The 129,339-nt window shown below is 52.4% G+C and overlaps 40 protein-coding genes across 40 annotated transcripts in view; 17 read left to right on the top strand and 23 right to left on the bottom strand.

Moving 5' to 3' along the window:
- The window catches only part of BDZ83DRAFT_621541 (uncharacterized protein), a 1,238-nt gene extending 249 nt beyond the window's left edge, over positions 1-989 (bottom strand). Inside the window, exons 1-2 of the mRNA XM_060508274.1 lie at positions 108-989; positions 1-49 (exon numbers count right to left, since the gene is read on the bottom strand). The exon at positions 1-49 is cut by the window's left edge and continues 249 nt beyond it. Of these exons, the coding sequence (XP_060364915.1) occupies positions 23-49; positions 108-773 (693 nt within the window). The 5' untranslated portion in view covers positions 774-989 and the 3' untranslated portion in view covers positions 1-22. The remainder of the gene's footprint in view (positions 50-107) is intronic.
- Positions 788-2,688, bottom strand: BDZ83DRAFT_651829 (heterokaryon incompatibility protein-domain-containing protein; the record flags this gene model as incomplete). Its single annotated transcript, XM_060510482.1, has 2 exons — positions 788-2,386; positions 2,581-2,688. The coding sequence occupies 2 exons, from the start codon at positions 2,686-2,688 to the stop codon at positions 788-790; spliced, it is 1,707 nt and encodes a 568-aa protein (XP_060364914.1).
- A 715-nt stretch (positions 2,689-3,403) lies between these two features.
- BDZ83DRAFT_621540 (glycosyl hydrolase family 61-domain-containing protein) lies at positions 3,404-4,935 on the bottom strand. Its single transcript, XM_060508273.1, has one exon. It carries the CDS (start codon positions 4,625-4,627, stop codon positions 3,632-3,634), a length of 996 nt encoding a protein of 331 aa, XP_060364913.1. The 5' UTR covers positions 4,628-4,935; the 3' UTR covers positions 3,404-3,631.
- Positions 4,936-7,212: 2,277 nt separating this feature from the next.
- BDZ83DRAFT_621535 (CobW/HypB/UreG) lies at positions 7,213-9,890 on the bottom strand. The gene is made up of 6 exons (XM_060508272.1): positions 9,569-9,890; positions 9,424-9,509; positions 9,074-9,370; positions 8,795-9,005; positions 8,553-8,741; positions 7,213-8,481 (listed from the first exon to the last, which is right to left on the bottom strand). Exons 1-6 carry the CDS (start codon positions 9,749-9,751, stop codon positions 7,687-7,689), a joined length of 1,761 nt encoding a protein of 586 aa, XP_060364912.1. The 5' UTR covers positions 9,752-9,890; the 3' UTR covers positions 7,213-7,686.
- Positions 9,891-13,027: 3,137 nt separating this feature from the next.
- On the top strand, positions 13,028-14,834 carry BDZ83DRAFT_752240 (uncharacterized protein; the record flags this gene model as incomplete). The annotated part of the gene is made up of 3 exons (XM_060514171.1): positions 13,028-13,059; positions 13,124-14,043; positions 14,098-14,834. 3 exons carry the CDS (start codon positions 13,028-13,030, stop codon positions 14,832-14,834), a joined length of 1,689 nt encoding a protein of 562 aa, XP_060364911.1.
- Positions 14,835-15,653: 819 nt separating this feature from the next.
- BDZ83DRAFT_752239 (uncharacterized protein) lies at positions 15,654-18,640 on the bottom strand (the record flags this gene model as incomplete). Its single annotated transcript, XM_060514170.1, has 4 exons — positions 15,654-15,844; positions 16,073-16,421; positions 16,479-17,322; positions 17,385-18,640. The coding sequence occupies 4 exons, from the start codon at positions 18,638-18,640 to the stop codon at positions 15,654-15,656; spliced, it is 2,640 nt and encodes an 879-aa protein (XP_060364910.1).
- Positions 18,641-19,084: 444 nt separating this feature from the next.
- Positions 19,085-20,105, bottom strand: BDZ83DRAFT_577682 (dehydrogenase with different specificitie; the record flags this gene model as incomplete). Its single annotated transcript, XM_060505045.1, has 4 exons — positions 19,085-19,405; positions 19,457-19,759; positions 19,822-19,961; positions 20,012-20,105. 4 exons carry the CDS (start codon positions 20,103-20,105, stop codon positions 19,085-19,087), a joined length of 858 nt encoding a protein of 285 aa, XP_060364909.1.
- Positions 20,106-20,532: 427 nt separating this feature from the next.
- Positions 20,533-21,164, bottom strand: BDZ83DRAFT_577610 (Rieske domain-containing protein; the record flags this gene model as incomplete). Its single annotated transcript, XM_060505035.1, has 2 exons — positions 20,533-20,811; positions 20,874-21,164. 2 exons carry the CDS (start codon positions 21,162-21,164, stop codon positions 20,533-20,535), a joined length of 570 nt encoding a protein of 189 aa, XP_060364908.1.
- A 2,063-nt stretch (positions 21,165-23,227) lies between these two features.
- BDZ83DRAFT_752237 (parasitic phase-specific protein PSP-1) lies at positions 23,228-24,371 on the top strand (the record flags this gene model as incomplete). The annotated part of the gene is made up of 4 exons (XM_060514169.1): positions 23,228-23,531; positions 23,588-23,648; positions 23,718-24,131; positions 24,188-24,371. 4 exons carry the CDS (start codon positions 23,228-23,230, stop codon positions 24,369-24,371), a joined length of 963 nt encoding a protein of 320 aa, XP_060364907.1.
- A 1,194-nt stretch (positions 24,372-25,565) lies between these two features.
- On the bottom strand, positions 25,566-27,226 carry BDZ83DRAFT_719606 (cytochrome P450; the record flags this gene model as incomplete). The annotated part of the gene is made up of 2 exons (XM_060512195.1): positions 25,566-25,729; positions 25,798-27,226. The coding sequence occupies 2 exons, from the start codon at positions 27,224-27,226 to the stop codon at positions 25,566-25,568; spliced, it is 1,593 nt and encodes a 530-aa protein (XP_060364906.1).
- A 5,016-nt stretch (positions 27,227-32,242) lies between these two features.
- BDZ83DRAFT_577769 (Golgi transport complex subunit 5-domain-containing protein) lies at positions 32,243-33,571 on the bottom strand (the record flags this gene model as incomplete). Its single annotated transcript, XM_060505051.1, has 1 exon — positions 32,243-33,571. One exon carries the CDS (start codon positions 33,569-33,571, stop codon positions 32,243-32,245), a length of 1,329 nt encoding a protein of 442 aa, XP_060364905.1.
- Positions 33,572-34,527: 956 nt separating this feature from the next.
- Positions 34,528-36,929, top strand: BDZ83DRAFT_321037 (uncharacterized protein). The gene has a single exon (XM_060502372.1). It carries the CDS (start codon positions 34,865-34,867, stop codon positions 36,677-36,679), a length of 1,815 nt encoding a protein of 604 aa, XP_060364904.1. The 5' UTR covers positions 34,528-34,864; the 3' UTR covers positions 36,680-36,929.
- Positions 36,930-43,658: 6,729 nt separating this feature from the next.
- On the bottom strand, positions 43,659-44,598 carry BDZ83DRAFT_621501 (uncharacterized protein). Its single transcript, XM_060508271.1, has 2 exons — positions 44,155-44,598; positions 43,659-44,108 (listed from the first exon to the last, which is right to left on the bottom strand). Exons 1-2 carry the CDS (start codon positions 44,446-44,448, stop codon positions 43,755-43,757), a joined length of 648 nt encoding a protein of 215 aa, XP_060364903.1. The 5' UTR covers positions 44,449-44,598; the 3' UTR covers positions 43,659-43,754.
- Positions 44,599-49,571: 4,973 nt separating this feature from the next.
- Positions 49,572-51,707, top strand: BDZ83DRAFT_577829 (uncharacterized protein; the record flags this gene model as incomplete). Its single annotated transcript, XM_060505059.1, has 2 exons — positions 49,572-50,074; positions 50,126-51,707. The coding sequence occupies 2 exons, from the start codon at positions 49,572-49,574 to the stop codon at positions 51,705-51,707; spliced, it is 2,085 nt and encodes a 694-aa protein (XP_060364902.1).
- Positions 51,708-53,447: 1,740 nt separating this feature from the next.
- On the top strand, positions 53,448-55,423 carry BDZ83DRAFT_621499 (Tannase/feruloyl esterase). Its single transcript, XM_060508270.1, has one exon. The coding sequence runs from the start codon at positions 53,682-53,684 to the stop codon at positions 55,383-55,385; it is 1,704 nt and encodes a 567-aa protein (XP_060364901.1). The 5' UTR covers positions 53,448-53,681; the 3' UTR covers positions 55,386-55,423.
- An 81-nt stretch (positions 55,424-55,504) lies between these two features.
- On the bottom strand, positions 55,505-57,166 carry BDZ83DRAFT_577815 (family 47 glycosyl hydrolase; the record flags this gene model as incomplete). Its single annotated transcript, XM_060505056.1, has 1 exon — positions 55,505-57,166. The coding sequence occupies one exon, from the start codon at positions 57,164-57,166 to the stop codon at positions 55,505-55,507; it is 1,662 nt and encodes a 553-aa protein (XP_060364900.1).
- Positions 57,167-58,940: 1,774 nt separating this feature from the next.
- BDZ83DRAFT_699446 (uncharacterized protein) lies at positions 58,941-59,996 on the top strand (the record flags this gene model as incomplete). Its single annotated transcript, XM_060511411.1, has 3 exons — positions 58,941-59,367; positions 59,461-59,750; positions 59,829-59,996. 3 exons carry the CDS (start codon positions 58,941-58,943, stop codon positions 59,994-59,996), a joined length of 885 nt encoding a protein of 294 aa, XP_060364899.1.
- A 150-nt stretch (positions 59,997-60,146) lies between these two features.
- Positions 60,147-62,357, bottom strand: BDZ83DRAFT_741113 (esterase). Its single transcript, XM_060513083.1, has 3 exons — positions 61,371-62,357; positions 60,711-61,317; positions 60,147-60,653 (listed from the first exon to the last, which is right to left on the bottom strand). Exons 1-3 carry the CDS (start codon positions 62,028-62,030, stop codon positions 60,259-60,261), a joined length of 1,662 nt encoding a protein of 553 aa, XP_060364898.1. The 5' UTR covers positions 62,031-62,357; the 3' UTR covers positions 60,147-60,258.
- A 1,602-nt stretch (positions 62,358-63,959) lies between these two features.
- BDZ83DRAFT_778172 (uncharacterized protein) lies at positions 63,960-64,751 on the bottom strand (the record flags this gene model as incomplete). The annotated part of the gene is made up of 1 exon (XM_060515499.1): positions 63,960-64,751. One exon carries the CDS (start codon positions 64,749-64,751, stop codon positions 63,960-63,962), a length of 792 nt encoding a protein of 263 aa, XP_060364897.1.
- A 1,965-nt stretch (positions 64,752-66,716) lies between these two features.
- Positions 66,717-68,022, bottom strand: BDZ83DRAFT_621491 (uncharacterized protein). Its single transcript, XM_060508269.1, has one exon. The coding sequence runs from the start codon at positions 67,828-67,830 to the stop codon at positions 67,033-67,035; it is 798 nt and encodes a 265-aa protein (XP_060364896.1). The 5' UTR covers positions 67,831-68,022; the 3' UTR covers positions 66,717-67,032.
- A 6,588-nt stretch (positions 68,023-74,610) lies between these two features.
- BDZ83DRAFT_577667 (chitosanase) lies at positions 74,611-75,538 on the top strand (the record flags this gene model as incomplete). The annotated part of the gene is made up of 3 exons (XM_060505042.1): positions 74,611-74,782; positions 74,859-75,214; positions 75,269-75,538. The coding sequence occupies 3 exons, from the start codon at positions 74,611-74,613 to the stop codon at positions 75,536-75,538; spliced, it is 798 nt and encodes a 265-aa protein (XP_060364895.1).
- A 1,561-nt stretch (positions 75,539-77,099) lies between these two features.
- BDZ83DRAFT_621471 (uncharacterized protein) lies at positions 77,100-77,709 on the bottom strand. The gene has a single exon (XM_060508268.1). The coding sequence runs from the start codon at positions 77,351-77,353 to the stop codon at positions 77,132-77,134; it is 222 nt and encodes a 73-aa protein (XP_060364894.1). The 5' UTR covers positions 77,354-77,709; the 3' UTR covers positions 77,100-77,131.
- Positions 77,710-79,475: 1,766 nt separating this feature from the next.
- Positions 79,476-81,090, top strand: BDZ83DRAFT_752225 (general substrate transporter; the record flags this gene model as incomplete). Its single annotated transcript, XM_060514168.1, has 2 exons — positions 79,476-80,353; positions 80,418-81,090. The coding sequence occupies 2 exons, from the start codon at positions 79,476-79,478 to the stop codon at positions 81,088-81,090; spliced, it is 1,551 nt and encodes a 516-aa protein (XP_060364893.1).
- A 2,553-nt stretch (positions 81,091-83,643) lies between these two features.
- BDZ83DRAFT_671334 (deuterolysin metalloprotease) lies at positions 83,644-85,220 on the top strand. Its single transcript, XM_060511125.1, has 3 exons — positions 83,644-84,034; positions 84,084-84,369; positions 84,431-85,220. The coding sequence occupies exons 1-3, from the start codon at positions 83,833-83,835 to the stop codon at positions 85,008-85,010; spliced, it is 1,068 nt and encodes a 355-aa protein (XP_060364892.1). The 5' UTR covers positions 83,644-83,832; the 3' UTR covers positions 85,011-85,220.
- A 1,735-nt stretch (positions 85,221-86,955) lies between these two features.
- On the top strand, positions 86,956-87,423 carry BDZ83DRAFT_621467 (uncharacterized protein). The gene is made up of 2 exons (XM_060508267.1): positions 86,956-86,974; positions 87,033-87,423. Exon 2 carries the CDS (start codon positions 87,037-87,039, stop codon positions 87,289-87,291), a length of 255 nt encoding a protein of 84 aa, XP_060364891.1. The 5' UTR covers positions 86,956-86,974; positions 87,033-87,036; the 3' UTR covers positions 87,292-87,423.
- Positions 87,424-88,680: 1,257 nt separating this feature from the next.
- On the top strand, positions 88,681-90,015 carry BDZ83DRAFT_577795 (family 18 glycosyl hydrolase; the record flags this gene model as incomplete). Its single annotated transcript, XM_060505053.1, has 3 exons — positions 88,681-88,926; positions 88,985-89,776; positions 89,839-90,015. The coding sequence occupies 3 exons, from the start codon at positions 88,681-88,683 to the stop codon at positions 90,013-90,015; spliced, it is 1,215 nt and encodes a 404-aa protein (XP_060364890.1).
- Positions 90,016-91,085: 1,070 nt separating this feature from the next.
- On the top strand, positions 91,086-91,640 carry BDZ83DRAFT_752222 (uncharacterized protein; the record flags this gene model as incomplete). The annotated part of the gene is made up of 1 exon (XM_060514167.1): positions 91,086-91,640. The coding sequence occupies one exon, from the start codon at positions 91,086-91,088 to the stop codon at positions 91,638-91,640; it is 555 nt and encodes a 184-aa protein (XP_060364889.1).
- Positions 91,641-92,221: 581 nt separating this feature from the next.
- On the top strand, positions 92,222-93,466 carry BDZ83DRAFT_320697 (uncharacterized protein). The gene is made up of 2 exons (XM_060502371.1): positions 92,222-93,037; positions 93,074-93,466. The coding sequence occupies exons 1-2, from the start codon at positions 92,321-92,323 to the stop codon at positions 93,374-93,376; spliced, it is 1,020 nt and encodes a 339-aa protein (XP_060364888.1). The 5' UTR covers positions 92,222-92,320; the 3' UTR covers positions 93,377-93,466.
- On the bottom strand, positions 93,386-95,532 carry BDZ83DRAFT_621458 (uncharacterized protein). Its single transcript, XM_060508266.1, has one exon. The coding sequence runs from the start codon at positions 95,344-95,346 to the stop codon at positions 93,556-93,558; it is 1,791 nt and encodes a 596-aa protein (XP_060364887.1). The 5' UTR covers positions 95,347-95,532; the 3' UTR covers positions 93,386-93,555.
- A 432-nt stretch (positions 95,533-95,964) lies between these two features.
- On the bottom strand, positions 95,965-97,110 carry BDZ83DRAFT_719593 (uncharacterized protein; the record flags this gene model as incomplete). Its single annotated transcript, XM_060512194.1, has 2 exons — positions 95,965-96,149; positions 96,204-97,110. 2 exons carry the CDS (start codon positions 97,108-97,110, stop codon positions 95,965-95,967), a joined length of 1,092 nt encoding a protein of 363 aa, XP_060364886.1.
- A 1,355-nt stretch (positions 97,111-98,465) lies between these two features.
- Positions 98,466-99,568, top strand: BDZ83DRAFT_752218 (zinc-binding dehydrogenase; the record flags this gene model as incomplete). Its single annotated transcript, XM_060514166.1, has 2 exons — positions 98,466-98,525; positions 98,591-99,568. The coding sequence occupies 2 exons, from the start codon at positions 98,466-98,468 to the stop codon at positions 99,566-99,568; spliced, it is 1,038 nt and encodes a 345-aa protein (XP_060364885.1).
- A 593-nt stretch (positions 99,569-100,161) lies between these two features.
- On the top strand, positions 100,162-101,265 carry BDZ83DRAFT_651804 (uncharacterized protein; the record flags this gene model as incomplete). Its single annotated transcript, XM_060510480.1, has 1 exon — positions 100,162-101,265. The coding sequence occupies one exon, from the start codon at positions 100,162-100,164 to the stop codon at positions 101,263-101,265; it is 1,104 nt and encodes a 367-aa protein (XP_060364884.1).
- A 1,147-nt stretch (positions 101,266-102,412) lies between these two features.
- Positions 102,413-103,150, bottom strand: BDZ83DRAFT_752215 (uncharacterized protein; the record flags this gene model as incomplete). The annotated part of the gene is made up of 1 exon (XM_060514165.1): positions 102,413-103,150. One exon carries the CDS (start codon positions 103,148-103,150, stop codon positions 102,413-102,415), a length of 738 nt encoding a protein of 245 aa, XP_060364883.1.
- Positions 103,151-103,597: 447 nt separating this feature from the next.
- BDZ83DRAFT_752214 (uncharacterized protein) lies at positions 103,598-104,515 on the bottom strand (the record flags this gene model as incomplete). The annotated part of the gene is made up of 1 exon (XM_060514164.1): positions 103,598-104,515. One exon carries the CDS (start codon positions 104,513-104,515, stop codon positions 103,598-103,600), a length of 918 nt encoding a protein of 305 aa, XP_060364882.1.
- Positions 104,516-107,102: 2,587 nt separating this feature from the next.
- On the top strand, positions 107,103-108,663 carry BDZ83DRAFT_792462 (uncharacterized protein). The gene is made up of 4 exons (XM_060515761.1): positions 107,103-107,358; positions 107,426-107,503; positions 107,563-107,950; positions 108,008-108,663. Exons 1-4 carry the CDS (start codon positions 107,165-107,167, stop codon positions 108,167-108,169), a joined length of 822 nt encoding a protein of 273 aa, XP_060364881.1. The 5' UTR covers positions 107,103-107,164; the 3' UTR covers positions 108,170-108,663.
- Positions 108,664-109,450: 787 nt separating this feature from the next.
- Positions 109,451-113,551, bottom strand: BDZ83DRAFT_792461 (subtilase). Its single transcript, XM_060515760.1, has 12 exons — positions 113,067-113,551; positions 112,682-113,011; positions 112,541-112,604; positions 112,384-112,483; positions 112,272-112,329; positions 112,142-112,198; positions 110,745-112,084; positions 110,580-110,695; positions 110,421-110,523; positions 110,283-110,370; positions 109,969-110,222; positions 109,451-109,910 (listed from the first exon to the last, which is right to left on the bottom strand). Exons 1-12 carry the CDS (start codon positions 113,202-113,204, stop codon positions 109,820-109,822), a joined length of 2,739 nt encoding a protein of 912 aa, XP_060364880.1. The 5' UTR covers positions 113,205-113,551; the 3' UTR covers positions 109,451-109,819.
- A 633-nt stretch (positions 113,552-114,184) lies between these two features.
- Positions 114,185-115,809, bottom strand: BDZ83DRAFT_577805 (general substrate transporter; the record flags this gene model as incomplete). The annotated part of the gene is made up of 3 exons (XM_060505054.1): positions 114,185-114,508; positions 114,558-114,932; positions 114,985-115,809. The coding sequence occupies 3 exons, from the start codon at positions 115,807-115,809 to the stop codon at positions 114,185-114,187; spliced, it is 1,524 nt and encodes a 507-aa protein (XP_060364879.1).
- A 2,716-nt stretch (positions 115,810-118,525) lies between these two features.
- BDZ83DRAFT_577620 (uncharacterized protein) lies at positions 118,526-119,227 on the bottom strand (the record flags this gene model as incomplete). Its single annotated transcript, XM_060505037.1, has 1 exon — positions 118,526-119,227. One exon carries the CDS (start codon positions 119,225-119,227, stop codon positions 118,526-118,528), a length of 702 nt encoding a protein of 233 aa, XP_060364878.1.
- A 1,450-nt stretch (positions 119,228-120,677) lies between these two features.
- Positions 120,678-121,790, top strand: BDZ83DRAFT_621443 (uncharacterized protein). Its single transcript, XM_060508265.1, has 3 exons — positions 120,678-120,982; positions 121,039-121,177; positions 121,233-121,790. The coding sequence occupies exons 1-3, from the start codon at positions 120,930-120,932 to the stop codon at positions 121,377-121,379; spliced, it is 339 nt and encodes a 112-aa protein (XP_060364877.1). The 5' UTR covers positions 120,678-120,929; the 3' UTR covers positions 121,380-121,790.
- A 3,751-nt stretch (positions 121,791-125,541) lies between these two features.
- On the bottom strand, positions 125,542-126,006 carry BDZ83DRAFT_651798 (uncharacterized protein; the record flags this gene model as incomplete). Its single annotated transcript, XM_060510479.1, has 1 exon — positions 125,542-126,006. The coding sequence occupies one exon, from the start codon at positions 126,004-126,006 to the stop codon at positions 125,542-125,544; it is 465 nt and encodes a 154-aa protein (XP_060364876.1).
- Positions 126,007-129,339: the final 3,333 nt, after the last annotated feature.

The following is a 129,339-nucleotide window of genomic DNA, read 5'->3' as shown; positions in this document are numbered from 1 at the left end:
AACAGCTTTTTCATCACATCCATCAGGGAATATTCATATCAAACCTAGAGTAAGTATCCGATTCTCTCAAGCTAGAGTACAGGTGTCGCGAGAGCTTACGTATCTAGTTGACTCTTTAAAACATGTAGTAGTATTGTAACGCATGTAAGACAACGTAGTAGCGAGAATGACCAAAGAATCCCGCTCTGGAAAAACACTAAGTGCAACTCAATGAGGCAGGGCTGATCTACATCCAGATTTTTATGCATTTGCTCTTCGAGACGGATGTCATGCTCAGCGTATCGCTTCGTACCATCGGACGTAACACATACCGCCATGCCAATTACCCGACCTCTTCTGACCGGCTTTCCGACCACCCCATGCTGACCAGGTTCAGCCGCGCTCTCTGGAGCGGGCTCTTTGGGGCTTGCAACTGGGTAAGGCTTACTCCGTTTTGGATACCTCATCCGCCTCACATGCGGTGCTTCTCCGGGGATTCCAGTTGCTGGATCGATCAAAGCAGAAAAAGGCATAGGGGAATATTGGATGTCTTCAGGTCCACGCTGAATCCTCACTACCAACATAGTGGCCATGTGTCGTCCCGTCTCGTCACGTCGCATGATGCACGAACGCCTGGCAGGATCCTCCTGGAGGCGCCAAACAGGAATCATGATATCCCCAGGGACAAGAATGCGAGGGCCAAAGCCGTATTCACCCCGAGATCTGAATGAAAGGCTCAGGTCTTCCGGGAGGTCCCGTGGCTCTAGACTGAAGAAGACATTTTCTTCCATCATTGAGTAAATTTGGTCTATGAGCTTTGCCTGGTCGGAGGTGAGTTGATGTCGCTGTAGCTTGCCCAGATATTTGAGGGTATTTTGGATGATTTCTGCTCAGGCGGTGTCTTGGCGGGGTTGCGAAAGCGCAATATCGTCCCGAATAGCATCGCAATGGTCTCAATCTTCTCCGAGTCGCCTTCCGCGTATGAGAAGTTAGGCGGGAAGAACTTGCGCCAGAGAATGGCGAGTTCATGCAACGGAGAGAAGGACTCGGGGTACTCATTAGGTGCATCCGCGAACATGAAGTTGTCGACAGTACGGCCTCCGCGGCCACCCGAGGAATCGTACCAGCGGATGAATATTCGATCCTGCTTGAACAAAAACCGCGTGGTACGATCATCCGTCCAGTTTGGTGTTCCCACGGTGATCTCTTGCACAACCCACTCGTCTCCAATAGGGTTGACATGTGGCATGGCGAATGTGGAGGCGTGATCCAAGTCCATAACAACAGCAACTTCTGGAAACCCAGGCTTCTCGGGATAGTCAAAGGCATCGACATTGCTGCTCATATTGTAGAATGGTAGATTTCTACGCCGTTCTTTGGTCCAGTTCGGAACCCATGACGGGTAATAATCGTCAAATTCATCAAGCGGTCCGAACTCGGCCAAGTGAAGGAGCATCTGTAAAGCAGTCTTCTGACCACGCTGGAACATCGCCAGTGCGAGCCTTCGGTACAGAACTGACCAGTGTTGTCGAAGATCAAGGTAACTTTGCTGGTCCATGATTTGCTCATGATCCGGTATTAAACCGAATAAAGCAGCAATCCGATCCTCTGGCTCCCTACACTTGGCAGCGTGAAAATTCCAGAGTAGCTGGAGGATCGGCTTCCGCTCTTCGCTCAAACTCTTCATCATTAGAATCTGGTAGTGGTACTGGAACCCGTATAGCTGTTCGATACACTCCAGACGCCGAGCAACAGCGACAAACCAAGGCAAACCGAGAGAGGATGTTCCGCAGTGGACTTTGGCCTCTTTCGCTAAGCACGCCTCCTGGATGATCCAACGGCGTGAGAAGCAAGGCCGGGAGAGGAAGCGCTTGAGGTGAAGGATGTGATCAGCCCCAAGTTGGCTCTTAGTGATTTTCAATGTTGCTTCAGCCATTCTTTTCACTTGTTTTATGTCTGGGATCGTCTGCATCATGCGAATGGCAGAGAAGATTGCTGCTGTCTTGTCGTCTGGGTCACCGAGCCATATGTGGACTTCTTTCGCTCTTTTGTAGATCCGGCCCATGCGAGTAAGTTGTTGCGCTTTCTCGCCGGTATCTTGCTGATTGAGGCAAATGGCATCAATCCAAAGAGATCTGGTTGTATGGGGCTGTCGCAGAGCTCTCAAGAGTGAATCGACTGTTGGGCTGATGTCGAACGAAAATGACCCATCAATCAGCAACTGGCAGGACGGTGGCGCCTCTCCCCAAGTGTATGAGATGGCCTCAAAGTCCTTTTTCGTGCCGAAGTTCTTCATCTGCTCCGCTTTATCGTATTGAACTAAGGAACATTGGAGGGGAGACTGGGCATCCGCAGCTGCGTTAAGGACGACGATACGAATCGAGTCCAGGCTCCGCAAAGGCGAATACTGGTATGGAACGATTATATTCGAACCCATTTCGCATATGATAGAGCAGTAACGAGCATAAACTTTTGACGAGAGCTAAGGAGTTGGAATGATGTGTATGCGATGCTATCAGTACCGGCGGAGACCGATGCTTAGACTCAGACTTTATGGCAACTCTTAAAACATGCTGCGACTATAGCTAAACGTATAATTACATACATGTACATAGCAATTTGTGTGACAAGAACGAAGGTTTCACGAGATATGAAGGCGTTCGACGCTTCTCGCATGAACACTTGACCATCTTGCGTTACAGGAGGCATGTTGCAGTCTTGTGCAGAATTGCATGTTCATGTTAGTTCCCGCAGCCGCGTCAAAAAGAACTGAACGCATTCCAGGTATTTACAAACGATTGGAAGAGGTGATAGGAATTTCTTATGGTGTCACGAGCTAGAACAGAGCTCGGGGGTTACGAAGTGAGTTGTGAGTAACACGAAGTGCCTCCAAAACCAAGCCACGAAAAGGATTGGTTATCGGTCAGATGCTTGTACGCTTGTCGGAAGAAAATGTACGGAAAGTTACCTCACAGATTGAGACACTCTGCTCAGAGCATTACACAACGAGGATCATGTGCTCAATTGTGAGAGTGTTGATTGAGTCTTCAAGTATAGCCCCACGGTGGCTTGTAGACACCAGCATCGAGGGGTTTCACAAGCGTCAAGACGTAGGCTCAAGCTGGTACTAGTCAGTCCTTCGATACTTTTTATAAGTTTTACCCCAAGGTACAACGGGTCAAAATCATGACCTCTTGACTGACGTCCATAAAGATGAAGACTGTGAGAATGATGAGCTGCAGCGTGTGAACTCGAAAAGTCATTTGAAAAAATAGGGTAATCATTGGCGGCAGGTGGTTGCCTGCTGGGTTGTGTGACAAGACTTTTGACCATATCCTGTTGTACCATGGCCAATCCGTCTCACTCATTCTATTCCAAAGTTAAGTGTGGGCAGGTCACGGAAATTGAGAATGGCAAGTGCAGGTTTCATATGGAATGATTCTCATATTTCAAACATGAGGACGCCTCTGTACAAAGGATCGCCCGATATCTAATCGCATTTACATCCAGTGTCTTAAGTCATACGTATGTACAAGAATAATGTGTTGAGCGCTGCTAATACCAAGTGGTGATAGCATAGCTCAGTGGTTTATGTCCAAAAGACTTTTCCAACTTCTCTCTTTCTCTCTCTCTCTCAACTCTCTTTACTGATTTAGAAAGAGGCAGCACGGGCAAGCTTGCGGCGCATGGAGCGGACGCGGCGGCGAGCAGCAGACTTCTCGCAGTCGCCACCCTCACCAGCGGCAGCGGTGGGAGCAGCAGAGGGCTCAGCGGGGCTGGTGCTGTTGCCGCCGTTGTAGTCGGGGATGCCGGCAGAGGGAGCAGCGGAGGTGGAAGGGGTGGTAGGAGTAGTAGGGGTGGTGGGAGTGGTGGCACCATCGGAGCCAGTGCAGTCACCGTCGGAGGTCTGGCCGAGAAGGTTGGCAGTGTGGTCCTCGCATCCGGAGAAGGCAACGGGGCCACCGGGGACGGTGTAGTTCTGGGGGGCGGGGTAGTAGATGTTGATCAACAGACCGGGCTCCTCGCCGGTGTAGACGCCGGGGAACTTGACGACGGGCGAGGGGGTCTCGGTGGAGGTACCGGTGACGGAGATCTGAGCGCAAGCGATGTAGAACTGGGCACCACCCTTGGTGCCGGCGCCGTGGAGGCCAATGTGCTCAGCGCGCATCAGGTACTCGCCGGTGGGGACCTCCTTGGGGAGAGTGAAGGTGAAGTTGTGAATACCGGCGTTGTTGACGTAGGTGGCCCACTGGAGACCAGCCTCGGTGATGTTGGAGGTGGACAGCTCGTAGACCTTGAACCAGTCGCCGTCACCCTTGTAGGAGGCGACGCCGGAGGGAGCCTTGGAGAGGTAGACAGCGAGGGGACCGGGGTGGCCCATGTCGTTCTCGACGATGAAGCCGACCTCGTCACCGGCGTTGACGGCCTTGGTCTGGGTCTTTGCGAGGACGTCGTCGTCGTTGCCGCCGATGTTGCAGACGATGCCGTCGGAGGTGACGTCGGTGACAGGAGAGTTGGAGTTCTTGGCCTCGCGGACGTACTGGTAGCGCTCGGTCTGCTCACCGTTGACGATGAGGGTAGGGAAGACGTAGTGGGCCATAGCCTGGGGCACGACGGCCGCGGCAGCGAGGAGAGCGAAGGAGCGCATCTTGATTTCGTGTTGTGGGTTGGTTTTGGTTGGTTTTGGTTGGTGAAGACCGGTAGGTTGGAAAGATTGGACAGGAAGAAAATGAAGAGATTGATTTTCCACCAGGGAATGAATGAAAGTGAAGTTTCAAAAAGAAAGAAAGTGGTTTGTACAATGACAAAAGACACAGCGATGGTTGAGAACGAAGAGAGAATAGAGAAAAGATGAAAATGATGAGAAGAAATGGTTGTCTTATATCGAAGATATCTCACCACCCCTTGCGCACTAAGAGGATGGGAACGAAAGACTGTCAGCCGCCATGATCCATCATCCCACCCATATTACTGATGAGATTTTTCCCCACATCATGGCAGACTACCCTCATCTGGACAACAGTCCAGGCATCATGGGCGCGAAAAGGGGTGGTGAAAGAGCAAGGATGGCCAAAGGAGCTCGACCTCGTTGCCTCGCCCAACCAGGATCACACGATAGGAGTAGGCTTCAGTGACGATTTGGTCGAAGTGGCCTTCGTTTGAAACATTGGAGCAACATGTACGCGGGATCCATTTCCCACCAAACACCGTCGTCGTCGCCTGCGAGCACCCCTGGATTGGGGTCGCAACTAGAGTACGATTGACGACATTGACCCCTGGGCTGCTCACGAGCCGCCCACGTTGTCGAAATCTGTGGAAATACAGTCGCCAAGCTTGGCTCATGCGCCGATTCCCCTTCTGCTCCTGTTCATCTAAACTCACAGCTCGCTTGCAGCACATACCCTTGTAGGTGAACCTGGCCCGAGCTGGTCGAAGCCCCGAATCGGTCGCTTATAGATTGTTCTACATCCACAGTGGTCGCCCTTATTCGTCCTAGCCGCTGGCGGCTTTCTGTGCCTGCATGCCCGCAACGGCGTGAAAGGCTTGTCGGGGTTTGGCCGTTGGCGAACTTGGTGCTGTCAATTTCGGGCGACAAGCCCGGTTTGCCTGTCAATACCCGTTTATTGGTACTCTGTGCCCTCAGCTTGACAGTTCTGGATTCGGTTCACCCAGCGAATACTCGAAACTCTTTCATTTGGTCAGTCCCGCCCGTCCCGGAATTTAACGTCTTTACAAAGCCATTACAAAAACATTTGAATCCGCGTAAACAGCGTCATAGACAAGCGTTTCCCCAGAGTCAATATGCGTAACTTTCGTCTCAAGAGCGATCCCGCGAAAAAGGTTATGCCACTCTGAACTCTGTTCTGGCAGTTCTGGTTCCTGATCGACGCGGCCGTGGTGGGATTCACCTGAAACCTGGGTCCAGGGGCGCGCAGCGAGGAAGAAAAACTCCAGCTGGCGGCTATTCCCTGTCGCAGATCACTTTACACGGGACGAAAAGCCCCCCACCGAAAAGAAGAAAAGGAGGACGGCGCTTGGGTGCATTTTCAATTTTTTGGCGGCAGCTCCCAGTCGCAAAGCAGTCGTTAACAGAAACTCGGCATGTAAAGCCGAGTGAATGACTTGGATCAACCTGGGTTCTTGACTGAAGCTCTGCGGTTTCCCCCTCTCTTGCTGCGGTGTGATGGCCAAGGAGAGAGGCCAGGCCAGACTAGCATCAACCCCGACAAATGTTGTTATCACGGCTTACTAGTCGGACCCAGCGCTTCACAACTAAAGTGAAAATAAAGTGCGATCATTAAGTGCCGCTCTGCCGAGATATCATAACAGCACTCGCTAAGAACCAATTCAGCGAGTCGAGCGGCGCTGGTCCGGACGTTCCAGAGGCCAAATGCCAGTCGAATCAGGCATGCAACTCCGCCGAGATTTCTTAGTCAGACCAAAAAGAACCGCTTCCTCCGGTTATGCTTCTCCTGTTCCTCCTCTTGCCCAAGCCATTCTCCATCAAAAAGGGGGCCATGCCCGTCAGAGAACAATAAAGCCGGCTCCATAGTCGATTTATGTCTACCTAATATCGGGCTCCATGGCTGAGCCGTCCGGTGGGATTCCCTATTCGACCGAACCTGTCGACGCCCCCGAAATACTCGGATTCTGCTCCGTCTGCACACAAGATCGTCATTGTGAACGATTGCGCCCCGATATTTCGCAACAAATTCTTCGGCATCCACCGACACTGGTTTATTGGACCATTTCCACACTTCCTAGTCAATAACAGCGTTGACGGGACGAACCAAGTAATGATGATCGCAGCAACTCGACTCAGTCACCCAACCTAGCAATAGCATTCGGGTTCGCTCCCAGCGTGCCGTGCGTGCTTCCCGCGATGCGACCGTACGGAGAGGTGCCCGAGACTAAGCAGTGAGTTGGAATGACGATCCTACTATCAGCTCCGAGGGCGCGGTTTTGACTTGCGACGGTTGTCTCAACTTCATTGACGCCAACGATCGGCTCCCGGGCAGTGTAACCCGGCGGGTCTACTAGCCTGGTTGTCCCGCCGCCATGAGCCGAAGTTGGCGACTCGAGCGTCGACGTGAGTTCCCCATGAGACCGTACCAAGACCTGCGTTGTGTGAGAAAGCCCAGAAGGATCTCGTTGTCTGGCGTATATTCTTCTGCCAAGCGGACGAGTACCATCAGGTCGTGATGTCTAGCAGCGAGTTATCGCGAAAATCTTCAATCCGTCGGCTTCCCTAACTCGCCCAATCTATTTGATTAATCACGTAAGCCATGTGCTGCGACGCCCAGATCTTAGCTTGTCTCATTACTCTCGCTGACAACTCGTCCTCATTTACTACACATTAGGCGTTGTTAGCTTCTAGCCAAGAATCTGCTGTCTCACAGCGATGCTATTGAAATTGTTTTCAATCAATAGAGCAATTGCTCATAGATGAACTGGCAGGATGCCTGGCCTCGGCTATCTTGACAGCCCTTCGTGCAAGGGTGATCTTTCAGACAGCATACTTTCCTACTCTACTTCTACCTACGAGGCCGTCTTCGCCTTAGTTGAACTCTCCAAGTACCGTAAGGTATGTAAGCATGCACGTGGATAATTGCAACTACCGTCTCACTTGATAACCCAAAATGAAGTGAATCTATGACTTTTACTTTGTGCTGTCTATTTCTCCCCCAAACCAACCTGAGTGCACTATCATGCATGATCATGCCCTTCATGATCATCCCCATCCTCTGTCCAGTCTGGGAACCCATCATCAAACAAGTCCTGTAACTTGTCCCTCTTCTTCTCATCATCCCACTTCTTATTCCTCATCACCTTCTGCCACTTCCTCCACTCCTCGTCATTAAGCAAACACGCATCCAGCGCAGCCTCCAAACCCTTGATGTCAAGCTTCTCGCCGATGAAAACCATTTCCTGGCGACGATCACCCCACTCGCCGCCCTTCTTGATGTCGTGCGTGACTAGAGCGTCGACCTCACTATCACCGGTGAGGTAGTCACCAGGGTCAAGTGTGCAGAACCACGGGCGACCGCCGGTCATTGTAAGCATCGCACCCGCTTGAGACCAGTCTCCTGCCCTGTGCGGTCGCGTCGCGAGGAAGAACTCTCCTTTTGAGCGGAAGAGACGGTTGAAGAGGGGGTTGGCGGTCTTGTTGGCGAGGATGACTTCGTTGGACGGGGGCTCGAGGGGATCTTCCATGTCAGCATCCTCGTCTTCATCAGCTTCGTCTGCTTCTGACTTGTCATCTTCCCATTCCTCGTCTTCCTTGTCGTCAGCATCCTCGTCGCTCATGTTAGCGTCATCATCTTCATCCATAGCATCTTCGTCCTCGTCGCCTTCAGGCTCCTCCATTTGCAAAATGAACTTGTCGTAGAGGAGAGACCAGAGGCGTCTAGGATGAAATGGCCGTGTCCTTGTGTAGATGAAGTTGCGGACGTTGTACTCCTCCGTCTCTGGCTTTGGTGTGACTGCCTTGCGCCCGTTGACCTGTAGCATCGAGTATCAGCAAAGTTCATCATAAGATGTGTAGATACATGTAGCTTCGAATGAAGTCTCACCTCGCGGACCGTCAGGGCGTGCAGGTCTTGCAGCCAGCCAACACCGGACTGAGCGACCTTGAGGTCGAATGTGTTGGTGTTGACAATCTCGTTAACGTCAATTTTGCTGTAGCTGGATTCCAGGATCTTGGCTCGTGGATTGAGTTTCTTAATCAAATCCAACACACGGGCGCGATCGGTTTTGGAAACCTATGTATTCATAGTCAGACTCGTGTCATGGTATCTCTCGTGGGGCTGCTTACCATGTCGATCTTGTTGAGGACGATCACATCGGCAAACTCAATTTGGTCAACCATCAGGTCAGACACCGTCCGTTCGTCTTCCGGCACAACGTCATCTCGTCTCGAAGACAGCAGATCGCTAGTGTGGAAGTCGTTAAAGATTGTAAAGGCATCGATGACAGTGACAGTCGTATCCAGGCGAGCAAATTTGTCGACCCCGCCAGCATCAGCCCTAATAAGCAGCACTTGTCAGTACATGGAAGATCTCAGCCACCATATCAGAAAGGGTGTGGAGCTCACAGCCTCTTGAGCAACTTCATGGTATCCTCATCCAACCCTTCGGGTCCCTCGCCCATTGTAGCCATCTGCTCTGCCAGTCGGGCATCAAAGGTCTCCGCGACTTGCTCGGGCTCGCTGATACCACTACTCTCGATGATCACGTAGTCAAACTCGTGGAGCTCGGACAAGTTGACGAGCTCTTCCAGCAGATCCCCTCTGAGAGTACAGCAGATGCAGCCATTCTGTAGTGCGATGACTTTTTCTTCAGTCTTTGTAAGTCGATGGCTCTTCTTGATGAGGGATGCGTCCACGTTCACACTGTTCGGCTAGTCAGCACTGATATATGTGGCATAGGGCAGACAGAAACATGCGCTCCGATATCGTTGACAATAACCGCAATGCGAAGACCATGATCGCTCTTAAGGATGTGTTGTAAAAGTGTCGTTTTCCCGCTGCCCTGCAATCCAGTTGTTAGACACATGTCTCGATCGCTCGCATGTGTTGATCAGGACTTACCAGGAAGCCTGAGAGAAGGGTGACTGGTAGCGGTTTACCCTGAACTGGCTTTGTGACGTCGACGCCGGAGTCTTGGCGGACAAGCTTCGGAACCTCGTCAATGGACTTTGGTTGCGTAGTGGCTGGCACAACGACGGCACCCGTTCGGGGCTTCGTTGATGATGCTGAGAGTTTCTTGCCCATTGTAGATATCCGCGGCTTCCCTACGACTCTATAGAACTGGTAAAGATTGAAGATTGAAAAACTTGGAATTATCCTATCGGTCTTGAGCTACGAATTTTGGACATTTATATGAACTTTCCCAACATCTGGACAATTCCAAAGCCGCGTTATCTGATCGACTGCCATCAAGGTGTCCGACTAGCGCTAGATATCATTCCATCATTCCATCATCCAGTCTCTCTGAATCATCTCCTTGTGCTCTTCATTCTGTACGACATGCGTACGACGGGCCATCCGGGTTCTGACGATGCCCCCGGCGATACAACACGGGATTGGCTGGCTTGTCACCGGGGCCGTCATCATCATCGGCCGCCCTCTGATTGGCCGAAAAGACATCGACCGGGACCAGATCCCGGGGAACGCCTCGCCATATTAGGAAAAAAGAGTTAATGAAAGCATGGAAGATGGATCCAACGGCTGGCTCGGACCCTTGAGAACCTTGAGGGATACCTTTGTTGAGTTGATTGCGAAATGACGCTTCATCATTCGCTTGGTCCAGTTCAGACGAGCTATCCCCGGGTCGATGGTCGACGATGAGATCTTCCATGACCTGGGTAGGGCAAGGAGGAATAACTTAAGGGCTGAAACCCTTCGTTTCGGGTTCCTCGGCACAATCAGAGGACGAATTATGGAAGTTCTCTTCATGTTCTCAACCGTAAGGCAGATCTGCGATACTACCGTTGAGCGGCCGAGTACGTGTGGCTACTATGATGCTGATTGTAAATAGGCACTTAGGCAGGTGATATCCAGGTGAATGTGTCGCATACAGTCATTCGAATCCACCGCTTGTCATTATCTCAGGTTGATGCGCCCAAAATCTCACAAGTGCTGCCTCTTCGTGGCAGGCCGCTAGCTGTACTCGAAGCTATTAAGTCACCTTATCGAAGAAGTGAAGCAATGTCATTTAGCTTTTTACCACAATAGTCATCATTTGCGGCCGAAAAGCACCATATGAAACTCCATGCCAAGATATGTCCAGTCCGCAGTGCTGCACTCGGCCGATGCGTACTTAACAGACTGAGGGAGGACTTCTTTCCACAAAACACGACTTCCGTAGCCTCTTATCTTGCTAGTCTGTGCATCATCTACGGACGGCTGGGGTTCGAAAGCGACCGGTCCTGGAAGAAATGCGACTGGCTGATCATCCGTTGGGACCATGTGTAACCAGGGCGAGACACTGTGATGATCTTGGCTTTCGGAACGGCGATGTTCCTCGATCTCTTCCAACTCAATACGCACCTGGGTCCTGAGGAACGGGAAGAAACCAGAAAGTCAGATTATCAAGATACTCAGGAACTTGGACGATACAGTCATGTTGAAGCCTGCGTTCCGTTTTGTCCGGCTGCCGTTCATTGATTGAGGTACATAACTCATCTGGACATGGATCATAGTCGCTACCGGAGAGAAGAAATATGCCTCGCCTGCCCACACAGCCAAGAGCTCATCTTTCGTAGTTCTAGAGAGCAAGTCATATAGGGCATGATTTTGATGGACCGGAGGGTTACATAGCCGAAAGGATATTGGAGCCGAACAGCTAGTCGAACCGAACCTCGAGTCGAGTTGAATGCAGATCAAGCGCTCGGCGTGCAAGCGCCATAAGGACGGAGGGACTCCTCATGGTATTAATAGATAGCACGTCGCCTGCCAATGCCATTGACGTTCAAAATTGTAGACGTCGACGTCATTGTCAGGTGAGGAGCCGACAAAAATTGTTTGCCAGGTGCCCATGCATTCTCAGTTTCATCGTCGACCCCGTTTTGGATGAGGTTGAACCAGAGCTTACCCCGGATACTACCACGCGACACCCCTTCGACAGAGAGTTGGCCCATGTTCCAGGTCGGACATACTCCGCAAAGTGCTTTCTGTCACGGGTCCACGAGACCACGACCCAACGAATGTGTCGGTAAAAGTTGACTTGTTCGTTTGCAGGCAGGTTGAGCCAGATTCTGTCCTTGCGCCGATCACGACTGTTCCGTGGCCCAGCCGCTATGCGTGGTAAGGCATTGAAGCAAATTGGCTCGGGGCTCGCCAAAAGTTGCGCTGTTAGGCCAGGACGGGTTCATGCAGACGTCAGTTCTCGAGTTATGCGATAAAGAGCAGAACGCTGCAGCCAGCGTCAACATAATTTTGTCGCAGTATCAATCCTACGGCAAACGAACACGAAGTTGCACCGAGGGAAAGACAGGAGATGCAACAGCAGTCGCGGCCGCAATCAAGAAGGGACGGAAAATGTTTCCAGGCTCAGACAAGGCCCCCCAACCATGTTTCTAATTCTCTCCGTCCTCGAAGCGCCGGGGTGGAGTTTTTCGCGTGCAAACGTCAGAAACTATCACTCTTCAGCACCTCGCTCTGCCAACAAGTCTTCGTGCCTATCCATGGCTTGCACGCAGTCGCATTTTCGGTGGTTTCAGACACCAAAAAGAGGGCGCCTCCGGGCCAAGCCGCCAAGAAACGCGTCAAACACGACCGAGGGTTTTGGTGCGGCACGGCGGGCTCATCAGAGTGACAGCGGCCGGGGTCCGTCTGAAACCCTCCGAACATGGGTACCGGTGTGGTTCGCGGCTCGCCCTCTCAGAGGCTTCAGAGTCCCATTGCCAGTTGAGAACCTCCCCGCCGTCCGGGCCTCCTTGACCCCTTGGGTGTAACTGTGCGGTGCACTGAGGCTGGTGAGGAGGAGCTAGAACTGGGTAAACATGGCTGATGGTTCTAGCGGCTGCGCCAGAGTCATGTTAAGTCGCCTTGGGAGTCTGGGTTCCATCCGTGTGAGCGTCCCCTGGAGCGTTCCCTCGCGTGCGCTTGTCGCACCAAAGACCAGTGCCCACTATCCTTGAGTCCCTGAGCCGTCCGCAGCTTGTAAGAAAGGCACATCTCGAACCCCCCTTGCCCGTTCTTCTTGGAAGTGGTTTGATGTGGGAGACATTTTTACATGGATGTCTCCGAACTTATCCGTGGGGTTGGGCAAGATGATCGACACGGCGAGAATTGATAACATGAAGCAAATGCCGCCCACCCCGTCGTGACGTCTGCTTTGGCTTTTCTTGTTTCTGCTTCTGCTTTTGTTCAACATCTTGGGGATCCGTGACTCTGTTTCTCATGAGGCGCTTGCGTCATTTTTCCTTTCTTGTTGTTCTCTTTTAGATTTGCAGCTGTGCTGCCTTTTCTTCGCTCACTCGCTGGTCGATTTTATTCCGTTACTGGTTCGTAGATTAGACGCAGAAGACGCGTGGGCTAGCAGCAATGGACGCAACTGCGACTTGGTCCACTTTGAGGTACGGCATCAACTAAGCATTCACATCAGCCTTTCAGGTGAGGGACGCTAACCTGTGTAAACAGACAGCGGAGGAGAAGAACTGTGCCCAAATTCCCTGGCAGGCCTCGTCACAATCTGGCCCGTAGGCAAAGTCCGGCACCACCGCCCGCTAAGGAAGAGGAAGCCGAAGAAGCAGACGGGGAGCAAGAAGCCGGCGGCAAGCAGGAAGAAGAGGAGGAAGACGAAGAGGAGGCCAAGCCTAATCAACCCGCCAACCAGAGAAAGGAACAAGAGGAGGAGGAGGAAGAAGAAGAGGAGAAACCTTTAGGCGGCGCTGCAAAGCAGGCTGAGAGCGATTCAGAAGCCGGCGGCCAAGCCGGCGCAGCATCATCAGCAAGCGATTCCGACGCACCACAACCAGGTGCACCGCCAGGCCAGCAATCCGACTCAAGTAGCGATTCAGAACAAGAGCAGCCCCCGCCAGCAGTATCGCCGCCACCGGGAGCAGCACCGGCCCCTCCTCCGGGCATACAGCCGCCACCGGCCGCACCGTCTCTCCCACCCCCGGCAGCTCAAGGGTCCCCGATCCCATCGGCAGTCTTGAACCCGGCGTTGCCGGCAAGCCTACCGCCTGCAAGGGGCTTCATTACTCTTGTTCCCGGAGCGCCGCCACCCTCTAACCCACCGCCTCAAGAAGCTCCCGCGCAACAACCCGCCCCGGTCGCGACACCGTCGAATCCTCCTGCTCGCCAACCGCAGAACCCTCCGCTTGTCAGTCAGCCGCCTGCAACACCATCACCGCCTCCTCCTCCCGCCGCCGAAACCACTCCTTCTACGAATCTGCCACCACCGCCGGTTGAAAATGCGGCGTCCGGAACACCACAGCCGGAACTTCTCCCACCAAGCTCCCAAGTTGAGGCCTCAAACGCGCCATCGGCGTCAGCTGCGCCTGCTGATGGCACAGACCGTGGATTCGCCATCGGAGTCTCCTTCGCCGTTGTCGGTAAGTCATTGTAACCCCCGCGTTCTACCCCAACATTCTAATCAAAGATCACAGCCATCATTGGGTTGCTCATCGGCGCAGTAATCTTCGGCGTGAAGCGCTACAAGAGGAAGAAGAAGGTCGCCGCCGTAGCAACAAACATGACGCAAAACACACCACCAGGAGGTAACGGCTCGCTTCCACGAGAGTCCGCCATCCTCAGACAACCCAAGCGCAGCACCCGCGAGATGGAGCGCGCAATGGTCACAACCTTCAGACAAACAAAGATCGCGAACCGTACCACCAAGGAGATGGAAGAGCAGATGATGGAGCAATTCAAGACAGACAGAGCTTCCAGAGTGGACGCATCCTCCGCCAGGCCTCTACCGAATCCTTCAACAACGAACGCAGCTGCTGCGGTCCCGCCCCTTCCCAGCATGCCCAACAACAACGACCCCGTTGGAAATACTAGAAACATGCAAGCGGAGAGCTTTTACTACGAAAAGTCCATCAATGAGCCGACGGTCGTACCCGCGCCACTGAGGATCAGCACAGCGCAACGTCGGCCGCCGGCGGCGGTTTCGACGGCGAGGGTGCCGTACCCTGCTTCAACATATGATATGTATCAGGAAGTTGGACAGGGCCCGTACCGGGAGTCCATCAATATCGGATACCAGCCCAACAACAACAATAACGGCTATCGACCATATAATCCAGACAACTTTTATCAACCGCAGCCGGGTCAGCTCCCCCGAGCTGAGAGGGGACCTGATGGGCGGTTTTCACCCGAAATGGGGTACCGCGGTTGCTAAGTGCCCGGACTGAAGTATCGTAGCACGCCAATACGGTCACTACTGAGAGCACACGGCTACATTCTTCTCGAGCTGGGATCAACCCATGATAGATCGTACCAAGGATCGGATGATGGACCCTCCGAACCAGACCTTGCGAATCACACACGCTGTACTCAGGCATAGATGGGATGACTGCTGTCACTGATCTCATTTGTCTCGTCCATCACTTTTCCTTTTCCTTTCTTGTTGAATACCCAGGCGGAAGATTGTCGTCCACAATGTACTATATAAATATGCAATAATATCACGAACCATGATGATTGAAACCCTTACACAATCCCATCATTGTGTTCTTTTCGACAGCCGATCCGAGAAGTCCGCCACAGCCGATAGTGTCATAACCTGAGTCCTGATAATCTCTTCATTTCATTGGCACCCATCTCTAAGTGCCGTACTGAATTTATTTACCTTTAGACGCCCGGAGGATCCGCAATGCAGGTCAGACGCACGCCTCCTGAAACGAACATCGTGACAGACCCCGGCTATACCCCGAAATAGTCTCGTCAAAAGTTCCCAATCTTGGGATCCACACGAGAAGTTGCGTAAGGACGGAGTAGGAATTGGCGATGCCGCTGCCATCGGAGTGTGCTCATAGGTAGGTCGACACGGATGTCAGCCGCTTGTTCGAGATCTTCTCTCCTTTCGGTCGTGACGGAATCATAGCAAAGCGTAAAGAGCGATTCGAATGTGGGTCTGTAAACGAGGTAATTGCCATGCGCTCTAGAAAGATGGTGATTCGTGATTCTACCAACTATCCATGGCATCTTCCATAGCCCGTTAGATCTTCGTCGTCTTTAAAAAAGTCATCCTATCCGAAATGATTTTGATAACTGGGTCCTCTGGCTTCCGGTTCTTCAAGGCAAGATCTAACGGCGTCTTCCCGGAACTCGTTCTCGTGAGAAGACTGGCGTCAACCTTTCCTTCGTCAAGTAGCCATTGGACAGTCCGCAGTGTCACCCGATCGCGCACTGCAACATAGTGCAGTAGCGTTTCCCCCCGGTAATTCGCTGCGTTTGGATTGATTAACCCCGTATCATGTAGATATCGGGCCACCTCCAACTTGTTTCCATCGATGGCCGAGAAGAATGGGGTGTCTTCGGCCAAAGTTTGCGATTCTATGTCGACCTTTTGTGTCTCGACAAGGTATTTAACTATCTCAACCCGCCCCATTACCACTGCACTTCGTAAAACCGAACTTGGCCGCTCCGAAGCATCCAATTCAATATCGACCTTGCCTGTTTCGATCAGGAGCTTAAAAATATCGACGTTGCCGCAAAATGCGGCATGACGGAGAGCCGTGTTCCCCAAAAAGTCCTTGGCTCCAAGATGAACTCTATTCGTTCCTATCAGATCGCGGACAGCGGCTTTGTTTTCGCAGTTCACAGCGATTTGGAGTGGGAACATATGGCTCTTGTTGGGACCTGCTTTTTTGTTGAGTCTCAGCCCACCTTGCGCGAGGAGATACTTGAGAAACTCTTCGTCGCCTCCTAGGATGGCATAGAAAAGTGGCGAGTAACCGTAGCTATCCTCGAGGTTCAAATTAGTCTGCCGATCAAATTAGCATGCCTAATACTTTGGTATACCGAGCAGGAGTTCGCTGACTTTTTCAGTTCCTTCCAAAAGCTCAAAGATCCTGATCAGACCAAAATATGCTGCAAGATGTACTCCACGGACATCTCGAGGGGGCGGCCTCCAATAGAATAATTTGAAAGCAAACTTGCTCTTGTCCAGGAGTACATGGAATGATGAAGAGCGATTATATCCTCTGTCGGTAAGGAAGCTGAGTGTATCCTGGTCCGGGGGATGTATGTATTTCGCGTGATAACCCCAATTGCAAGCGGCGTAGTCGTATAGCGGATTTTCGCTGGTGACAAGTTCCTTGACCATTTCCGAGAATCGATACCCTCGAAATTGGGAGATCATGTGCTTTTCTTTCGTGTCCAGATGTAACCGCTCTAGATGTTCCTCAAACGTGAACTGAAATCTATCATAAGAAAGATACGCAACGCAAGATGTCGATAAGAGCCTCTGTGCTTCGGGCATCCATCGTCCCTTCGTCCTCTCGAAATATTCCTGGGTCGTGTAGTGGACCAAACGAATAATCTGACTCTCCTCATCAATCGTGACTAGACCAGCACATGCTGAGACAACATCCTCCAGCTCAGGAATGTTGTCTTCGTCTAGTTCAGTCGTTCCTCTCTCCACGGCGAGAGCGTGTTGCAGCTCCATGGTTTTGAGTGGTCGCCGAGCGCACACTATCCAAGAAAGCGCGTCTATTGCGAGTGACTTTTGGTCTTCGAGCTGTCGATCGATACGCTCCATGGCCTTTTCATACGCAACGTCATACGCCTCGGAACCGCTGGAAAGTTTGCAAAGTGCTTCTCTGACAGCTTTGGCTGAGCGTTTGCCTTGTAGTGAATCCAAATGAAATTGCGCCAATAAAAACCTTGTAGATCGGAATCAGTCAAGCGCAATTCCATAAGTTGGTAGGTGACTCGTGTTGCATACATTCCTTGGACAGCTTGAACGATAGTAGTCTTGATTTGGTCCTGCAGGTCTTCGTTCTTTCTCACCGCTAAGGGAAGCTTCGAGATTTGTCCATCCAAAAACTTCATCACATCTCCATCAACAGCCCGTATTTCGATGTGGGGTGTGCCGTCGAAGTAGCGCTCGACTTCTGGTATGTGCCTAGAAGTTGCAAAAATGTTGACACATGATGTTTCTTGCAAATTCAATATAGCTTCGAGTAACATATTTCGATTATCGTCGAGTTCATCCAGGGCGTCGATGACAATGTACACTCTGCTGAATTGGAGTACCACAGCTTTGAGACAATGTATTATGTCTTGTCTCGACGCCGAAGATATCTCGTATTCGTAGGTCTTCTCTACTATTCCGCACTCTGCTGGCGTCGTGCAATAAAGTTGCTTCAATATACTGGCAAGCAAGTCACGGGGCGTTTGCTCATCGTGTCGTCGGAAATTGCAAAACATGAAGCTAACCTCAACCAACGAGTTTCCCTCAAACCGGCGTTTTAAATGCTCGATGACGATCGACGAAAGCATGGTCTTCCCAGCACCTGGCATTCCGGGACAGAAAAGTGTTCTTCGATCTCCATGGACCCAGGCTTCGAACTCTGGGGATTCAAGAAGCCATTTTCCAGTTCCCTCTTGTCTCCTATCGAGGTTGTCAATCTGCTGCGCTGTGAAGTCGATCGACGTTATTCGATCCAAGATCCGCCTTCTGCTTTCGTCTAAATCTCTTCCGGCAAGAATCTTCTTCAAAGACTGGACTTCGAGGTTGGTTTTCACCGCAAGTGTAGTATTGTCGATCGAGATCATGCTGTTGATCACTTGGCATCGACGCTGAAGGTTCTCAATTGCCGACTGCGTCATTTCGCCAGAGAACATCGCCTTGAATCGTTGCCAGCCGAAGCGGCTTCCCTCAATCTGTTTCTGTAGGCCCTTGAGAACACGTGCGAGTTCTTCCTGACAAGCAGAGAGAAGGCTTTCATCGTCGGGACTGGAAAGTGTCGTAAGGTTAGACAGCACCGCAGAATGCTGTCCCTCGAAGGCTGCAATAAAGTCGGGGTTCTGGATCAGAAGGCTTGAAGTTTCCGAGAGTGTTTTGTACAGCCCATCCATCTCATTCTTGAATTTCTTGGCGTCTTCTGGAGCATCACGCCAGCTCAGGCCAAGTTTCGAGCACGTGGTGACGATCTGAGCCACCACGCTGATGATGCCGATGATCCCTGACGGATCCATATCGACAGCTTCGACGCAATCAGTGATGGTAGAAAGGAGTGGGAAATGGCTATGAAAAGTGGTTGGAAAAGGGTGATGTGGAATGAGGGGGAAACCAACGTTGAAAGCCATCGACCACAGGCTCTGGAATCCAAATCTCATTATAAATGGCGCAGGCTCAAAATCTGCCTACGCATGTAGTTCGTACATTTCACAGCTCCAACTAGCCAATCATTCCTGCTAAGACTCATCAAGTCGTATGGGGTCAGCTAGGTGTGGCCTTTTTGTTGGCCATCTGACCATTTCTGTCTGCCTGATTCGCCCTGGAAGCGCTCGCAGTCCAGGTAGCTACCCGATTGGTTGATATGCTTTCTGCCCTTGTGTAATTTGACTGATGCAGTGCTTTGGTTCGATCGTAGTAACTAAACTGATCACCTAAAGCTCGTTTCGCAGCTCTTCACACAACTACCACGCTGTGTGGCCCCCATCTACACGGACATCAGACCCGGTCATAAAACTGCTGGAATCGCTGAGCAGAAAGGTGATGGGACCTCTGTACTCATGCGCCTCACTCAATCTCATCAACATATTGCCGTTGGTCCATTCTCTCTCTATATCAGGATTGCTGAGTGGTTCTTCCGTCATTCGTGTACGGATGGACCCAGGCGAGATTGAGTTCACACGAATGAGTGGTATATCTGCGCGGCTGCCCCATTCAGCAGCAAGAGAACGAGCCATTTGAACAACCGCCGATTTTGAGGAATTGTACGCCACAGTATCAACACCCTGAAAGTTCGGTTAGAGTCTTCGTATGCTTTTGCCATCCCATCAACTTACCTTATTGCTCCCATGAGCACTCATGCTCGTAATAAGAACAATACTTCCAGCTGATCCTTGTCTCTGAATCTCCTGGGCCGCAGCTTGTGCGCAGATGAGCGTTCCAATGACGTTGATGTCCATGATACTTCTCGCAGTGTTGATCGGGAAGTCGATGGATGGCGCGTCACCTGAAATGCCTGCACAGGCGACTAAGCCTCTAAAGGGGAATCGTGTCTTCTTCATGGACTCCGCGAAGACAAACTTGACGTTTTCTGCGTCCGTGATATCGCACCTGTAGTACCATGCTTGTGTTCCGTGACTCTTGGACACGTTCAACACACGACCTAGTCAGGATAAATATTCAGCGTAGTCCAGAAGCCAACATGGTCCAGAAGTCTTTGCGTAAGCTTGCTCCAAGGCTCTTCGAGAGGGCTCTCTTGTCGGTCAATGCATATGACATCGCCGCCACTTTCAAGTACTGAGCGAGCAACTTCTAATCCCATGGAACCTCCTCCGCCGGTGACTACGGGTATTAGAATGTTTAGGTATATGAGGAAACATGGCTGTGCACACTCAATATAGTCCGCTCATCAAGCCTGAAGAGCTCGTTCACTGACATTTTCGGGTCACCCACTGATGGCTTGGCTTCTCTAACGCTCGACGACATCGTGATCCACGGAGAAAGACGACTGATGATTACTTGTCAAACTTGTGTTCGGCCGTGCAACAGGGGTTGTATCAATGTATTCGGGGAAATAATAGGCCAAATAAAGGTCTGCTAGAAGGTTGGTGCCTCGCCCTTATTAGTGTTGAGATCAGAAATGCGAGGATGATGATTTCCGGTTAGACTTCAGCAGAAGTCTGCTCCCCCGCATTTGCGTCCCGGTTGCCCGCAGTCTGCAGATTTACTTCCGTCGTATCATTCGACGCTTTAGCACGTTATTTTCTGCAAAATGCAACGGCCTTGATCAGTCACATGCATTCCATAGATGTGGATGTTGGCCATGCAACCAAATTCGAGCCTTGTTAATGAAGACCTCGGACGTAAATCAGTAATGCGTCAGGATGAGTTATCTTCAGCGCGCTTCCGAATATTATCCTATTCTCTGCTTTCTCCTTACCCACACCTCTTTATCTCTACTTTCTATATCTGGAACATCCTCTCCTATTGGTGTTGAACCTATTGATGCTGTGTCGCGCAACTGAACCTCCCAGATACCCAGCTTATATCGCGCGCGGTCTGCCATTCCAGAATGTAGATCAAACGACCATCCATGCTTCGGACATGTCAAACCTGCGCTCAAGACGATCCCGAAATCTTCGATGTCAAACGGTGTCCCATGTGAAAGCGGATACGAAGAATGCGGGCATTTCTGATGAAATTAGAACTTACTCTGATCACAAAAGCCCATGGTCATGGAACGAAAAGACTCACATGGTCGACGGCGTGAAACTTGCCCTTGAACTTGAAAACCAGTACTTGATCTTTCAGATCACCCTCAAGCTCAGCGTAACTGAGAACATCAGGGGCCAAGAGTATCTCTGTGCTCCGCGAAGGATCCGATTTCCGCACTTGAAAGACCTTGCAACCAGCTTTCAGATCTGTACCGCAGAAACGGAGATCTGATAGGTTGCTTTCATCGGTCCCGAGATCAGGGAATGACGAGTCGAGGCCTGCAAAGAACCACCCTGCTGAGGACCGCGACCGCCCTCCAAAGGCATTCATCCCTCGTCAATTCAGACAAGAGAGCTGATGGGCGTGAGTTCCGACTACGCTGATTGGTGCTTGTCGGGATCGCGAAATTAGCGGTGGTCCCGTGAACTTTGTCGTGGTCATCGCGTCAAGATTGATTCCTTTGATGATTTTCGAAAGGTCACGTGTTGATGCACGTGAGTGGAACCGTCATGTTCTAGTCCGCTGGAGTCTCGCAGTTGGCGATGCATCAAATTCAGGTGCTCTTCCAGAGGCAATCTCACTGTTTTGATTTCTCATTAGGTTGATTCTTACAGCAATGATATTTCTGTGTATGTTTTGATGGATCTCTTTCTTTCTTCATGTGCCCAAATCGACTGTGGATCCGTGAAAGAGAAGCAAATTGATTTTGTCTTCCCTGACCAAAGATCTAGATCTCATCTAGAGTCTGTAGTAGTCTCAGCAGAAGCGACAGAGGTATTACCTTGCCCAGAATTATTGGCATGAGTCTTCTGGCTTGAGTGCTTGGTTGCTTGGATCTATTGGGGATATGCTTAGCCAAGTTCGAGAGCCTGGCAGCTCGCCGAACCTACCATTTCCGGCGGCCCGGCCCTTTGCTGAAGAGTAAGCATATCCTCTTTCCACGTGGGTACAATATGTTTATTGAACTAAGATAAAGTCTAACAAGGCCTAGACTCATGGCAGTTTGTCAAGGTAACGTAATGAGGAAAGGAGAAGAGGTGTCTTGCTGGAGACAGCTGTGGCTGTATATCTAGACTCCTTCCGCTCAAGGGTAAGCCACCACATTAGAGCCTTCCAGATACCAGGGCACAGAGATTGGGTGCTTCTGGGGCGTTGAACAGTACCAGGAACGATGATGTGGGAATCTAAAGATCTCCATTGCGTGAATGCACCGTCTGATTAAATGGTCAATCGACAAGGACATAGTTGTTGTTAAATTGACTGGTCCTCACGTTCTGTTGAGATACATCCCTGCTTACTGTTTCTATCATGATCTAGCAACATGGGGGTGATAGACAAAGAGCGTCGAGCATACCTGTCCGGGACGGTGGTGTCTTGGCAATCTCGGCTCTGGTAAGCGATTACAACCCGACCCGAAAGCCGCCTCAAACGATTCCTCCAGTACCATGTACTTGGTCATGTAAGTAGAATATCCAACGTGGCTAGAACTGCATGCCACGTCTAGATTCAATATCATTGCCGCACACTTTCCTTTTGAGTTAACTCCCGCAACGCATGGCTCGCAACATGACGCGTTCTGGTGCTCGTTACCCGACTTCTCGGAGTTCTTGGCACGGGTACAGGTGCCATGGGCGAAAGGGCCGCTTTGTGTCGAAGCCTCAAGGCTTATCGTGGTATCCTCCCTTATGGGATCTGCGGTCGATTGAGTCCTTGACAGCAAAAGGGACATTGCTGATTCGTCGCTTTGCGAAGTACGAGTACGGGCCTAGCTAGATGCAAGTGAGACTAATATAGGTCCCAGACTCCCGGGACGTCGATCGGCCTGGCCGTTTAGCCCGGAATGTCTGACTGGTATCAGCAGAGACACATGGCATGGCGCCTAGCTACCACCTCCCTTGCCCGCGTTGAGATTCTTCATGGCTGAACGCGGCATAGTTTATGGCCGCGCCAGGACAGGGCGATCCCGCGCACCCCACATTCGGGATGTCAACCGTATGCCACGATGAAGGATGATGTGTCTTAACCCATTTTGTATAATGCAAAGCGAGATGCTAAAGAATCAAAGGGCTGTAAGGGCTGTTAAGTCCTGTCTAGAGCACTTTCACCCTCTGGATTAATCCTAACGTCCAAGATTAGATCCGATATCAAGGGCATATGTTTTGGAGGGCTCCACGTGTCTCATTTTATTCTCTTACGGCCGTCGTGCGCTTGGCTGGATGATCACAGACGCAAGCGGTAATTCCTTATTCAACCGCTCACGGAATGCCTCGATGCATAAGTACAACCTCCCGCGCCTTAAAATCTCAACGTCTTCTCCAAGCATCCGAGCTGTCTCATCTGGCATCCGCCCTCGATCCCTAGTGCCTTCGTCCTCAAACTCTCACATCGGCATCATGTCTTCGACTCATCTTCCGAACGGCTACAAGTCGTTCGGCCCGAAGGCCAACTGTACTCTCGAGGTATGCCCGCTGGAGGCCAGTCTCCTACGTTATCGCCCATCGGTGCCAGTCAACGGAACGTTCATCGGACTCTTTGCTCTGGCCATGATCATACATACAATCCAGGGTCTTCGATCCAAGAACTGGGGGTTCATGGCCAGCATGATTGGTGGATGTCTGCTCGAGATTGTTGGCTATGTTGGAAGACTGATTCTCAACGACAACCCCTTTTCATTTGGCGGGTTTCTTCTGCAGATTAGTAAGTCTCATCCACTTCCTGATGGCATGGCTCGGTCTAACCTCCTCTTGCTACAGTCTGCATTACTGTCGGTCCAGTCTTCTTCTGTGCTGCGATCTATGTTATGCTTTCCAAAGTGTAAGTCCAGCCCGCGAATACCAACAATTATCCAGTGACGAAGGATTCCGACTTACTTTGGGAACGCAGAATTATCCACCTCGATCGATCGATCTCCAGGTTCAACCCGAGATTATGCTACTTCGTCTTCATTCCGTGCGACATCGTATCCCTCATTCTACAAGCAACCGGTGGTGCTTTATCCAGCATTGCAAGTGACAAGGCGGCTGTGCAAAGGGGCGTCAATGTCTCGTTGGCCGGGCTCATCTTCCAAGTTGTCTGCCTAGTCGCCTTTTGTGCCCTCTTCGCGGACTACCTCATCATCTGCATGAGGACAAATGCTCGACAACGCATGACGAAAAACATGAAGATATTCCTGGCATTTCTCTTCATCTCTACCACCCTGATACTGGTACGATGCTCTTACCGTATTGAGGAACTGAAGGAGGGATACTTCAGCCCAATGTTTCGCGATCAACCTTTGTTCATTGGACTTGAATCTTCGTGAGTCTTTCTAAATCTGGGATATTACTCGATAGTCTCGCTAATTCGCGTCGTAGTGTCATGGTAGTTGCAGTATTCTGCCTGGTTATCGGGAATCCTGCGATTGGCTTCAGCACAACCGGAGAGAGAAAGGAATCGACCGCGTCAGAGGCATTCGATCACCTCCCATCGCGTCAGGATAGCATGCCCATGCAGATGAGCGGCAGGAAAGACACACTGACAGGCTCGATCAATGTATGAAACGAATGATGCCTACGAAGAGCGTCCGCTGTACTGTTTATTCACAAAGATACCAGAACTTTTAACTTTGCCCAGTTCTTTCTTGATTAGATCCATTTCAACATAGTTTCCTAAAGTACTTTTGTACCCTTTTGCGGTATGTTTCGGCATCCACCAGGTCATAGTGACTCTATTCTGGCGGGCTTTTGTTCATGTGATTTCCAGAGGTATAAATAGGTAACCTCTGTCGCTAGTGTTACTCAACCGAAAATGCATCGAGGAGGCGTTCCGTCATGGATGGTATTAGACGTTCATCTTCCTGCTCGGTGCACTGGACGCCGGGGTCTGTGGAGTTCCATCCCCATCTTGGCTCGTTGTCGGCGCGACGTCCACCACAGGGAGCCCACATCTTGTGCATGAGGGTTCATTCGCGGATTCGCAACCGCATCTTCCCGAGCTGGAAAACGATTAGCGCTGGGCTTTCTGCAGAGGTTTTGGCATGGCCCCCTTACAATCGCGTGATAGCCAGCGCATACCACAGCGCCATAAGAGTCAAGCCCACTGCGGTGGAAATGCCGAACCACATCAGAAAGACCGAGGTTTCGGGATCCATCTTGAATGATATAGTCTCGGTTGCTCGCTTTGATGATTGATTTTCTCATTTGGGAGGTCTTAAGATGATTTTGAGTGCGGCGCTGGTGTGCTCGTGTCTACAAACTTTTTCGTTCTGCTTCGATGGGTCGGGTGGCGGACCTTTAGAAGTTGAGCGTCACTGATCGTGGGAAACTACTTTTTATTAGACACAGGCTGCAGACTACAAGGTGCCACGAAAGTTCAAAGTTCAAGCCTCATGGCTGGCGACCCTGAGGACCTGCAGCCAACACTGATAGAACCCTTTTGATCGGCCGAAGTCTCGTAGTGAAGTTAAAGAAGCACAGCTGTGACTACCGCGTTACTGAACCACAAAGAAAGAATTTGATTCAGATCATTTCATGCCGCCAAACTCACGGAGAATGTTCAGCAAGACTCCCAACTTTTCTGGGAAGCGACTTTGTGAAGTACATTCATTCTGCGGAGCACTTTGACGGGCATTAGAGCTAGGAGCTCCCAGTAACCCCCCATTCGTCACTCAAGAGATCCGTCAAATGCAGCAGGTTAAAGACGTCATCATGTGTATCAATACGCATTCTTTACTAAAGCAATACTTGACATGTTTTATGACTCAGCATACTGGAGCTTTACACTGACTCCATCTCTGGGAGCCATAGTAAAGTGGATGTCTTTTCTCGGCTCGCCTTGTGGCCCTATCCATTCCATACTCTTGAACCTTTGAATGAGCCTGACCAAGAGATACGCAGATTCCGTGAGGGCGAATTGTTCTGAAGCAAGTTAGCATTCTACTCCAACAACGTAATCTATAATTGTCAGCGAGTATGGAGCAACTTACGTCCCAAGCAGATCCTTGGGCCACCACTGAACGGGATGTAGTTCCAGTCCAGTCGGACACCCTCCCACCGCTCCGGCTTGAACTCCATCGCATCCGCCCAGACATCCGAGCGCCGATGTAGCAGATACGGTACAAAGGTGACCGTCTGTCCCTTCTTGACCACGATAGGCGACAACCCATCGGCTCCGCCACCTCTCGGCAAGACCGTATCCCGTGCCGCATACCGGCTGTTAAGAGGCACAACATTGTACACTCTCAACGTCTCCCGTAGCACGAATTGAAGATATTTTGACGACTTGAGCTTCGCAAAGTCGATGCCCTCAGGCTTCTCAGAGTACTCCCCAAACTCCGCCACCACCTCAGCCCGAAGCTTCTCAAACACGGCCGGGTTCCGCGCAAGTATCATCAACACCCACGAAAGCAGCGTCGCCGTGGTATCCCGACCCGCCATCAGCAAGCCGAGGATCTGGTCCCGCAGCTCCCCGCGGTCCCGCGTCTGCTCTACGAGGGTATCCAGCAAGCTGAACTTGTCCGCCGACGGTTTCGCGCGCTTGAGAGCCAGCTGGACGTAGTGGTCGACGTATCGGCGGATGAAGTCAATAGACTTGTTGCCCACGCTGCTGGGTGCTAACCAGTACAGCCCCTGCAGCCGAGCGCGCATGGCGATGTACATTTGCGCCTCGTGGAAGGCCGAGGCAAACGACATGTCGCTTCCTGCCTGGTCGGCTGCCATAGCCGTCATCGCACTTGTCGATGACGACGTCTTGCCCAGAGCAGCGGCCGTTTGTGAGTCGACGGTTTCGCCGAAGAGGAAGCCGGTTGCCGTGTCGAGTGTGAAGCGGAAGATCAAGGGCATGATATCGACAGAAATGGCACCGTCGCTTGTCTGTTTTCCAACGAGAGGGAGAGCCCGGAACAGAGCTTGCACGGCACGCTCCGTACCCTCGAGGTCGTTGATGTTCTCCCGCGAGAACTGAGGTCGGAATAACGATCTCGAGTGCTCCCAGAAGGGGCCGTCGTGGGTGAAGATGTTGTCACCCTCCAGCGGCTTGAACTGGGCAATTCTGCGCGGGCCGAGCTCAAAGTCGCGGAACTTTGTCGCGAGGATGGCCTGTATGTTGACTGGGTCGATGGTGTTCACTTCGGCTGGGCCGAAGAAGCCCGTGGTGCTGAAGGTGTCGCCGCACCTTTTGAACTTTTGGGCAATGACATCGTCGAGAATGTCGCCGCCGCTGCGCACCACCTTGAGGGTGCGCCAGACATAGTCGATGCCGAAGGGTAGTTTCGAGGAGTAGTGCTTAGGAAAGGTTGCACCGTTTGCCTTGGCAAAGAGAAGAAGGCGGCGACGGGCAAGAAAAGTTGAGACAATGTAGTAGATCACGAACGCCGGAAGCGCGAATAGCACTATTGGCGAGGAGAGCAGCGCCATGATGGAAAGTTGTCTGGCGCCCAATGTCGTCAGATGCAGATTTTGAACAAATCTGTCACACACCGTACCAACGAGCCGGACCCCCAACGAGATATATATCCCTCTCACGATGCCTGTCAAAATGGCGGCAAGGATTGGCACTAGACTAGTCGTGCAAGGAAGAGGTGGGTTTAACCCCCGTTATCGACCATGATCGCTGTCGCACTGGCCTCCACTAGAACCCCAGCTCTCTGAAGTTTCCGAACTGACGAATCGTAGCACTTGCTACTGCGATTACCCGGCGCGGAGATCGTGGGCAATAAGAAGTCCGTCTCTACCCCCATTGTTATACAACTCAGGTATGCTTTCGTTCTCGTTTTCGCGTTTCACAAGTCGTAGTACTGATGGAGACACATGAATGCCAAGGGAGGAATAATCGTTGACCTTGTGTTTGTGTTGTATCGGCCGACGACAACCTGGACAAACTTCATCTACAGGAAAAGCATATGCCCCACCAAATGCTGTTTGCCTGACTTATCATAGTTGAAGTTCATAGCTTAGGTCCCCGAAGTGATATCATGCCTCGGTCGGCAAAGCTCAATTTTGTGACAACCTTTCGGCGCCGGGATCTGAGCTGCTGGCGCGTGTCTTGGTTCGGACTCCAAAGGCCTAGAGCTCGGACTGCGTGGGGTAGCGGTCTAGATTTATGGAACCCCCACAAAGTAGGTTCGTGATGTTGATTCATCATGGTCCACACGAGATGCAAAACATGACTCGATGTTGATAGAGATGTCCGTCTGCTGAGGTTGCGTCTATCTGCACCTGAACCAATGTCTTGGATTAATGGTTCTTTCACGTCGAGACGAAATAAGGTTCTGACCATCAAGTCCGAGGAAGGGTAGCATTTAGCGGTGTAGCATCGCTTCAGAGTTCGCGCCCTAGGAACGACCGACGCTCTACGACTCCGAGCAAAACTACTCTTGTATTTTTTGTGAACTGCAATAATCAAATATTCATTCGCCGCATCATGCGTGAAGACTTCGAATTCATGTGCCAGCATAAGAGAGACTCCTACGCACAGCGTGTGGCTTGCTGTTTACCTCTTTTCAATTGCGTCTGTCGGTCATTCCCTTGATATGCCGAACTTGCGGCTAAGCAGTTGAATCTCTGTGTGTCATGGTTATCAAATCATCGCATAGAAATTCGGCCACCACATGGCTCTCGTGCCGGTGGTATTAATACCGTCATCTCATATAAGCGGCACGCTGACAGATGAGGAGCTGATGGCATAGACTGTCAAGACCGGCAATTATGATTGGAGCCTATACCCATCTAATTACACTGCCTAGCTGAGTTGTTCTACGCAGTACAGGACAACTGGTATGTATACCATGAGAGTTGATAATTTTGAACTTCGCCGTTTAATACTGGTCGTTAACATCGTGGCCACTGGCGAGGAAGGAAGCGAAGAGCAAGCACCAATTGCAAGGACTGAACACCGCCACGAATAACGTTCCATTTCAATGGGAACTCTGGCGCTCTAACCGTGTCTCAACTTTAGATACATGCGATAGAAGCAGCTCCGTTTTGTGCGCGCAGCACAAGTACAACACCCCACACACTATCGTCGAAGCCGACCAACTGGTATCTCACCACCTATTGTATTATTCTCCTCTTCATGTAGCCGTAACCCCCTCGCTTTTGCTTGGTGCTAACTTGGTGGCTGGGAACGGAATTGCTTGTCGAAATCTGCCAAAGTCTGAGCTATTCTATTTTGATGATAGGCCTTGCTTGCTTCCGCGCTGGTACCGTTATTGTGGATGTGATGCATGTTACTGTGTCTAGAAGATTTTGTGTAGTCGACAATTCGTTCCTTGGAGAGGGTGTGGTTCATGTCCGTGTTTGACCGCGCCTCGATGGGTTCGGCAAAGATACTCCTAAGGCCATCACTGTCAGCTGACCACGACCAACTGTTCCTCCACTGAAACCTTTCCCCCAACTAGAATGGGATGAGGTACCCGTTACGGATAGTTTCCTTGGAATTCATTTTGCATAGATTGCTGCCCGCCTTGGCGACTAGCTGTCTTCGACTGAGCAAAATCGCTGCAGGAATTGAAGTAAAGGCAGTTGGGACAAGGTGCTGGAGTCTTGGTGTGCTTGGTATCACAAGGGGAATTATTGCGCCGATGGCCTTCTGAGTGCTGTAAAAACATTATGGCATCAATACGTTGGATGATTCAATTCTATTTTATACTGTTGTGCCTGGCGAACCAGGCATACTCAACCAATGAGTATCATATAGCCTGCCATACTTGCTTCTGTCAAGGGATTCCGTGTCCAGACGAATAGCTTGCATCCTTTGGCAACCCTCTGGCCTGAAGCTGAGAGACTCCTGCTTGCTTCTCTGGCGAATTGTCTAGGCGTAACTCAACAAGGCGTCGACATGCAGTCTGTAGATACCATGGGTGGGTAGCAGTCGTGAAGAATCGAGTGGTGGGGTGGTCCCAACCAAGCCGATGACTTTCTCCCCCGCTAAAAAAGTGACCTCGATAGAAGCATTTCACAACGTCAGACTACATGAAGTGCAAATAAAGCCTACCTGGACGGTTTCCAGTGTGTACTCGGTTAGCGCAGCATGCATCGCCGTAGGTTCATTCCTATCTAATGTCGACATAAATATGAGGGGTATTGATCCACTATCAGTGAATGTCGTAATGAAGATATGTTGTTGTCAATGACTATCATGCTCTATGCACTAGCACGATCCAGTGCATGCTTCTCATTGAAGACACAACCTAATATGATCTCGCGAAATTAACGGTACAAAGAGACGCTGAGTATGTCAGTCCGAAATACGATAATGATGTGTGAAATAGAGAGAGAGGAGAGACAGAGAGGAAACTTTGGGTCCGGGTCCCCCGTTGATGAACGGGCTCCGGCATCGTGCTATTGATCTCCTCCGGCCGGAGCGGCGAACTTCCGGCTTCGGCAGCCGAGTGCTCGGGGCTGGCCAAACAACTCATTTGGCTTGTTTGAACTTCTCCGAATACCCAGGTAATCAACCGTACTGGATTTCGAAGTGACTGTGCAAAATTCGAAAGCAATGACACTCGTCATTAATTCCATTCCGTTGACGCCGCACAGCAAGAACGAATGAATATCGCATATCTAGCTTACGTGAAGATATCGAGGTGTGTAGAGCCACGCCTAGTTGACTCGGCACTGGAGTTGAAAGCCTTGCTTTGGGAAGGATTCATTCGAGGATACGGGGTTAAGCCGGCAATGCTCCCTCGGAAGGCTCTGAAGCAATGCTGATTCGCTGGCTCGCCTACCCGGCTGCTTTCTGCCCCGAGAGCATGCCGAATCTCGGTGTCGGTAAGCGGGCACAGGTGCAGATAGAGGTTGTCGACGTGGCCCAATCGAAACCCCGATGAGAATCAGCTGATATGCGTCACCGATTCTGCCTGAAAATAGCGTGAGGCATCCAATGCGCAGATGGGCGCCTCGTGAGGGGTTGGGGCGCCTCATTCTCGCCTGATTTCAGGCATCTTTGGGTCGCAAAATGGTCCCAATGTTCGCGGTTGCCTGGCTGTCGTGATGTGGTTCGCGGATATCGGTGTCGGTTGCCGAGCCTGTCTCCTTTGCGGCTGATGGGGCCAAGAGCGGCTATCTGTGATTCTTCGGCACCGTAGGTCGTGCTCTTAAGACGACTTTGTTGAGGATTGTGCCGTGTCTGTCGCGCGTATGATATGACGATCGGAGTCTAATCCCACAACCATGGACAAATTCGTGTGAAGGAGTCGAGCGGGAGATATTGAGCAGAGACTTTACTCGATAGTGACTTGAGTAAGGAGTCATTCTCGGCATCGAGTCGTAGAGGATCGGGTCGAGAGCGATTGAAAGCGTCCGGTGGAAGTAAAATCGTCGCTCTGATGCGTAGAGAGCTGGAAACTGGATGGAAGTAACATCGAATGGAAGTTGGGGGATGAAGAGGGAACCGATATAAAACCTTGGAGTATTCGACAGAGTTAATCGAATTCACCCAGCTCAAGGAATTAAAAAGAATTGAGACATTCCCGAGCAAGGGGTAACGCATCTTATATGGATCTTTCGGCCGTACAGTTTTGGGGGCCAAGAATAAACCTGCAGACTTGGGGGCCAAAAGGCTGCGTGTGCGCGGGAGGAGGGAGGAGGGGGGGGCCCAACGATTTTGCTCTGTCATGGACATAGCGGATCGGCTGACGGCGAACACACCCAGCACACCCTTTTCTCCAGATCCCTGCCTGCAACATTTCTCACCCAATCATCGAGGTGATGATATAGTCACAACATGGAGTCGGTCAAAGTGCCGTACTATTTCCACACCCATGGATATCAGGCATTCCTCAAAGGATATCCAAGTTAGGCGAACTAATCAGGATACGCTGTGGGCGATCATGAAAGGCATCCTATACAGCTGAACTTGAAGCCCAGAGAAGTGGGTATTTCGTAGAACCGATGCTGAGGTCTGCGCACGCGGGTTGTTTGACCGATTGGGTCCTGTTCGGGACAGCGAAGTTGCAGTTTGGGGCTGTACGGAAGAATCAAGCAGCGTTTGGGGGCGGTGTGGGAGGACAAGGCGAGAGAGAAAATGTGAGTGCACCGCGAACGTCGTCCAAGGGTTCACGGCGAGCTTGAGTCTCCACGGCGTAGACTCTCCTTGATGAGTTTGAGTCTTCAACTCGAAGAGAGATACAGACTCACAGAGTATCCGTACGAAAGACGTACTCTTGTCCATTGGGTGGAGGGGCCTGACACGGAGTGTCCAATGTAAGAGACGTCCGACGGTGAGCCTTTTCTTTTGAAGAACGAGAGGTGTCTGTTATAGCCTCAAGTTCCTGGCATCTTTGCTGCTGTTAGAACTAAAGACTAGCGCGCAACTGAGGCGTTCATTATGCGATGCTCAGATTCCATCCTCTTATTTCATCTACTGTAGCTTCTTTTGTCAAATCTTGTGACACTGACTCTAGACTGGCCCTTAATCAATCGCGACCAAAGTTACCGACCGAGGTTATTGACAACACTGCCAACCATGACAGCGACCTCCCGGTCCCAATTACCTTCCCCTCTCCCCTTGCCCTTCAATGCACTCGGCATCTGGCATCCTCTAACGACACACTCCCTCACAGCATCCCCAACGCTCGCCCTATTGGACCTCAGTGTACGCGCAGACACCCCACCCCGATTCACAATCTCCTGGACCCTCGTGCCCAGGTTTCCAGCCATCGTCCGCCAGAAGTAACTCGGTAGACTTCCCGTCTCAAGGTATGCCAGGAGAGGCTGCAACATATTGGTCTGTTTCTGCGGCGCCGACACAAGCGGATGCGCTGGCAGCTTAGTCGATTCGAGAACGAGCTCCAGAGCGACAATGTTTTGACACCGCGCTGAGATCTCAGCAAGAGTACGTTCGAGTGAGGGAAGCTGGCCTAGCGACCGCGAGAGCGAGGCGATGGATGACTGTAACGCCGAGCGGAAGTATGTCTCTAGACTTTGCAGGAGTAGCTGCGGCGTCCATCGTTCCGTCTTTTGCGTCGGTGCCGGGGAGAGCAGGAAGAGTGTGACCATAGCCGATACGGTCCTGGCCTTGACTTCCTCGCCCTGCGCAAAGGTAGCCGAGTTGGGAATTGCAAAGTCGCGAATGATCTTTTCTGCCGTCTCCTTGACAGACCGCTCAACCGGTGTAATTATAGACTCCCGAAGAGTGCGAATCGCATCGACCTTGCCTAGACCGTGACCCTCTTCCCCAGGCGCTGTGTTGTCAAGCACCTCTCGTAGCGACAAGATGGTATGCGAACATCGTACCAGTGCGCGGTGGTCCTCTTTCTTTCCAGCAGCAGCGGCCGCAGCACTGACGCTAGATCCCGCTATCTCAGCGTGCTGGACCTCAAGCTGTCTCCCAAGCTGCAGACAGCGTCCCACGGAGCGACCAAGCTTCAGCGTCTCCCAAAGCCGTGTAGCAACTTGTCGCACCTCCTCAGCCTCTGCATGCTTATCAATGACCTCCTTCTCGAGCTGCTTATAGCTGTCGTTTAGGTTCTTGATCTGGGCGTCGAGCTCCGAGATGATGCGCTTGCTGGATGTCGTCTGCTCTTTCGTGTACTGCAGGAGAGGAGCAGCCGACTTTGTCGTCAGGACATCGATGTGTGAGTCAATTTCTTGAGTATCGAAGAGGACGCGGGAGAGAGGGGTCGAGAGATCGAGGGGCGCATCGTTGGGGTTGTTGGTTGCGAGGACGAGGGTGTTTGCGAAGGAGGAGGGGCTAAATTCGGGGTCGAGGAAGGCTTCGTAGTCGATGTAGGAGGGATCCTCTTCTTCGCGGGCGGTCATGATGGGCGGGTATGGGCCATTGACTGTCGTGGAGTCAATGTGTGTTGGTGGATTGGTGCTGTCCTTGTCGGGGTTGGGCGTGGGAGCTTGGAGGGGATAGCTCTTGGAATTGTTGATTGCGATGCCCAAGCTCCAGCTGTCCTGTCTGGGTCGAGGGGCGGTACGTCCTGCAGCATTGAGGCCTGCCTTATGTAAGTCAACCTCATCAGCCACACCAAGCTCTAGCCACACCAACTTGGATATCAGCCGCCCCGCAATTTGTTTCTTCCAGCCACAAGTTTAAACTCGCCATTTTCTCTCACTGCGTAAACTCACCGATGACGCTGTGTAGCTATACGCGGATAGCTTCGGTCGATCAAAAAGCATATTCTTCCAGATCAGATCATACACCAACTGCCATCATTTTGCTTGTGGCAGAAGCATTCACTGGATACCTGTGTACCCTCGAGTAATCATTCCCTCAAAATCTCATGATTTAACCATTTGCACTGCTCACTCGCCTGTTGACTCAAGGTCCCGGAGCTTCGGTATCTCCACTGACGATCCCAAAAGAGGGAAAAACAAAAAAACACAAATCCGCCGCTCCCGGCCATTCCGTCTGGCTCCTCTCGGTTTCCCATCTCTTCCCGCCGCCGCCCGAACTCTTCCCCATTCCCACACCAAGCACCACTGCAGTCTGGCACCACTTTCGGCACCCAGTAATCCAGTGGAGAAGCAGTCTGTCATCAATGATCTGCGGGAAGCGGGTACCGTAGCGTCCCATTCCCGGCACCTCAATCACCAGCCTACTGCGCAGTAGCCTGTATGTAGGTGGTTCGTCACTGGTTGTTGGTCACCAAGGTAGCGTGCCAATGCGCTGACTACTCGAACGAAAAAACGCGCCTAACTGGAAAAAAATCCCCTCCTCCATCTCCGCCTTTCCGGGCGTTCCATGAACCATATTGTCATAATACATCATTTCTCGCCAATTCCTCTTCTTCTCTCTCACTCTTCCCACCTCTCTCCCGCCAACCTCCCTCGACGCAATGCCCTCCCTAACTTAATCACTGTCGCCAATCTCTCGCCGAGAGCACGCACACTCAATCGATCAATCCCTCCCGCGAACGACCGAAACCAAACATTGGACGACGGCCGATCGACGGAAACAATAACACCGGCCACAGGCCCCGCTCCCGAGCGACACCTCCGGACGACCCGGACCAAAACATCTCGACACCACCCCGTCCGATCATAACCTCGAGATAAGAACCCGATCAGACGACGACGGCGACGACATCCAAACTACCGCCCACCATGCTCCATTCCCGCGCCCTCCTCGCCTACCCCCATGGCGCAAACGACTCCGACACAATCCTCGGCGGCGTCCACTTCAACCTCACCGTCCTCCGCTTCTGGAACTACACCCTCTACACAAACGGCACAGTCTCCAACGGCTCGAACTGCTACGTCACAGAACAGCCCTACACGCCAGTCTACCTCCTCCCCAATGGCACTTTCCAAAACTCAACATGGTGCTACGACCCCGTAAACCCAATCGGCAAGCGCGCCGGCGTCGGCGTAGGCTTCGGCGTCGTCTACGCCTTTGCCCTCATGTTTGTCCTCGCGAACCTGAACCGCCACGGACGGCACTACCTCCCGACGACGAAGCGGTTCTATCCCATTGGACGTCGGTGGCAGTGGTACTATGCGATTCTGGTCTGCGTTGCGGCGTTCATCAGTCTGTTTACCAATATTGACGTCGATCGCTTCTACGTCATTGGTTTGCCGATTATCATCAACAGCTTCTTCTGGTACCTCATGCAAATGTTCACCATTGCGCTCGTATGGGAGGCCGTCCGCCACTGGGGAAGCTGGAGCGAGAGACAGGCCATCGACCCGGACCCCTTCTCCCTGCGCGAGGGTGATCGCCGAAGCAAGCTCGAGTTCTGGATGCCATTGTGGTTCTACCTATGGCTCTGGCTGGTATGTCCCCTCATCTCGCCGTCAAACTCACTGAAGAATATTACGATCTTAACGAGTCGTATACAGAACTTCTTCCTCATCATCCCCCGCAACTGGGGTGAAATCGAAAAACAACGCTCCCCAGACCAAACGGCCGCCCGCGCCGCGCCCTCCGCAACAGACGCCCGCTTCAAAGCAGCAACCTTCTGCCTCGTAGTCTGCTTCCTCACCATCCTCGCCTCCCTCCGCCACTCCATAAAACACTACTACCCCCGCAACCGCGGCCCCCTCAACAAATTCGCCGGCCTCCTCCGCTACACCCCCTGGCGCTTCCTCCTCATCCTGCCCCTAACAGCCTGCCTCATCGCCTACCAGGGCCTCGTCTCCTGGAACTTTGCCTACTCTGTATTGAACGCAAAAGCAAGCCTGGCGGCCGTCTACGCGGGAGGGTATGGTCCTGCTCTTTTGATCTTGTACACCCAAATCGCATACGGCTTCACCTCCCCCAACGAAGACAAGGAACTCATCCGCCAGCGCCGTGAGCGCGGGACGCAAATCGATCGCGAGATGGGATACGTGCCCAAACCGGCCTGGTGGCGCCGCGCAAAGAACAACGATCACTTGGTAAGCCAGATGAGCATGCGCGAGCGCATCGCCCGCAACGTCCGCGAACTAGGCGGCGGACGCGCCACAGGCCGCGGGATAGATGAGACCCTCGAAGCGCGCGCGGCAGAGCAGGAGCAGCAGCAAGCGACCGCGGAACGAGAGATTGAAATGGGCAGTTTCAACGGTCGTTCATCGAGACCGAATTCCATGCATGGGTCCTTACGACCTGGCTTTGACGCAACGGATCCGTCAACGTTTACTTCGTATACCGGGAAATCAGACCGCCGGAGAAATGAGAGGGCGATGAACGCCGCTGCGGAACTTCTATTCCCCGGCGCCGGACCTCGTGTCGACCGTTCCGCGGAACTGATGCAGGATGGCCCGCCGCCGCCGTCATACACCGACGCTCAGAGCGGTAGCGGAGGTCTCGGCGCGGGACGGGGACGGACGCCGGACAGCGGGTCAACTGCTCATGGGCCGGGGGAGAGGAGTCACAGCGCGAGTACCGCCGTGTCCATGACGCAGCAGCCGCAGCAAGTGAAGAGTATGTTGGATATTTGATTGGGAGACGCCCACATAGGATGGGATATTGGAAATTATAAACGTCACGAGGTATGATGATTAGTCAAGAGAATGTATTTAGTGTATATCTGTCACCGGCGTTTCGAAGGTCTAGTATCTGGTATGTAGAGTCCAGTTATATCTAGACCAGCGCCCAGGTATTGTTCAAAAATATAATGCTAAAATTATTGTCAACATCATGTTCATAGATTTGGTTCTCGTAGTATGGTTCTCGGCGTCTCTATGGCACAGTCATGGAAGGCACCTTGCATGTCCTTCTTGATTTCGGAGAGGAAGCTCGTCGAGAAACCCTCGCACACCTCGTACCTGGGACGCAGCATACAGACAGCTATTGCTTGACCAGCGTCGACTTCAATGATGAAAACATAATGGCCGGGCCTCTCTCCACATGTCTCATGGACGACGCTCAGTGTGTGGTGCTCATTCCCTTCTTATCGAAAACAGAATGAATCTTCATCGCGAGTTCCCTGGAATTACGCATGGCATACAAGGCTCATGGAGGAGGACTTACCCAGTGGGCAGTGACTTGCCAAAGGACAATGCTTCATAGGAAGTCTTGCCACTTGGCTGTCGAAGTACCATATATCGACGGTCATGTAGCAACGTGCCCTGTACCTCATCACACATATGGCCAGACCGCACTTCGCTCTCCCGTTCCCTTCTCGGGGACCTACAGCAGTCACCCTCTGCATGTCGGCTTGTCGCATCCTGTCCCACCTGACAGGTCGTCTCCCCGGATCTGTCCCATCACAATGTTATCGTGAACCTACGCCAACTCCGACATGCCTCACATCGTGAACTTGAGGTACCAGTCTCGTATCAACAGCAGCGCCAGCGAGGACCTCGTCAGCTCGGGGCGAGCATCTCGGTCTCCGACTTGGAATAGCCATCCCAGCCACAGCGCCCCTACCAGGACACCACATCTTCGGACGAGATGTGCGCGCTGCTCAACGTGGAATGGATGGCCTCATCAGTGGTCGGATCAAGCTGCTGAGTAAAGCAGCTCCCGGCGGTGAGGAAAGCCGTCACGTCGTCCGTCAAGAGCGTGCGTGTGCTCGGACGAGTCAAAAAAGCTTCGATTCGAACGACGAATATTCCACGTCCTCTTTTGCCACCCCGCGGGAAGTGTGCACCCTGATGTAAGTCTCTCTACTCAGCGACAGCATGTGAACTGAGCAGGCCTAGAATCAGGGTACCAAAGCCTTGTACCCGGCCGCATGTGAAGTTTGAGTCCATGACTCGTCAGCCGCCATCCCATCAAGAGTTCGAATTTGAACACCATCCATCTGTCACCCGATTGGAGGTCAAAGCAACGGCAGAGGTCGTTCATCCAATGACAGCAGCCAGATAACCCAGGAACAGATCTCAGTCGATGCGGAGAAGAATAAGAAAACCAACGACGTAGCTAGCCGCAGAGGGGGTGGGAGGGGGCCGTGAGACCAGGAACCAGGAGCCATGAGCGAGAAAAAGCAACGAGACTGGGTATTGGCGATGCAGGCGGCTTTGTGCCTCATGCCTGGAAAAGATCTGGCTGGCGTAAGGCGACTATTGCTTCTCTCATAGACTCATAGTCTAATACCTCACGGAAAGATAAGGTAAGATGCAGGTCGGCGGCCCCCCTCGGTCCCGACCAACTACCTCACCCGGGCGATGGACGCACTAGGGGCGTACCGGAGGTTTATGCCTGGTCATAGTCATGGAATGGATCGGTCGGTTGGTCGGTCGGCGGGTGAAGGATGACTGCATGGACTGTTAGCTGGAGCGGAGGGCAAAACCGCCCACTCACACATTAATGTCAGTCCTCATCGGCAGCATTGGCATGTGTGTTCGAAACGAAACATGTCAGCCAGCGCAACCACGGCCGCCCCTCAGCGCATGCGTTGGCTGCATGTCACAACAAGGGACTTTCCACGAAATGCGCAGGTGGCCGATTGATGGAGACGACAATCTCGCGGATTCTCGTGGGTAAGAGGCACCGGTCAACAAGATCTGTTGAGCAAGACTGCAGTGCTTCCAAGGAGGGGGGAATACTCTAGCTGCTCCGACCAGATAGGTAAACTGCTCTACGGATAGCAGTGTCTTCGGATGCGAGCCCATGCACGTCTGCATGTTGTGCGCCGCACTGGGGACAGCTCGCAGGCTACTGCGTGCGCATGCATGGCGCTATTCATGCGTCTCGTTGTACACTTTTAGCCCAGCTTGCCAGCGACGGTCTTCCAACATCGATACGGAGAGAAAACGGTGCGTGGCGTGAGCCGGTCGGCCGTAAGTCGTTGTATTCGAGAGCAACTCGAGACTCGAGGGATGTCTGCGCGGGACAGAGAGGCTTCATCCATCGTCGGAGGCCGCGTTGGTGCAGTTGCTTAGACACCGAGGTAAACCCTTGTAAAAGAGCGGTGAGAGTGACACTACGCCGGTGACAAAAGACAGGTTTTGTTGGAATGGGGCCCGAAGCGCCTTGACTCTTGACCAGACACGCCAGAATGAGGGAAAAAAAAAAGACCGCCCTCAGGGATGGGCCTAGCTTGATAAACGAACAAGCCTAGGCGGCGGGCAGCGTAACTCGCAACCTCTAGATCTGCGTGAGGCGAACGATGGTCGATGTCGGATGGATGGCATCTTCTGCGGCTCATGGAGAACATTGTCGTCTCTCGCTCGTCGCTGGTCTCGCCTATCGTCCTGACCGACAAGACGGTGTGAACTACCCATGTCCCGTCCTTACATCCAGTCAATCCAGTGCAAGGACCAGTATCGATTGCCTTTCCATCTCACATCGCGATTGCAAGTGGGCATTTAGCAACCCACGCGGTGCAGTTGACACGAAGCATCGACAGGTGTAGTGGGGATGAATCAGCTGTGGAGCAGACATTCGAGCATGTACTAATCGCCGGTAGCTGCGAGCGTAAACGCTGATTCAAGATATAACGCTGCATGGCGTTCGTTGGGCAAGTCTTAGTGAAGCATACACTCCCTACTGCGGCGAGGAACAATTATTTGCACAGACTCTTCACAGGTGGCCTGTTCTAGTTGCGCTTGCCAAGAAGATGCATGAGACAGGTGACCTTGGACCAGTTTGATCGCGAACCAGTACAATTGAAAACCCCACGGCTGTCGCGATGTCTGCAGGGGTTGAAGCTTCAGCCGTGCAAGCCCGCCGATGCGATTATGGAATTCTTGAGTGTCGTTCCCAAAGACTCTCGTCTGGTGCCTGGAGCACAATGTGGCGTAGAATGTCGCACAAAGTTGATTCAGCCCATGGCTACGGCAGCTCCCTTGCCTGGATCACAGGTTCGGCCATGTCTTAGACCTTGGGCGGTGAGATCCAAGCGAGCGGTCACTTTGATAGACTTTTCGGGACAGACGTAGCTGGTCGCGTCTAACTGGCAGAAAGTACCCCTGAACCACGAGATGCTTTCGGGAGAAATGGTACCCAAGTGGCTGTGACGAAAAGCCTCGCTTATTGAGCCTTTCCCCATGGCTTCCGGTGTTCGACACATTCGGCAGGCAAGTCATGGAGCAGCAGCTTTGTCTCGACTGCCCGCGGGTCGGACTGCCGATCTTCTTAGCGTTATAATGAGGCTCTGTAGAGCAACTCGAGATCCAGGCGTATTCTAAGGGACTGTAGCGATTCGAGATGATGGGTGCGCTGAAGCTGTACAGATATGCAAACAACCACTGACTAGAGAGGCACACCGAGAATCCGAGCTGCATGAGCAGGGTCGCAGTCGAGAACGGATATGCAGATTGTCCCAGTCGGGCCAAAGCACAACACCCGCAGCAGCGTGAGAGCATTGCGGGTGCCAATGCCAATTCCAGGTACGGTTCGAGACTTCGAGTATAGCGACCTGCATATGGCTGCAGGCTTCCACGCGCGTCTCCCAAAACGGCATCCCGTCTACTGCGTATCCGTAGGTAGTCACAGCGATCCTCCGGGCAGCCCATCCCACCCTCCCTCGACGATTCGCATGCATCAGCGCCTACTGCTGTCTTCTGCACTTTGTTTGAAACGAGCCAAGATATGTCCTCGTGAGGGGGGCTGCGAGGTGTGAGTGGAAGACAGGTCAGATTGCTGAGCGCTCTCGTCATCCCTCATTATCAACCCGTCAACCTATAGTCTAGAGTGGCTCATCCTGTGTTGGATGCGGAGGGATGGCTGCGATGGTTGACCAAATAACGCCGCGGGACAAAGAATATCTTACCATGTACTCTGCTTCTGTAGAACCTGATGACAACGGCACAAGGAGAAGCCTTGCTCGAGGGCCAGTTGCAAACTCTTGATGGCGCCAGTGACCCATCGCTCGATGCATTCCAACCACAGCGCTTCTAAGCTTGCGTCCTTGGAAGAACGGGCGGGATCTCGCCCTGAGTTTTGATCAGCGATCCGATGCTTGCGCGCTCATTGTTTCCGCTGACAAGCAGTAGTAGCTAGGCGCTAGGCCGCCTGTGTACCGGCATCTTCCCAGCACACCGTTGACACGCGAAGCCAAGGGGCGGGGATTCCGATGCATTGTTTCATCCGCGCAGAGTCTAAAATTCCTCATTCTCCGAGCAAGGAGGACGGGCTGCCAGGTGCCAGGATCATTTGGTGGGGGGTGCCACGCAGTAGCCGACCTAAGCTGGGCAGTTCAGATTGACGCAGATACTTCGTTCATGGCCGTTGCTCTGGGCCAACTGGGAGACGAGGTCGAAATCACCTGATCGCTGGGACCACGCAGTCACTGGGCCTTTCCTCAGTTATTTGACACCGACGAAAATCGAAAACCAACTTCGTGCTATACGACAGTTTATCGTGGCTGTGAGCTGATGCGGTGATTGACGGCGTAGCGCAGCGCAGATAAGCAGACGCAACGTTGTAAGAGTCATCTATGTAATTTTGCATTGTCGGCGCGCTTGGTGAAGAGGACGGCAGACGGAAAGTGAGCGGTATACCTGGGAACGATGGAGGGGCGCCGAGTTATCGAGCATTGATGGGCGCTGTGGGATTCTCCAAAGTGATCCAAACAAACCAACCAACAATGGGCAAAATGGTGTGGGATTTCCGGTCAGCTTCTCGACTTTGAAAGAAAACGGTCAAAGCTGATCTACCTGTCCGGCGAGGACGACGATCTAGCCCTTAAAACGATGGGGGCGACGACTTGAGGGCGGCTTGGTAAAGAATTCTTAAGCGTCGCGCATGATGACATAGGGTCTTGGTGATCTTCAGCAGCGACGGTGGAGCGGCCTGGCGAGGAATTCTGCGATCTGGTAGTGAAGATCGGCGGGCATCCTTGCCCTCCACGCCCTCTGGCCAGCGAGCGGCGCCAGCCTTACTCTAGAAGGTAGGGCATAAGAATCAGCGTTGCGGTGTCCCTGCGGCCATCACCCAGCAGTCCAGGACCGGGGCTGGGTGGCCAGCCCCCCCGCGTTCGGTCAAGTGCGGGGCAGTAACGTAGGGCATCGGCAGGTTTCCTTCTATCCCGGGCGTGTTGTGGTACGTTCTGTAAATGCAGGCATGCAGGCACGAAGGGTGCTGAAGCACATCGTGGAGAATGCGGCTGGAGGTTGTGCGTGCGTATCGCAGACGGGCGACTTCTCTGTTCTGGCTGGCTGATAAGAAAACAGCAGGCCGGCAGGTGAATGCAGCTTGGCGACGAACGAGAGGTCGGAGTTTGCGAGAGACCGGAACATGACTGCTAGGGAGACGTTCATGTATGGATGATGAGAGGTGGCGATGAGGGCGACTGAATCAGTCCCGGCCCGCAGGGCGAAGATAATGTCGGTGATTGACTGCCGCACACACGTTTAGCGCAGAACGGCGACTTGGTAAGCTGGTGGCATATTCGAGACCGAAACATTTGGATTCGAGTTTACCGTTGACTGCAACTGTCGGATCGATTGTTGTACCGTGGCAGTGGCAAGCTGAATGTGGTTTTGACGAGGTGGGGGAGAAGCTGGATAACGACCGGCTTTCATCTGCCGGACTGTGACTCCCGCTCGGAGATCGCGAATGCGATTGGGCTGGAGGGACAATATCTCGCAACGAGTGATTCATTTGGAAAGAGCCAAGAGGAGTTTTTCAGCAGTGTTTCCTTGGCGCGTATGCAGTTTGTGCCGACGTTGCTGGCATCGTTCCAAGGATGAATAAGGATTCGGCGTGGAATCCCGATTGACGATGGCTTCTTCGATAATCGAACTCGGGTAGACGTCTCGAGACTAGATTCAGGCCCAGGGGTAGGCAGCTCCCACCGTGGTTACGAGATGGTTGTCACGGGACGAGTACGGATCCTATCGAGCGGTGGTGGTGAGATGTGACGGCAGTGACTTTGTGTTTTTGATGGTGTTCGTCCAGGGTTGGACCTGGGTCACACCGAGCTTGACTGTGGCCGGGCAAGGGAGGGCCGCCCTTGATGGCTGATGTCGAGAACGATTGCCTGGTCTCGGTCTCTCAGACGAGGGGCTCGCTACAAAATCACAGAAAGTATTGTGTGGCGATGCACCATTTTCGCTGTGATGCCAACATGATTGGCGAGAGTAGAAAAGCCCGTCACTCCCGTCCTTCTCCTAGCCGGGCGGTCTGGTCTGGTGGTGGTGGTGTCCATCCAAGGGAAGGGCCCGATGAGAGGGTTGTGAGGGTGTGCCAACAGAGCAAAAGTACGCGAGTGTGGGTGGGCTGGTGGGTTGGCGTGCGTCTGGCGTGCGGTATCCCTTGAGCCAAGACGAAGCCGCGAAGGAAGTTGTCGGAGGTAAGATACCTAGTCAGAGATCAAAGACTATTGGTAAGAATTCGCGGAGAACGTAGTGCGGATAGAGCTGGAGGAATTCGATGCGTCTCAGGATGTTGGTCCGGCTGGAATGGAAGAATTGCTGCCGAGACGTAGCTGAGGTTGAGAGAAGATGGTGGTGGTGGTTGATGGAGGGTGGTGACAGACGGCAGATGCGGAATGGACGTTGGCAGTTGGCAAATGGCAGATGGGTACGGAGGTACGGCGGGCGGTACGGAGGTACGGAGACGAGGACACAACCTCATGGAAGGAGACAACGTGGGCAACGGCCGGGCATGCGGAATTCTCGGCTGTCAGTCTGAGACGAAAAGGGAGAGTCCAAACCGCTGGAGAACTTGGATGACCTGATAGCCTGACAGGTATCCATACCTTCCCTTGGAATAAGGTACATTATGGCACCGTACCTTACCTAAGGCAGGAGATGCAGCATGGAAACGGAATTGACCTAAATGAGGTAGAGAAAGATGCAGCACCTTGATGAGTAACAATTTACGTCGGGCAAGAAAGAAACACCAGCAGCGGAAACGACGATGACGGCTCTTTCCCGGTGCTGAGTGACCGTGCCTGGTCCTTCCTCTCCATTCTTCAGACTCGTGGGGTCCGGCCCCACTCGGTGTTAGCATCGCCTGCCCGTTCCTGTACCTGATCTGCCATGTCACCTTCCCGTCGTTTCTGCTTTCCAAGGTACCTTACTTTTTGGAAAGGTGAGGCAGGCATAAGCTCAGAATGCCCCGTCTCTTGCTCCTCCTTCCATGACCGGGACCTTCTTCGACAATCGATCGCCGACAGGACATGGACGAGGGTACATGTGAAGAAGGCGAGGCAGGACCGAAAGGAACGTATCAATGCCGTAAAAGGAGTTTCGTAGGATATTGAGAAAGGGCACTTTGGCTTAGGCAAGGCAAGGCAAGGCAGGTCCAAGAAATAAGGTAGTGAAGTAAGGTAGACACGTGTGATGCGGCACAACGGCACGAATAAGGTGCACATTCTCGCCCGGTAACATGGCTTGACCAGACACGTTTAATCAATATGCTTCCCATGGCTTGTGTCTATCATCATGCGACCCACGGTTCGGCAAGATACTACCTTATACAGTCGTCGACATGACATGACACGGAACACTTGTTATCTGCAACTGTATCCGTGTGCCTCACCTTAGCTGCTGCTGCTTGCGAAACGGAAGCGACGGAAGGGAGGAGACGCAACAAGGTCTGATGGGCCGGGGCTGAGAACTGGCACATGCCTGGTTGTCGTCTCCGGCACGCCGTGCTGTCCCGGTCTCCCGTGGAGAAAATCACCCGTCTTGGTCCGTGTCGTCGTTCGCGGCTCGTTTATCTGGGAAGAGGGGTTCCGCTCTACCACTACACCTGTTACCTTGACGTGGTTGACCAAGTGGTTTGCTTGTCGTACGGATACTTGTCGAGACACATAGCGACGCACATATATCCTCGATCAAGCATTGTAAGCATTGTGAGCCTTGTAGAAGGCATAGGTATATGGAAGGCGCATATCGGTACCAAGGCATGTCTGTCTCTGGTAAGAAACCTTAGCACATTGTAGCTTCCAGGTCCACCTCAGGTTGAAGACGGAACGGCGGCGCCTCGATTGCGGGGTGGATTCTCGCTTGGCGGGTGACGGGTGACGGACTGAGCGCACAGGCCCCGTCAGGTCTTTCCCCTCTTGGCCATGGCTTTTTATAGAAAGGAAGGCCCCTGCCCTGGGCTCTGGGAAGCCTGGAGGGACGTTGACAGGGCCACGGCCAGGGACAGGCACGGGAGACGGGGGTGGAAGGAAAAAAATTGAGAGTTGAAGGTCACAGGCGGCAGACGCCAACACCTGGTCCCCACTTTGAGGTGCCTGGGCTAAGGCGGCGCTAGGCTGTTAGTGGTGGGTTAAGAGTCGAGGAAGCGAAGCTGCGAAGAAGTTGAGATGCTTACCTGAGAGGGAAGAAAAAAAAGAGAAGGCGGCCACTCAGGGCGCACCCAACCCCTCGCATGATGCAGCAGGGAAAAAAAAAAAAGAGGGGCGGGGTGATGGAGGGGGAGGGGGAGGGGGAGGGGCACAGTCCTTGTACCTTTTTCACGAAAGACATAGCCAAGGGGTACATGCGACACATCATCCCGCCTTCCAAAGGGGACTTGTGAGTTTGCGACCGCCGATAGACAATGGACTCAGTCAAGTAAGCGCAACGGAATTGGTGGATGGATTTTCAAGTCCGGTCAGGCAGGGAAGGCACGTATTGTTCCCAAGCTCCTTCTCCTGCCTGCCTCCTGCGTTGACCATCTGCACCGACCACTCGTTTTTTTCTCTCTCTCTAATGTACCTTACTGTGAGGACGGGAAGGGACCTTGAAGCCAGGGCCAGGCACCGCACCTTCTCCGAGTCCCAACGTGCGGCGCGCGGCTTGCGGCTTGCCTTCTTCAGGAACATCGTGTTGGACCCGTCTTGGTGCATCAGCTAAGGCACGGAAGTAAGGCAGGTCAGGTCGGGTAAACCGTAAAGTGCCTCAGGTACAGCAAGTGGCTGCCTCAAGTAAACCACCTTTTCGTCTTGTCCCTGACTGCTTTCTTCGAGATGTAACGGAGAAAAGTACGGGAACCTTATACCTACTACATTATACGTATTGGTGAGATACTCTACGGAGTAACTACGTAAGGTATTGTGGAAGGCGCGGATGGATCGAGGCTGCATGTCATTGCCAGAGTCATCCCTCCCTGTTTGTTGCTGCCGTGCCGTCCGTACCTGACCTGGACCTGACCAAACTGACTTTTCACTGACCCAAGTGACCTCGCCCCTGCCCACTTGAACATCGTAAGTTTGGTCGTGCCTTCCTGAGTTCCCTTCCTGTCGTCAGCCCGCGCAAAGTTCGGGCTGTGCCTTCCATTTGTCGCATCACCGGGCCTTGGCTTGTACCTTATCGCCTTATCCGCTTATCCTTATCGCCGCCCCTCCGTCGCCGCCGGTCATTTACGTAGTAAGGTAGTTCCATTGCCCAAGCCTCATCCCTCCACCTCCACCGTGGAAAGCCACACAGGCACAGCACATCATCTCTTCCAGACTCGACCCTCTCTCTACTTGAGGGATCCTTGGATACTTACGTTGCCTTACCTTAATTGCTCTCTCCATCCATCGACATATCGAGTCATCCATTATTACCAGCTTACTGCTGGAAGAAATACTCAGTCAGCCAACACGTTGACGGCGTCGAGCCGAGCCCCCAATCCCCAACCGCCGGCACGCACACTTTCAATCAATATCACCAACCCCATCCATCCATCAACTTGACGCTCTTACACGGATACCCATGACATCTCGCCAAGTGACACTTTTCAGCTTCGGTCACCAACCTCCCACCGCTCGTTGTCGCATCCACATCTCTCAAGACCACTTTCTACGGTTGCCTTCCATACACGACACTATTACCGATACAGCACCACCCTAGTCGGATACCTACCTACACCAAGCAGCCGTGCCTCGGAGGCCAAGCATTCACGCATCCACGCACCCGCCCATCGTGGCACCGAATGCATCCTGCCGTTTATCCCTTTTGCGTCCGTATCCGTCCAACTTTGTCCCCGCCTACTCTACCGCCTACCCCTGCGTAGGGTAGCAGCACAGCGCATCGGCAAGGAAAACGCCGCCAAAGTTCAAAGGTCCAGCTGCCAGCAGCACAGGCAGGGCAAGGTTCTCGACGGCACCGTACCTTGCTGTACGCATACACTACAGTGCAATCCACAGGACGGGAACACACTGCCTGGCGTATCAACCACCGTTAGGACGTAGTAGCTGCACCAGCACCAGCACCAGGACTGGCATCACCAACAACGGCGGCATCTAAACTACAACCACGGTGTACAGCGGCGCATCGCAACCTCGGGCCAGGTCCTTCACCTCACACACAGACTGGCTTGGCCGCCGTCCTTTTTGACTTTGACCTCGTCAACCTCGCATTTCGCAACTCGCACCCGTCAACAAACCCCCTCCGAGTTCCCGACCTGACCACCAATCCCCTGCCGTGCCTCGACCTTTCATCCTTTGTTCCTGGCAAACCCTCGAACCCACGGACAATCTTTCCAAGACCAGCATTCGCATTGCACCCCCCGTCTCTGCCTGTGTGCCTGCACTCGATCAAGCCAGCCCGCCAGCCAGCTATAATCGGTACCTTACGTCTGGCCCGCCGCCCTGTCTGGCACTGGCCACGCCGTCACAGCAACTCCGCCAACCAACCTCCCCGTGTGCCCCTCGCCGTGGTGGTGGCCCGGCGCTGGAGTCACCACGTTCTCCTCCCTCTCGCAGACGCCTTGCCGCTTCTCGTCCACCGCTACCTTAGGCTTAGCAACTTGGGCTGACCGTCGCCTACACCTCGCTCGACACTGTCCTCCGTTTCTCACGCGCCCGTCAGAGACCTTAATCAACTGCCACTTTCCTCGAGGCTTTTTCCCGCCCGCAGACGGATGAGCAAGCCACCTTTCCCACCGTTCCGGCCACTCTCGCCTTCCGTCCGTCGCCAGTCCGTCAAAGTCCTGGACCTGGACCTCGACCTCGACCTTGACCCCCCTCCCAACCGCCCGGCTGACTGGGATCTCACACCAAGCCGTCTGACTTTCATGTACCCCTTGTACCTCCCGCCAATCGACTCCACCAATACCACTACCGCCGCCAGGTCCTGGTTCTGACCCTGACCCTGGCGTCCGGCCCTGGCCCTGGACCTGGCCTGCCTTGGGTCCACCAACTCTTTCTCGTACACGAGTACCGCCAGCGCTTCCGTGTGCTGTGACCATCATCAACTACTTACGAATCCTCCCTCGCCATCACTGCAAGCCATATCATTTATCCCTTTTTCTCCCTCTTTCTATGATTCTCAACGGGTTTGGTACACAGAGAATCGCCAGGCCTTTGACATATATACAGTACCGCCAAAGAAGACTCTTTTGTGCCCTTCAACCCGCTCCAAGAATCAGGACCAACACGGCCTGCTCTAAAACGCTCGGTACTTGAGCTGATATTCGGTCCATACATATACTGCAAGTCTGCAACCTACGAAATCGTCGACCAAAACGCGAGGCACCCAGCTTGCAAACCCGTCAACTCGGATCTTGATTGGCATTGGACCGGACTACATTGGCTCTGCGATAGCCCACAGACACTCCCACCCAAATTCGCCGACTTGGTGCGCCGGATCCCCCAAGACGCACACGACGCACACCCCCAAGAGGAGGCTGGTTGGTTGGCTCCTCCAACCCATCTTAGACAAACTCCGCCCAGCTCTCGACACTACCTGTCGCTAGACTCGAACGAACGCAAGCAGGCGTAAAGCCGGAGGCAGGGGGAAGAAAAGTCAGCGAGGAACCACTGAGAACCACTTTACTGCAGCCAGCAGGGTCAGATCAGGGCACGTCTGTCATCATCGACCATTCATCGCCACACTCCCCTGGCAGGTCCTTTTCTAGAGCCGCCTGCCCCTCGCCTTACTGTCTCCGTACCAACTTGTCTCTCTCCTCTTCGTCCTCCACTCTGCTCCGTTATACTACGAAATACGCAGTCGGTATCCGTCCTCAACCGCGCTACCGCTACCAAACCGGCCTTGCACCTTGTTCCAGCAGACCACCCCACTCTCATCCAGGCCCGGGGGGATAGATCATCGACGTCGGTCGCACTTCCATCGGCGCTCTACGATTCTCATCTCTCTACACACATCCGGCCCACGACACCTTTGTCGCCCTTTCAAAGCCCGTTGCTGCCGCCACCACCACTATCATCACCTCCTCCTCCACGCATACCTGGAACGGAGAGACATCCAAGAGTTCGAACCCAGACAGCAACTTCTCGGATGACTTGATTCAGATTCGGGACATTTTTTCTTCTTTCTTCTTCCCTTTTACCCCTCTCATTCCGCCCTTCCCCCGCCCTTCTTCAGCCCGCTCTCCTCCCGGCTCAAATCATACTCAAATACCACCTTCCGCAGCCCGCACTCCCCGCACCTGTGCTGCTTTTGTGCTCGACTCGGCCTCGCGAGCCTGCGTCCGCACTTCCTCCTCCACAGCGAAGAGGATTTTCCCAGGCTGTCCTCCCCGACGCCCGCTTATCCTGAATCACAGCACAGTTTGAAGATGGCCGCTGCATTTAGACCAGTAAATTCGCCTTTGCCTGGTGCCGATGTAAAAATGGACGACAAGATGATGACGACGTCACCAACCACCCCGAAGCCAAGCACTGCACCGCTCCCGCGGACACCACAGGCCATGGCCGAGGACGTGAAGACGCCCACGAAAGCAACTTTCAGCAGCAGTAGCAGCGGCACCGCCGGTCTGGCATCCCAGAAGCCTTTGCCAAGTTCGCCATTTCCTCAGGCTGTCCAGGTTCCCGAGAGTGCCGAGAAGGTCAAGACCCCGACAAGAGCAAACTCACAACACTCAAGGAGATCAAGGGACTCGGAGGATGTGGACATGGACGAGTCCGATGGCGAAGGTGAAGAGGGATCTGATGACGACAGCGTTAATGCCGATGGCACCAGATCCAACAAGAAGAAGAAGTCGCAGCGATTTTATTGCACGGATTACCCGCCCTGCAACTTGAGTTTTACTCGAAGCGAACATTTGGCCAGGCACATTCGGTAGGCCCTCTGACGTCCCCAAAGACGGTGATCGTTTGCTAATCGTCCCAGGAAACACACCGGCGAGAGACCATTCCAGTGTCACTGTTCGCGCCGTTTCTCCCGTCTCGATAACCTGCGACAACACGCACAGACGGTGCACGTCAACGAGGACATCCCCATAGATTCCTTGGCAGCGACTGGTGCTAGATTCCAGAGGCAGATGCGCACTGAGCGTGTGCGTCAGCAGGGCGGCAGGGCTCGCGCTTCAACAGCTGGCAGCGCGCCTGGTCCCGTCAGGGGTCACTCCAAGTCACTGTCGACATCTAGCATCGCCAGCGTGGGCTCCATCGGCTCAGCCTTTGGACCTCGAGACGACATTCGACGACGCCCGCCGCCTCTCGTCATGGCAAGCGACCCCCGCTCCCGCCTGTCACTCGAATCGTACCGAAGTGCCGGAGACGGTCCGTACGGCTATCGCCCTGTCTCGCCAACTGACTACAGCACGCCGACGTCAGCGACCTTCTCTACTGGTCAAAGCAGCCCACGATGGGGTTCGGCAATCGCTTCTCCCACCACCACGCACTCCCGGTCTCACAGCATGTACTCTTCTGGCTCACGAACTCCGGGCCGGCGACTCAGCGTGCCGTCCGGCGTCAACCCTTTCCAGTCACCGCACGGCGCACCGGTCAACAGAATTGTCTATGGCAATGGCCCCGTCAACACTTCCAACATGGGAGCCTTCTCCCCCGCCCCCAGCAGCCATCTGGCATCCCCGACAACGCCGACATCCGCATGGTCTGGAAGGAGGGACTCGACCTCGTCTAACGCAGACGAGGCTTGGCGTAGGCGAACTTGGCATCCTGATACAAGGACCTTCAACACCAACACCAGCCACCTCAGCAACGTACTCACTCCCGGTCAAATTCAGCCGAATCCCGCGCCGCCCATCGTCAATGCTCCCAATCCTCAGCAGACGCTTCGGTTGCCTGGCATTGAATCCTTTGATCCCCTGCCATCAAGACAGGTGTCGCCTCCCAAACGGATCCCGTCGCCGATGATGGTCGATGCCGAGGGTACTCACCGCCGCCCCATGCACCCCGGCACCGAAGCTGTCGCTGATGAACGGCGGAACGTGGCTCAATGGGACATGAGCTTGCACCGCGGCCTGACAAGATTGGACATTGCTTCTAACACGACACCTCCGCGCGATAGCGCTGGTGCGTGGGCAAACGAAGTGAACCAGGCAGTGCAGGCACAAGCAGAGCAGGTACGCTTGAACCCGCCGACCGTGAGGTTCGAGGTCGACCCGCCTTCGTATGCCAACTCGGGCGCATTCACCCGCAACCACCAGCACACGATGTCGGCGCCGTCTTTTGCACACAGAGACACCAAACGCCACGGATGGTATCATGGTCCCATGGGAAGCAACGTCCATGGACCTCGCCCGGAAGCGCCTAGCCAAGATCCTCGTGGACCCCACGTTAACCGTATGGTCCATCCCAACATGGGTCACTTTGCTGGATTTCCCGGACGACAGCCTGAGCCGCAGCAAGCCCAGCAGCAACAGCCTGGCAACCCTGACCCTCTGAGACGGTTGGAGGCATTGGTGGCCGTTGCCACGAGCGAGGGAACCACTGCCACCGCGTACTAAGACTCTTTGGTGGACCCTCAACCCACTTCCTACAACATGCCCGCCATGTGCCGAGAGGCAATGGTACATATACGCAACACGACTGACGAATTTCCTTTTTCCTTCCCTGGAATCCATGTCGGCAGAGCTTTCAGTCTCTACACGACATACAGTCGCTTTCTTATCATGATATCCCGTTTTCTATGAATTTGGTGGGCAACTGCATTTTATCTATGGCAGGCGTTGATACATAGCGTTGAATTTATTTTCCTGTCTGTCTGGGTGTCACCACCCTCATCTCAGCTCATCTGGATTACGGTCGACTTTTCCACTTTCTCTTTCTTATCATCTTTCTTTTTCATTTTGATATCCTGCTTCGAAGTTGACGGTTTCCTTTTCAGTTTGCCACCTGGTTTGGTTTACCATTGACGGTTTTTTTCCTTTTCTGGCAGCGATTTCGCAAGTAGAATTTCCCATCTTTGTTTTTTGATTCCCCGTAACGCTTGCTCACGATCAATGAGATACCCACTCATTCCGGGATGATGGATTCAGTGGTGGATAGTAATGTGTCGCTCTCTGAGCGGTTGAGACAGACGGACAGTCGGCCTGCACGCATGTATATGGAAGCAGGCCAAGGAATGGAGGCAAAGGTCGGCGGATATGTGTGTTGACGAGATACCCAAGCTTGGTAACGACCGGCGGCTTTGCTTTATGGGAAGCCTGGTCGATGCTCACAAAGTTGGAAGCGATGGCTCAAGGCCATCACCAAGGATCGGGCGGTATACATGTGTCTGTAGGCGTACAACCGGAAGGAATAACGACGCACATGCTCTCAATGATTATCTTATCTGGAAACTGTTCTCTCTCTCCTGGTGAATGATGTGGTCTAAGAATTTGCTTGTGATGAGGGGAAGCGTGCTAAAGTAGGGCGATGGATGGCCAGCCTTTCATGCATGATGATGTGGTTCATGTAAGCGGTGCTGCAGCTTGTTTGTCAGGCGGCAGCCAATAAAGCAAGTTCAGTGACGACGATCAAGAGATTGAGAGACGCGGGGGGCAAGATTTGATGGATTTGCGCCGAGTTCAAACTTTCATTAGGGGAATAATGACTGACAATCTTCTGAAGATGCCCGTGTACGGGGTACGGATATGTGCAGCCCGGCTCCTTCAGGGGAATGCCGATCATGTCTGCCGAGTTTTTCTTCAGCGGTCAGGCCGTTGGGAGGTGGATCTGAGGGACCGGGGCTGGAAGAATGCCGGTCACGGTCGGTATAAACCCAATTCCACTTCCCTGCTTGACGGGTGGTGGATTCTAACATACTGGAGATATTTCCTGGTTACTCTTGTGTCTTTAGCATTCGGGGTTTTGGACGGGTCCGGGAGTCCGTTGGGGGTATCATTGGCACGTTGGATGAGGAGTGTGACTGAAACTCTGGATGTATTTTGTGCTTTTCATCTAGAGGTGTTATATGAATACCAGGTGACTAACAGGTGTAAGACCAAATGTTGGAAACTCGTCGACTGCAAGTTTTGTTTTTTGAGTAGGGTTTCCGAGGTCGCCAGTGAGACCTGATCTAGGCCATGAACTCCTTTGCTTTGAAGAATTTCATCTGATGGTTTGTTTCGAGGATAGGTTCGGGAGTCGGGCGGAGCGGTAATTGGTACCTAGTTCTTCCTAGTCTGAGCACGGTAACAACGCGGGGCAGAGGAGGAGGAGGAGGAGGAGGAGGAGGAGGAGGGCGGGGAAAATATGAGGAACTTGGGAAACTGGAGAATGGAGAATGGAGTTGTTTGTTAGCTTGACACTTTGGTATCCACAATGTTGCAAGAGACGAACGGGGCCGAGGGATGGGGGATGAATATTTATTACCGATTTGCCTGGTGTTGTCCTCAGTTTCCGTTTTTTGTTAAGAAGCACAGAGACTGGTCTACCCTCTCTTTGTAGACCTCTTCATCTCTTTTCCGACAATAAGACTGATACATTCTGAGCACATCATGTTCTCTAAACCACCAAGTCCTCCGGGCCTCTTTGGGACGACACTCCTCGCCCTCGCCGTCCTCATAACCTCAACCTCCGCATCAGCATCCACATCAGCAAAATGCGACCCTTCAACATTCACATTTCCCGTCATCCCAGGCCTCCAACACATCAAAACAACAGCCGTCCAAATCCACAACTACACCTCTTTCCCAAACCGACTCTCCGAGGCCTCTCTCGCGACAACATCCGCCTCCGCCACCGGTATCCCGCCCTTCTGCAACGTCACGGTATCATACATACACCCAGGCCATGATGACCTGGTCAATGTACACGTCTGGCTTCCCCTCGAGAGGAGCGCGTGGAATGAGCGGTTCATGGGGTTAGGTGGCGGCGGGTTCGTCGTCGGGGAGGTAGACGGCGATGGACCGAGCGCCGCAATCCAAGAAGGCTATGTCGCTGCCGTTACCGACGGCGGACACCTCGCGAGTTCGCCGCCTGATGTATGGGCTTTACGAAGCACGGGGAACATTGATTGGCCGTTGTTGGTCAACTTTGGATACAGAAGTCTTCACGAGCTCGCTGTCGTGGGTAAGGCGGTGCTGAGGGCGTATTATGACGCCGAGGAGAGGTATAGCTACTTCAAGGGATGTTCGACGGGTGGACGGCAGGGGCTGGCGGTTGCGCAGCGGTATCCGGGGGACTTTGACGGGGTGTTGAGTGTTTGTCCGGCCGTGGAGTTCCCTGCTATGGTGACATCGTTGTATTTTCCGCAGTTGGTTATGCGGTGGAGGGGGTACTGGCCTTCTGGGTGTGAGCTGGGGGAGATTGTGAAGGCTGGTGTTGAGGCGTGTGATTTGAGTGATGGGAGGAGGGATGGTGTTATTGGACGGTTGGGGGAGTGTGGGTTTGATGTGGGGACGGCGGAGGGGAGGGAGTTTGTGTGCGAGGATGGGAGGAAGGGGAGGGTTTCGAGGGAGGCGGTTGAGGTTGTTGAGGAGGTTGTGAGGGGGGTGCTGGATGAGGAGGGGAGAGAGATGTTTCCGAGTTATGTGCCTGGGACACAGTTTGCTGGGTTGCTTGCTATGATGAACAGTGTCTGCGAGGACGGGACGGATCGAACAAGGTGTGCAGGTGTGCCGTTCTCCGTGACGGATGAATGGATCCGGCTGTTCATCGAGAAGGATCCGGCGTTTGACCCGACGTCGATGTCGAGGGAGACTTTCCGGGATATTTTCCGGCGTGGCGTGGAGGAGTACGATTCCGTCATTGGGACGCCTATCCCGGATATGAGAAGATTCAGGGAGCGCGGGGGGAAGGTACTCATGTGGCATGGCATGGCGGACCAGGCTATCTCGATCAAGGTCGGAAGGGGACTGTATGAGAAGGCCAAGGGGATCGAGGCGAAGCGGGGGTTCGAGATTGAGGCGTTTTGGAGGTATTTTGAGGTTCCTGGGGTGAATCACTGCGTTTCGATGTATGGAGCGCCGTTTCCCTGGAGTGCGTTGGAGAAGTTGAGGGCGTGGGTTGAGAAGGGTGTTGCGCCAGAGCAGTTGGATGCGAGGGGGTTCAAGATTGGAGAGGATGGGAGGGTTATTGTCGATGAGGAGGTTAGGAGGATTTGTCTTTATCCCGAGGAAGGGGTTTGGAATGGGAAGAAGTGGGTTTGTGTTAAGCCTGGCCAGAAGGTTGATGTGTTGAAGGAAAAGGAGGAGCTTTGAGTCAGGGGTTGTGGGATGCTTGCTTGAAGGCATTTAACAACGTAATGACACCCATTGGTTGTTCATAATCCGGCCATAAAATTTATACATGATATATACACACAGAAGTCTACTCCGCCTCACTTCCATCTTCTGAAAGGATGCGCCTCAGTATTAAACACAAACTCGTCCAGACTCACTAACCCAGGCTCACTAAAGATGAGATAGAAGTACTTCAACGTCTCCCCCATCCAAAACGACTCCATCGAGTCCGACTGCGGAGGCTTTCCGTCGGCTGTGACATCCCACACCGCCGTGTTCGCCAGCTCCGTGCTCGTGGCATTGTCAATGGACGAAAACATGTCCCACGCGGAGTCTAACAAGCTTGCATCGGCCGTGGTGCGGTACATGATGAAAACGCTCTCGATTGCTTCTGGCCGGAGAATGTAGCGCCGGTCCGGAACGGCGGAGAATCCTGGAACAAGGCGGTCCTTCTTGATGATTTCGTCTGCTGTGAGGACCTCGTCATCATCCTTTCCCTCTGCCCGTTCGAGGACGTGCTTCTTGTAGAGGGCTTCATCCCATTTGCATTCTTGCTTGGAGGGGCAGGGTACCATGTAAAACGTCTCCGGCATGATGCCGTGCGGAAAGGACTTGTAAGCATACACGCACCCGTCGACGAGTTTCCTTGCCACAGCTACTTCATCAGGGTGGTTAAACAGCTTCCCACCAAGGGCAAGAAGCCCGCCCATGAAGCAGACAAGGTGCTGGCCCTGCGGCTCCTGCTCAATAGTACGTACGCCGTTGGATTCGCGCGAGTGTGCCTGCCCCGCGATGAGGATATCTTCGTTGGTTGGCGTCATGGGCCGGAAGAGGTTATGCTCGATGGCGGGGTTCACGGCGGCTTCGTACATGGACTTGTACATTCCGCTGCGTCCGCCAACGAGGGCGGACATTTTGGGGAGGTATTCGTAGAGGGAATCGGCCATGGCGCCGAGGGTGAAGTCCTCTCCCTGGTTGAAGACTTCGTCTTTGGGGTTCACGACGAGGGGCCAGAGACCCGGGATATTGGTTTTGTTTTGCTGCCGTTCGAAGATTTTCATGATGCGTTGGGTCGCATCCCAGAACTTGGGGTCGCCTGTTAGTATTGAGAGGCGTGTGAATTCCATTGACAGGCTTCCTATCTCCGCTACCAGGGCACCGTTACCGACGTCCTGGGCGTCACCGCGCGCGGCTTCGCCTACTTTCCAGCGGGTGATGGGCATGCGGTTCGGCGTGTCAAAGGCCTTGTAGAGCATCTCGCCGACCTCGGCAGCCTTGCGGAGGAGGCGGACGTCGCCTGACAGGTCAAAAGCTGAGAGGAAGCCGCCCAGATACCGGATAGTCGTCTCAAAGACGTTGATGTCTTCGAGGTCAGTGTGCGTAAAGTCGATCGTCACCGCAGCGGTGACGGCCTCGTCGAAGTCGGACTTCATGTCCATGATCCAGAGGGTATCGAGGGAGTCCACGAGGGTCGCGGCCCAGCCTCCAAACGTGTTGCGCCGGCCGCCTGATACGGGTGTCAGTTCGTCTGAGAGCCAGGCGTGTCTCCGGTACGACGACCAGGCTTTTTGAAAGGCCTTTTTGACGGTCTGTTGGCGTTCCTCGCGAACGCGGCGTTGGGTGCTCGTTTCGGGCGGGAAGTGGGCTTGGACTTGGGGGAAGCGGACGGAGGGGACGGCGGGGAGCTGGCGGAGAGGCTCCGGGGCCGGGTGGTGGACTTTGACGGTCCGCCAGAAGTATGTTTCGTCTTGTTCTGTCATCCATTCTATCGGTTTTGGCGGGATGGCCGATGATGAAGAGGATGTTGGGAACGTCGGTAGACCGCCGTCATTGTGCCATAGGAGAAGGAGGAGGAGAGAGACGGGGAGGCCTAGGAGGACGATGCCTGGCATTTTTCGCCTTGCCAGGAGCATCTTCTCTTTGTGTGGTTTTGGGAGTATTTAGGCTTGTCACTCTCCGGTCAGGATACACACGTGTCAAACGTGAATATCGCGTCGTGGAAAGTGAGAAACGGGAAACGCGCGAAGGAAGGCGAAAGAGAGAGAAAGAGAGTGAGAAACCAAGACTGTTGCCGTTTTCTCTGCTTCGCGCCTAGGATCTGGCGGTCGTTTACGTATTTTGGACTACGGCCCGGCCGGATTTCTGTCCTTATCAACCCCCGTCTGTGAGTTGTTGGTGGGTAACTTGCAATGGGCCTCAGGGGTTGCGGGCTTGTTTGCTCGTTTATCTCCCTCTTCTTTATTTTTGTTGTTCCCCCGTTTGCTGTGCCGCCTGAGGAGGCAGAGGTAGAAGAGGGGGGCGGGAAGTCGGGCGCTTAAGAATTTTGGGTTGCTGCGCGGGCGACGCCCCTGGGCAGTCGTTCTCAATGCGTATGCATGTGAGGTCTGTTGGTTTGCGCACTGGTTGTGATCCTTGTCGTTCACATCTTGGCGGTTGATCGCAACCAGTTTGAAGCGGAAGAGTGGATGGTCTGAGGGCTCAGAGAGGGACGCAAAGCAGACGCATCTCCCGCGCAGCTCTGTGTGCATGCAATCCGTACGGTATGGTGCGTTTAAGCGATCAAGGTCGCGCAGTAACTCTTGTGATTCGGCTATATGACCACTTTGGCTCGTTGCAGCGTCGACTTTTGTCTGTTGGATCAGGGATCATGGGTAGCTCGGTCTGGGCATGGCGAGTGCCGTTGCGCCATTTGGCACGCCTTGCTTCAACTGCGGGCCTCCGGTCTTGATGGCCGGAGAGGAGAGTCAAATCCAAGTGAGTGGGATGATGACTCCATGTCGAGTCGAGCCAGGTTCGAGAGGTACAGTACCCGGGCCTCACGGCGTGAGAAGCCTCAATGGCCCACGATAAAAGGTTGAATGGCGACCACATCAGAGACCCCTCGAGGCTAATTGCTGCACAGTAGTGACGCGCGCTCAAAGCGCCCAGTCTATCTTCGCTCAATATGCAGCTTAACGCCGGGCAAAAGCATCTAAGTGGTCGTACCGTTGCGTCGGAACGGAAAGCCCGCTTGTGGCTTTGTGTCATTGGTTGAGTTTCTTACTAGCTTCGTTATATAGACATGGGGGTTTGTCTTGGCTATCCTATCACAGCAGATGAGACTGTCGGCTTTTCATGCTGGGACCTGAACCAACGGACGGGTCTACATATTGGAGAGACACTGTGTCGGCAGGTGGCAGAAGGACTGTGCCAAAGAGTGTACGATGCCTCCGACCATCGAGGCTGTTTTAGAGTTGACCAGATTCTGTTGCAGGAGGCTGAAAAGGGTTGGGCGTACCGGCCTGTTGTGGTTTGATGTGAGTGTCTGAGGCAGGCGGCGCAACCCGTGGAGTTGGAGTTGCGGTGGGAGTTGTGGCAAGTAAGAAAGAGTTGATAACTTGCTGGTGCCTCTCTGCAACCCTCTTGTCACATTCCAGGTGTTCGCCTGCCTCTCCCTTGGGAAAGTTTCTCTATTGTGCAGTGCCTTCCAGGAACATCAAATCGTCAAGTTCAGTCTGGAACCTGGAGTTCCGGGTTGACAAGAGCAACAGCATCATGGCATCTTTTCTGTTCTTATTTCTCCTTATCCTCAACGTTCTCCCCCATGTGGCACGAGTGAGGGCCGCCTGCTACTACCCAGACGGCAGCATCGCCCCCAACGATACACCATGCCAGGACCTCACGGCCGAGTCGACGTGCTGCGGACAGGGCTACGCGTGCCTCTCCAACGGTATGTGCCAGGCGACGGGGAAAGAGTTGTCCAAAGACGGAGCCACAGAACTCGTGAGGGGCGCGTGTACTGACCGATCCTGGCGGAGTTCGAGTTGTCCTCTGTTCTGCATCAACCCGGAGACGGATAACGTGGCGGGTGGGATCGGGATTGCAAAGTGTGACGGGACGGTGGAGGAGTTGTACTATTGTATCAACTCGGTTATGAATACGGTCAACTGCACCGCCAAAAAGAATGTCTTATTCTTCCAGCGTAAGCCATCTGTCTTTGTCTACCACCTGTACCTCGTACTCTTCAACTCGGCGCAATTCTTTGGGTAAAGTTCTGACCAATTCATCATCGCAGAATCACCCACTGCCATCACAACAGTTGGCGTGGCAGCTACACCAACTCCATCATCATCGTCAATAACATCATTGTTAATAGCAACAACCGCTATCATCGCCTCTTCTGCAAACCCTTCAAGCGCACCAAACCCGAGCTCGGTAGCCCTAAGCAGCGCAACTCGAAGTCCACAAAGTAGCCCTACAAGTAATCCCGAACCCAGCCCCAATGCGGAGACGGAAGTAACAAATGACAAGACTGTCATAATCGGCGCAGCTGTCGGTGCTTCCATAGGCGGTCTTGCGCTTGGGGTCCTGGCGGCCTGGCTGTTCATCTGCCTCCGTCGACGGAAGCGCCGCGCCCGAGAGGAGGCCGCTGCCAACGCCCAGGCACAAGTGGAACATTATACACCAGGGCCGCCGCATGCCAAATACGTCAGTCCGCCTGTGTTTGATCAGGTTTACGAGGCGCCCAATGAGTGGAAACCTCCGTTGGTTTCGGATCATTTTGCTCCTCAAGAGCTGCCGGCGTGGCAACCGGAGCCTCGGAGAAGCTGAAATGCCATAAATCGAGGGTATGACTTTTCTATATCTTCACCTTATGATAGCATGTAATGATACCCCAGTCGGCTTTGGCTACTAGGGAGATAGAAGCGCGTCTTAGCATGGTCGGTGGCATATTCTATTTCACGAGTTGAGCGTGTTGGAGGTCTGGATGATTCTAATTTTGTCGTGTTTATGTACTTTTATAACTATAATCAATACAAACAAGAAAAGGTCCTATGACTAAAGTAGGAGGGTATCAATAGCATTCTTCCGCTCAGTACCAAAGAGCCTTGTTCCAGAACTTGGCCTGGGCATTCGCCAGGTCGTCCTCCTCAAGGTAAAAGGTGGTGTTGAAGACGAGCTGGGTGCCGGCAGCAGAGCTGTTGCCGTACTGGGGCCACTCGATCTTGTCCTCGGGCCACATGGTGTTGGGGTTGCCGGTCAGGACGAAGGACATGAGGTACTTCTGCATCATGACGGCGACGGTGGCGTTGACGGAGGTAGAGCCACCGCCGGGTCCGCCGGCACCGCCGGAGGGGGGGCCACCAGCGCTGGAGGAAGCAGTCGCCGAAGCGGCGACGGAGGTCGCGGTCGAGTTTGAGGCGGTGGAGTTGGATGTGGCGGTGCCTGTGCTGGAGGTGGAGTCGGAGAGAGAGTAGGTGCTGTACCCTGTTTGATGTGTTAGGTGATATGTAACACGTAGAATGAGAGGGGAAATAAGCTTACAGTAGTAGCTCTGGTCAGTGCCATGAGTGGCTTGGTCAAGGGCAACCATGGCGTTCCAGGTCTGGTTGTTCATGGCGTGGGTCAGGGCCAGGTTGTGGGCAGTCAGATCAAAGTGCTGCTTCATGTCGGAGAAGCGCAGACCAGGGGAGGTGTAGTCATCCTCGGGGTAAAGTGACAGAATCTCGTCAACAACGGCATCGTTGATGGCGGGAAAAAAGATGCGGAGGTAAGCAGCAACATCCTCAGTGGTGTTCACGCCGTCGTAGGCCTGGCCGTTAGCCTCGTGCTGCTCGTGAGTGATGACGACGGGGCCGGAGAAGTTGAAGCGGCGCTGGTAGAACTGGGCCTCGTAGGTGTCGGCGATGATGTCGCCGTCGACGCGGGGCTGGAATTGGTAGTCATATGCGTCCTGGACCGTGGTGGCGGCCGTGTTGAGGGTGTCGAAGTCGATGGAGCGCATGCACTCGAGGCTGCCGCCGGAGCAGCCGGCCTCGGTGGAGACGTTTTGCCAAAAGGCTTCGGCGTGCTGGTGGCCGGCGCCGGGAACAAAGCCGGGAGACATGACGTATGCGCGGTTGTAGAGCTGCTCGGCGTGGCCGGCGAAGCGCTTCACGGGGGTCAGCTTAGATGCCTGGTGATGAGTTCAAGACGAGTACTTACAGTCATCTGGAAGAGGGTCTGGGAGCCACCAGCAGAGAAACCCACGGCGGTGACATCGTCGGGGTTACCTCCAAAGTTACTAATATACTTCTTGGTCCACTCGAAAGCGGCCGTGACGTCCCAGATTGCGGTGTTGGAGGTACCACCCTCGTGCAAGAAGGTAGGGCCGTTGGCGAGGCCAGTCATACCGAGACGGTAGTTGTACGCGACGTAGACGAAGTCGGTGGAAAGGTCAAAGAGACCCTCAGGGGTGTTCTCGGACTTGCTTCCGCCAGTGAAGCCACCGCCGTAGGTCCACACCATGACGGGGAGATTTTTGCCCGCAGCATCGGCGGGCGCCCAAACATCGACGTAAAGGCAGTCCTCAGCGGAGCTACAGGCGACATCGGCCGAGGCCAGGTCACCGGTGTTGACTTCCGTCTCGACGGGAGGCGCTTGCGGCTTGGCCCATCGGAGATCGCTGGTGGGAACGGCGGCGTAGCGAATGTTCTGGTACTTGTAGTAGCCGACGGACTCGTTGCCGGCTGTGGCGACGACGGTGCAGTAGTCGAGAGTTACGGACGGGAGGGATCCGGGGCCGGAGGTTGCTGTGGGCGCCGGGGCGGTGGTCTGGGCCGCGGCCGAAGCTGCCATCAGCAGGCAGGTGTTTGTGAACTTCATCTTGTTTTCGAGCTTTGAAGCGAAGGTGAGTAGCGATCGGGAGGTGTTGTTGGTTTGCGATGCTCCTCAAAAGCCTTTCCGCTTCAGGGCCAATATCGTGGGCTGTTTATATAGAAGCAAGCGTCCAACTGCAACTCCCTTTCTCAATCGAACTTTTCACCAAGACGGTGATCGCCGTGCTAGCCGGTGAGAAGGACGCGTCCTCCGAACCGGGTGACGTTGTTCACCTCTGAGCCTCATTTGCAAATCGTCATGCCAGCCCCTCGGGAAACCCAACATTAAGGGTCATTTCGACAAACAAGCGTCGTGGGGAAAATCTTTGGGTCTCCGAGGTTTGTTTTTAGAAGGTTAAACAAATGCACAATTGGCCGATTTGGCTCGCAACAGCCCCACCGAGAGGGCCTTATTAGTGGGATGAACTCTTAGTGTGGCTCATGTTCATGAATCGTCTGCGCGGCTTCGCCATCCCATGGCTTTAGCGCAAGGAACTTGCCGTCCCCTTTACCTCGATTTTGACTTTTTTGAGTCCACACGTCTAAACGCGTCCTCGGCGACCTTTCCTTTTCCCCAGGGTCAGGATTCGAGAAGGGTTTTTAGTCCTTGGGGGCGGCGAAGGTTGAAGCTTGACGCGCCGATCTTCAGCCCAGCCAAGCCAGGCGGAGTGTGGGAGGTGGGGTTGAAGCGAGGAGACGGCCCGGAACTAATATCGAGATCATCTCTGATCCCATCAGTGATCATACTCTACCCACTTCCCGAGTTGCGATGAAAAACATGGATCTGATAACTGGGTATCAATCTTCGGATCTCCCGACAAAAGTGCTCATATCTTGATGGTTTAGGGAGGTCTTACCCAGTCACCCTTCGCTCCTTTTTATTCCTCGATAGATTGAACCGGTCGTCAAGATGCATAATTGCTGACAGTGGCCAATCGCGAAAGCGAAACTAAGATTCTTCCAGCTTCTAGTCTTAGCCTTGGCCTTCAGAATCCTCAAAGTCGATACACCATCTAGCTCAAGATATCATTCCTGCCCAGTAGCTTCTCAATGACTGGCTCATTGAAACCACGATCCCTCTCAACCATTAGCCAATTTTCATCAACTCATGTTAAGACAATCTCTTTAGCGACCACAACCACGAAGTCTAGCCACATCCGTTTCGCCACATATTCCATGGATATCAGGCAACTGGGACATGGCTTCTGACTGATCACAATCTCTGCCTTGGTGAGCGTCTCCATGTGCTGGTAGTGGAACAAGATACCAAGCCTGATCTGTCTGTCGCGATCATCCTCGTTCTCAATAAACAGCTGATGTTTATGCGCGACGAAGCAAAGCAACTGAGCTATAACGTGACTGGCGTGGTACAAGCCCCTCGCGGAGCCAGGGTCTAACTCGTGTTCCTCGAAGGTGAACCCGATTCTCTTCGCAAAGCTCAGCGTCTTATGAGCCCAGTAATTGGAGTCCAGTCTGCTATAGTCGTCGCCACCCAACGGGGACTGGTAGCCACCACCGGTCCAACCGCCAACAGCAACGACTGGCTCAAAGGGCCTGCCTCGGAGAAGAACCCCTATCGTCTGATTCTGTCGCGCGATTGGGATGCCTCGTTTCGGATTTATCAAGAGAGCAGTCTTCGCGACTAACGATTTGACAAACCGGGGTTGGAACGAATTGGCGAGTTCGGACTTGGCGACTTGGGCTTGTAAAGGAGGCGCAACTCCGAGAAGTGCCCTTATATGTCTTCGACGACTCTTTGATTCGAATGGTTTCTCCGCGTAGTCGACATGTCGATACTACCTCTCCTCGTCGTTTCTGTCATTCTCCTCGGCAAAGTCTGCAGCGACTCTCCCATCTCGGTCTTTCTGTGACGCACTCGCGCCGGCACCGAGGAGTATCCCGACTAATTCGACCCGAGTCCAGAGGGCAGCCTCCATCAGGGGTGTACGGCCTCGGTATCCCCCGCATTGACGTCTGCGCCTAATCGTAAGAGCTCCTGAACATTTGTGCGATTGTCATGAGCTACCTCCAAAGAGAGCCTCGAAGAGCCTAGAGTTCCCTCAATGCGTAGGTCGTGGTTGAAGTGAGGGCAAGTCGCGTAGTCGTGAACACACCCCCAACGATCCCCCTTTCCATTTGCTCCTGTCTTAAACTTGAGCGAGTCTCTTGTCAGGGCGGAGCTCATGCGGCTTTCTTCTCCATCATTTCCGGAAGGAAAAGCATGGTCTTTGATGCTGATATTCTCAAAGTGATCTCTCGGGCTGCTACGGTGATTTAAATGGTTGGGCTGAGGCAGAGCATTGAGTTCGGACTTCCTGAAGCCAACCGTTATAAAGTACTCAAATTGTGAGTCTTCATTCTTTTCGGAAGTAGATGTCCTGATCTCCCAAGATAGCCTTTCTACAGCATCGTGCTTCTCAAAAGGAAAGATGAGCCTATATGTGTAGCCGGCGGTATGGCATGGTGCGACAAAGAACCACATCGCCGCAGGCTCTAACCCTCGGAAAGTGTATGGACTATTCGATCTACGCTGAAGTTCTCTCTCATCACCGCTCGGAAAGAAGCTGATTGGATGCTCATGAGGTTGCTCGCAGAGAGGGCATTCAGCGAGTGCTCGTGCCGTATCCCATCGTAAGACTCTTGCAATGGCCCGAGAGCCGTTTAGTCGTTGGAACTTTGAAGCCAACGATGATGATGGAATCGTCGAATCTTGTGTAGTCGAGGCCATTTCAAGGAGTGATGATTTGCGTTTGTGCGGGCTGAGGGCTGAACAATGACGTGCACCGCGAGAATTACGGGAAGAGGGAATGAAAGACTGGAGATCCAGAAATCTCAATTCTCAAGCCTGTTTCAATCTCGATGACATGTTTCAATGTCCGAGTAACGGTTTTGGGCTGAGTCAAATATTGAAGCTTCGTAAACGATTAATCCGACATTGGGACCAATCAAACATGATGGTTAACCTCGCACTATGACGGCGAGCTTACTTCTCATCATGGTCTTTCCCCGTACTCCGTAATAGATTTTGAGTTTTTGAGACCTGTGTCAAGTGCTTATCAGCAATGAAATGGGAAGTTTGTAATTGATGACTTCTTTAACCTTGGACAGTGACTCGGGCTAGTTGTTCGTCATACCGAATACGAGCATCCAGAACACAGCTATTGCTATGATTTAATATGGCCACTCAACATAGTCTCATTACGTTATCATTATCAGGAGTATGCACAATAGTATCATTGAAGATTCAAGAATCAGGGCCCAATGTTATAGCGTCATAGTGGAGAAGTTGCGAAGTCTCAATGAAGCCTGAAGCATCTTCTGAATGGAAACTCTAGGGTCTCTATGGAGCAGAGAGACAATTGAGAATCGAGGTCACAAGTGACTATCCCTATAACTGGTCCCAAGCATCGTTTACTGCGAGCCTCCTTCAATCTGGGTTATGGCTAATGATGTATCCAGCGCTTCTGCTTAATACAGTCCCATTCCGAGGTTTATTTGCCACTGAAGATTTAAGTCTCGCCATTCACAGTAACTACAAGAAGGCTAGTGAGGTGAGAGATAGGTTGGAGAGACTTCTCGACCACTGGAATTATCTCAGTCTTAGATGTTTCTACTGTGCGTGATGCGGCTAGCGAACATATCCCCATGTCTAATATACTGACAGATATGTCGTTTCGAAAACAAAAGATAATAGAATGTATCCTAGAGACTTACATATCGCTCCAAGATCAAAAGGGAGTCCTCGAAGGGGAATTCTTCAAATTCAACAACGAGGAAACATCCTCCTCACTAGACTATCGCTGGTATCGGGAATGGATGGATGTGATCATCCATAGACAGTTACGAGGTTGGCGACAGTTGATATACACGTCAGCGGGGCACCACTTTTCGGCTGGTTCAAAGCTCTATAATCTGGTATTGAACTGCAAGTTTTGGTATGTGAAAGAAACGAGAAGCGGGCGAAGCCCATGGATTCCTCCGAGATGGGAATAGGTGGCGGAAGAGCCGTTTCCAACGGCCCCGACCACTTTCCATGTGGACCCTTTTCTGTCGATATTCCAACAACGACAATGGACACAAGTCGCCTCGTATTGGTCTGCCTGTGATGCGTAGACGTTACTAAGTGTGACATTGCAGTTGCTATGGTCTGCTCGTATCAAATCATTGAGGGATGGTCTTGTTCTAAATATTGATGATACGCGATTGAACCCAAACCCATTTGACTCCAGTCTCAGGCGCCTCCGTCTTTGAAGTTCACATCATGTTCATGCGATGTTGACGATCAGAAGTTAGGCACAAGTAGCTCGTTGCTAGCGTACCTTACTTTCGGGATCCGCTTCTCGCCCTTCAGGGCGTTCTAGCCCGCGGAAACGCTAACTTCGCGCTCACACGAAGTGTCTCCCATAACCATGGTGGAGGTGTTCAAATAGTGCCTGACCCATCCTTCCTGAAATGGCCCTCTATGGACCCTCCAAACTTCACGACAAGCCACGAATTCACGCACCTCACATAAGGCAGCTGCCAAACCCCCTCGTCCTGGAAATACTTTTTCGAATTTTCATTTCTGCCCAATCTTTCTGTCGCAAGCAGAAATCCAAGACTCAGTGTGGGGACTGGCGACTCCCTTGGCTCACAAGGGCTAGTCTAGCTTCCATGTCTTAGTATCAAAATGGCAAAGTCAGCTCGACAAGGGTCAGGATGCCGGAATACCGGAAATATCTAGCCAGATAGATTAAAAATGGTAGAGCTAATGATAACGATTCCAAGGCTAATTACCCCACAAAATGAAGAAAAACTGCCACAAAATGAGACCGGTGTCTCACCCGAGCTTCAACGGCTTTCTGACTCGGACCAACGACAGGCCACTGACCAGCAAACTGACGCATCCACGCATTATTTAGCCCCCATTACCCATTACTACAACCGTACAACTCCCTCACAGCGAAATTGTCTCTTCTCTTCTACTTCCTTCGATATTATCCACATTTCTCAAGGAACATTCACCTCGACTAGCAGATGAAGAATCCCTCTACAGCCAAGAGAATGAAGACCAGGAACATCTTGGTAACTGAGAGAGACGAAGCTGCTTGAGATCCAGTCGAGGCCGAGACCTGAACAGGCGTCTGGGATTGCACACTTTGACTCGTCTGCGAAGGGGCGTTTGCTGAGGTGTTTCCAGTGATTGTCGACAAAGAACTATCTGTCTGCAGTGGGGCACTTCCACTCTGAGAAGTCAGCGTGATGGGAATCACGGTTGTGATGGTGATTGGCTCTACACCGCCGACCTCAGTGGATGCTGTTTCCAGAGGCGATGAACTCTGGCCGCGAGTTTCGGAGCCCTGAGAGGCAGAGCTGGCAGCATTGGCATTGAAGCTTCCAGATTTGGTTGATGCAGACGGCGACGACGGTGCAGGTTGCTCTCCCACCCCTGACTGTGGGACTTCAGGCGTAGCGGAGGAGGTAGGGAGGATCGCACTCGGGGTAGAAAGCCCGAGAGTAACGATGAAGGTTTCTTTGGGCAAGGCGGTGTTGTTGCTCCACGGGGAGGCTCCATGAGGCGTCTCGGAAATCCCAGGGGCAGACGCCGGGGGAGAGCCGGGAGAGCCGGTAGGGATTGCCGTATGAGAGGCATCTGAGCTTGAACTCTCGGTGTAGGTACTGACAGTAACTGTCTGCACTGGAGAGACAACAGTGACGGTGATAGGCACAGCAGAGCTGACGATCGCGCCACAACCATCGTCTCTAGGGCCAAGATGAGGGGCCGCAAGGGCAAATCCAACAAACAAGGACAAGAGCTGCGGCTGCATTTTGATGTGAAGCAAGGAGGGCAATCAAAGAGATAGAATTTCGGCAAAGGAATGAAGAGACAATGTAAGGTAGGTTGTTGAGACTTGGGACTGATGAATCTGAATGGCCTCAGAATGTGTTTGGATATGACAGTCTATATAGGCTGCCATACGTGATCATTGTTGTTTTCCCTTATCAACAGCCCAAAGCGGACAACTTCTTTAGCAATCAAAAATTGTCTGTATCCGGCTCTCGATGGTTCTGCAGCCAACGGGACCTAGCCGACGATATCTTGTGATGTTTCTTTGCACTTTGACTCCATTCCGACTGCGTAAGATTTGACGGACTGGGAAAGGTCAACGTTTGCAATTGACAGCAATCCTAGAACTTTCGAGCGGGGAATGGCCTGAGAGATCCGACTCAAAACTCTTTTGTCCATATAGAGACCTCAACGTAGATGGGATGAAGTGAATATTGTGACATCGCGTCAGAGGTGAGGTATTATTTTGGAGCTCAAGCGCCGCAAGTGGTGTTCTAGACCGTTTTCAAACAGAAATGAGGATCTTCGTCTTGGACCCTTCTCTTCGTAGCTGGATGTCGAATGATTGGTGTTCTTGGTGGTGGAGTGATGCTCAGCCGGGATGATGCTAGGGAGGACGGAGCAATCCTTGTGTCTCTCAATTTCAGCTTCGATGTTGGCCCACAACATACTCGCCCGTCGGCAACTACGGCCGGTACTGGACAACGTACCGCGCTGTTATTGGATATTGGAAAAACATCGACCCAAGAGGGAAAGTGTGAGATATGACACCGAGGGCTGAGAATAAGACGTCAAGCTGTAGAAGTCGAGATCATGCTGTTTTCATCATTTAGAAGCGCGTCTAGACTCAGAGCATGCACGTTCTTGGTCCCTGGTTTGCAAGGGCGGGGTTCCCGTATCACTCGTACGATGTGTAGAATTCTGTAGATTCCTATTCTCTAGCCGAGATGCTCTGAATAGTTTGCTTGGCTACAGTGGCAGCTGAGTGTAGTTCTCCGCATGCGTTCCAGTTCAATCATTTTCGACGTTACGGCTTGACAAGACGGAATGCAACGGATAAGAAAGACTGAGTAAGTTCTATTCAGTATCAGCTACACGGTTGCATGATTGCTGTCTTGATATTCACATATAAACTACATGAAATCTTCGAGCTGATTGAGAATAATACCATCGCTATCTTCTCTTTTGCATCTTGTCATTCACTTGAACCCCTTCAATTTCAGCAAACACTTTCTTCACCTCTTTTCCTGCAATGCGCGCCTCACGGAAAACAGCGCTTGCCACTGCCCTGGCTTCGGCTCTGGCCCCGGAGCTTGCGTCGGCTACCTCTAGCTGCCTGGCTCCCACTGGAGACCCAGTGACTGTCCAGGCCTACGTAATGGTCAAGCAGATCCCTGTTCATCTTAGCGCCGATATTTGTTCCAACACGACGTTGAGTGTTGCCGGCACTGTCTTGTCCATCACCAACGCTCCGACTTTCCTTGTGTCGGACTTTGTGGTCACCAGTACCATTACTCACACCTCTACTGTGTAAGCCTATTCATGGTCTTCCCCTATCATTACTTCCTTGGACCATACTAACGCTTGGTTTGCCTCAGAAACTATGTCTCTACATTCGATGGTCCCTACGCTACACTTACTGCTCATGGCGGCCCTGATTCTGAGCCTACCACCATCGTCATCCCCCCTAAGGCTGGCGATGAGGTCGGAACAAAGATCATCTGTACTCCTGCGGCCACGGACAATGATGCCTTCTCTGGGCCCTACACGACTATTACTGCAGGTCAGTGGTCTGGTCAGGGCACCAAGACCCTGACTTTGGCCCCGGCTGGGGGTGATCCGACAGGCACCGTCATTGTTTTCGGTCCCGAGTCATCTGGACAGGTTGGCGCTCTGGGTGTCTTTACGGGGCCCTACACCACGCTCACCGAGGCCTGGGCGGGAAGCACCGCAACGACTGTCACTCTTCCACCCCGTGGTACCGATAAGACAGGCACTCAGATTGTTCTAAGCCCTACTGCCGCACCGGCTCTCTTCACCGGGCCTTACACGACGATCACGGGGACCTGGACTGGACTCCAGCCAACAACCTTGTCTCTAGCGCCTGAGGGAAGTGACCCAACTGGAACTGCCATTGTCTTCTTGCCGACATCCGCGGGCTTGAGCTCCTTCACTGGCCCTTACACCACCGTGACCGGAGCCTGGACTGGCGCAGTTCCTACGACCGCCTACCTCCCACCTCAGGGTACCGATCAAGTCGGAACTGAAATTGTGTTGACGCCTACCTCCTCCCCAACAACTACCCCCTTCACCGGGCCATACACAACCATCTTTGGTCCCTGGACTGGAACAGTTCCAACCACTGCCATCCTCGCGCCTCAAGGAACCGACCAGGTCGGAACTCAAATCGTCTTGACACCCACTTCTGTGACTGGCTCCTTCACTGGGCCATACACGACTCTGACTGGCCCCTGGACCGGGACTATTCCCACCACGGTGACCCTAGCTCCGGCTGGAACAGACGCCACCGGAACTCAAATTGTTCTCGTTCCCACAACCGCTGCTACATCTTTCACTGGTCCTTACACAACTCTGACTGGACCATGGACTGGTACTATTCCGACTACAGTTACGCTTGCTCCGTCTGGAACCGATGCCACTGGAACCCAGCTCGTGCTTCTTCCCAACACCGCTGAGACTCCCTTCACGGGCCCTTACACAACTATCAGCGGTCCTTGGACTGGCACTGTCGCCTCCACGCTTTCCATCGCTCCTACTGGCACTGCTACTGTTGGAACCGTCATCATCTTCACTCCAGCTGACCCTACGACTTCTGCAAGTGCCAGTTCTGGAGCTTCAAGCACAACTCCGTCTCCGTCGTCAGCTACCTCATCTGACCCAGCCACGAACTCCAGTGAGACGTCCACTTCTGCGAGCTCAACCTCTGTCATAGAAACCACTACCTCTACGGACCCGAGCAGTTCCTCGCAAACTTCTTCGAGCGTTACTTCTAGCTCCTCAGAGTCCTCTACCGCCCCCTCTCCGTCTTCTGAATCGTCAAGCTCAACCTCTACCGACCCTAGCAGTTCCATCTCGTCTTCATCTACCACTTCGACTGAGCCTGCTACATCTTCATCTTCCTCAAGCACAAGCTCTGAGGCCTCAAGCGCAACTCCTTCTTCATCTAGCTCATCAACCGAGTCCTCCTCGAGCGCGACTTCGTCCTCATCTAGCTCGTCAAGCTCATCCTCGTCCTCGTCTAGCTCGTCATCTGAGTCTTCCTCTAGCACGCTGACGGGAACTCCAACAACCACAACCTCGCAGAGCTCCACAGTTTCTGCATGCGTCGTGACGGCAACAAGCACCTTAGAATACTGCAACGTTGCCTTGCCCGGAGCCTGTGCCTCACTCTCCACCACCAGCGGTCTCGCTCTCGTGCCGGTTGTGGCATCTTGCACCGTGGCCCTTGGTCCATATGCAGTAGGGAACGTTGCGACATGTCTTGCAACCAACGTGGGTCTCACTACCGCTGGCTCGGACATCGCAAGCTGCATTCTCACCGCTCTCGAAGGGCGTTGTATTTCCACCCTGCCGACAGCGTGTACTGATCTGGCGTCGTCCAACGGTCTGGCTCTCGTCGCAGATGTGGCCCAGTGTACCATTGCCCTTGGTCCCTTCGCCGCTGGTAGTGCCGCGACCTGTCTTGCAACGGGAACCATCACGGCATCTACTACGGGCACGAGCATCATTCAGTGTCTCGAAATTGCCTTTGGCCTCCAATCTGGCGTGGTCACAATCACCAACTCTGCCTACTGCCCGACTGCCACTGCGGCCCCTACGCCTTCAGTCTGCGCCACGGTCCCTGAGCCTTGCCAGAGTCTCGCCTCTGTCAACGGCATCGCCCTTATTGCGGCAATTCCGGTGTGTACGGCAGCTCTTGGCGCTTACGGCGTTGGAAACGCGGCAACCTGTCTTGCTACCGATGTCATTGGCCCTCTGAGTGTTGGACAGGACATTGTGACCTGCCTGACGACTGCTCTCAGTACGCAATGTATCTCGACTTTGCCCGAGCCTTGTCTCGCCTTGGCAGGTGATACTGCAGCGGAGCTGGTCGTCGATCTGCCGTTGTGCACAGCTGCCCTTGGTCCATTCGCTGTTGGAGCTGCACTTACTTGCTTGTCCTCGACTGCTACCAACGGAGACTCGGTCGTCGCCTGTCTCAATACCGCTTTGTTTCAGACTTAAGTTTGAATCTGTGATAATTCGAATGACTAAGAATTGAGTATGGGGTTCCCAAGACTACATGTGGTGTAACATCAGGCTAGTGCTTGGAGTTAGGCTTGCAAAGAGACTGAGACTTCTTTATCAAGCGTGTATCTCATACTGGAGAGGGTTACGAAACGAATGGATGTGAGGCGATTATGTTGTGGCCGCGTTTACTTCTTAGCACAGTTGTTTGTTGCTCTTAACTATTCTAATGATATTCTCTTACAATCTTCCATGATCTACGACGTACGGGCAAGATGCATGTAGTTATCACTCGGTTTGGATCAGAAAAAGTGCTTTCCTGGCAGCGTGAGTACTACGAAACATTCCTTCGGGGCTGGAAGCTTTCCTTTAGGTTAAGTTGAGGAAGAAATTAGATGGAATTTGTCTTTATCAAAGTTTTTCAGTCCAAAGTTGGATGTCTTGGATACCGTCGCAGTGTTCTAATCTCTTCTCATGATGATAGATTATCCGTCTCGCGAAAGAGCCGAAGTGACAGTTCCTTCCGCCAAACCGACGATGTTGAAGGTGTGCTCATCAAATTGCGATGCTCCACTCGATGCCCTTGCGAAGAGTCCCATCATTGTCGTGTCCTCCAAATGCTTGCCACGTGTCCAGGCACATGTCGATAGACTGCTCGCTGCTGGTGTTTTGATCTGCTACAACAGCCTTTCGAGTGACACCTTTGTGCGTCAGTGTGATGACTTTGCCACAGAGCCTGTTCTTCTGCGCTTGACCGTGCGGCTCGAATATGCCGGAAGCATCGCGACTAGTGGTAGGTTGCGGTCGACCGAGTTGGCAAAGTAAGTACTGAGACCACAGGCGCCAGACTTCCAGAAAACATTGCGGCAGGCAGTTGCGTCCCCGAACATGAAGATCGAGCCCTTCGTGTGAGAGCCTGAGATTGCCTCGCCGGCGACAGCCTGAGACGCACCCAAGACAAGAAGAAGACTCGGGAGCAATGAAGAGAGCATCTTGCAAGAATTGTGTATAGATAGTCGACCTTGACTTTTGATCCAAGATATATAGCGAAGTCAGAGGTGGTATTTCTGTGGCTGAAAGGACTGATGGAGAAAGTTTGTTGGAAAAGATTCACGTAAACTGGGAGTAAGGCTTGATTATAAGTAATCTGTTGAGATACTCGGCTGAAGACATGCCAAGCTTTCAACTGTGCTTTTCGATTCGAGAGCGATGAGTAATCCTGTTTTGCACTGCCAGCTACCGTTGATAGAGGTCTGGTGATCGTGTACTGACTCTCGATGAACTAAGGCTTGATTTCGGCATGGCCTACTTCTCGTGTCCTCAACTAGTTTGCGTCGCAACCCATAGGATCAAATGCCCGCAAGACCGCTGGCTAGCCATCCGGTATCCCACATGTACCTTCCTTTTTTGTCCATGAAGCTGGGATTACTGACGTTGTCATTCAAGGTTGGCTCCAAGTCTTTACTAGTCAGTCGCTCAACTGCCATCTCAAGCCCTCAAAGCTTTTGACAGTACCCACTCCCACAACGACTATAGTATAGGTAAACTACGCCACTGTGCGTGCATGCATCAGCTGGTTGATACGCGTTAGTTGCGACTCGTGAAATTTAAAAACTATTGAATGCATAGAACGATCGGGTGTTAAAGTCCCCGAAGCTACCACTTCCGCTACTACGGAATTTGAGGGTTTGTCAGACCGTATGGGATAATTGACAATTGATGCAGTCCCGGCTGTCTTACATCCGTTCAATCGTTTTCAACCTGTCTTTTCAGGCTAGTGAAACAGACTAGGTAAGCAAGGACAATCGGCCCGCCAAAGAGCGATCCTTGGTTGTGGAACAAATCTCGAGCAAGTCTCAATCTGGCTGCCTAGACATCCCGGCCGGGAACATGAACAAGATTTCCTCTTCCGTCCAAGTTGAACTTCTATTACTTGGAAAGTCATCATTCCGGATCGACAGAGGAGTCAGTTGGTCCTTTGCAAAGGACTGGTTACAACCAACGAGAATTGTTTCCTGCATCACTTGGTTTCCACATGGTCATTTGACATCACACGTTTCAATGTACGACTCGGGCGCTATTCGTCTCGTAGATTTCATGGTTAGAAATTTTAATCCAACCCTTAGACGGCGCATAGCTCTGCTCATTGGTCAATTAATTCAGCGTGAGAATAGACAATGGCATCTGGAAATGCCGGAAGTCTTCTTTTCGTCGTCGTTCTATACATGTGAAGGACTGAGATCTGCAGCCTATTGTTCCAAGTGAACGTTACCCTGGGATAGCGACAAAAGAGAGGTCTTTTAATAAAAACATATTCCAAGCTAGGCTGATCATGGCGTGGCTTACACGACTCAGGGGCTCGGGAACTTGGATTAGAGTGCTCTCGGCCGAAGTCCAGTGCAGGAAATAGTATTATAAGAAACGAAACTTCATCGCTGTTCGATCAAACAATCTGTTCACCAGCTTCAAAACACTCCATTCATTAAAGTCTCGCCAACCTTCTGTTACCACCATGTTCCACAATTTCGCCTACGCGTGTGCCTTCGCCACGCTGCTAGCTGTACCTGCGACGGCAAGAGACGTTCCAGCTAACGTTGAGGCCTTTTACGACCAATTTCGTGGCCGGCAGCAATGCTCCAACACCCTCAAGACCGGCTTTCATAGCAAGGAGGGCGGCAAAGGAGGTGAGTCGACCGAGAAATGCCCCAAGCCGATAGAATGCCCAGCGACCCTAACACGAGCAAATTGTCTGCATCACAGATTACAGCTATTGTGGCGACTACTTGAGCAATTACAATGTAGTCTACATCCAGGGTTCGGGAGGTCGCCTCACGAACATGGACATTGATTGCGATGGTACACAGACTCATGGAGACGGCCGATGCGGTTCTTCGACCGACACGCAGTCGCAAACGTCTTTCAAGTCCGAAATTCAAGATTACCAGGCTGGGATCAAGGACCTGAACGCCTATGTTCACCCTTACGTTGTTTTTGGCAACGATGGATCCAAGCCCGGCTGGCCTACCTTCGACCCGAAGAAGCACGGCATTGAGCCCCTGAGCATCATGGCCGTTGTCTGCAACAACCAAGTTGTGAGTTTATCCCCTATACCCTTCGTTATTGAGTTTGCCTTTATTGTTGGTGCAGCTTCTAAAACTTGGAATCCGTAGATCTATGGCGTCTGGGGTGACACTAACGGCGATGATGGCAGCCAAGCCATGGTCGGTGAAGCCTCGATTTCTCTTGCCACGGCCTGTTTTGGAACTGGCATGAATGGCAATGCTGGACATGACCAAACAGATGTACTCTACATTGCGTTCCCGGGCAAAGACGCCGTTCCTGGCGCTCAGGGTGCCAAGTGGGCCGCAGGCTCCTACGATGAGTTTGAAGGCAGTATCTCGGCCCTCGGCAATCGTCTTCTCAAGAGGATCCGAGCTTGAACCTCAGGTTCGCCTTAACACTGGTAAAATCCACCAGATAGCCATAGGCACATGCAGCATGATGCAACTTTAGTTGTACCAATACAATCAAAGAAGGATGCGCATTCTCTCCGCCTTGATGGAAACTCTGGGAGAGGATCTGGATATCTTGACCATACCCCTGAATAATGGCAATTGATCCTTGGACATGTGAATCCGTCGAAATTGCATAGTTCCCTGGGACAGGCTCGCGCCCAGCCCTCCTCACAGCTCCAAAAAACTCGTCTCGCGCTTTGGAATCCTATGCGTTCGAAGCACAATCATCCAAGGCCGCCATGCGTCACCAATTCCGTTTGAATCATAGTATTCATTGATAGATAGCTGCCTCCTTTCTTGGATGCCTCTCATACGCTTCTGGCTTGCTGTCGCGGTGACGCATCATTCTGAATGCGGCTTATACCCCGGATCATCGCTGTATGTGGGGTGAATGTCATCGCGCTATTTCGACTATTGGACCCTGAAGTTGAAACAAAAGTATGTACAGACAAAGGGAGGAGAGGCTTGCAGCATACCGTTCCTTCGATGGCTTGAGATAGGTAGTTCAGAACAAAAGTCCCTGCTCCGGACAAGCGCGGGCGGCTATCACAAACAAGTGGTGATCAGACAGCATACTCCATTGAGACCAATAGCCGCAACTGTCAACTGGTTCTAGAACCGACTGTCATATAACATGGTCGTATGCAGCGATGATCTATCGGGCCGAAAGAGACGGTTCCTCACATATGATGTCATTTAGGCACCGAGATTTCGAAAGGGGTGATGCCATTGTCGAAATGAGGGGCGTTGGGAGGCAGTTGCTCATCTTGCGGAACTAGTGATGATGAAGAGGGTATAGTAATCACCGTATACCGGCTGCCTAAGCAGGATGCATCGAATTATTTTCCGTTTTAGCCAGCACTCAAGTCTCTCCATATCCATTCAAGGTACGTTATTGCCCTATAACATGGATAATGTCGGGTAGGTTGTTTCCCGAGGAAATAAAATGAATTAAGACGGCCTTTGGTTCTATCGTGGGAGAAAACGTCAAAGTGCCAGGTTCTAGGGCAACTTACCGTGTCCTGAGTCATTCTCGACACACCACTTATAATCCCTTAGCATTCAACAGTCTACCGTTGATATTTCAACGTAACGTTTGATGGGGCTAGCGACATACTCCTGATGCGGCGTATCTAGGTGAGCCTCGGGAGAATCTTGGATGGTGATTTCCTGGAATGCCCTGTTATGCTCGTGGATAAGAAAGCTGCATCAATGATGAAACCCACTTTGGGCATCGTCCACCTTTTGTAAACTTCCAGTGATTGTTGTGACTTGCTTCGCTTGAACATACAGGCATGACTCCACGTACGCATCTTTTGAAGTCTATGGAGGTCCTGAATGCTGGTACCATGGAGCAGCAATAGATCTTCTTCTTATTTAATGCTCATCAAACTGATCCTGATCCCATGAAATAGTGTCGCTTGATTTCGCGACGTAGAGTCGGTCTTTGAATCAAAGTAGATGTTGAAGAGATGCTTGAGACTTGCAACAGAAGATACGTGTGCACCGGCGGCCATTTTAAGAAACTGTTTCCTGATCTAACTTCGGATAAAACCTGTGGATCAATGATGCGATCAGTACTGAGACCTCGATGAGGCTTACTGCCCGGGGAGTCTGACGTAAACTTTGCGCGAGATTAGGGTTATTTCTCCGCGGCGACCTTAAACTGACCGCAGCCGACAAAGTATCTGAGTATACCTGGTAGCAGCCATCTGAGAAGTGCGCCACTATATTCGCCATTTCCGTGGCCTTTTTATGGCCACCCAGTGTCTATATCTACCTGGGTTCATTCAGTCCATGACACAGTTTCTATGTCGCCGTCTTTGGCTTCGCTGATAGACTCGTTGGAATGATCCAACGAATGAAGTTGTTACATTCACACGTCAGCACACTCTCAGAGGTTTGCGCGGCTTGCGGCAAGGGTGCCGTGGCTCCGACGCTCTCGCTCAGGCGCTCATGATCCAAGGTAGACTAAGAAAACTGATGGATGCTAGAAGAAAGCCTTCAGGACGAAAGCATTGAGGGGACATCATCCGTACATTGCGCCGCCATTGGCCAATTCCTGACGTTTTCATGAGGCACAAGATTTGTCACTGTCTTGCACATACACACCGCCCATTCCCCGAGTCCTAAGGTAGTCCTCATGACGCGTGGGCCTGGGCTAGATCTCAGCCTAGACTCACTAGGTTCATGCAGATGCCAAGTACCAAGGGCCATTGTACTTGCGCAATGCCTGTCTGCCGGCGCATTTCAAAACCGTGGCGCGTCTTGGGGGTTGCATTCCGCCGCATTGGCTGAGGCTCAATGAGTATTGAGGCGTTCTTGGCAGAAGCCAAGACTAAGTAATTGGCAGCCACATACAATTGCTTGGATGTTCTACCAAGGCCCTAAGGAACTCTTGGTTTTCATTTGAGCCTCATCAAGGCAAACACAACTTCAGAGACACTTTTATCAAGGACATCACGAAGATGTTCCTTTAGGAAAGTCTTCAATTTTGCTTTTTCGATTGAACGTATCGTGAACAATGGGGAGCACGCACCACCGACTGGCGGAGGAACAATACACCACGGACAAGTTCGAATATCCACTCCGGACGAATCCCGCCCGGCGGCCTAGCGAAACACCGCGGACGGCGTTGACTCGCGCCTTCGCTTTCGCGCTCCCCCCACCTTCATGGGCCGATAAGTGCGGCGTTTCTCGGAGGTGGGTAGCGGGAGCAAGCAAGGTGATGGGCCCCAAAGAATTACATCTATGCAGGTAGAGTAAGGTCTCGGTATGCATCCCGAGTCCATATACCGTCGGGCTGGCTGACTGATACACCCTCTTTCAAAACTGAATCAAGCATTCTGCGCGAAGTGTGTAGGAGAAGTGTGTCGATACTCTGCCGAAGTCCCGGATCTCTGTATGCTTGCATGATGCAAGAGGCTCTCGAGTCTTCGGCCCTTTTGCTCGCTTTGCCTTCGACCTCGACGTTTCGTCCTTTGTGATAGCTCTGTGCAGCGACGAAAAATGAAAGGTGTCAGGTGCCTCTGGGGCGTGTTATCTTCGCGTTGATATGTCTGATGATGAGTGCATGCCAAGAGGTGTCGCCAAGGTCTCAAAAGATGAGACCAGGGGACCAAACGACTCAGGACCGCCCAGTTCCCACGTCAACTGAGCACCATATTTCATCTGAATGGGATCATCAGCGTTTGCGATTCTGGGGTTTTGCGGAGATGAAGAAAGCTTGGCAGAAACGTTTTATCCAATGTATTGGCACTACCAATGAGACTTGAGGTGATGAATATGCCTCGAAAGTCGTAATCCGCTCATTCTCCTCGCAAATACGCGGAGAGCCCCTCCAGGTCCAACAAGGCGGGAGCTCCGAAGGCTCCGACAATCCACTTCGCACCCCACGAACATACTGATGAATACCGTCGTTCCAAGTGGTTGAGATGCCTCAATGAGGAAGCCTTCGACTCGTCAGATATATCCGGGGGAAGTGGACTAGGGGTCGATGTAAACGGCTAGAGTGGACGAGTTGTCCAGGGTGCATCCTCCTTCTCCCCCCAAAGAACTGTCGGCCTGGCCCCACGTCTCCGCACCCTCCTCTCCTCTCCACGTTGGACACGGAAGGCATTGGATACCTCCGCACTCTCCCACAAACGGCTCCATCATGGAGTTATCTAAGCGCTTCGTGGGGCCATAGATCTGTGTTGTGGCTAAAAGGCCACTCGTCTCTCCTTACACTCATGGAAAAAGACCGAGAGAAGAAGGACACCTCGCATCTTGTTTCCTTTCTTCTTCTTGTTTCCCCTTGCTCACTCTATCCGTTCGTAACGGCGTGTGTGTGCGTATTCTTTGCGGGAAAGCTGCAGGAATCATGGGTTCCAAGAAGTACTTTGGCCTCACGGGCAACGCCCTCAACAATCTGAGAATTGCCCTCATCATCGCGCCCAGCTTCATTCTTTACGGGTACAACATTGGTGTCGTCGGTGGTCTGCTGACGGAGGAAGACTGGGTCAAAACGTTCCCCGAAATTGACACCGTCAACACAACTGGTGCCCAGAAATCGGCAAACTCGACACTCCAAGGCTTCATCGTCGCCACCTTCACCATCGGCGCAACTATCGGCTCACTATCTTGCTCCTGGACCGGCGATATCTATGGCCGTCGAAACATCATTTTCGTTTCCGCCGTCATGACTCTCATTGGCGAAATTCTCATGGCAGCTGCTTTTGGTCTCCCCCAATTCGTCGTTGGCCGTGTTCTCACCGGCCTTGGCATTGGACAGCTTAGTTCCATCGTCCCGGTCTGGCAGTCCGAGACTTCTGCTGCTGCCAACCGCGGCCGACAAGTGGTCATTTCCGGTGTGTTCATGTGCGTAGGTTACATGCTCGAATCATGGATCGATCTCGGCTTCTTCCAGTTCCACTCTGGCCCCATTACGTGGCGCCCGCCTCTGGCCATCGCCGTATTCTTCTCCATCATTCTCATGGCCTCGATCTACTTCTTCCCGGAATCACCAAGATGGCTCGTCATGAAGGGCAAGTCAGAGCAAGCTCGCGCTGTGATTTCGGTGTTGAAGTCGCTGCCGGCAGATTCGATGGAGGTCCAGGCCGAGCTTTCCGGAATCGAGTATTCCCTCGAAGAAACAAAGGGCACACAGGTTTCCCTGAAGGATGTTCTGAAGATGGGCGAAGACAAGCTTTTGTATCGCTTCTGCCTGTGCATGTCACTTCAATTCTTCCAACAGATGGCGTACGTTATTCCGAATTCCACCCATTCCCATTGGCAATAAGATGACTAACTCTGCGTTCAATAGTGGTTCCAATCTCGTCAGCGTGTATGCACCGATCCTTTTCCAACAAGGCCTCGGTCTCTCTAGCCAGTACTCTCGCATTCTCAGCGGCGGAACCCTGACGTGGAAATTCCTCGCCTCCTTCATCGCCTTCTTCACGATCGACCGATTCGGACGACGCGCTGCATTCATCGTCAGTGGCACAGGAATGTCTCTCTGTATGATTGCACTCGCTATCGCAACATCATTCGGGACCGACAATTACCCTGCTCAGATCGCAGCCGCCTTCTTCATCTTCCTCTACAATACATGGATCCCAATCGGCCTCATGGGAGCGAACTACCTCTACTGCACAGAGGTTGCACCGCTGCGTCTGCGTATGGCGATGAGCTCCATCTCGACGGCGAACCACTGGTTATTCAACTTCCTCGTCATCATGGTTACGCCGGTTGCTCTCAATACCATTGGATGGCGCTACTATATCGTCTATGCCGTGATTGCGGCCGCTATGCCGGTGACAGTGTACTTCTTCTTCCCTGAGACGACGGGGCGAAATCTCGAGGAGATTGACTTGCTATTCCGCGAGTCGGCTTCGTGGATGGCTACGGTGAAGTATGCCAAAACAAGACCGATTGCCATGCCGCAGGAGTTCAACTCCGAAAAGGGCGAAAAGGCAGACCACTTAGAGGGAGCTTGAAGTCGCTTTGAATGTACATATAGATTGTCGTCAAAGGATTGGCTGACAGGAGGCAACACTTCCAGCGACGTTAGCGGGGGGCCTTCATGATCGCCCTCAAGGACCCACGTCAATGACCCGGGATACGTTGCAGAGCCAATTCCAATACAGATTTTTCCCCATTGTCTCCTTGAAGTCCCAAAATGCGTCAAGACCTACGCTCCTAACGTTCATCCGCGTGTCGTTTCGGAGTACCTTCTCTATCTTTCAGACTAGTAGAAAGCATAGGTAGACGTGTCTGGTGTTTCTCTCATTCTACATGTTTCAATCTTTTTGATAGGCCTGTGTAAGCGAAAGAAGAATGCTCCGATCAATGGGGAAGTTGTTATTACTCTGACAAGGACGTACACCTTTTACCATCCGGCAGCCGGTGGGATAGGGTGGCACTCCCTGGGTCAAAGAACGCCTGTGGATACTGAAGCAATAATGGATCAATCGGTGATCAATAATAATACCTACGCCTGCAATGATGTAATCTGAGTTTTTCGCGGCAAATGGCATATTCTAGAGATTCAAGTTGTAAAAGTTCCCTACATCAACGAAATTAAACTTTTTCTATAACAACGTTTCGTCTGGATTGTGACCATTTTGTAACAACCTGCCAAATCTCATCCGTAGTGGCTCAATCTACCCTGGATGTCACTTGATCCATCATGAATGCTCCAAAGACCCAGTAGCAGTCTGTCTTATTCCAAATTTGATCCGTTCAAGACAAAAGTCGTACCTAATTACTAAATGGCTGTTTTGAGAACCACACATGCGTCGGATATCTGGTCGGTGAACAAACATCCTCGTTGATGCAACTTCCCCTACGCAAGGACTCACTTGAGAATGTGGCAACATAAATAAAGGCGCTCAGAGAATCCATCCGATCGAAGCGAAAGCCTACAAGACTACTGATTTCGGGCTGTTGGGAGCTCATGTGGCCGAACGGCAGCGACGACTTCACACCACGTTGTGTGAGAACGACTTAATTATGACAGCCTTTTGCAGGACTTTGGGAAGAAGAAACAAGGGACTTTGGCGAGTCTCTAAAATCGCGATCGATAAGGAGAACTCCAACACTTTGCGATTGACCTCTTATCGATGGGCTAGACGCAGGCGCATCATCGGAGTCACAGTTGGACTCCTTTTGCAGGTGACATCATTTGCCGACAAGGTATGATTGACGGCTTGCCCAGTCATTAATCTCGGAGGGGACTATTGACGACGGGTCCTGCAGCCTAGATCTGAGATCACAGATGTCGCGTTGGGCCAAGATTCTTAGCAGTCCAGCCAAGAGTCTTGGCTTGGCTTGGCCTCAACTTGGCTTCACTTGGCTGCACTTGGCTTCAGTGCATACGTCGATCCACCCTTCAAGGGCCCGAACCTAGATCCAACATCAAGTTCAAGATTGCCTAGATTTTCAACTTGATGCTTGCTCTTGTGGCCGTGATAGAAGCTCAAGAACGACGTGCTGGAGGCAACGAGAGGTCAGGATGGAGGTGAATCTGTCTGTGAGCATAACCTCGGCGCGAGATCGGGGCGGATGACCCCCAAAATGGCAAGGTGACGGGGCCAGTAGTGGTATCCGCTTCATTTCCCATCCGGTTTCCGCTCCTATCCCCTCAACTCTTCCGCCCGTACTAGAATCATGGTACAGCCAGCCTATTCTCTCATATTTACTTGTCATCTTCATGGCCAAAAGTCCTGTCTGGCGGAATATCCGTCATTGCCATCGGCGAAGACCATCACCAGTCGCCCCGAGTCCGATTGCCGAGGCTCATGATTAGACGAGTCGTTGAAGTTCATCTCATCCTTCAGGCGGTGATATTCCCGTCCGCCCACCCGCCCGCTACGCAGCTTCCATAATTGATCCAAGGTACAGTCAGAAGTGGCAAGTTACGCGCATACGCGCATCTTGTTGCGAGGAACTCGCTGATAACGTATAAGCGGACGTGGCCGCATTGTCCACACATGGCGCTCCTTTGATATGAACTGATGCGACAATACTAATTGTTTTCCAATGGATTGCCAGGCCATACCCTGCTCATTACCTAAGGACCTCCCCTTTTCGCACGAAATGCCACAACAGCCTTCCTAACTTGCTTAGTTTTGTGTGTGGGACAACCGCCCATGCGTCTGAATTGCCGGTTTCCCCGGCCTCTCTTGCGGCGCTGCATCGGGCCCATCCGCTTCCCCTTGTTGCCCACATACCGAGATCACCAGACTATCCCGATGCTATCTGCTGTTTAACGGGTTCCTCTTCATTTGCTCAACGGCTTTCTGCCAGCTTGTAATATGCAGGCTACCCACCCTCTGCCTTCCGCACCTCCTCGACATGGATCGAGTTCCCGAAGCTTTTCTTGAATAGACTCAAACTACCCCGACATGTCCTAGTTATGCTTGATTTAGCTCGATTTAGCTCCTGCCAGATCTAGACTAGCCAGGTTCATCGTGAACCGCCCACATTTACGACCGGCGGAGACGTGCACTTCCAGACTTGCCATCGTGATCTCACCTTCTTGACGAAGGAATTGCTCCGTTCGGGCTTATCAGAGCCCTGTTAATGTTGGCCATGCAACCATTCAATCATGGTATCGACAGACAGAATGAAAACAAATCGAGTATTTATATAGCCCAAGTATCCGCGAACAATGTTCATAGTGCTCCTCTTCACTCCCATCCTCAGTCATCCCTCATCCCCCAGGTCTCTAGGTCAAAATGGTTGCCAAGGCTCTCTCCGTCGCCCTTCTCGCTGGTGCCGCTTCGGCCACTTGCCCTCTCTCTATTGAGATCAGCAACGCCGAGAACCACACCGTCAACGTCGCCGTTACCAACACCGGCAGCGAGGCCGTCTCCGTCTTCAAGGGCAACACCGTCTTCAGCGACCATGCCACCCAGGATCTCCTGGTGACCGATGCCGGTACGTGAAATCAAGCGCTCACGCTGGAGGAGTATCTAACAAGAATCAGAGGGCACTGCTCTTCCTTTCGAGGGCATCTTCGTCAACTACAAGCGCACTGGCCTCGATGCCAAGCTCTTCCAGAAGATCGCTGCCGGCGAGACCATCACCGTCCCCGTCAACGCCGCCAAGAGCTACAAGCTCGACGGCATTGCCGACGCCAAGGTCACTGCCATCCAGGGCTTCCGCTACGCCGTCGGTGACAGCATTCCCTCCGCCTTCAAGGACTTGGCCTCCTGCGCTGATGTCACCTCCGGCGAGGTTGAGGTCACTGTTGACCAGACCACCGCTGCTGCGTACGTCCAATTCCAACATTCGGTGCGAACAGTAATCCTCATACTAACCTGACATCTATAGGGACCACATCTCCCGCAAGCGTGAGGAGCCCTTCAACTCCCGCATCCAGAAGCGCGCCATCACCTACTCGTCCTGCACCACCGCGCAGACGACTGCCCTGAAGACCTCCGTCACCGACGCCATTTCCATGGCCAAGGCCGCCTCCACCGCTGCGGGCACCTCGTCCTACTACTACACCACCTGGTTCAAGTCGACCTCGGTCGCCTCCAAGGTCCAGACCATCTACAACGATGTCGCCGGCGTGCAGACCACCTCCCCCAAGATCTCCTGCACGGACACCTACAGCGACTGCACCGACGGCAGTGCTCTCCTCTACACCGTCCCCTCGGACAACGTCATCGTCCCCTGCCCCAACAACGGCTTCTGGGGCTTCCCCGAGCTCGCCTCTCAGTGCTCTGGTGACGACTACGACCGCGCCGGCAGCATGCTGCACGAGATGACCCATCTCTACGGCACCACCGACTGGGCTTACGGCCCCACGGCCGCCCAGGCCCTGTCTGCCACCAAGGCTGCTGCCAACGCCGACACCTACGAGATGTACGCTGAGAGCGTCCGCCTCGGTGGCTGCACCACCGGCTAAGTGTGTTCGTCGATACGGCGCACATGCATAGTTTGGTTTGGGCACTGTCTCCTTTTGGGGATGAGAGCCCTTCCTTCTTTCAATGTCTATAATTCAGTTGGCGGTCCGGGTAGAGTGGGAACTACTGCGGGATATTCATATGCCCGGGGAGCTTGATTGGTGAATGGCTTGATGTGAGCTGAGTGCTAGAAGTAGCCTATGAAGTAACGGTTGAACTCCTGAGATCTTTTAACTATCGCCAGTGATTGTTCGACGGTGAGATATGCGCTCGTAAAAGAGGTTTCCTTCTGATCAGCTTGTGGACGTATGGAATCCTAGACGTCACCAGGCACCATGGTTTCTCAATAAGGAATACGAACAAGCATATGTCCTTGTGGCTGTAGTTCCTACGTCCTTCTGGTCTGATTCCGAATGCGCCCTTGCTCATTCTCAAAGTGTTTCTCCTCAAACTCTCCAGATCTCGCGGATTACCGATCATTTGTTTTCAGAAGGTTTCTCATTCATTTCAACATCCCGACCAGCCTACTTGTAGTAGAAAAACGTTCAGTCGCGACATTGGCTCATCCATGATGCATTGGTGGTCTCCCCCTGGAGCAACTCGCGCTTCCATGTCACTTCCTTGGCGCCAATCGTGCTAACTATGACCTCAGATGTACAATCTTACAAGCCCATGAAGCTGACCGGATGGGGAATGGCAAGACCGACAGTTATCAATTGGGCGTGTGGTGGTGAAGTTGCGTTAGCCGCAAAGTTCATAAACTATATTGGGCAGTTACACCTTGCCGAAACCTTACTTGGCCATTGAGCTTACAAGCTTTCTCTTGCGTAGTAAACTTTGTGTACATATTGAACATCAAGCACGGAAAAGACGGCCTTATAGGATTTTATGTTGAATGCCGTTGCGAATATTTCCAAAAGCCGAACTCTGGACGATCAACAGGGCTTTCCCGCCGAATGTTTGCTGGAAATAGACATGATCTACAAGGTTCAGTATTGTTTCTGTGTCAACAAAGCTTAGTAAATTGCAGCCCCATCTGGCTGCCAGCATCACCGTGAACCCGATCTCGTATTCCATCCATAATCGCACCTGAATCGATGTACCGGATCTTCAGAGCATCGCAGAGAACTCTAGATTCAATAGGAAAATCGTGAAATTGCACCACAGTGACCTTCGGACCAGAGACCAGAGACCAAAGCTTCACTAGTAAATACCTATGCTAGCGATTCAAAAATATCAATGCAGTCTCTGATGCTCGTAACAAAGAGGCAAGCTCGACATACCCTACTTTTGAGAAATGTTTGTCGAGCCCTGCAATTACCAACAAGGTAGATTAGGACTCTCTTCAGTTGCGACGATGACAGCCGTCGCCTGAGCTCTCATGGACCCAGAGCCAACAGACCCAGTTTGAAAGACGTGTGAGCGGTAAGTTGGTGGTCGTATCTCGTGGCCAGAGTCTTCCAACTAGGAACTCCTTCTTTGGTCTTTTGAGCCAAATCTTTCTTATTGCGCTCTAAAACCATTCTCCCCAACTTGCGTGACGCACAATCGCACTGAAGGCAGAAAAAACACGCCTCGTTTTCGCAACTTATCACAATAATCGGCTTTAGAAGGACTTCAAAGCTGCTCTGTGGGTCCAATCAAATATGATCGCCTCCACCGGAAAATAACGCTGGCCTCATCATTTTCCGATGTGTCGCCAAGACTCCAAACAAAGAGTGGCCAAATGACTTTGCGACCGGACTGGGAACGTAGCTATTCCCAATTTCCCCTCCCCTAAAAGAGGAACTTCCTCAATTCTGGAGGCTGACTCAGCTCACACTGCGCAAAGACACAGTGGAAAGAGAAAAAAGCGGCTCTCAGGGGCAAAGCGGGGATAACAAAAGCGCCCTTGCATGTGGGAAACGGCACTTCCGGGGCCCCAAGAGACTGGCGGCGGGCGGCGTCGCGCCGGCCGACTGGGCGTCTATTGTGCGTGTAAGGCTAGTAACGGCCGTTTATGGTTTGATCTATGAAAGACGAACCACAATGCAAGTGTCCAAGATCAAGTTCAACGATCCGACTGCTGTCAGCTTGTCACCCCTCATGATCTGTTGGCTGTTCTCGTTCGCCCGATCGGAGGGTCAACCGCCGGTCGGCACCCCCAGGCCGCCGCCATGTAACGCTGGCTGCAATGCACGGCACCAACCAACGTCGAAGACGCACGAAATGCTTTTAGCCAGAGTTTCAGAATGTTCGACCTCGGTAGCCCGCTCAACCACTCGCTCACTCTGTACGGCCTAGTAGGACAGGCTGCTTTGGCGTTACAGTGGTACACTAAGAAAAACAAAGTTTTGGTCCAGAGGAACTGCTGTCCGCCAAGGTGGAAACGAAACCATGGGGGAAGAGTCGGAGAAGGACTCTGGAGGGTGGGTGGCACGGGTGGGCGATGGGAGGCCTTTCACAACTGCGCTGTTCCTTGAAAGGGGTTTTGACAGTTTCGCGAAAGATAGTTCGCGAACATGCGATTGCGAAAGACCGAAAGAGAAAGAAAAGAAAGAATGCCTTACTCCGATTGCCACTGTTCCCTCAGACCAACCAGCCAACCAACACGCCATAGGCGAATAAACGCGTCCCGTCCAGTCAGCTCCCCAGGGTTCCGTCACATAGTAAAGTTCATCCCCTTCAACCAATCCCCAGCATTTCCACGAGAGCACGGCATCTTTTGTGAGGCGTAACTCTATAGACGGGCTTGTCAACCGCGCCTTCGTGGCCACTCACTGCGCCATGCTCCCCTCTCCCCCAGAGGCCAAGACTTCCCAAGAGCCCAAGTTGGGAAAACCCAATATGGCAGTCATTCGCCCAGTCCGATCTCCCGTTGCTTGAATGCAGTGCAGCGCAGCAAGACGTAAGTGCCCAGCTCCGTCCCGGGCGGCCCGGCGCAAGAGGCATCCCTGGATTCGAATGGAACCCAGGCAAACCTTCCATTGTTGTTGGCCCGCCCTTCTACGTAGTAAGAATAGGGGGTTCGTGCTGGGTGCAGGTTCGCAACTCTCGCATACCGACAGGGCTGCCGCCGCAGAGTCGCAGACGCGCAGAATTCGGGAACCCGTCTTTGGCGCTCGGGGCTCAGGGGTATATCTGACTGCATGGAGCACGAATGCACCTCGTAAGCCTATCAAGATGAACATGCCGATATCGTTCAGCACCTAGACATACTGCAGCCTTGAGCACCAAAGAAACCTGAACAACTCGTAGGAAGAAAACTTGAACATCAGACCAAACCTTGGGGTTCGCGGCACCTGGGTGATCCCTGCCGGCAGTGGTCGTCAGCCCCCCTGCTCCGAGTCATTCGCGCGCCTGTTTGCCGTTGACGTTGGTCCCAGCGGCCCCAGAAAAGCAATTAGTTTGCTTCGTCAACATGGGGCTGTGGTAAACTCTATTGTAGTGCTCCGTAGGGAGGGTTCCTCAACGCCGTAAGGTTGCGAACAGTCTGGTGTTGGCCGCGAGGGGGTCGTACGACATTGAAGTTATTTAAGCAAACCGAGCCGTCACCCCAATCTCCGAATGCTGCTGGTTTGTTAGCGTAGCCTCGAGCTGAACATCTTTCCCAACTTCACTACATTCTTTTGCATCTAGTTCGTTTCTATTCACAACAGCATCATGTCATTCGCTCAACTCTCGCTCGCGGCCATGTTGGCTGTGGGCGCTTCCGCCGCGCCTTACTCTGCTCGCAACGTCAACACTTCTGGCGTCGTTGCATCCACCTATTTCGCTGGTTACCACGCGAACCGCGGATTCCCCGTCTCTGACATGCCGTGGGACAAGTACACCGACGCAAAGTACGCGTTCGCCGAGACCGCCGCCGACGGCAGTCTCAACCTCACCAAGTCGGCTCCCGATCAGCTTCCCGCCTTTGTCGCGGCCGCCAAGGAGCACGTATGTTGCCCGTAGATCAACCCCAGAATCAAACACAGTAACTAACATCTCCCCGCAGAATGTCAAGGCCCTCGTCTCCATCGGAGGCTGGACCGGCAGCCGCTACTTCAGCACCGCCTTCGGCAGCGCAGAGAACAGAACCGCCTTCGTAAAGACTTGTCTTGACTTTGTCGAAAAGTACAACCTCGATGGCCTCGACTTTGACTGGGAGTACCCCAACCGCCAGGGCCTCGGCTGCAACACCATCGCAAAGGACGACACGGCAAACTTTGCCTCCTTCCTCACCGAGCTCCGCCAGAAGCAGACCAAGCAGCTCTACCTCACTGCCGCCACCAGCCTGAACCCCTGGAACAACGCCCTCGATGTTGCCAGCACCAACGGCACCCTCTCCTCCTTCGCCAGCTCCCTCGACTACCTCATGGTCATGGGCTACGACATCTACGGCGCCTGGGCTGCTACCGGAGGTCCCAACGCGCCCCTCGCCATGACGTGCGATGCCCGCAACAACCAGGGCGGTATCAAGGAGGGCGTTGAGAAGTGGATCGGCGCCGGTATCCCCGCCAACAAGCTCGTTCTCGCCGTCGGTGCCTATGGCCATGGATTCTCCGTCAACTCCACCAGCGCCTTCTCCTCGCCTGGTGTCTTGAACGCCTACCCCGTCCAGAACAGCACCAACCGATTCCAGGGCAGCAGCTGGGACGACGACCCATCCATCGATGAGTGCGGCGCTGCTTCGCCTCCCAGTGGAACCTACACCTTCTGGAGCATGATCAAGGAGGGCAAGTTCCTCGACGAGACGGGCAAGCCTCGCGATAGCATTGCTACCGGATACGACAACTGCAGTCAGACTGTAAGCTCCCCCATCCCTTATCCTGAATCTCATCCTTCGATATGACCTAACCTGATAACTAGCCTTTCCTCTACAACGAGACTGCTCAAGTCTGGGTTTCCTACGACAACGTCCAGTCGCTGACCGCCAAGGGCAACTACGTCACATCCAACAAGCTGGCTGGCTTCGCCATGTGGGAGGCTGGTGGTGACTACAACAACATCCTCATCAACGCCATCCGCTCTGCGGTCGGCTTGTAAGGGAGTGGTTGCAGTTGAGCGTGCATTGGTTAGATAAAAAGTCTCGATGACAAGTTGCAATAACATCATCTATGGAGTACATACCATTTCCTTCTCATACCCTGTCACACTAGTATCAGTATCATAACCTTGAATTGAACTTTCGAGTCGCTGAATCAGTCTCGAGTATTGCCTGTACAAGTCGAATCTCACAATCCGATTGTGTGCCTGTCAAGACAAGTTTGTCGTGGCACCTACCTATATGGTGTCTGATGCTTTGTCATCTAAAGCGGATGGGCATGTAACAAGAAGGCATCCACTATAGTAGTCTTCCAATTCTTTTCCCCTTATCATGTCTTGTCTATCTCCCCCAAAACGTTTTGATCATGGTGTATACTGATAGAAGAAGCTTCTCATCTATGCTCGATGTCTGTGTTAACTTGTCGAACCTGATGAGACAAAGGGCCAATATTAAGGAAGCAAGAAGTGTCTCATGTCCATTGTATATGGCCTTTTGTAGGCTGATGCAATAGGAGGCAACAGCCTGAGTCTGTGAGGCCATGGGGCTTGTACAGCGCGCTTTTCATGACCCGGTACTGATTTCCATCCCATCCAGGAAAGAGGCAGTTTTTTCTGGAAGGCTCCTTCCTTGAGCCACTTCGTGCGTACCTGCCTAGCATCAATTCGAATCGAGAACGTCGTCTGCCTCAGCGGAGTGAATATAAAACCGCCTCACCTTTTCCTACAGGGCAACAACTCTCATCGCTTTCACCACCCACATCACTTCCACGATCTCACAAATATCTTGCAACTCATCTCCCTTCACCATCGACTCAAAATACCACGGCTACTAGGGTCCAATAATCCTCTTTCCGAGTGCTTCGCCCACGCATCTGATTTTCACTTTGACAACTCGCGCCTACCTCGCACAGTAAGTATCACGACAGTCTCATCTCCTCATATCTCACCTCATCCACCTTTTTCTCACTCACTCACTCACTCACCGAAATTTCACTCGCCCTCATCTCCGCGACCCATCTAATTACGAACCTCACCAGACACCCAAAGCAGCACCAACCCCAACCTCAAAAATGCCTCCCAAGACCACCACCTCCGAAGCCGCCGCCACGCTCAACCTCACCGACGGCGAACTGAAGCTCGCCCTCGCAATGATGAAGCACGTCGACCGCCCCACCACCGCCGTCCTCGAGAAGATGGCCGAGGAGGCCGGCCTCTCCGGCGCCTCCAGCGCCCGCACCCTCCTCGCCCGCGCCGCCACCAAGCACGGCTGGTTCGCCGGCGGCGGCAGCAGCAACAGCACTGAGGATGGTTCTGGTTCTATCCCCACGCCCCGCCCCAAGAAAGCCGCCACCCCGCGCAAGAAGAAGATTGCTGAAGTCGAGGAGGGCGCCGAGGAGGAGGGCACGCCTACCAAGAAGCGCGGCCGCAAGGGCAAGGCGCAGAAGGCTGCGGAGGAGGCTGCTGCTGAGGCTGCTGCTGAGGCTGCTGCTTTGGCTTCTGCCGCTGAAGCTGCTGCGGAGAAGGATGTCGACGATGAGGAGATGAAGGAGGGTGGTGATGGTTCTGTCAAGGAGGAGACTGGTGACACTGATGGTGGCAAGGAGGAGGCTGTCGAGAAGAAGTAAGATGGACGCAAGCATATTGGGAACTTCACTTTTTTCTTTGGACTCGGCAGGATGGATGGATGGACTACAGCTCTCTCTCTCACTCTGGATTGACGATACTCTCTTTCTTTAGCTTGGACGGTTGCTGTCTAGCTACGTGGTTGCGACCTATGGCCTTGGCGAATGTTTGAGGCTACGTAGTACTGGATGGAAGTGCTTAACACGAGGTACTTCAAGAACAAGACATTTTATCAGATTTTGGCCTTGACTCGATTCGTGAAGATAGAATAACTACCTGCCATGAAAACTTAATTCGTCGCAGGTACCTGCGCAGAAAACATCACGTCTCACTCTGGTGGACGAAGTGACAGGTCACAGAAAAGTGCTCTCGAAACACCGCTTCTGAAGCTGCATTAGTACTGACTTCGACTGTTGTCGACGACTGTTGTCGAATTCATCACTTCCATTCAGTGAAAGAAAGTAAAAATGAAAAACAGACCCTCAACGCGCAGTGACGCGCTTTGGCGTCGACCGCGGAAGTCATGACATCATCCGCCCTCCAGCCCTAGAAGACATCTCAAAAGTCGACGCCGTTCTTAATAGCACCAGACTCTGAAATCAATTCAACGATCCCAACTAATCGAACACCTTCATCACGCCACCAGTGCAACCCAAAAAAAATATTAACAGATAACATCACAATGACTACACGCAGTCAGGCCGAATCCAACAATGATCACGAAGCCGCCGATACTGGCACGAAGCGCAAAGCCTCAGAGGCCTCACAGGCCAACCACGCTCAGGACGATGAACCCGACACCAAAAAGTCCAAAACCGAGAATCCAAAAGCAACAGTAGACTGGCTCCTAAGCGACGAAGCCTTCTCCCTCGCCTTCCCCTCCCTCCCACAAGGCCACGGCGAAATCGACTGGGACGAAGGTCAACATCGCAAAGACCCTCCCCCCGAATCCGCCGGGAAGAAAACCAATACCTCAAAATCCTCAAAGGATAAAGACAACGACGACAGCCATGAGAACGAGGATGACAAAGGACCCCGCCTAACTTACCCAGACTCCACCTTGACCCCCTTCCAAAACCTCGTCGCCGCCCTCCTCCTAAGTAAACCCATCTCCCACCGCCTCGGCCTCCGCACCATCAACACGCTGCTCAACCCGCCCTTTGGCCTGCGCACGCCGCAGGACCTCGACGAAGCTGGGTTCGAGGGGCGCAGGAAGGTGATGTGGGAGGCGAGGACGCAGCACAAGGAGAAGACTGCTGTGCAGTTGGGGGATTTGGTTGAGGGGGTGAGGAAGATTTGCTGTGGGGGTGGTGGCGATGAGAAGGAAGATAGGGAGAAGGAGACAAAGGAGGAGGAAGACGAGGTGGATGTTGAGAAGATGATTGCGTTGAAGAAGATGGTCAAGGGGATGGAGGCGGAGGAGGCGCAGAAGAAGGTTGAGAAGGTGTTGACTGATGGGATTAAAGGTGTCGGACCGACTGGTGCTGGGATCTTTCTGAGAAGGGTACAGGAGGAATGGAAGGAGGTGTTTCCGTATGCTGATCAGAGAGCTCTCGAAGCTTCTGTTGAGTTCGGTGTCATCCATGAAGGTGACAGTGCGAAAGAGTTGGCCGATGTGGTTGACGGGAATCGGGGCAAGTTTGTGAGGATGCTGGATGTGCTTGTTGGTATTCAACTTGAGAAGAAGATGGAGGAGGCGCTGAAGATGGCCAGGGGGGGAGACAAGTTAGATCACTGAAATGGAATTGGTAGGGTTCTTTTCGTGATTCATTAGCTTCAGCTACCTGGGGTGATGTCCTCTTGATCGACCCGCTCTCAATGACATTCTTGTCCTTATCCTACTGCAAATTCCCTCAGATGCTGCTTTGACTTGGCGGACTCACTGAGCGTCCATTCTTCGCTCCCTCTGAGGCTGTTCTAGTATCGCGGGTTCTCGCCATATCCCTGGTTCTGTTGATAGCCCTCATTTCCGCCATAGCCTTGGCCACTCTCATGGCCTTGGTTTCCCCCGTAGCTCTGGTTACCTCCGTAGTTTTGTTGGCCTTGACCGTGACCTTGGCCGTAACCTTGATCCTGGTTCTGATTGTAGTTCTGGTTGTAGTTCTGACTTTGGCCGTAGTTCTGGTTCTGGCCTTGACCCTGGTATTGATCCGAGTGGTACTGCTGGTACGAGGAAGGGGGCTGGTTCTGATCAGGCCGGTACTCCTGATGTGATTGATGCTGCTGCTGATGTTGCTCAGGTCGGTACTCCTGGCTTGGAGGCGGGTTGTATGATTGCTGCGGATGCGAGCCCTGTCCACCATACTGCTGCGACGGAGGCGGCGCGTAGTTGCCACCCTGGGGCTGACCCGAGTGGTGCTCACCACCAAGCTGAGATCCCGCCGTCGGCGCACCGACACTGACATTCTCATTGCCAATGTCATCCGGCACGTTGATCTTGACCTTGGGGAGATACTTTTGCACCTTTTGCTCGACAATGTTCTGCACAAACACCCAGCTCTCGCGCTCAAACTTGCGGTGACCGCCGTTGACGACACCGAGGATACTCTCGCGCAGTGTCTCCTGCACCTTACGCACAAGGGCCCGGATCTTGTTGACTAGCTTCACCTTGATGTCGTCTCCGAATCCGCGGTCCGCGTGTCCGCCAGCGTCGCGGTCGAGCTGGGAGTCAAAGGGGTTTCCTCCCAGAATCTTCTCCAGAGGCCGCTGGAAGGCGTCTGGCAGGAGCTCAAAGAGCTGCTTCTCGATGGCACCAAGGATCTTGCGGAATTCCAGACGGACTTCCCTATGCACCTTTGCCAGACCAGTGCTGAGCTTGTCGCTGATGACCTTGGAGAAGCCACCCTTCTCGCCTTCACCCTCGGGGCCATCACGATCACCGATTCCACGGCTACCCTCCTGCGAACTCTTCTTGTTTCCAAACAGGCCTCCAAGCCCCTTGACCAAATCCTTGACCTGGTCCTCAATCTCGCCCTTGACACCGTCGCCAAGGTCGCGCGTGCTCGTGTTGCCGCGCAGCCACCGCTTGATATGCTCCAGCGCAATCTTGGTGAACTGCTCCGCAATAGGCGCATGCTGCTCCCTCAATTTCATGCCAACCTTCTCCTTGATCTCGGGGCTGATGACACGGGCCTTCTCCTCGGGGTTCCGCGCGGCGTCCTTGACGGTGTTGCTGAGTACCCCAAGGAGGCCGTCGAGTTCGAAGCCCTGCCCGCCGCCGCCTGATCCCTTGTTCTTCTCCAGGTGGTCTTGGACGACGTTGATGGCGGAGGAGAGGAAGCCCTTTGCCCCGCCGAATGAGTCGCTGTGGCTGATGCCGCGGGATTGCGTCTCAGGGCCGCCACCTCCTCCTCCGCGGGCTTCGTCGGTGAGGTTGAAGATGTCGCGCAGGTCATCGCCTGCTTCGTCTGTGATGACGCTGAAGCTGCGGGTGAGCTTGCCAATCTCATCTGCGAAGGGCAGAGATTGAATGCCGTAAGCATCGGGTGGTGTGTCGTTCAGTCCTCTCGAGCCATCGTCTGAGTTCTTGTCCTTGTTGAAGAGTGAACGGAAGGCGTCAACAACCTGGTCTTCAAGGCTGTCAATGGTTCTCGTCTGGAACGTGTCGATCTCAGACGCGATGCGCGGTTGAATCTGTGGAGCTAGAGAGTCAACGTACTCGTCGACCTTTGTCATCAAGACATCGGGGAGGCCACGAGAGTTGGACATTGTTGCGGTGGTGAGATCCGAGGAATTTGGAGGAGATAGGCGGCTAGCTTAAGGAGGAGAGACAGGCACAATAAAGGTGACCGTTAGGTCTGGAATGGTGCTAGCTTGGTGGATGGTCGGCGGCCGGTCCCGCTGGTGCTGATGCTGGTGGTGAGGCCGCCTGGGGGAGCTGAGCTGAGCTCCAGCTGAGCTGTCACGTGTGACGCCATCGCCATGGCGGGGTCGCGACTGCCAGTGCCCAGACGGCTGACGTCAGGTTCGGCACGGACCATCCGTGAGGGGTAGACGGTACGTATCTTTCACTCACTGAGCTCTCACTCACTGACTCACTTACGGATCCCAGTCTCATCTCACTCATACCAATGAGATCCAGGCGAATGTTGAGCTCCAAGGTTCCAGTCTTGACTCAAATTCTTACACATGAACAGTGACATTGGTTCATCTCATCGTGAAATCAACGCACCTTCCACCACTCACAGGTAATATGGGCACAAGGGGGCCGTCTAAGGGCGCCAAAACGAGTCAGGCAATGTAGAGAGCATTGACGATAGAGCCGGTTGAGCTCGGGTCTGATTAAGGCATGTTATTGGCATTCAACTACAAGCAATCGAGAGCCCTTCACTTCAAGGCAGCAAGAATCAGCTTCTTATAGTCCTCCACGGCAAGCTCGAGATCCTGAACAGTGATGCGCTCATCAGCCGAGTGAGCCACTAGAATAGTTCCAGGTCCATATAAGTAACGCTTGTGGGTTCCGTTCAGGCGCGGTACATCAGTGTAATAGTTCACCACGGTGGTGTTGAAGCCTGCTTGTGTCAGTCGAGGCCGTTCCAGCAAAACAACGAGGGCAAACAACATACCTTCAACATCGTAGTCCAGACTCACTGGCAAACCATACCCAGTAAACGTCAAATTGACATACTCCGGCGTCACTTCCGACACAGCCTTTTGCAAAACATCCTGAACCCCCTGCAAATCTTCAGTCGCAGCGCGAATCGACGCCCTCCCTGACGCGCTCTCGGGAATCACATTCGGCGCGACCCCGCCCTCAATCAAGCCCACATTCAACGTGGTATTCCCAAACTCCTCCGTCCACGGCAACTTTGTATCCTGAATGTTGTCCAACGCCCGAACGAGCAGATCAATCGCGCTCCGACCGTACTCGGGATATCCGGAATGCCCCGCAACGCCATCGGCCGTGATATTGAACCCCAGCACGCCCTTGTGCGCCCGGACGAGGGTGTTCTCCGTCGGCTCGCCAAAGATGACAGATTCCCACGTCAAGCCCAGCGTGTTTGCAGCACCCATGCCGTCGCCTCCAGATTCCTCGCCAACAACGTATAGCAGCGCGACGTCGCCCTCGGCAATCTCCCCGCTTTCGAGGAGCTCCTCTACAGCGATAATCTGTGCTGCGACGCTGCCCTTGGCATCAGAAGTTCCTCTGCCGCGAATCTCATCGCCGGAACGGGAGTACGGGATATATGGCGGCACGGTGTCAAAGTGCGATGTGACGAGGACGCGGGCTTCGCGGGCGGTGCCGGGATAGGCAAAGACGTTTTGGCGGGTCCCTTCGACTGTTTGGAGCTCGACTGTGAAGTTCGTCTCGAGGTAGCCTTTGAGGGCTTGTGTTCCGAGGGCTTCGGATTTGGTTGTTGAGTCGGCTTCGACGAGGGTCTTGTGTAGGCTGAGGAGGGATTCGGTGTAGGATGCGGCCCAAGCTGATGAGGCGAGGGCGCAGGTGAGCACTGCCGATGAGAGGGGCTTCATTACGGTGATCTCTCACATGAAGTTCCTTGGTAGATGTTGAGGATTGATGCCTCGGAGCCCGGTGCCACGAGGTATGTCCGGACATGGCCCAAGCCAGTAGATATGAGCGTTGGAATGCTTTTATCATTCACGGCCGGTATGGCGCCAGAGACACTTGTGGGGTACGCACAACCCCGGTTCCGAAGGTCACGTCGGAGATGCACCATGATAAGAAACTCTGTGTTACTTTGAGAGGGGTTGGTGCTGCGCCAAGGTGATTGACAGGGAATTCCAATGCGTAAGATCTTGAAACGGGCAGTTACTGCATCGCAGACGTTGACATTGAGGAGGGGAATACATCTGATCTTCTCCGATCCATCCTCATCGGTGGTGGGTTCGGAGCTTTTGGTTAAATGATTGCCGTGTTCGGTCGGGCTCCCACGAAGCGGGGTGATGGAGACCGGCCGTGTGGTCCGAGGATGAATTGGGTCGGGAGCAAAGCCGAAGGTTGGGAAGGTCAAGGTGCCGATGTTAGATTAAGGTAGCTCGTTTAATCGGGCATTGGTCTCATCCATGAACAACAACCTTTGAGAGAGTTCATTCTCATAGGTGTAAGCCAGGGAAGCCAATTACTGTACATAAATGCTGATGACAATGTGTCACGCAAAGGTTTGGCTACTAGGAACCTCGTTGGTCAAGCGAGACTTGGTCACAGCGCGTTTCATGAGACCGGAGAAAGGTTGAGAATCCCCTCATCATCCTCTGCCGTAGCTCAAGTTCAGCTCGAGTACTGTTCCATGGAAGAATACAGAGGCAGACTATGCTTCAATAGCTCAACTGGACGTTGACAAAGTTAGTTGTTTGTTGGGGAATTCCCTTGCTATATCCAGCTGTCCAGCCATATTTCTAAGCAGAAACAGCCCCTTGGTGACTAATGCCGAAAGTCTGTGCGCCCCGGCACTGCGGATAGCTCCTTTTTGCACCACCTTAAAGGCGTCAATGACCAAACTTATTCGTCCGCGGAAATAACTTCGTGGGGCAGATGCGACTCACTGGGGGATTTTGCAGAGTCTTATTGATTCTAAGCGCGATTCCAAGACCACCCACGGGTACCTTGAGTTGACCAACCTTTGTTCTCGTCCATGGCGTCTACCCACTTGAGCACGCGATTTCTCAGCAACAGCTTGAATGCCAGGTTACTAATCCCACGTGTTATTTCAACAACTCCTCCTCTTGACTTAAATTCGTCTTTATTCCGTCATTCATCTCGACGCTATCACTCTGATCAGCATCTTCAACAACATCGTCCATTGGCTTCAATCTCAGCTATAACTCCCCCAAACACCCAATTGAGACCGATATCATACACAGCAACAATGGCAGGCACCATCCGAGCTCTCGTCTCTCAAGGCGACAAGACCGCCAAGGTCCAAGAGGTATATGATGTCATTCAGATGCCTCTCAAGTGGTCCTCATGATTATGTACTAACCACCATCCCAGGTCCCGAAGCCTCATCCTGGCTCAGGCGAAATCCTCGTCAAGATCTCCGCCGTGGCCCAGAATCCAACCGACTGGAAAGCCACAGCAGGCGCTCCCGCAGGCCGCACCGTTGGCTGCGACTTCGCCGGCACCGTCGCAGACCCCAACGGTTCCTCCCTCAAAGAAGGCCAGCGCGTTGCAGGCTTTGTCATGGGAACCAGCGACGACCCACCCCGCGGCGTATTTGCTCAGTACGCCGTCATCGAGAGCAGCCTCGTCTTTCCCGTCCCCGAGTCCGTGACGGATTCTCAGGCCGCGGTTATTCCTTTGGCTTTTGCTACCGCTGTTCAGGCGCTGTTCCAGCGGCTGGGACTTCCTGAGCCCACGAGCCCGAGCAAAGGGGCGATTCCGGTGTTGATTAATGGCGGAACGGGCAGTGTTGGGTTGTATGCCATCCAGCTGGCGAAGAAGGCTGGGTTGTATGTCATCGCGACTGGAGGCAAGAAGAACCACGCACTCCTGAAGAGTCTTGGTGCGGATGTGGCGATTGATTACCGCGACGCCGATTGGATCGAGCAGGTCAAGAAGGCGGCGAAGAACGGCCTGAAGCACGTTTTTGACGCTATCAGCGAAGTCGAGACCACAAAGGCTGTTGCGACGGCGCTCTCACCCGAGGGAGGCCACGTTGTCTGCATTCTGCCGCGCAAGGCGAAGGAGGTCGGTGCTCCTGAGGGAGTTAAGGTCGAGAGCACGTTGGTTTACTCGGTCTTCGGAAGGGCTCTTACGTATGGAAGCTTCGACAACATTGATGGGGAGAAGCCTGAGGATAAGAAGTTTTGGGAGAAGTACTTGGGTCTTCTGCCCAAGTGGTTGGAGGATGGCTCCATCAAGCCCAACCCCCAAAAGGAGTTTGGTGGCCTGGATGATATCAACAAGGGCTTTGAGTTGCAGGCCAAGGGCGGTGTGAGTGCTGAGAAGCTGGTCTACAAGATTGTTTAGACCACTTGAGAATCAAAGAAACAAATAGCGATTGAAGTTACTAACTTGTAACTTTGGTTATGGATATTGCACGTGATAACATGGTTAAATGAATATAATGTCAATACCCCTTCACCGCTGTGTTTTCCTTTTTTGTTTTTTTTTGATCTGCCTCAGGATCACTATTGCTTTTTGAACGGTCATCTCTCACTCTTGCTTCTACAATTAGGGCTTTCCTTTCTCACCACCTGGGTTTCTTTGAGCTTTTACCTTTCCCACCAATACCCCCAATCTCAACTTCTCAACCTCACTCTCTCACCTTTGCTTCCACCCTTCCTCCCGTCTTTCTTGTCGACCTCAACTTTCGACCCAATCAACTCAATCGGTTCATACATCCATCATCCTACCTGCCTTTCCCTTGTTATCAACAAGGTCTTGGTCATCTCACTTCATTTCGTCCCCCAAGCAAGATCGCTTCCGTCGGTCCTTGTCTCCGAAATTCTCATCAATAACCACAAACGCTGCCAGCGATCTGACCAACTCACGTAACGGATCATTGCTCGCCCTCTCTCATCCAAGCCTCTTTCATCTACTGACGGCCTCATCCCTTCAGCATGTCTTCATCCCACGGCCAATCAGTGTGGCAGCCAGTGGTCACCTTCACCGTCCTTTTGCCCCCCATTGAGCAATACTCGATGGCAGAGAAGGGCAGTGAAGGAGGCAACTGGGCTCTTCACGATCCCAACACCTATGCCTCCTCCAAAAACCAGCCAGAGCGACAGGAGGCCGAGCAGTGCCTGGCTTGCGGCAACCCTTCCACCCGGAAGTACCGCTGCCACTGCAAGTCGGCCAGGTACTGCTCAGCCCAGTGCCTCGAGGCTGACGACCTCCATCAGCGGCTCTGTGTTGGACGTCAAGATGCCAAGACTAAGCCTGCCTTCAGCCTTCCGTTGGAGAGTCGACCATCTAACAACCACTTTCTCGCCGCGTTGCTTCCTGTAGATGGATCCAACCCTAAGCCCATCTGGATCTCTCTTCAGATGAATCGCAAGACTGGCAAGATGAGTTTTGCTACCGACGAGATCACCATTGCGAAGGCGGCTGCCAAGTCCAACAACAGCTCCGACCCTGACATCATCCACGTCGGTCTGAACTCGGTCGCGACTCCCATCCAGAAGAGCCTAGCCCACGGAGTTGACGCCATCAAGTTCGCTTCGTACAAGGACACTTCCCCCGGCAACCTCAATAGCTGCATTCAGAGCTTTGGCAAGCCCGGGTTTCTGGCGTGTTACTTCGGCGCGGTCGTTGTCTGGGCGTACGATCTCGAGTCCAACGGAGCCTTCAAGTCACCCCGTGACTTGGGCGTGCGCGACCTTCGCCACGCTCTTGACTGCCATGTGCTCAATTCGGTCAATCCAGCCGTCTCTCAGCCCAGTCGATTCATCCTTGAGGGCGGTGTCATCGCGGCTCTCAAGATCAATGATCTCTCGGATCGCTGGTTGGAGGCTCTGGGCGTCACCCGCCAGATCGAGAAGGTCCACGTCCCCGCTTCACACCAGTACTTCGAAGCCTTCCCTATCGGAAAGCTTTTCCACCTCGGTCTTCGTTGGTATGTCCGAACTGGAGTCCCCATCGCGATTGCTCCAACGGGAGAGCTCCATGAGGACCACGAGGAGATCCTCCACCACTTCCGTCAAACCGTCCTTCTGGTTCCTTAGGAGGCACGCCAGAACACCGGCATGCGCAAGGCTCAGCTCCAGATGGTTGATCTAAAGCATTCTTCCAGTTTTCACCTGATGCAGGTTTGTGGAAAGCAGATCGAGCCCGCCCACCTCACTGCCGTCATCGAATACTTCAAGCTTGCCAGTGCTTCGGGCACCCCAACGACCGAGAAGGCGTTCCGCGCATATTGGGACTACTTCAAGAACAGTGAGCTGATGAAAGGTCACCCGATGGCTGGAATCCCTTCGCCTTATGACCTTGAGACTGGCCATAGCCATGACCCCAATTCAGCGGGTCTTGTAACCTTGCTCCAAGGTTACAAGTCCTACGAGGACTTTGTTGAGCAGGCCCCAGTCGCCAATGAACACGTCGACGGCGGTCTCAACGCCCCGAAGGGCGAGGTCTCAGTAGCCAGTCCGGCACAAGGCATCGAGCAGGCACTTGGCTTCCCGGCCGAACGAACTTAGAACCTGGTAGATCGCACTTGCCGCTGTGAGTTTATTTACATCTTTCACCTTATTCAGAGATTGACAGTTGAGAACAGCGTGCAATTAGATTGCTTTGAGAACTTCATACACACGTGATTAGAGCGAGAGACGATTTGGAGAATCCGAATATTCTGGGGCAATTGGGTGATATCGAGAGTCGTTGGGACGACTTAGATAGACAGATACCTTCAGAGGACCGGAACTGAGTCTCTCATTATGCTGCGCACATATACACTATCCATGATTCCAAATTCCCTAAGCCTGAAAAGGACAACGTTTGGCCTCGAAGATTAGACACAGTCAAACGCCCCTAGCCTCAGTGCTAACCTCAACGGCTAGTTTCAAACGCCCTTTTCAACTTGAGAAATCGTGGGTGATCCCTCGGCCTCACCCCCGTAACCTCCCCATCCAATCCTTTCCGAAACATCTCAAGACCATCTTTCCTCGTCGTAAGCCCAGACTGTCCATCCGGCACCGGCAAAGCCATAAAACCAGCATGTCTGTCATCCTCCAGAACCCACTCAAGCCCTCTCTCCCGCAAACACCGCAACTCGTCCTCAATAATTCCACCTCGACCAATCTGAAAAGCCTCATCGCGCGTGAGGGCCTTCGCCTCACCTGCCTCAACCAATCTTATCACAGTCGTCCCGTTGTGCTATTCAGGATCAAGGATACCCGCATCGTCGAGCCAGTGGAAGAGTAAACTGCCTGAGCCGGAGTGTGCACCCCAGGGATTGATCTCAATAAGCTTCAGCTCAAACTTGGGATCGAGCATCTCGGCGTAGACGTCTAGGATGCAGCTCTTGAAGTTCAGATCCGGTGCGATGCGCGACCACAGGCGACGAGCCTGAAATGCTAGCCTACCCAGCATCTCGTCAGTCATACCAGCGTGATTTGGCTGATAGAATCTGCTCTGGCTGATTGCAACGATGTAGCCTTCCTTGACGTAGCATCGCCACTCGCTCAAGCGGTCGAGGTCATTGTAGTACGGAAAGAAGTACAGCTGGTTATCCGGAGAATCCGCGTCTTGTCTGAGTTGATAAAACAGGCTCAAAAGGGCCTGGACGGTCCGTTTCGAAGAAGCAAGCTTCACGACTGCTTCGCACATGTTGTTTACAGGTTGGAGATTTCCTCCATCAGCGTCTTTTGGGCTGCAGTGACTTGTGCGAATGAAATACCCAGCTGATGTGCCCGTCTCAAGACTCTTGGTCTTCTGTCCCATCACTGCTGCCAGCCCACTCAAAGTTTGACTCTTTTCAGCTTTCGCGATGTCGTAATTCAACTCCGCTGAAATCTCGAGAAGTTGGCGGACTTCATCTTTGGTCAAGTGGTGGATTGCTGTGGGCGGATTCAGCATGCACTCCTGAATGCGCGGCGTCATCCAGCGACCCATGTTGAACGGCGCGATTTCCTGCTCTCTTCGGTGTAGGTAGGAAGGGGTCAGATAGCCTGTCTGTTCGAGCCATGGCGCCAGAGCGTGGTGATTGTAGGAGTTTAGTCGGGCTGATGGTGATGTGTTTAGCGGACGCCGCTGGATGATCACCCGTGCTTGGTTTTCCGATGTCATTTTGAGCATCAGACTGTTGGATAACAACAAGTAGATGGAGGCAGAATGATGAGATTGTTGCTTTGTTGCTGCATCTTCTTTGTTAATTATGTCTATTGCCTGGGAGAATGGTGATGAGTCACGCCGTGTGAGGTTATTGAGGCCTGAAGGATTTGGGGATTCTGGAGCTAGCATACACGGTGATGATCTTTCCAAATTACCGAAAACTCTCACTGGAGTCAGTGCGAGAGCCACTCTCCTCCAATGGCCTCATGACACCCAGAGACACCAGCCTCAAGACGCAGGAGGTGCGGGAACCCTAAATCTCCCACTCGTCACATCTTCCTGAGCTTTCAAACTTAAGTTGACAATCTCAATAATAATATGCTGCCTCTCCGCCTCGAGATGCTCCTCCGAGATACCGCTACCATACCACACGGAGGCATAAATATCAAGATACCTCGTCCCAGCCACACTGACATCCCTCGCAGCAATATTCAACACCCCAAACCTGGTATTCTTTTCGTCTACCAGATTCTTGTCACCGCAAGCCTTGAGTCGAAACTCAGGCAGCGATCGCACCATCGGTCTCTGCGCACATTTTCGCGGGCTGTAGTTGGGAATACTAAAATTGGTCATCACCCCGCCCCAACTCTCCAGGATCCGCGATGTGCCAGTCGCTCCTCCTCCAGCGTAACTCGACTTTTTGAAGTAGTGCTCCGCATTGCCGCGGTTATTAGCAGCGTCTGCGAGAGGTGAGGCAGACCAGGTCGAAAAAGCCCACGCGTTGACGTTGGGAAGTGGTACGAGAGCACGACACTCGACTGCTTTCCATGTGGTTGGGTCATGCAGCGTGGAGTTGGAGTTGACATCATACCAGAACTGTTTCCCATCTTCAATGTCCTTGGAGAAGAGCTCGAGGAAGCCTTGGTCGCCGATGGAAGCTTTTCTTTTGGCGAGGATGTCCATGCAGAGGGAGGCTGGGGTCGGGAGTGGGATCTGGCTGTTGAGGACGCGTGTGCGCTCGTTGAGGAGTCTTTGGACATAGTGGCATCGCTCGAGTTCGAAGTCGATTTTCTTTCCTAGGGTAATTGGGCCTGAGAGGATGTATGGATGACCATTGAATTCCTCGGTCCAGTTGCCAAATTTGGGCCAGGGTGTGCTTTGCCCAGCGGCAAGAGTAGCGAGAATCGTGACGATTGTGGACAACATATTGAATTCGAAGGAACGATGTGCGAATCTGAACTCTAGTTGCTGCTACCAAAACTGGAATTTTATGACTGGAAGTAGTTGCGATTTTGAAGCAAAGTAACTGGCAGCGCTTACATGCTTGACGTCGTAAATTATCCAATCGCTCACAATGTTTGCCGCGGGCCCCACGGCTGTCCTGTATCGTCATTGCATGGAATAGAAACCAAAAACCCAGTAGCTACACGATAGAAGTTTCTATAGACATGAGCTTACCAAAGTCTCCGTTATGTTTACCGAGCCAGGCAATGGAAGAGAAAGAAGTCATGCTAGCTGGTGCCCCTTCCCCGCACCTCTCGATGAATTCTACAGAGCAAACAGGGCGCGGGGTTTTGCAGTAAAAGGGATGAGACTAGATCAAAGGAAGGTTGTGCAGAACCCCGGGCAGGGCCGACTGCCAATGGGACAATACTGCTCAAGTTTCACCGCCGATCTGGCCGGTGCTACGAGGCGTTGTTACACGAGCGAGTCTCTGCAAGCCACCGTAGACCCCGAAGCCTCGGCCGTTGGCAGAATAAAGACGTCTTGCGCGCCAAGGCGCCTATGGTCGCGACGTTGACGTGCCATTGGCATACATCAATGTGGAATGGCCCCTTGTCTATCGGCTCGAAGGAATGCACTGGAGCCTTTGATGTCCTTCCAGCTCACACGTGTCAAATAGCTGATTACATTTACAAAGATCAATAGAGGTGCAGGGCGTCTTCCATGAGAAAGAGTTTCGCTTACATGGCCATGGGAGGGCTGCGTTCATCCAAGGTATTGCCCGAAAGCCTCTTGTCTAGGGCGAACAAGACTCGGGAGTGGTGTTCATCATTCTGATCATGTATGTCCAGACATACCTTGACGTCTGCAAAGCACTACTAATGACATGGACCCGTAATGGTCAAGTGATATCGAATGATTTTGATCAGCAGCCAAAAACAAATCACATATGGCAACATGTCACGTCTTCGTTGCAGGTACATATGGAGGCAGTGCTCAAAGGCTGCAGCTTTGATGCTACGTCGAGACGCACGCAACTTCTTGGCCTCACCGACCGGTAGATTTCGGTTCTTCTCATAGATTCGTCCTCTTCTCTTGCCTCCATCCAATCTTGCAACGGGATAACTCATTGCTCACGAGTGGATTAGCGAAACTGCCAAAAGTACCTACGTTGGCGCGTCGCCCAACTTTGCCACCCCTCCCGCTGAAATGGAGCATTTTTTTCGTATCCCAATCATCACGATGTAGTTAGGGTGATTGTTATGAATTCAATTCTCACCGGCTGAGGATCTACTGAAGTCGAGACTCCCGAGCTGTGAATACTCTCGCTGTTTCACTCAGCCATTATCACTTCTCACGTCGCGCTAGTTGATGTCGCTAGTTCCCGTAAGACCTATTACCGTGGAGCATCTTTTCCAACTTGTTTCGCTCGATTGTCACCGGCATATCTCGCCATCGAAATCAGCTCATTCTAGAAGAAAGAAGGTGATTTTGATCTCATGGTCATGAATGGCCCCTGTCGTTTCATTCCAAAGATAAGTGTACCGTCTACCTGGATCCTACTTTAACCGTCTCACCGACTCCACGTCTTCGGATCCAGGTCCGGTGGCTGGCTTCGAATGGCAGCGCCCCGAAGCCACCTTATACGAGGGAAGAAAAAGCAATGTGAAGCTATGAAAGTCGTCCAATCGTCGCCGACCAGAGTGTTCTTTCGGCCCTTTCCAGCCGTGTCTCCCAAGACTTGGGTGCAGAACGTGGCAGGGTTTGGCCACGTTTTATGCCGGTCACACCAATCCTTACGTGGAGATATAGCTAAGTGCCATGCGTGATAAGGATCCTTGGGGGAGCTTCGCGTAGTTGGAGGTCTAGACCGCTCCGAGTCTCGTCACCATGATGTGACCTATCTAAGTGCACCAAGGCGGCAGATTGTTCTTGCGACATGGACAATCACGCAAGAGAAGAGGTGAGGGTACTATGGACATCACATCCCCAACTGAGCGGGGATCTCGGTCCCGGAAAATCAGTTCGCATTATATTCCATCATAGACTAGGCATTTTGGCCGGTATGAAGATATACATCACTTCTCAGCCTCTGCCGATTTCGAGAATGCGTTACCCAAACTATTATCGGGCAAAATTCAATGGTTCACCGGACACCGCTGTAGATGACGACGGATTCAAGAGAGTAATAGTTTCAAGGTGAGGTACTCAGAGGCGTTAGGTCTCCAGAATCTGTTATGTTCAGAGTACGGAGTCGAGAACTTGTGCTGTTCTTCCGCCGACTTGGTAGAGTCGATGTCTGCACGACATTGAATTGCGTGAAAACACCATCGAGACCTGGCGACTGCAGAACTCGAGTCATTGCCATCGTGGGCTTAAAATACCTGCATTGCAGGAAGCATGTGTTTTGGCGTATGCCACATTGAACTAGCGGTAAACCAGCCCCGCGAATCAACGTCCTGGGGACGGCACTAAGGCGCCGGTCGCGATCACCGTCCGGCCAGTAGGCGGGCTTACATATAAGTGGCAATCCCGCTAGACGTGATCATCGGCCTCTTTGTTCGCCAAGCGCTGATGAAACACCGTTGATCGATTCTCGTCAACTTCACACACTCATCACTCCTTGTCAACATGGCCATCACTGTTGATGTTGAAGCGACGATAGGAGCTCAGGCGTTTGGCACGGCCGTCTACTCCCTTGAGATACCAAGTATCTACTTTGGCATCACAATTGGTCTCACGATACTCATTGCAGTGAAAGCCTCACAGCAGACTGTCTCTATCTACATGAAAACGAAGTCGTTTTTCAACCTTTATGTGTGGATGTGAGTGTCAATTCGTTATTGTCAAGTCAATTCCGTTGCAGCGATCGTGAGTGATAACAGTTGAAAGGATATGGGTTCTACTTATTGCCAATTTGCTCCAAGCCATCATCAACTGGCTCTTCATTCGAGGTGATCTGTTGGGAACGTAAGACACCGACATCAATCCGCAAAGATCAGGGTAACGTAGCTAACCCTTCAATCTAGCCTCGGCTTCTTCTTTGGAAGTTGCATTTTGTGGACGTTGCAGACGCAGCTAGCCCTCCAAATCATCGCGAATCGCCTGGGCCTCGTCATAATGGACAAAAGCAGAGTAAAAATCATGAAGATCTGCTTGCTCGTCATAGTCGGCATCATCAATATCTCGGTTGCCTGCATATGGATCCCGGCGCGTTTGACACATAAGGAACCGTTTGTGCGCATCAATGAGATCTGGGATCGCATGGAAAAGATCATCTATCTAATGGTGGATCTCACTCTGAATGCAATTTTCCTCCGCAAAGTGCGACGGGAACTGATTGCCGGAGGTCTCACGAAGTATTGGTTATTGTTCAACTGCAACGTCGCTGCCGTTTCGGTCTCTTTGTCAATGGATGTGAGTTCATCTCTTCAATGTTTGATTACTATGTAGCCATGCTGATAGCTGCGTCAGATTCTCATCATTGTTATGATGTCGCTTCCCAACCCTTTTCTTTACGCCATTACTCATCCGGTTGCTTACAGTGTCAAACTTGTGATTGAGATGTTGATGGCAGATCTGATATCAACCATCGCCCGGCAACCACACCAGCTTCTTAGCCGCTCAAATGTTTAACAGACAGATTGCAACGAGGAGAGTTCGAGGAACATTACGACGGGAATCAGGACCGTGATGGTTCAAATGTTGGAGATCTTACGTACAAAGCGAAACAGATTATGAAAAGCTTCACTATGAAAAAATATCGTGCAACGGCTTCACATGACGAGTTTGATGCATGAATGCCGTAATTGCTATATTGTTCGGCGCTCAATATCAATTGCTTCCGTATCACACTTTACAGGAAATAAGCCGTTGCTTTACAGGCTCACGGGCGACGGCGACCACAACAAAGAAAACAAGGACGACGACATAGATGACCACCGGTTTTTTGCCTCTAGTGCTGAGCTCTCAGCCATCCCATGGACGCGTTTTTGGGTACCGGACAGAGCGAGACTGCCGTTCCCACTCAAATACAGAGTCTAGCATGTCGTAGAGAGAACAAACAAAATTACAGCTTACAAGTATCCAGCTCGAGTCTTCATCCTCCTGGTCATGTGAACCGTTGCCCGTGTCATCGCTTTCTTCACCTGAAGAGCGAGCAAATGGTCGGCAGTCAACGGCCTTGATGTAGACGCTGTTAATGACGGGCTTCCCAGTTTATGCTTCGAGAGATCTCAAACAGTCATCGTCGACTATAATGCAATAGCCGAAACGACGGTGGTCGCGCTTTTCGAGAATCGGGATTTCTTGCTCCAGGTCGGCACTATGGGATAGTCCTCCAAGCCAAGATTGAAACCTTAGCATGACGTTCCAGGTTGTCATGCCGTCGAGTTCAGCGTCTTCTATTATTGACAGGCGATGATAGGGCCGAATGTAGGTAGCGTTTGCATCGTATCGTATGAGATGTCTCCTAGTATGCATTCGCGCAAGTATGTGACGTAGCGCTCCCATAACGCCTGATCGCGGTAAGTTATCCGGTAAAGATAGAACCCAGGACCTACGGGCCGAAGATAGAGCGACGGTGTTGAGGAAGAGTTGAGAAATGGTAGGTGGCTGCGAAAGATCCAATGCCAAGTAGAAATGCAACATTCGACGACGGTATATAGTCATCAGGACTTTTTTCGAAAATCTCGGCACTGACCTCGGTGAAACTCGCAGCATGTCTACCTCACAGCGTACCTCTTTGATCGAAGAAATAAGCTTGCCGAGCAGATACTCGGCAAGCTTTCATGGCATGTTTCAATTTGAGTTACAACGTACTGGCGGGGTATGGAAACCAAGGTGCGGCTTTGGCTTGTCTACCTTGAGAGAGCCCGATGACACTTCTTCGACAGAAGCGTTTCTATGTAAGAAGAGCTATGCGGCAATGTGAGAAATTCCTCCGCTTAAAAATGTCAATTGAAGATGTCATGACTCAGCGGTACGTGTAAAAAGAAGGGAAAACAAAAAATCATTCGCTAACATAAAGATCATTCGCAAGGGAGTGAAGTCTCCCACCTCCAGTGGCGTAGCCAGTATTACACTTTCCTAGTGTTATCATCCTTCACATCGAGGTTCGTCACCAACCTTTCACAGGGCGCGCATCGACCTCATGGTGGCGGCATTCAAGCGGAAAAGGAAGAGCTATGCGCCTTTGGCATGGTAAATGCAAGCGTACTACGAGGTGTCATTGGGGCCTTGTGAGAGGTAGTGCAGTATATCCTACACTGCTAGCAATATGCCAGTTTACAGTACGGAGATTTGCGGTGTTTGGAGCACTTCCCAATTATCCGCGTGCGATGGGTCGCCAAACGGCTTTAACAGCGCAAATCGAAGCCTGAACAATTGAAATCAGCTTTGTGACGGAGATGTTATGAAATTGGAGCATTACGTACGTGTAGTTGCCAGCAGCGATTTGGCTTCCGTTGCTGAGTTTCCCGAACCACCAGTGCTCATCCTGTTCGTAAGCACCGTTGCGGTTGCGATCCATGATTGGATACGTAAATGTCTCGTTCGGGTCGTAGATGCTGGTGTCAATGGCCTCTACCCTGCCGGACCCGACCCAGGAGGCGATAGTACCGATGTGGCCATTCTCTCCGGGTACTGGGGGATACTTCCACTGTCGCTCCGTCCATCCCGCCTCGAAGACCTAGTATACTCATTAGCATGAACTCAATATCTTCTGGCACCTTGGTTGGCCATGACGTACATCCCAGCGAGTCTCCTTGATGCCATAAATCGGTTTGCTGATGACTCTTGGGAAATCTTGAGCAGCCAGGCTAAGGTTGAAAGTGAAGCTAGACGGTGTTAGCATCACTCTTCATTCATTCGCGAATAATAGACTCACTATGGCTTGCTAGCGACTGGGGTGTTCGAAGTCGTTGATATCATGAAAGCGTAGTTGGTTTCCTCCAATGGCGTCACCTCCTTGCGAAGGTCACCACCAAGACCTAATCAAATTACCAGTCAGCAGAGTGAACAACCGAAAGTCCTCAAGAATACGAACCAAGATATGGAACAGAGAGGAATTCTCCATTGCTGCCAGAGATAAGGACACGACCGCTGTACAGGGGCAGTCCAGACGCATTCCAGCCAAGGGTGTCTGGGTTCTTGAAGTTCACTCTGGATGAGGTGTCAGCGCAAGCCGGTATGAAGGGGTTCCAGCACTTACGAAACTGTCTTGCTTTCTCCAGATTGCAAAGTAAAATCTGCAGGAAAGCTGATCTCTGGCGCGCGCGTCTCGGGGATCATGTCAAAGAACTCCTTGACCCTCTTGGTTCCAGGGGCAGGGTTAGCAATAACCTGGTCAGCTGCGTACCAGCCAAGGATGTCAGCCGAGACGATGCTCTCTGCGGAAAACTTGTAGGTCACGGCCTCTTCGTCGTTATTGGTGACGGAAATCTCGTGGTAACGATTGAAATAGCGCGTGTCGTTCAGGGCGATCTTCTCGTAATCGATCACGGTCTTATACTGGAGCACTTTGTAAGCATCGACCAAGCCATTTCCGACTTGAGCTACACTAGCAGAGTGACCGTAGTCGGTCTCCGTCAAACCGTCAGCCCAAGGAACACTGATACCGCTGGAAATAATACGCTTGCCGAGGTCTTTTGCCCAGGCACTTCCGCTCGGGTGCGTGTTGCGCCCGCCGTAGACGGAGACGTACAACGCAGCAACACCGGCGATGTACGGTGCAGCCATAGAAGTGCCGCTCTGAATAGTGTAGGAGTCGTCGATCCATGTACTGTAGATCTTGCCTCCCGGTGCAGCGATGTCGGGCTTGATCTGAAGATCGTACACCGGTCCGATGTTGGTGAAATAATTCGGATCACCGCCGAGGGAGTACGTCAGCGCTACCGGAAGTCCGTGGTTGACAGAGAAGTCTGCGGTGACGTTGCGACCAGCCTTGATTGCGTCGACGATCTGCTTTCCTGCAAAACTGGTTATGAACCCAACGGTGCTGTTTGTGTTCCCGATAACGGGGTAGCTGAGCGGGCGGTCGTCGTTGTAAACTAGAACAAGTGTGCCACCGACAAGAGCTAGATTCTCTTGCTGCGTGTGGATGTCGCAGGACACGGCGGTACCACGTCTGACAAGCACAATTTTGCCAGTAAAGTCCAGAGATCCAGGTTCAAGCGGTTCGCACGCGTCAGTTGTGGCGTTGGCGTCTAGAGAGAATGGGACAATGGGCACGTCCACGACTGTCGCTGGGAAAGGGTCGTAGCTAATGGGAGGGATGAATCCGAATCTGAACGTCTCTTCGCTACCGCCATCGACTCCGGAGAATGTGGCGTCGAATGGGAAGGCAGGGAAAGTTTGGGAATCAACTGAAGCTACGGCAAGCACATTCTTGCCAGTGGCACCTGTGCTGCTCAGGAACGGTCCGACTGTGCCCACGTTGCCGGACGCAACGACGGTGACAATGCCTTCGTCGACGAATCGAGATGCAATGACCGACCAGGCCTCTGTAGCCCAGCCAATGTTCGAGCCGACGCTAGCTGTGATAATATCCACCTAAACCAAAAGTCAGCGGCACTGAAATTCAAGTAGCTCTGAAAGGTCAGTGCTTACTCCGTCATCATAGGCGCGGAAGAATGCTTCAAGAATTGTTGCGGTGTCTGTGAAGCCCTGGAAGTGATGTTCAAGCATTAGTCTTATCGGCTGTATCTTTCTAAGTCGCAATAGAGCTGTTGCGACTCACGTATTGCGAAAAGATTTTATAGGCGTAAAGCGTTGCCTCGGGTGCAACTCCGGACCATCTATCGACAATCAGGTCAGATAATAACAACAATCGGGATGCTTTTCTAACCTACCCAACACCTTTGGCTGCAACTATTCCTGCAACATGAGACCCGTGGCCCTGTTGATCGAGGGGGTCCTCATCAGGTTGCTTCTCGCCCTCATAGGGCCATACTAGACAGCCCCACGATCAGCGACCCGATAATAATCGGAGATCCCCATGCAACTTACATCCGTCACCAGCGAAATCGTAGCCTCTCTCAACTTTGGACCCTGGTCCGAACCCATTGCCAAGCTATGGAGGTACGGAGTCGTAAGCAGGAGTCGTAAGCGGTGGGTGTGACTGAGATGCTCTCATTCGACACGACTCACGTCAGGGTGTTTGTACCAAATACCAGTATCGACAACGCCAACCTTGGCTCCCTTTCCAAAGATACCTTGTGCGTGTAATTTGGAGACACCGGTAGCATTGTGCGTCGTGTATGCTACATCCTCGCCCTGAACCAAACGTTTGCTTTCCACAGGGTCGAGCTTGACTGCCACGTTTGGCCAAACGTTCACGACATCAGGAAGACTCAACAAAGAGTCGAGAGTGTGACTCTCCGTCTCGACACTTGCGCCGTTAAACACCTTGTTGTCGAAGGTCTTTACCACTTTGACACCCTCAGTCGATGCGAGCCCGTCTCGGCGTTGAGTTGAGCCCTGTTATCGCTGGTCAATGGCGGACTCATTCGAGAGGCACAGCATGCATGCTCACCGGTGCGAACTCTACAATAAAGCTCTTTGAGATAGGCCGATTGTTGCCTCTGAAGTCGACATTCTCGCGACTCTTCAACGCGGAATCACTCCCTGCTTTGACAAGCGGGAGTGCAAGGGCGAAAGCGAACAGCCGCATTGTGGTCTAGACGCTGCGCGAACAGGCGTTCAGGAAAGGACAAAAGCTCGGTGCTCTCATTTGTGTCGCGCCCTTCTAGCTCGTGCTCTCCTTGCCTTGATATAAGGGCAGACTGCTCTTTATCTCTACGAATACATCTCATACCTTTAGATACGCGGGGCGGTGGTCATTCCAGCCCGGTGTTGATCTCAAGATCCGAGGAAGATAACGCTCGTTTTCGGACTCAGTCTGCGCGAAAATCACGAAAAGCCCCTGGTCAGACTACATTTACGAGGTTACAGTGCATCACAAGGCACTGCGTGCCTGGATCGAGGTCGCAACGCCGTTGCCAAGATGTGATAATGAACGGCCAAAGACTTCATCACGCGAGATGAGATGAACCACCCCTAGGTATTTATCATAATCCATGCCGACGCGACTCGGTCACGTGCTTGATAGATCACGGGACGGCCTATGGTAAGAGAGCTTGACATTTAATGTTAATTGATCGCGTGCTGCACCCCAGTTCAGTGCTAATCCACCTTCCTCGTTCAGCTTCTTGGCACCTGCGGTATCGGATAAGTCTGGCCTTATCACCGAGGGTTCGTTGCCTCTGAAGAACCTTATTTGAATTAGACTGTGTGTGCGAAACCTAAGCATTGCCATGTTATGGTGACTGTTCGTAAGATGGTTTTGGGCAATGGCTCTTACAACGATGGCCGAGCTTAGGTAGATAAGGTACTCCGTCAATTGATCTAGAAGAGGTTTTATTCTGGCGAATGTTGTTCGAGGAGAGCGAGTGTGTTCTATCTTTCCCGGTGGGATGGGCGATAGCGCCTACTGTGCGAGTATCCCTATTCTCATATCTTCCTATGCTCTCAGATGGATTCATGTCGCTACGTTAAGGTTTTCCCTGCGAATGTGAGGGCCAATTGAGCCGTCGTCGGGCACTTTATCTCGTACCATGTCTCGGCCCTGCATCGATTTTCTGGCTGGAGAGCTCAAGCCGCAACGCTTGAGGATACCGCTGCCGTTGACGGTTCCGAAGCCCGGGGGCGCAGCTCAATCGGGGCGTCGGGGTTTGTCTGCGGACCCGGGTTTGGGTGCCGAGCCGGCGGAGCGCAAAGCGACCCCATCAAGCTGGTAAATACCGGGCGTCTAAACTCACTTTGTATACTTTCCAGTGATCTCCCGCGCGTTTCGGGCATGAAAACAGTTAAAACAATCGCCGTGATGACAGTCAGACCCCCGAAGAGAAAGTATGCGCCATACGCTGAAGCAGATAGCAGGATCGGAGTGATGAGTGCCACCAGCCAATTGGTGAACTTTGCCATGTTAGCGATGTCGAAATCGAAGAAGGAGAACATCACTCACGAATGAAGACGCCATGCCAATTGAGTTTCCCGCCGCTCTGGTGTTGCCAGGCAGAATTTCGCTGGCGTAGATCTTTCCGACAACATTCCAGGTAGCGCAGTAGGCCATGCCGAATGCGAAGACTGAGATTACGACAACCCAACGAGCAGCTCCTGTAGGGCCCACTGCACCAGCTGCATAGAGGCTTCCCATGAGCATCATAAGCCCAGAAAGGATGATGCCACCGCTTATTGCCGATGTTCGTCTTCCCCATTTATCGGCTAGGATAGAAGCCGGGATAGACACGACCAGCATCGTGATGGAAGAAACTCCGGATGCGATGAGCGAGGAGTTGGACTGTGAGATGCCAGCCTGGTCGAACAATGCGGGCGCGTACTATCTTGGTCAGTCTATGTGTCAAATAGATAGAACGATCAGGGTATCTTACGTAGGTGATTGCATCGATCCCTGATAATTGAATCATTGACAGAATAAAGAGCGCCAACAAAGTCCTCGACCTGTACGGCCCCCGGAAAGGCAAAAGGAAGTTTTGCCTCGCGGAAAGACTAGGCTGCTCTTGAGGCGTGTTGAGAAAGTCTCGCCGAGCCTCGTCCATGTCGAAGTCAAGCAACTCAAGAGCTGTCACAGCCTCTTGCGTCGTGCCCCAAAGCAGAAGCCACCGTGGTGACTCGGGTAGAACTCGGCAGACGAGGGCCAGCATGATAGAGACCGCGATCTGGACCACGTAAGGGAGACGCCACGCTGTGCTGTCTTCAATCGAGCTCGTCGTGTAGCAGGAGAAGTACCCGATGCAAATGCCGAGAGTTGACATGAATTGTGGCAAAGCGGCAAGTCGACCCCTCCGGCGGGAGGGAGCTATCTCTGCGAGATAGACGGCGATGTTGCCCAGGAAGACTCCCTGGCCAACGCCGCTGACTGCACGACCGAGAATGAACTGGCCCAAACTGAAAGATGTCGTTTGTAGGAGTCCGCCAAGGGCGAAGAGCGCGGCGCCGGGTGATATGATACGCAGTCGTCCGTGCTTGTCTGCCAGCTGACCGGCGAGCAGTGAGGGGATGATGCCCGTCAACAAAATCATTGAAACTGTGATACCTCGAACGGTCGCGGAAAGATCTCCGAATGTTGTCGTAAACTGCTTCATATGCACTACCGAGCCAATGGTGCCTGTATCATAGCCGTTGAGGAAGCCTCCAAACGATAGGGCGATGGTCGCCGTCACATAATTCGGCATCAATTTGGCGAAATGCGGCATGTTCGGCATGTTGAGGCGTCAGAAATGATCACTGTCTCACAATTCAAGCTGATTATGATGAAGTAGCAATACAGCACACTGATGCAGTGTGTAGTTGGCAAGTCGAATCCGGTGGTAGTTACAACCCCGCAGTAGTTACGCGCATGTCATCTCACTCGTCGATCACTTCTTTGCCCGTCGGGGTACTTCATCACGTGCGTGAGATCACAACAGCCACGCTCATAGATACTAAGGGCTACAAAGACTTTATTTCGTTTCTGCATGTGTGGTTCTATCGAATTTGAGGTATTTGCGCTTTAGAAACGTCAGTTGAAAAGCATTGACTATTTTACTGCATTTTAACTATTCATTCAATTTGGGATGATTGTTGCAATTGAAGTCAGAAATCGGACGAGCATATCGACTTTTGCTCAAAAGCCAAGCTGAGTACAAATAATTCATGTTTATGATTCACTAAACTTCCAGTTAGATCAAGACTACCTTCGCTGCTAAGCCCACACAGCATTATTGAGCTCATTGGCGTGCAAGCAGGACGCTGTTGAGATAGTTCAAGAGCCTACCAGTTCTAGTCAGGTACTATCACGTGCTTCATCACGTGAGACATCCTCCCAGCGCTGAGATGAACATGTATCACTCGCTTAGTATTGCAATTGTATACGTAGTGCGCACGATGTTGAACTCAAAAGCCTCTATCATCAATATATCTAGTCCTGCATAGTCTCAATTGTGATGGACACCCGATTTTTCGTGCTCATTGCAACTGCTTATCTGTCCCCATGTGATTCGGCGCGCATGGTTCACTTTTCTGTATCTAAAACTTCCCCAAGAACAGCATTTATTCTAAGACTACGACAATATTCGCTTTTTATCCTGTCACTGTTACCACGAAGCCCTCTTCACATTCGAAATTTGAGAAGCGGAGGAGGGCGTTCCGTATTTTTCGGTCGGGATTGCCTCGAAATTGAAAAGTGGGGACCCAGAACTGAGAGAAACCGGCAGAAAGGCGATCAAGTAACCGGCAGCTTGGTCCGGGCTTCAAAAGTCCGGCCGAGATGGTTTCACAAGTTCGGGCCCGGCAGCGGGCCGGACCAAGGGCAGAAAAAAGGTCCCTTATGAAGTTCCTTGAGTCGTGGCAGTTCCTCCTCCGCCGATCACTTGCATCCGGCGGGCGCCGTACACGTGTGAAGAGAACAATGTTTTGACTTTTGACAGCGCGTGCGACATCTCCCGCGGTAAGACGTTCTTCATTAAACTGTATTATTTTCCGTGAGCTTATTCAGCGCTTGCATTGGACTCTCGGTGGCCAATGCTACCCCCGTCGGTGCCGTCGGGCGGGGAATAACTGACTCAGCTTCACAAAAGATCAGCGCTGTGTGGTCAGCTTGACTAAATCAACTTCATTGAATAGAGAGAATGTTGCTGAAAAGTTGGATACCAGTCGAGTATGCTCTGCCGAAAAGTGTAAGGCTGTCGTGGTATATATGATTTTCAGTGAACAACGTGAGGTTGCAGCGACTATCTTGCATCGAGACATTTCCATCGGAGACGCGTCCCAGTTGGTGTCGGATGTGGTGCTTGAAAGGGGAAGGTTGATGACACCAACCCCAGTAGATCCACCAGACGCAGGACCCTTGACTCTGGAGGCATCCCATCCCCCTTTTGGCTGCCCTGGATGGAAGTGTGCCCAATGGAACCAGACCAACATCGAGGGACAGAAGTTGGCACGTACCTTGCATGTGCCGCGCATGCCAGCCTTCCCACAGGCGCGAGAATAATTCCGGCCAACACCACTCGCAAGGGAAAGTCTAGTCACTGGACCACCTCATCTTGACCCGAACGTGGGGTTCTCCAGTTTCCTATACGAATACCGAGTGCTTGTCGTGACAAACAGGAACTTCTGCCCAAATCTAGTGGAGATGACTTCACTTTTAGCGACCCAAACTTCTGGACATTTACCCCAGCGTTGTCAGCTTTCATTCACCGCTTGGGAACAGTCAAGCGACCTGCCAAAGTTTCAGGGCTCGTACGCAAGGAACATTAGTCGTCGGAGTCCGGAACACGGTCAGAAGATGCCACATCGTCTTCATGTGATTATCTGTCATGATTCAGTGATGCTGCTCGGGACAGCCCCAAATGCAGAGATGAAGTCCAAGTCCCGACCCCTTGAGGCTTCATCTGAGAACCCACGACGATGGGTACCTACCCGTACGGATACCCCTTAGCGTTTAAAATGCGGTTACAGCCTCAGCCTTGGTAAGTAAGGGGAATGAATTCCACTATAGACCCGCAAGCAATGTCACATAATCGACGAGTAAGTTGTCAAGGAGTACTCTGTAATACAACCAACGTTATTCACGAGTCTCACTTGCAATGGTATTCAATGATGCTTAAGTAACTTTAACGCTTGAATATGAGATCTATCCATAATTCTATTCCCAGTTCTATACACAAAAACAAGACAAAGAACAAGTATAACTCGCAAAGAAGATGTGCGGGATGTGGTATCAAGGACAAGGGTGTATTGGCATTATATCGTGCGTATCCTCGGTGGTTCTAAGAGAAGACCTCCAAAACTCCTATCCGTTCCAGACGTCCCTGAGATTTGATGGGCTCTCTCGCAAAGTTGGCAGATGGTTTCTCGGCAGGTCCTAGGGGTATCGATGGCCGCACGAGCGTTGGTGGCAGCGGGCTGAGCCGTGGCAATGTTACGAGCCACTTATTTGTGCTCACCCTGGCCGATGCAGTAGGGGACGGGGTAGCTGGTGCTGTTGCAAAGACGGATGACACCCTTGACCCAGGCAAGGTTGCCGTAGGACTGGTCAGAGTAGGTGTCGGAGGTGAAGGCATCGACGGAGGGGCTGTCGGTGCATCCAGAGAAGATGTTGCCAGTGACGCGGCGGACATTGGGCTGGGAGACGACAAGGCCGTACTGGCCGTCGGGGACGGTGAAACGGAGGTTCTGGGACTGGGTGGTGGTCCAGGTCTTTGCGTAGCTGACGGACAGAGAGACACCGAGGGCGATCTTGGCAATGGTGGTGGACAGACCGGCGGTGACGGTGACGGAGTTAGCCAGGGAGTAGCCGCTGTCGACAGAGACGGCGACGTCGTTGCCAGCAGCAGTGACGACGGGGGAGACAGCAATGTCCCAGTTGAGGAACTCCTCGTCGGTAAGGACCTGGACCTCGGTGGACTCGTCGCAGCCGCGGCGGGAGAGAACGTCGCCGAGGGCGGGAGCGGGAGCGACGGGAAGGGCGGCGCGGCGCTCAAGAGCGTCGTACTCGGAAGCCTTCATGACAGTGTGGGAGCCATCCTCGCCAACAACGATGACATCGTCGAAGTTGAGAGGAGCGGGGCCAGGAGCCGGGGCGGCGACAGCAGCGCCAATGAGGCCGGCAGCGGTAAGAACGGAGAAACGCATCTTGATGGTTGATGGTAGTTGGTTGAAAAGAGTGGAAAGTGGGTGGTTGTTCTTTGCAAAAGAGCGACTTTGGAAAGTAAAGACTGAAGAGTTGCTGAGTGACTCGTTGAGAAAAGAATGTGGGGAAGGAAGTGTATTGGAGAATAGACTGATGATGCAAGTAGAAGATATTCCGAATCTCTGGGTGGGAAGAAGGTGTTCTTATACAATGTTGGTGTCAAGATGTTTAAGCTTGTGGATGATACAATGTTCCCCAGTTACAAACTTAGACTTTGGACTTTCGCTCTCGGATGTTCGCAAGACGGCTTCTGCGTCTGTCAAGCCGCCCGCCCATGTCCATGACTCTCCATGGCATCCACGGGGAAGCGCACATACGCGCGCTCGCCGGGCCGAAGGGGTTGGAATGGATATCGTTGCCAAGATTCCCTACGGGGCTGCCGGCATGACCACCATGACACCAGAACGTGGTGATCGGGCCAGCCGGTCAGGGTTCGATAGGTTCGACATAATCAAAATCCCATTTGGGAGGACTTGTTATCAGCAACCTGAACAATATGACTGAAGCAGGTCCAGCGGCAGTACGACCATGCACTGACTCGGATCGTGGCAGGGCGGCGATCGGTGAGGTCCCGTTGTGGGGGAGAGCGCGCGGATGGGATGCTGGGCCAAGAGGCTAAGAAGTTGGATATCAGATGGGCTGGGCTAATGTTGGAAAATGGGACGAACACCAACAAGGCAAAGGTAGGGCGTAGCAGTTTCACATTGAGATGGTAGACGCCGAATCCGGGTAGCGGATGATGTTGTGCGCGTGGAGCAATGTGCGGCTCTGGGGTTGTATCGTGTAGTCATCTGATCCAATGGACTCGCGGGAGCGGCTACGAGTCAGTCAACAACCGCAAGTGGTCCCGACTCACCGTTTCATGCAACGCCATCCATCACCCCCTACATAGCCTAATGCAGAAGGCGGCTGGAGATTATTTGCTCATGCGCGTCTTCTCCCCTGTAGAAACCCCGTAAAGTCCCCCCCAATGCCAAGATGCCCGTGTTAGACGCAGATGGGCACACTTGAACTCAATCAGCCCAGCTAGCAAGGACTCAAAGACGTTCAAGCTCCAAAGGGCTGAGGTTAACCCTGGGAGTTTCCTCTTTAGAACACACATTAAGTTTGATGACGGATGGTCTACAGAAAGAGCCCTGTTGAATAGCTGCACCGCCTTGAGGGGCGCCCAGAGGTCACATCCATCCACACGGTGAGTCCGCTCCTCAATGATGATCAAACTCCTATTGCGGGCCACGGGTCCTACGGAGCTTGGAGACGAGCGTGCGCCGACAAAGGCGCGCGGAAGTGGGACTTTGGCCTGCCTGACAGTGGGATCATGGATGATGGTCCTTGTCTCGTTGCCGAACATGTTGGTCAGAGCATGACCTTGGTTATCCGAATGCGATAGATTGTCTATTGGGAAACATGGCAAGGCCGTGACTCGTTGTAAGTTGCCTTTGATGTTGTGACCGTGGATATAAACCTCCATAGGTTCCTCCCCGATATCATGAAGTTTATCTCCATCCTCATCAAACTCCACACATTCTTTTCTTCGGTCCAGATCCAGTAATCTACCAACTCCGTTCATTCTTTTCACAAACACCTCCGTTACAGTCACTACCTTACCAACTACCCAACAAACAACCCACCCAAACCGCCAAAATGCAGTTCTCCATCGCCAAGGTTGCCTCTCTCTTCGTCCTCCTCTCGGTTGCGTAAGTGTCAATCCAGCTACCTTCAATACTTTGGAGCTTTCTACTAACCGAACTAGTTCTGCCGATCTTCACGACAACTGCGCCTGTGACAACGGTGACAGCTACAACTGGCGCATCACCACCAAGGCTTGCGAGCTTTACGCCTCCAAGAACTACCAGTGGGGCAAGGGCACCTACAACACCGAGACTGGACGTGTAAGTTCACCCCATTGAGCACATTGAAAAATCAACACTGACATCAAACAAACAGTGCGTCCAGAACTCCGCCAGCGACCAGCTCGCCGGCAAGGAGTGGGAGGCTGCTTGCCGCGAGATCGCCACCACCGGCTTCGACTGCGCCGACGGCAAGGGCCTGTACTGCAAGGCCAACCCCGACGACGTCCGCGGCCGCTGCTAAGCGTCTCTCGCTTAGAGATATCCTGGGGGGCCCAAAGATTCGGGAAAGCCATCCTCTCCTACTTCACACTAGCAAGGCCAGCCTGTCCATAAGGCTGGATGAAAACAGCCCAGTCATCATGCACTCCACACCCACCATCCTTAGCCGGCTCTCTGGATCGTGGTGCCTTCGAGGAGAATGAAACACAAGAGGCTGCCTTGATCTGGGGAGGTGGCTTTACAACATCGGTAGTGGGAATTTTGGTCCGTTTAGTTTTTCACGAAATTCGAGGCGTTGCTGGTGTTTCGTATCAATACCTATAGATGTGTGGCATTGCGAGTCCTAAATATGATGGTCGCTCTCTGAGCATCTTTCATAAATCAAACAAATAGATCTGCTATGTTTTGCAATTACCTGAAATTTTATCTTCCACATGCTTCTCTTGCACGATACACCTAGCTCTTCGACGTTTAGTGAGAGTGCAAATTAATCGCAATACTCGGAGTCTTGAGCAACATACTACTGACGAATACTACGATCTGGCTTACGAGCATACATCAACACTATGTCGCATAGCTGCCATAATACTTCACATATTTGGTTGTTTTGTGTGATTCAAAGCCAAGAGAGACGCCGAAAGGCTGCAGCCCGCTTCATGCAGAGCCCAAGGCTCTCCCAGCTGGTTGGACACAGCTCTGCTCAAGACTGGCTCGCCTTGTTGGTCTCGCTCATCTGAACTGATACCGTGACATCCCGCTCGCGGGGCCGCCGATGAGCTGCGCCTCTATTTTCGACATACCGCTTGCAACCATCCATACTAGCAGCTCGCTTCACACCATACTATCGTCAAGCGACAGGACGACCCGCACCAACAGCCTCGTACCTAGGCAAGGATTACTTGCTTGCTTCTTCAGTTGCGATTAGATAACAGACTCCAACTCGTACTCGGTCAATGTCGGGTTACAGTGCAAGTGTTTTTAAATTTGATATGGGGATAATCGATTCCTTCGTTGCCTATTCGTGAGAAAATGGGAAGGTTGACACGCCAAAACCAATACGATTCTAGAATAAATGTCGTGATGAGCAGCACGTCAACTGGCGTGGAAGTCCTAGCATGCTTTTGGCGAAACTCTAATTAAGGGGACACATTCGGTAGCATCCGCGCCCGATTTGGGATGGGGGATGATGGAGACGACATGGGCCTTCGTGGGACTCTTCGTGGGACTGCGTGGCCGCGACTGGGGTCTACCTTGACATGACTCTCCAGCAACCAGAAAACCTGCAAGACTCCTGGTTCTCTCCTGCACAGTCAACAAGTCTAACGTTCCAGATTTATTTCTGGCCTGCAACGTCATGCCCCTGAACTTCCTCAGTGAAGAATCCCCTTTCTTGGCATCCCAACACGTGCCCGCTCTTATTCGATCATATTTATCATATCATTAATTGCCATTTGTTTATCCTCTTTGTGCTCGGATACCGCGGAATGATGTTTGTCAGAGGATCGTTGTCTTTCGACTCTCAAGGTGGAAGATCTGCTATTTTTGACCATCAGGGTGGTGATGTCGATATGAGTACGAAGTTATGTGTCATGCTATAGCCATTGATATGTTTGTTCGCATTGCACGATGCCTAAGCAAGCATTGGCCTATGCATTTTCTCCCTTTCCCCATCCCTTCATCCCTATCTTTTTCTGCTAGGCACAAGTCAATGCCCCCTTCACATTTCCGTCTTGGCCAAGGATAGACGTAGTTGCTGCTGGACGCAAGGAACGGGTGGTGGACAATGCGCCGAAAACGTGAAAACGTGTTGACATTACTCGTAATGCGGAAATGTCGTCCACATCGAGGATTTCCTTCTTTTTTACTTTCGGGCGGAGTCACGCGTCCGCAACTCAGAAATTCTGGGGCCGCGCACGTGTATATTCGGCCGATCGGTCCTTGTCTGGACCCGAACATACTGACCCGCCGTGGGCAGACAAACTGACTCGGTGAGCCCGACCATTTGGCCGGTGCTGACGCGGAGGAGGACTCAGAGGCAGAAGTTCACTATCCATGTTTATGGGGGGCAGAATTGAAGGAGAGAACTTTTGCGGACTGATATGTTCTTACCACTGGGACTATTCGACGTACATGAGATACAGCGGAATCATAGGTGTTAGTTTCCAAAGTTGAGATTACCTCTTTGCTACATCAGACCAGGTTTTGGCCCTTGTAATTGTGGAACTGATCGGCTCTAGGCTCCAGTAGAACCATCACATCGCCATCTAACCAGCGTCATGGAGGGTAGACAATCGCCGATCAACTCACCGAAGCTCTCCGCTATGCGATCATTCGCCGTCACCAGACTCCAAATCCGAAATCCTATTGAAGTGCGAAACTCTCGGTCTCAACTCGTTTATCGAGTAATTCGAGTCAGTCTCAACGTAGCTCCGTCTAATGAGACATTTACCAATATTTCTGCCCCGAGTTCATCAATCCTAAAATGTTCGAAAGACTTCACGCAGGTCACGCTAGTACATTGATGGCTTACGTTTATGACTCAAGCCGCAGCAAGCGCGCGCTGTGCGGGATAATATCAAGACTCCCACAATTCGGCTTGGTTGCCTCTTTGAACACGTTGACAATGACATGAGCACTCTACATTGACTTGCGGACTTCACTTTACCTTCTTAAGACCGAAGAATCTAGGCATGCGTATATAATCACACTTCTCACTCAATGATGCATTTGTAGTTGTCAACAATGCTCCCCCAAGGTTTACACAGAGTCACCAATACCTCACAGCGATTGTCAAAATCAGGAGCGAAAATCTTTCCAAAGATCATAAGGGTGTTCCCGTAAGGTTGAAAGGGTATCACGTCTTATTTCACGTAACACGCATATCATTGAGCTGTTTTAGTAGGATCTTGACACACGGATATGATTTCATGGGTCCCCATGGCCCTTTACTCGAGGAGTCTAGACCTCTGAACCGTCTTGTGGCAAAACGATTGGCAAATGCAATGAAGAGTCATGTCCTTCGGGCGATGGCAGAATGGAGATGAAGATGGGGGGAAAAGAACCAACAGCGATAGAGGAGTTCCGCGATGCAAGTTCCCAAGCGCCGTGGTATGACGAAGGTAAGGTGAGACTGGGACGACAAATTCGTGTTCCTGATATTCTGATCTGTGTGGTCTGACTCAGTAGATCGAAGAGCCCTTGAACTGTTTATTGATGAGAGTTGGCCGCAGCTTCCTAACTGTTCCAGTCCCCGTGGCATCTCAGACGCTTTTGGCCCACGGTGATCTGTTCTTTGCTTGCCACAGGCTGTCGCAAATCAAAAGGAATCTAGTGCGACGTCATTCTGACTCCTATGTCAGACGACTGGATGCGATACAACTATTTGATCTCGCAATGGCATTGTCTCATCAGAACTCGTCCCGGGGCTTGTGGGCAGTGGTTCGCTGAACTTGAACTGACCGGAAAGGAGGGGCCAACGAAGCTGGGAGCACCAATGAGAACATAGCCGTGATTGACATCGCTCCTGGCATCTTGACTATGTTATATGCTTAGGCAATTCACCAATGTTGATTATGTGAGCAACAACACTAGCTCATTGGTCCCAATCACATTAGCACGCATCATACCTGATTACCCGTTGCTTCAGCCAGTTTCACATTTGCATTTTCATGTCACGGTTTTACAAGTTGGAGATAACATGTCATTTCTCAATTTGTAATCCGAAGGCTACTTCTAAGACCACTCTTGCTCATTCTGAAGCTGTGTCTTTGTATTCGATTTGGGCGTTTGTTGCTATTGTTGGTGTATTGTGGTTTGGTGCAGGGGGCCAGCCTTGTTGTTATGAACAGACTTGTGACTGCGCATCGTAGATAAGCCCGATTGACGAAGATTCTGAGTCTCAGTTGACATGAAGCAAGTCAGTAGTAGCTTTTAGTTGGTGACTTGCAACATGTTGGCGCATCTGCCGCGCTTCTGCCGCGCTTCTACAAATGCAGCTTGACTTGGTCCGAGAGTCCGTGCGATGGATCCTGGTACGCTGCGACAACCATGGCTGAGAGTGCGCGTACTGATAGCCATATACTCCTGGCTACAGAGACACCGGTCTCCTGATGATCCCAAATCGTGAGGAGTCTACTTGCGGCATCTCATGCGTTTCGTGTCCGGGCCCCAGGGAAATGTCTTATCTATCTCCAGAAGTGATGCCTCAGCCGGACATCCCCTTGGCCGATTTCCAATAACGAGCGTTCCATAATGTCCCATACCCACCACAATCCCAAGGAAATTTCAAGGGCAAAGAAGGCTTCGCAGATGGTGACGCGGGATTCCTTTATGCATGTGGATATTGCCAACAGCATGAAGAAGATAAAGCTGATGATGAATAGACCCGCGATACCCCCCATGCAGAAGCTATCAGTCATACCATCTCCAACGTCGCTTGTGATTCGTATGCTGTCCGGTAACCACAGCGCGTTTTGGATTTGTTGAATGCATCGTACAAAGCCTGTCTTGTAAGGCAGGAACAAGTACCTGAGTAGTTGACGGAGGGCGACGTCGAAGATATAGTGGAAGCCTCCATCGACCCATGAGTCGGACATGACGCTTAAGCTGATGTAATCGTCCAATTCAGTCATCCAAGAATCGTCGGCCATCTTGAAGGACTTCTGAATCGATCAGGAAAGATCTGTCTAGAGTTCGACGAATCCAGAAGTATGACGTGTGTTTTTGGTTTAGGATCAAAGGCCGAGAGAAGGTTCAGAAGAATAGTAGTGATGATGTGAGTGACTGAAGGGTCTGGTGAATAGCGATCAAGAGGACGGAGAGTCCAACATATCTTCCAGGCGTATCTCTTATATAATGCTTCAGGTGCATCGGAGATAAGAAAGGTTAATTCCAAAGTTTACTCAAAGCACTCCGGAAAGCGAACTTAGGTAGTCCACAGAATCCCTTACCTTTGCGGACACCTCTGTGGTATGCTCGGAAAAACGGCCATCCGACTGTAGATGGGTGCATACCTGCTGTCGAGTGAATACTGAAATTGGACTTGCCGGCTGCGGAAGGACCTTAGCCGTGAACAGGCCGCAGAAACAAGGCCGACGGGGTTGGTCCTGCCAGGATTGTTCTCATCACAGCAAGACACGGAGCGAGACTCACCATTACACTCCTCGTAGGCATCTATGGCACTCACAGCTTCTGAACGCGGACTTCCGTTGTGACTGAGGTAGTAAGAACTTCCGGTGACAAGCAGACATCTGATGGCAAGAGAGATAAGAGCGTGTGGCTGTGTGGGATCGCCTGCCCCAGCAAGCGTCAATGTGGCCAGGTTATGGAATGCCGTGACAGGATTATAGTGACAATCGACAAAGCCGCCGCGCCCTCGGCATCGAGGTCAAGAAGCGGCAGGGTAATTAAAAACCACCATGAACGCATCAAGATAGTAGCAAAGGACAGACAGAGAATTACTCTGACAGGAAATGTCAAGAGATGCCTCGATTCTACAACTAGCATAACCACGAAATTATTCACACTATCTACCGCAATCCCAAGCTGTGTGACAGGGGGCCCCTTCACCAGTGTCATAGTACGTTGGTGCGGAAGGGACCCTCGAGAAAATTTGACCAAATGTATTGGTCGACACAGGAGACACGGGGGATCGGGCGGATACATAGGCGTGAAGGAAACTCATCGTCGTTGTCAGTCCATCTCCGGAATGCAAACCATAATCCTGGCATGCCCTGTGAGTGAATATGGAAGCCATGATGCTCACGAGCAAGAAGTTAGTCAAAGCCACTATGGAGAGATACGACGGGGTAGATACTCACAAGAGTTGTGGCGGGCTGTCCAAAAACCATTGGAAAGGACAGCCCTTGAACCCCCGGAGTCCAACAAGATAGGGCACATTCATCCTGGAGGTATTGTAATACCAGGAGCTGAGAGTAGAGAAGAGAGAGAGCCCAAGGAGTCCTAGAACTCGGAAAGATAGGCCACAGCATCCTGGAGGTATTGTAATACCAGGAGAACAGAAGAGAAAAGTTCCAAAAATTGTCGGGACAGACAGAACTTGGTTACAAAAATTGAGCCGATACACTTACATCACGCGCTCGATTTCACGTCGGGTGACTGAGAGCAGTGCGTCCACAATTGCGATTGCAAGCAACGCGATGAGGAAGACTGGGAGGTATATCGCAATTCGGAGTGTGACCTGGCCCTTGAGCCCCGAACTCTCCAACTCGTGTCCACTGGCATCCCGAAGGATGGCGATCCCGGCCCGCGTGAATCCGGCAATCCGGTTGTGGGCCGCGCCACGAAGGCGGGCTAAGAGGTAAAGAAAAGCGCTGTGAAGATAAGAATGCATCTCGAACGCTGATGATTAAAGATCGTAATAGATTGATGCGGATAGAGAAGAGGAAAAGAAAAGATGAGTGGCAACAGACGATTGTGGGATTAAATGGATGGGTCGAGGCATCTGGTGTGTTGGATCACCCATGTTGCTGCCTCTCCGATGAAATGCACAATTGAGGGCAGGTAACGGAGGGGAATTGAGCATGTACCGGCAAACGTCCCCTGCCGAGTTTGGAACATCGTGCCTCCTCAACGAGACTTTCAGCATCATTGCGAGTATTGCAATTGCCCAGTTTTCGAAATGTTCGTCGGTACATGTTCTGTCTGGAAGTCTTGGCCGTTGGCACACTTCCATCGGACATGGAGACTATGATCGTGGCTTCTTCATTGCCCATGGCCATAGCCAATAATTCCACCTGCCCCATAATGCATCAAAAAAGAGCAGCCTGCATCACTGACCTCGAGGTGAAGGAGGGCTTAGTCTTAGTCTATCCTTCCATCGAAAACTTCTTGCGTCACTGAGCGAGCTACGAGAGGTTATTCCCGCAGTAACAGCAATGTGCACCTCCCCAAAGCATTTGCTCTTTCACCTCCCCACATCACTTACCATTGGCACCTGACGAGAAGACTTCTATCACTCCTTCATATCTTGCGAAAGGTCAAACCTTGCCTTCCCGAACTGTCGACCAGGCTGGAAATGGAACGGCAGACGTGATTTCAACACTTGACCTTCGTAGAAGGAGGAAAGTTACTTCAGATACCTTACCGTAGACAAGAGCGGAGACAGCGCTCCTTCTCACTAAGCATCCTTCTATAATCCCCAATGCCTTCTTCGGCGATTACTAAGCGGGACATTAGCGGAGTCGCAAAGAAGCCAGAAGATGTGAGAAGACGTCAGAAGTAGCCAGCCTTGCTAGTAGTACATACAAAGAGCTCTCATGCTTTCCATTTCAGAAAACAGAATTCCACAGTACGGCCATGTTCTTCGGCAGTTTCTCGCGATGAGGCCTGACATCATGTCATCAGCGGCTGGACCACCTCTGATGAGTGATGCCCGGATCAGTGACCCCGTTGCGACCAGTGAACTCGCATGTAAGGCTTGACACGACTTGGGGCCCTAACAATCTGCTACCTGTGTGCACTGAAACAGTTGTTGTTATGTGAAATTCCCTTAGTCAACGTTATCCGCCGACTGTCCGACTCTCAGGTCCAATTATTCGTCTCCTGTGGTGACTCGCCAAATGACAACTTTTGAACTGGCGCCATCCTTCGAACGGCAAAGTGGACTGGCTAAGATGCCACGGTTGAGACCGAAACATGTGAGTGCTTCTACTATCATTGCGAAACTGGAAATTCTCTGTCTCATTAGCCTTGCAGTCTTGTTTTCAAGATATCGACATGAGACATCGCTCGAGGATTACGTGGGTCATCAACCTCCCACCCTGGTTCTCTGCATCGGCTCAATTCATGAGGGCAGTGAAATTTGCAAAACAGAGGCAAGCATAGGACTCATGTATTCAATTCCGATAATCATTCGCAAATTTGCATGTGCAATTACGATTATGAGGTTGCTAAGCGTCACTTTCGTTGCCAATATGTCATTACTGAGCCACAAGATTACATCCGATGTAAACAGGCTACAG

Source organism: Colletotrichum acutatum (genome assembly GCF_030867785.1).
Source record: "Colletotrichum acutatum strain CBS 112980 chromosome Unknown BDZ83scaffold_47, whole genome shotgun sequence".
In the NCBI taxonomy this organism is placed as follows: Eukaryota; Fungi; Ascomycota; class Sordariomycetes; order Glomerellales; family Glomerellaceae; genus Colletotrichum; species Colletotrichum acutatum.
Note: the sequence above shows the minus strand (reverse complement) of the source record. Positions and strands in the feature narration are given on the sequence as shown.

What these genes read in the sequence shown, in the direction of transcription:
- BDZ83DRAFT_621540 (XM_060508273.1), bottom strand. Translation starts at nt 4,627, where the DNA reads ATGCGCTCCTTCGCTCTCCTCGCTGCCGCGGCCGTCGTGCCCCAGGCT.
- BDZ83DRAFT_621499 (XM_060508270.1), top strand. Translation starts at nt 53,682, where the DNA reads ATGTTCTCTAAACCACCAAGTCCTCCGGGCCTCTTTGGGACGACACTC.
- BDZ83DRAFT_792461 (XM_060515760.1), bottom strand. Translation starts at nt 113,204, where the DNA reads ATGCGGCTGTTCGCTTTCGCCCTTGCACTCCCGCTTGTCAAAGCAGGG. An exon ending in GTTGCAGCCAAAGGTGTTGG is followed by an intron (nt 112,330 to 112,383) that starts GTAGGTTAGAAA and finishes GATTGTCGATAG; the next exon opens with ATGGTCCGGAGTTGCACCCG. An exon ending in ATAAAATCTTTTCGCAATAC is followed by an intron (nt 112,199 to 112,271) that starts GTGAGTCGCAAC and finishes CATCACTTCCAG; the next exon opens with GGCTTCACAGACACCGCAAC.
- BDZ83DRAFT_320697 (XM_060502371.1), top strand. Translation starts at nt 92,321, where the DNA reads ATGACTACACGCAGTCAGGCCGAATCCAACAATGATCACGAAGCCGCC. An exon ending in TGATTGCGTTGAAGAAGATG is followed by an intron (nt 93,038 to 93,073) that starts GTCAAGGGGATG and finishes GCGCAGAAGAAG; the next exon opens with GTTGAGAAGGTGTTGACTGA.
- BDZ83DRAFT_321037 (XM_060502372.1), top strand. Translation starts at nt 34,865, where the DNA reads ATGCTCCATTCCCGCGCCCTCCTCGCCTACCCCCATGGCGCAAACGAC.
- BDZ83DRAFT_671334 (XM_060511125.1), top strand. Translation starts at nt 83,833, where the DNA reads ATGGTTGCCAAGGCTCTCTCCGTCGCCCTTCTCGCTGGTGCCGCTTCG. An exon ending in TCTCCTGGTGACCGATGCCG is followed by an intron (nt 84,035 to 84,083) that starts GTACGTGAAATC and finishes AACAAGAATCAG; the next exon opens with AGGGCACTGCTCTTCCTTTC. An exon ending in GACCAGACCACCGCTGCTGC is followed by an intron (nt 84,370 to 84,430) that starts GTACGTCCAATT and finishes TGACATCTATAG; the next exon opens with GGACCACATCTCCCGCAAGC.
- BDZ83DRAFT_621458 (XM_060508266.1), bottom strand. Translation starts at nt 95,346, where the DNA reads ATGTCCAACTCTCGTGGCCTCCCCGATGTCTTGATGACAAAGGTCGAC.
- BDZ83DRAFT_792462 (XM_060515761.1), top strand. Translation starts at nt 107,165, where the DNA reads ATGGCCATCACTGTTGATGTTGAAGCGACGATAGGAGCTCAGGCGTTT. An exon ending in TTCAACCTTTATGTGTGGAT is followed by an intron (nt 107,359 to 107,425) that starts GTGAGTGTCAAT and finishes AACAGTTGAAAG; the next exon opens with GATATGGGTTCTACTTATTG. An exon ending in CGGTCTCTTTGTCAATGGAT is followed by an intron (nt 107,951 to 108,007) that starts GTGAGTTCATCT and finishes TAGCTGCGTCAG; the next exon opens with ATTCTCATCATTGTTATGAT.
- BDZ83DRAFT_621491 (XM_060508269.1), bottom strand. Translation starts at nt 67,830, where the DNA reads ATGCAGCCGCAGCTCTTGTCCTTGTTTGTTGGATTTGCCCTTGCGGCC.
- BDZ83DRAFT_621535 (XM_060508272.1), bottom strand. Translation starts at nt 9,751, where the DNA reads ATGGGCAAGAAACTCTCAGCATCATCAACGAAGCCCCGAACGGGTGCC. An exon ending in CCCTTCTCTCAGGCTTCCTG is followed by an intron (nt 9,510 to 9,568) that starts GTAAGTCCTGAT and finishes ACTGGATTGCAG; the next exon opens with GGCAGCGGGAAAACGACACT. An exon ending in ATGAAGTTGCTCAAGAGGCT is followed by an intron (nt 9,006 to 9,073) that starts GTGAGCTCCACA and finishes GCTGCTTATTAG; the next exon opens with GGCTGATGCTGGCGGGGTCG.
- BDZ83DRAFT_621467 (XM_060508267.1), top strand. Translation starts at nt 87,037, where the DNA reads ATGCAAGTGTCCAAGATCAAGTTCAACGATCCGACTGCTGTCAGCTTG.
- BDZ83DRAFT_621471 (XM_060508268.1), bottom strand. Translation starts at nt 77,353, where the DNA reads ATGGCGAATATAGTGGCGCACTTCTCAGATGGCTGCTACCAGGTATAC.
- BDZ83DRAFT_741113 (XM_060513083.1), bottom strand. Translation starts at nt 62,030, where the DNA reads ATGAAGTTCACAAACACCTGCCTGCTGATGGCAGCTTCGGCCGCGGCC. An exon ending in AGACCCTCTTCCAGATGACT is followed by an intron (nt 61,318 to 61,370) that starts GTAAGTACTCGT and finishes ACCCCCGTGAAG; the next exon opens with CGCTTCGCCGGCCACGCCGA. An exon ending in CACTGACCAGAGCTACTACT is followed by an intron (nt 60,654 to 60,710) that starts GTAAGCTTATTT and finishes CACATCAAACAG; the next exon opens with GGTACAGCACCTACTCTCTC.
- BDZ83DRAFT_621443 (XM_060508265.1), top strand. Translation starts at nt 120,930, where the DNA reads ATGCAGTTCTCCATCGCCAAGGTTGCCTCTCTCTTCGTCCTCCTCTCG. An exon ending in TTCGTCCTCCTCTCGGTTGC is followed by an intron (nt 120,983 to 121,038) that starts GTAAGTGTCAAT and finishes TAACCGAACTAG; the next exon opens with TTCTGCCGATCTTCACGACA. An exon ending in ACAACACCGAGACTGGACGT is followed by an intron (nt 121,178 to 121,232) that starts GTAAGTTCACCC and finishes TCAAACAAACAG; the next exon opens with TGCGTCCAGAACTCCGCCAG.
- BDZ83DRAFT_621501 (XM_060508271.1), bottom strand. Translation starts at nt 44,448, where the DNA reads ATGTGCACCTTATTCGTGCCGTTGTGCCGCATCACACGTGTCTACCTT. An exon ending in CTGCCTCACCTTTCCAAAAA is followed by an intron (nt 44,109 to 44,154) that starts GTAAGGTACCTT and finishes GTGACATGGCAG; the next exon opens with ATCAGGTACAGGAACGGGCA.